Source organism: Elephas maximus, chromosome 1 (assembly GCF_024166365.1).
Source record: "Elephas maximus indicus isolate mEleMax1 chromosome 1, mEleMax1 primary haplotype, whole genome shotgun sequence".
NCBI lineage: Eukaryota > Metazoa > Chordata > Mammalia > Proboscidea > Elephantidae > Elephas > Elephas maximus.
Window position 1 is genome coordinate 63,024,008 of NC_064819.1, and position 131,755 is coordinate 63,155,762.

The 131,755-nt window shown below is 38.5% G+C and overlaps 2 protein-coding genes across 5 annotated transcripts; one reads left to right on the forward strand and one right to left on the reverse strand.

The window, feature by feature from the left end:
* The first annotated feature begins 4,029 nt into the window (after positions 1 to 4,029).
* Positions 4,030 to 14,764, forward strand: FAM8A1 (family with sequence similarity 8 member A1). Its single transcript, XM_049884564.1, has 5 exons — positions 4,030 to 4,818; positions 6,054 to 6,174; positions 8,168 to 8,291; positions 8,828 to 8,967; positions 11,227 to 14,764. The coding sequence occupies exons 1-5, from the start codon at positions 4,098 to 4,100 to the stop codon at positions 11,369 to 11,371; spliced, it is 1,251 nt and encodes a 416-aa protein (XP_049740521.1). The 5' UTR covers positions 4,030 to 4,097; the 3' UTR covers positions 11,372 to 14,764.
* A 2,970-nt stretch (positions 14,765 to 17,734) lies between these two features.
* NUP153 (nucleoporin 153) lies at positions 17,735 to 93,076 on the reverse strand. 4 transcript variants are annotated; one of them, XM_049884604.1, is made up of 23 exons: positions 92,429 to 92,515; positions 89,615 to 89,741; positions 75,644 to 75,869; positions 69,632 to 69,880; positions 69,332 to 69,471; positions 69,126 to 69,254; positions 63,415 to 63,531; positions 63,263 to 63,307; positions 63,109 to 63,162; positions 61,054 to 61,200; positions 56,535 to 56,587; positions 56,157 to 56,283; positions 49,212 to 49,349; positions 48,462 to 48,560; positions 47,586 to 47,673; positions 43,102 to 43,230; positions 39,257 to 39,874; positions 32,448 to 32,642; positions 29,315 to 30,199; positions 26,333 to 26,689; positions 25,235 to 25,510; positions 19,192 to 19,360; positions 17,735 to 18,858 (listed from the first exon to the last, which is right to left on the reverse strand). In XM_049884604.1, the coding sequence occupies exons 3-23, from the start codon at positions 75,717 to 75,719 to the stop codon at positions 18,774 to 18,776; spliced, it is 4,176 nt and encodes a 1,391-aa protein (XP_049740561.1). In that variant the 5' UTR covers positions 75,720 to 75,869; positions 89,615 to 89,741; positions 92,429 to 92,515; the 3' UTR covers positions 17,735 to 18,773. The 4 variants fall into 4 exon arrangements, with proteins under 4 accessions (XP_049740561.1, XP_049740552.1, XP_049740544.1 ...); XM_049884595.1 differs by having other exon boundaries at positions 75,644 to 75,872; XM_049884587.1 differs by lacking the exon at positions 89,615 to 89,741 and having other exon boundaries at positions 92,429 to 93,076.
* Positions 93,077 to 131,755: the final 38,679 nt, after the last annotated feature.

The following is a 131,755-nucleotide window of genomic DNA, read 5'->3' on the forward strand; positions in this document are numbered from 1 at the left end:
TACTCTGTCCCATAGGGTCACTATGAGTCAGAATCGACTCGACGGCACTGGGGTTTGGGTATATACACTTCACTGGTTTTGCTCTGCTGTTGTTATCCTGTGTTTACACTGACTCTCCTGTTCCTTAACTGATCCAGGCTCCACTTATCAGACCTATGAAAAGGGCATGGCAGAGACGTCTGACCTCCTCTAACGTCACAAGAGGGAAGGAGAATCAAGATCAATAGCCCAGAGCTGAATGCTATGAGGCAGAGGTCAGATACATCTCTCCCACCTTTTTACCAATTCTGACACCAACCATCCTTGCCACAGCACTCTCTACTTCTCTGCTGGGTTTGACAATTCACTGCAGTGGCCACACAGAATTCACAGACCATACTCACAGTTGTGGGGTTTATTAGGGAAGAAATAGATTACAATGCAGGTTCAGGAACGCTCAGGCAATAGTTTTTCGACCAGGACAGCCTCTTCTCAGCTGTGCCATAGGCAGACCTCTCTCTGGCCCTCTACCCCTTGGCCCCTTGGGCCTCTTAGGCTGACCCAGCCTCTCCCTTCCTCAGGCAAGTGTTACCAAGTTCTTTTAGTTCTGCCAGTAAGTGTCTGGAGGTACCCCCACTATGCCAGTAGGGCTTGTGCCTGAAGGCGCTCAGCTCTTTTGCTCCATGAGTTGGTGATCCTAAAAACCACAATATGTGTCCGGAGGCACCCCACTCCACCAGAAGCCTTCTGCCCGAAGATGCTCAGCTCGCTCGCTCTCTGTGGGCCGGCACACCCACTATAACTGCCTTGCTCAATGGGCCAGGAAGCTCAACACACCATCTCCTGCTGGTTTGCTAGTTCTGCTGCTGCCGCTGTTTCTCTGCTACGGCTTCTCATCATCTCTCAGTATCTCAGCTGTTACTGCTCCCTCTCTGTCTCCTGTGTCTAGGAGGCTCTCAGCACAGGGATCCCAGGTCCAAAAAGACATATTCTACTCCTAGCCCTTCTTTCTTGGTTGTTGTGAAGGCCCCGGATTCTGCCTCTGGGATGACTCATTTTTAAGCCTAGCAGGATGGCAAAACTGACCAATCCCCTCATTAAACCCAGTGCCATCAAGTCGATTCCAACTCATAGCGACCCTATAGGGCCGAGTAGAACTGCCCCATAGAGTTTCCAAGGAGCGCCTGGCGGATTCAAACTGCTGACCCTTTGGTTAGCAGCTGTAGCACTTAACCACTATGCCACCAGGGTTTCCCGATCCCCTCATTAGGGTTCCATGTATCTTATTTTCATGGTCCCACCCCCACAAGCTGTCCAATCCCCTTGGTGGGCCACAAGCACCTTATTTTACAGAGTCCCACTCAATCTTTTGGTGGGAGTTACAAGACCATGGAGAGAAAGGCCATATAAAAGCGATCCATTGCACCGCAGGCCAGGACTTTTCATCCATAGAAAACTCACTCATTCTCAAGATTGGGAACACTGAGAGAACGTAAAGTCTGAAGACACCATTTAATCCTAATGAGAGAGCTTATGCTGACAAGAGAAACCAGATCCTGCTGACATTATTTGAACTTCTCTATCCAGCCACACCTGAAGTCAGCCCTACCTTTTGCTTTTTATTGTTTTTGCCAACAGGGTAATAGTTTGTTGTTGTTGTTGTTGTTGTTTTTAGTCCAAATGTAAAAAAGAAATGGCAATACACTGCCTCACTTTTGCCCATCCCAACCTCCTATCCTGCTCCCTGGAAGCAAGCTCACTCAGGGATTGTTATGCAGGGTATGTACTGCATAACCCTCTGGGTGTGTTCACAACAGACATTGTCTTTATTTTCTTACAGATTGCAGCAAAGTGTCTTTGACACTACAGAATCAGGATATTGCATTAGTTTCTGGCAAATTTAAGTGTCTTGAAGAAGGGCATCCTTCATTTAATTTCCACAAAGGTAGTCCTGAGTATTTTCAATTCTTCTAGCTATTTCATCTGATATTTGCTTACTTACTTCCATATTGCTGAATGTTTACTTCTGTAATTTTTATGTATCAGTTTTAAAATAATATTGTTGACATTATTATGACTGTATAATGACAAGCTGGTGCAGTGGTTAAGAGCTCAGCTGCTAACCAGAAGGATGGCAGTTCGAACCCACCAGCTGCTCCTTGGAAACGTTATGGGGCAGTTCTTCTCTGTCCTATAAGGTCACTATGAGTCGAAATCGATGGCAACTGGTTTGGTTGACTTAGCCCCTATAGGTCTTCTGGAGCCCTGGTGGTGCAGTGGTTAAGAGCTACAGTCAGCAGTTCAAATCCACTAGCTGCTCCTTGGAAATCCTATGGGGCAGTTCTACTCTGTCCTCCTATAGGGTCATTGTGAGTTGGAATTGATTAGATGGCAAGGGGTTTTTATAAGTCTTCTGTATGGTACTGAGGATACAAACACATATTCCTACCATTGAGAGACTTATAATCAAATTAAGGACAGAGCTAAATATATTAAAATATAAATATGTGAGGTGCTATATAGAGTTCAGAGGAAAGGAAAGGGAAATCATGTGTGGGCTGGGGTACTCAGACAAGGTATCAAAGCCTTGGGATATGAGTAGGGCCTTTCCAACACAAAATAAAGGAAAAAGGACCTAAGGTTGAGACCATGGATTTGAGGAAAGGTACAGTTTTCCTGGAATCCAGCAATGGAAATTTTTTATGGACACAGGTTAACTCCAGGATAAGAACAGAGTACAGCTCTTAAATCAGCAAAATACCTCTTTCCTTTTTTTACATTTGCAAATCTCTGCAGCTGAGCCATACCGTCTTGGTACATGTCCCAGTTGAGTTTAGTTTTTCATTTCTTATCAGTGAAAGGGCTCTCTATGTGCCTTGTAACACCTTTTTGAATACAAATGGCTGAAGACTGATTAATTGGAATGAATGCCAGGGGACAAAAGTACCCCTGTGCATGGAAGCCAAAACAACAGTAGTTGTTACCTGACTGGGGTCCGTGCCCTGGAGCAATGGAGACAATGAAACACACTCCAAGTCAGAAAGAGAGAGAAAGCTTTATTAGGAGATGACACCAACAGGAGGGCCCCGACAGCAACACAGGCTGTCCTTTATGGAGTCCCGCAGAAGCAATTTTTAAATCAGAGCTTATGTATCATTTTGGCAAGGACTACCCAATGTTTTTAAGCGTGCAAGCCCACAAGTGGTCGCATACATCACAAAACAACTACAAGAAACTCTTCATTAAACTAAAGACATGCAGGTAGGACATCTGGATTCTAATCTGTATGTTTGGGACAAGCTGAAAAAAACTTACATAAGAACCTCTCAGCTACTGGCACTGGCCTGCCAAGTCCACTCTGAGATAAAGGGCAAGAAACAAAGTTGCAGACCAAAAGCTCCAGGCAGGCTTCCTAGCTGCCCTCTTGTAGGCTGAAGGCCATTTCTCAAGGGAACAGAGGAGACCAAGGTCGCAGGAGCAGAGACGGCTCCACAAACCTTTGGAAAGAGACCAGTGCAGCTGGTGCAACAAAAAAGGCTTATAGATTACTTAAGAGTATCATTATGGCATTAGTTATGTCCACCTCTCATGACCCATTTTGAAAAAGGAGACAACATTTTGCAAGGTATTGGGGTCACAGCAGTGCCTCCGCAAAAAAAAAAAAAAAAAAAGGCAACCAAGACCCTTGGCACCTCTGAAAATCCTCTCTCCCCATGCAGTTTCTCCCAGGACATCTTAAGTCCACTCCCCGTAGGATTATCTAGGAAGGCCTAGGGCCTTGGACCTTTTTATCTAAAACCATACAGAGCAGGGAGCGCTCCTGGCCCAACAACCCATCAGTCAGTGACAGCGAACCGGCCACCCGCCCGCAAAGCCTGCGGGGGGGAGGGGGCTGGGAGGAGGGGCTGGAACGCAGCCAGCTGCACCCCCACGTCCTCACACCCTCAACCCCGCTCTTCCCGGCGGCCGGCGACGCCCCCAAGGGGCGGGGTTCCGCTTCCGGTGGCGGATTGTTGACGCCTGCGGCCGCTGCGGTAGCGACGGCGCCGTTGGGGAGGGGCTATTAGGGAGGGAGACTGCGCAGTGACAGGTAGTGCGGAGGCTGCTACTGAGCGGCGATGGCAGAGGGGTCGGAGGAAGCCCGCAGCCGCCGTTCCGGGCAGGACGACGGCGGAGGGGACCGCGAGCCGGGCCCTTCCCTTACAGGCCCTCCTGCCGCCGCCGCTGCACGCCCCCAGGCCGGGCCGCAGGCTGAACCCCAAGCCCCGGGCAGGCCCCCAGTCCCGGGCCTCGCGCCCGCTGCGGCCGCCGCCGAGGAGTCGGAGCCGCCGCGCGAGCCGGGGAAGCCCGGGGAGGGGGCCTCGGGTTCTGGTGCGGGGTTGCAGGAGCCGGCCGGCTGCGACGCGCCCGAAGCCGCGGCTCCGCGAGAGAGGCCGGCGGGGCTGAGCGCCCGCGAGTACTCCCGGCAGGTGCACGAGTGGCTGTGGCAGTCCTACTGCGGCTACCTCACCTGGCACAGTGGCCTCGCCGCCCTCCCCGCCTACTGCAGCCCCCAGCCGCCGCCGCCGCCGACCTACCCGGCGGCCGGAGCGCCTGCCGCCCCCCAGGCCGTGGCGCCGCCGCCCCCTCAGCTGGGCTATTACAGCCCGTTTTACTTCCTGAGCGCCGCGGCCGCAGGGCCTGACGCGGGGACTGCTGCGGGCACCGCCACCCCTGCTCCCGTCGCCGGCTTGGCACCCCGGGCTCCTCACGTGCAGGGATCCGTCAGGGCCTCCCCAGCGACGAGGGCAGGACCCACCGCCCCTTCACGCACTCCGAGCGAGACCGGGCGGCAGGCAGGTGAGAAGCGCGACGTAGAAGTTGGGCAGAGGAGAAGGGATCTCCAGGGAATCATCGGGGGCTAAGGCGGGCAAGCTTTTTATATCAATAACTGCTCCTCCTTGTAGTGTTTCTCCGCGTGCACCAGTTATCTTTTGTCCAGGCCTTAAATTCCCGAAGTGTACAGCGAGACAATACGGTTTCTTTTTCCTCTAGACCTGGAACTCCGGATTCCCTCCCTCATGGGACTAGTAGTTTTCACGTGCAAAGAAGTCTTTGCTACCTGTATTTTCTCCTCAAACCATGCTGGGTTGTCTTCTGAAGTACCCTCTTATCTGTATCTCCACTCTCTAGGTATTGAGATCCAAAGCTTAACTCTCAGATGGCAAACCCACTTTGGGCAGGGTTTGACTGGTCATGCCGGAAGTAATGCAGACGGGGAATGCTGCCTTCAAACCAAACCAAACCCAGTGCCGTCGAGTCCATTCCGACTCATAGCGACCCTATAGCTGCTGCCTTATGCTGCCTTAGGGACAGTGCAGTTGAACGGACATAACAGGAGATTTGCATTAATACAATTGGAGTGAAGCCCTGCTTGAATCTTGTATACTGTCTTATTGTTTACTTCAGTCTGGGAATTAAAATACTTTGAATTAGTCATAGAATTTTTTATTTATTCAGGCACAGAGATATGGGACAGGAACTAGTTAGTTGATGCCTGAATTTGTGTCCCAGTCAGAATTTAGGATGACAGATTGATAATCACTAGATTGATTATATAGGAAACAAAGCAAACTAAATGAATAGAGGGAAAAATGAGGAACACAGGGATTTACTTTATACCGATTGTCTATACTCAACCTTGATTTTTACTAAAAAAATGTGTAAGTTTGTGTCATAGGTTTGGCACTGGGTTTTTTTTAGGTTTGTGGTGGTCAGTTCTTATTCCTCATTGTGCCAGATTTTCATTTGTGAAATGCATTGAGTACTCTAACACATTTATCTGTGAAATCATTTTTTAAACATTAAGGTAGTGAAAGCAAGCTTTAAACAGTTCAGTAAGTAGTGGAGCAGTGGGGCTATATTTTAATAATAAGTACTTTTGATGGAATCAATACCAATAATTGTTGCAAGCTTATAAAATTTTTTTTTTTAATTAGCAAGTTGTACCTTGACTTTATTTCCTCTTCATTTCCTAGCTTGTGTTCTAAGGTCTATGTCAAATTAATTTTCCTAACTTTTTTTTTTAATTACAGGCAGAGAATATGTCATTCCATCCTTGGCCCACAGATTTATGGCAGAGATGGTGGATTTCTTTATTCTCTTCTTTATAAAAGCAACCATTGTGTTAAGCATTATGCACCTTAGTGGAATAAAGTAAGTTAAGAGCATGTGCAGAAAGATTTTAATGTCTACCATTTTAGAGATCTTGTTTTGCTAAATTCATGTCTACAGATGACTATGTGGATAGTGTCCCAGTGCCATGGTTTTTTTTATAGGAGCTTTGTCAGATTTATTTTTTTTCTTGTTGGTTTTAAAAAATTCCTAATAAATTCTGTAAGATCTGTGAGAATCTCACCTATTTAAAATACGTAAAAGGAGCCTTCAAACCTGGCTTGGGTTAATGTTATTCTCTTGAGCCAGGAACTAATTTTCCTCTTACTATCAAGTTCAGTAGAGGGTCAGCGAAAAACAGGAAGACCCTCCGTGACATGGATTGACACAGTGGCTGCAACAGTGGGCAGAAACATAGCAAGGGTTGTGAAGGACCAGGCAGTGTTTTGTTCAGTTGTTCATAGGGTCGCTATGAGTCGGAACCGACTCGACGGCACCTAACAACAACAGATATGTTCAGAATGGAGTCTCTAAAGACAAAGGTATAAAGAGCTCTTGGTAGATGAACCATTGATAATCAACTATATGGCATTTCCAGATGGGATTGCTTACTCTGATAGTGTCGATCCAAATCCCAAGTGAACTGCAAAGTGAGCCCTTTATTTGAATAATCCTCCTTTTAACTAACAGTAATCATAATGTCAGTTAATACTTTCTGAGCACATTCTGTGTGCTAGTCATTGAGCTCATCTCTTTATGTGAACTCTTTTTTGATATTAATATGAGGTGAAAGGAGCCTTGGTGGTATGATGGTTAAGCGCTTGTCTGCTAACTGAAAGGTCAATGGTTCAAACTCACCAGCAGCTCCACAAGAGAAAAGACCTGGGGATCTGCTTCCATAATGCATACAGCCTAGGAAACCCTATGGGACAGTTCTGCTCTGTACTGTGGGGTTGCTAGGAGTTAGAATTGACTTCATGGCACACAACAACAACAACTCAAGGTAGAGGTCAATATCTCCATTTTACAAAGGTTGAAATTTAGGCATAGAGAAGTTACAAAGGTAGTGATAGAGTCAAGCTACATACTCATGTAGTCAAATTTCAGAGCTCAGTAACCTGAGTCGTCTTATTCTTTGTCACTCTCTCCCTCCCCTCCCCCAGCACACAGTCAAATACCAACTCCCCTGTGTCCAATCTCCTGAATAGTTTTTCCATCCGACTATTTTCTTCTTCATTGCCAGACTATTTTTCATCATCGTGGCTCCTCCCTAGTCCGGTCATTGTTACCACTTACCTGGATTACAGTAAAAAACTGGTATCCCAGTCTCCTGTTTTACCTCAATCCAATCTCTGATGTAAAACCATAAAAAAAAAAAAAAAAAAAACCATAGTGATCATAAATTCTGATCCTGCCCCTCTCCTGCATTAAAACCCCTTCTATAGTTTCTCCTTGCCTTCAGGATATCTGAATTTCTCCATATGGTTTAACAGATCTTTCATGATCTTGTTTCTTAATCATTTGTCACCTCTCACACTTAGTATTTGAGCCATACTAGACTGCTTTCAGTTTCTGCTACACACTCTCCTTACTCTGAGGCTTTCTCTTCTGCTTCCTTTCTCTGGAATATTCTCACCCCTTCTTAGTCTGGCTAACCTTTCTTCACCATTCAGATTCCAACTTCAATGTCATTCCTGGGAAACCTTCACTAGGTTAAATGCACCCGGTGCGTATTTCCATAGGACCTTATGGTTGCTTATAGTAGTCCTTAGCCTACTTTATTGTTACTACATCTTTATTGTTCTTTTTTCCCTGTTAAGTTAGAATCTCCGTGAAGGCAGAAACCATGTCGAAATCACTCACCATTATATCCCCAGGGCTAGTACAGTGCCTGTTCATAATAGTGCGTATTTTTTGAATAGCTAATAAGTGAATATTTTGTGAAATTAGATAGTTGGGAACATTTCTAAAGATTAGTTTACTTATCTGGTAACTAAATTCTTTGTAACCAAAAACTATTCCATTATTTTTGTAGGGATATCTCTAAGTTTGCTATGCATTATATAATAGAAGAAATAGATGAAGACACGTCAATGGAAGATTTGCAGAAAATGATGGTTGTGGCTCTTATATACAGATTATTAGTTTGTTTCTATGAGGTAACCTACTGGCTTTAGCAAATTCCACTATTTAACAGTCTAATTTTAGATTATTAGCCTAAGACAAAAAAGTAGAGGAAATTTATAATTGTTCATGTGCTTGACAAATGTTTGTTTTTACTTTTCTATTTTTCCTAAATTCTGTAATTAATACATACTATTTTTTTTCAAGTAAAAAAAAAAATTCTAATTCTCTTTAGCCTTAGAAATTAAAATAAAATTTTACGTATAGTTTCTAACTCCTAAACAGGTTGTGGTTGTGAAACTTGAAATATATTTTACCATAGAAACAACTTGCTAAAAAATGAGTCATTAAGAAATATTACAGTAGATGTCTGATGGTATTGAAGATATTGAGACCTACAGAAATGTAGTAAAAGGTTAACCTTTGAGTGGCTTGATGATAGAATTCTATGAAACATTATCTTTCAACTTGAAATTTTTTAAAACATGAAATAGTATGGCAGGAAAGCTTACCTTTAAAATTGGTATAGTTGAGCCAGTGAATTATTGTTAAATTATCCTTTTTTCTTTAGATAATTTGCATTTGGGGAGCAGGTGGCGCTACCCCAGGGAAGTTCCTGCTCGGGCTTCGAGTTGTGACATGTGATACATCCGTGCTTATTGCACCAAGTCGGGTTTTAGTGATTCCTTCCTCAAATGTTAGCATTACAACGTAAGTCCTTTTCTTAGCTTAATCCACTGTATACTTATGAAAATAATAAATTTTTAGTCATCTGTGTAATTCATAAATTGTTGTATTCGATATAGTGTTTTTAGAATATTGGCATTTTTTCTTACCTTCTTCCTTTCCAGATGGCATGCAATTAGATAGAACTGCATTTATTAAGTTTTAAAACAGTTTGTATTTATTTCACTTGTGTTATATGACTGTAGACGCCTTTCAGTATACTTTTTCAAGATGATCATTTTATTAAATAATAGGTCACAACAATGAGGACGATTTGGGAGTTGATGCTGTGCTGTCTCAGTGTTTCATACCCAGCTTTAGTATTCTCTAAATGTGTGGACGTAGGTCAGTGAGTGGACTATCATTGTCCATCTTGAATAGGCAGGAAGAGAGTTTTGACAGCTATGCGTGGGTATGTCCTACTCTTGCTCTTAACTGAGAGGACTTGTAATACTCCCACCACTCATAGCTAGTGGCATCTGGCCCTGAGGGAAGGTACAGCTAATGATAATGGAAGTTGTGGGGTTGAATGGGTGGTAATCATTTGACCAAAACAAGATACTGGCTAGAATTGCTGCCAGAATGATTCAGAGCTGGATTGTTATAATAAAGAAATATATGAGTGATAATAAGTGAAGCCTTGATTTTGCTGACATCCTCAGAATTTCCTTAAAATTTTGTGGTTACTTAATATTTCCTGGTTACTACTTTTAATCTCAAAATCAAATGAGAGAGTCAATAACAGTTAATGTTTTACTGAGCACTTCTTATATACCAGAAACTGGTAAATGGTACATATGTATTAACTAATCTAACACCCTTATAAGGTAGGTACTTTATCCCTTTTTTTTTTTTTTTTACAGATATGGAACATAACTAGTAAGTGGTTGTCTTAGTTATATAGTGTTGCTATAACAGAAAGGAAACCCTGGTGGCATAGTGGTTAAGTGCTATGGCTGCTAACCAAATGGTTGGGAGTTCGAATCCACCAGGCGCTCCTTGGAAACTCTATGGGGCAGTTTTACTCTGTCCTATAGGGTCGCTATGAGTCGGAATTGACTCGACAGCACTGGGTTTGGTTTGGGTATAACAGAAATACCAAGTAGATGGCTTTAACAAGCAGAAATTATTTTCTCACAGTTTAGGAGGTTTCGAAGCCTGAATTCAGGGTGCCAGCTGTAGGGAAAGGCTTTCTGTGTTCACCCTGGGGGAAGGTCCTTGCCTCTTTTTCCCTTGTCATCTTCATGCGGTGTGGCATCTGTCTTCCAGCATCTCTGCTGCTTCTCTGTCTAATCTGCACTTTTTATATTTTAAAGGTGATTGCCTTAAAACACCCCCTACACTGATACGGCTTCTTAACATAACAAAACTTTTTCCCAAATGGGATTATAACCACAGGCATAAACAAAAAAAACCAAACCCCTTTGCCGTAGTTGCCAACTCATAGCGATCCGATAATGACAGAGTAGAACTGCTCCATAGGGTTTCCAAGGAGCGCCTGGTGGATTTGAACTGCTGACCTGTACCACTGTGCCACCAGGGTTTCCAACCACAGGTATAGGGGTTAGAATTTACAACACGTATTTTGGGGGGGTGTCAGTTCGGTCCATAACAGTGGAATAAGATAAATTTGAAGCCATCTAGTCTGAATTTCAGATCCCACACTGTTAGCCACCATGCTTTTCCATAGCTTCTCAGTGCACAAAAAGGCAGGCACCTAGCATTAGTAGAATAAGTCTCCATTCTGAACTATTACTGAAAGCTTTTTAAAGCTTTTCCAGGATCTCTTAAAGAAGAAAGAGAGCTGAAGAACACTAAAAATAATTTAAAATCCTAGCACTTCATATAAGGTAGAAAATGGGACTGCAGTAAGCATATTCAGTTTAGGAGATTCTAGAAACACATGGTAATAGTAAGTGGCTATAGAAGAGGTAAGTAAAGGGAACAGTTATTATTTTTTTCTGGCAAAACACTAGAAAATCCTATTAACCCTTAGTTCACACGCTAAGACGTTTATTACTGTTTTTCATGTGAAAGTTCTAAAGTCTTACGTTGATGAAGTCCATTTGGTTCGATCATGATATAATGCTATTTGAAAATAACTCACATTTCAAAAGTTAAAAAAATTGGTCAACTGTATTTTAAATGTTTTAAATAAATACATATTTTGAACTGAGCAGAATACCATTTGTCTACATGTGGTTAATGTACAACACACCTGATATTCTTTACTTTAATTTTTAGGTCCACCATACGAGCTTTGATCAAGAATTTTTCTATTGCTTCTTTTTTCCCTGCTTTCATCACACTGCTGTTTTTTCAGCATAATCGAACAGCCTATGACATTGTGGCAGGAACCATTGTGGTAAAAAGAAATGGGGTCAGATGATGCCAAAAACAGCCCCGAATGCCATGTTCTCGAATATTGACAAGACTAAATTATGTATTGAGGCCATCGGTATCCCTGGGTTACATTAATTTGATGATTTAGAAATTAAAGCAGTTGCTCCAGTGTGATACAGGTGACTATTCTGAAAGTATTGATTTTCCTTGAACGCCAAAGAACTCTTCCAGAAGAAAAACAATACCTGTTAAATTCAAGTGTTAAAATTTTTAGATCGAAAGAAGGCGAGTGGTTTCATAGTGAACAGTGGACAGTAAATATATACTTTCTTAAGATCTACAGCTTTAGAATTTGCTGGAGCATTTTCAGCTTTGAAATCTCCAAACAAAATTTCTAAAATTTATTTTGATTTATCCTGATTGTGGAAAATGTTGTGTTTTGTAAACACTTACGTAATTCATCTTTTAGTTAACACTTCTTTGGGAAATTGTGTTTGAGGGAGAGGGAAGAGGAAGAGAAATTTGGTAATCCACTCATCTCCCATCCAAAGAGGTGGTGCATTGAGCTGCAAGAACAAGGGTCAGGTGAGGCAGGCCTAGGAGTTCCCGTACCTGAAGTTTTAAAATCTGTACTGTGGTTTACTTTGGGAATGATGTAACTTTACAGCTATTCTTAATGTTTAAACATTATTTTGGGACAAGTTTTGCATGATGATGAAAAAGTATTATCGTATTGCTATATTATTGATTTTTAAAGGAAAAGGTAAGTCAGTGATTACTTTTAATGGGGGGGTAAGTTTTCACTGTAAACATAACTTAAAATTTATGTGCAAGTGTTTTCAGTGCTCTAAGTCAAATTATAAATATGTAGGGAAAAATTACTTCCATGAAACTGGCATATTTACTGTAAAACAATATTGTCAGTATGTGTGCAGCATGAAGAAAGTATTAGTGCTTCTCAGTGTTCTGAATGTAAGTGTGATTTCTCTTTATATACAGGATATTCTAGTTTCCTTTTATGTCTTCTGTAGTTCCATGACTGTTGAAACATCAGTTTAGTATGTCTAAATACTAGTAGCCTGTGAAAATTCTGTAATTTTCCAATTATGGACTGTTTTCTCTAAAACAAGGGAGAGTATCACCTCCACGTGTTATTCTACGTTTACTTCTGTGGGCTAAAAGCTCATTTTGGGCCTGCAAGGGATGAAGTTTTGGGGGAAATACTAAGCACAGTAATACTCTGTATATTACCATTTTAATTTATTGAAGCAAAGTTGTGGGTCTTTGTGTATATGTGTGCTTTTGTTAGATGTCCCAGTTAGCTGTATTGAGGTCTGCCTGTACTATTTATAGTTTATTTGGCTCTTAGGCATTTTTTCCATCTTCGATATTATTTTCTCAGAAAACACTAAACTATATTGAACAGTTCATTATTAAATTGTTTTAGGGCTCAATCTAAGCCTTGGTCTTAAACCTAATAACAAATCCAAGACATGTCTTTACTATCACTGTATCAAGAAAAACTGACATTTAAAAATGTGAAACTACATCTTCACATTTGATATTTATAGAAACTTTAACGATGTCCTTATTTATATCTTACTCTAAAATTTCATAAACCATGTTTTCCAAAATAATTTTATATGAAATCCAGCTTCACCGAAAGCCAGTTAGTTTAGTGTGTCAAAGCACTAAACAGATAATTGACTTGTAGACTCTGGAAAGATATTCAGTGTTATGGCCCTTTGTTGTAAAAAAAAAAAAAAAAAAAAAATCTGTAACTTTGTGATTAGACTAGAAATTCGGAAATGTTACTAAAAGTTGTCTCCATAGTAAAAACATTACTGATGCATTTGGTGGTGCATACGTTAGCACTGGTATATACACTACTTTTGCCACTGACTGGGGAATTCAAGTTGAAATGTATTCCAGAGCTACATGACTGAAGGATATCTTTGATTTATAATTCCAGGTCAGATAATTGAATGGGCCACCATCTGGGCCATTTTTATTAATGCAGTAAAATAAAAGCAAACGAGTCCAGTTTAATTTATGTACATTACGCATTTGCCATACTTGAGTCATTCAGATTAATATCCATGTAGGTTCATTCAGATCCAGCTGTGGATTCAAGTTATACTACAAAGCCCTAGAAGAGTGTCACATTTCTTTGCCTTTACATCAAAATCCCAGTGTGTTTCTATTTGTGCATGCAGCACTTAGGAAAAAGGATTTTGATTCCCAAATAGTTCCTCAAAATGGCAAAACAGTGGAGGTTGGGGAGAACTACATTTTTTTCTTTGGGATTGTGGGGAGGGGAATCAGCTTTTCAGAACACTTTTCTATTTAATGTTTTTCATTAATAGAAATGCTGACCTTCTGTATCAAAGTATAAATCTCAGGCTGAAGCTCTAGCCCAAAAAGGCAAAAAGAAGTTGTCTCCATGGTAAAAACGTTACTCATCATTTCTATAAGGGAACAAAAATTAGGAGTTAAGCTGAGTGAGAATACTATTTTAGTGAGCATGCCCTAGGTTAAAACCTCCAAATTCGGGATCACAGAACTGGCAATGAACTTTGGCATCTAGCAATTTCAGTAGCCACCACTGAAAGTAGCCTGAGTAGCTGCTGCACCTTGAGACAGTCTGGATCCAAAGCTAAGGGTAGGTAAGTGTGAATGATCGCAAGCCTTGCTTTTTAGACTATTCTATGACTACAGAAGCAAAATCAACGCTTTTGGATAGTAAGCCTTCACTTGCCGATATTTATAGTAAAAGTATTGCCCAGCTGATACTTTTGTAGCACTGGTTCAGTAGTTACCTCTTTCTACCTAAGCACTTGACCTTCCAAAGTCACCAAAATGTTTAGAATTGGAGAGGGGAAAAAGCATATTTGTGAAGCACTTTTTCTTCAGTGTCTCCTATTGTTTCAAATGACAGTAAAATGTTTTTACTGGGGGGAAAAGGAGTTCCTTTCGATAACCTGTTTGGGTGTTTCGCTTATACATAAATAAGCATGTCTAGCAAAGGGAAGGGTGTAAAAAGGAATTGAAAGTTCATTTAGACTACTAACTACTTGGCAATAAAGAACATTTTGAGGGGGGTAGGAGCACTGCAATTTTTCACTCTTGTTCCTATTAAAACAGGCTGTTGTTTGACAAATATGCCTAAATGATAGTATTCCTAAAATTGCATAGCTTGAGAAGTGTCATTTCACACACCACCCCTGCCCACTAAACCAAAGGCCAAAGTCTACCTGGTGCTTGCCTGGGTGAAGTTCCTCATTTCAAACAGTGTATGTGTATTTCCTTGAAGTTCATTATAGTAGAGCTTGACCTGCAAACAGTATCTGATGGCCAGCCTATAAATAAAATTCAGCGTTCTATTTTTAATAATTTGTACGCCACCAATTTGTATTTTTTGTCTCAATAAATACTTGGTCACTGATGCATTTGTGTTTTGCCTGTTTCTTTGAGAATGTTTACTGTTTTAAATGTTTCATCATCTTTGAATCTCCTGCTTAGGGACACCCTGCTTCCAAATTCAGTTTTTCTAGCATTCTCCGCCTGCAGGTGTGCATATGATGAGTATTACGGCTACAGCAGTTAACTAGAGTACTTTCAGAGTCAGAGGGCTATTTTTTAATCATCCCCTTTTATAGAGTTATTCTTTTAACAAGTACACTCAAAAGTTTACCAGTAGATAACTAAGCTTAATGTTAAAGTAATCCTGCTCTTAAGAACTATTAACCATCACAACCACCATACAGAATATTAAGTACTTCATGTGTTACTTATGAGGAGACAGTTCAAAGTCTCATAGCTAGTATATGACTGGGCTGGGCAATTTAAACCGAGTTTGGACCTTAAAAAGCCTTTCTTATTCTAACCTTTAAGAACAGGTCTGGAAGGGGAAGAAAAGGATACAAGGTAACAGGTTCCTCAAGAAGGACAAACATAATAAAGGATAAACTTTAGCTAAAATATGGCCTGGTCTGGGTCCTATAGATGATGTGCTGTTTGATCCCAAAGTTTGATCCCAACCAAGATCTTAGACATTTTAGTACAGTGGGCTTTTGAGATGTTCAAAGTTCTTCCACACTACAAGGAAATGAAGGCTCTGATTGGCCTTCGTGTAAGGCCCTGAGTGGTGCATGTAGCTAGAACCAGAACACTATTTTCTCAGTTTTATACTAGATTTGTCAGCTTCCATTAGGCACACAGGGCTTAAGCTTTATAAAATGTCCAATGAACTTTTAAAGAGGCCCAGAAAATGACATACTAACGAAACTAAAGCAAACACATTCTTCCCAGGCCAACCCAGAAAGTTTACTGTCTAGTTATAAATGGTTAGTACCAGTTAAGCACTTTTCTTTCAAATAATGAAATTTTACTTACGTAAGCAATTTCAGGAGAGAATTTTTAACAAACAGTAAAAGCAGCCACAGGGAGTAGATCAGAGCTGGGTCTGCAGCCTGAGCCAGTCCAACAGGGCGATAGTTCTGTTGGGCGTGTACCGTGAATATGTTCTAGAGCCACCGTATGCAGTGTGAGAATGACACTAAAGCGATGGAAAGCAGTTGAGATGGAGAAAAGTCAGTCCTAAGTCCTGAATACGGCCCCTAAAGATTTCAGTTTTGGAGGCCAGAAGATGCCATTTCTAACATCAGCCATGTTAAGTATGATTTTCAGTCACCTGCTTAAAAAAACACTAAATGACTGGAAGCTTATTATTTCTATAGCATTTTTAATCCGAATCTCCCCAGAGCAGAAAGCCTAATACTCCCATCCATAGGGGCCTAGAGAAGGGCTAAGAAGTGGCCTGGGATTTAATTAGGATTTAACTTCTAATGTTTAAGACCACAGATTTCCAGTTTACATCTTTCCTCCAGCATTCAACATCATTGTTGGCCCCCTAAACGAGTCAGTATCAAATGTGTATTATTAATAAAGTGCATATTATAAACCCCCAAACAAGCATTTGATTAAGAAAAATAGGGGAAATCACAACTTGACCAAGGTAAAGTCGTATATGCTTCCTAGACACATCCAAATACCTTGAAGGACCAAGTTACTGGGGCTGAGGGCTGGGGACCGTGGTCTCAGGAGACATCCAGGTCAACTGGCATAACAGTTCATAAGGAATATGTTCTATATCCTACTTTGGTGAGTACTGCCTGTGGTCCTAAAGGCTTGCGAACGGCCATCCAAGATACATCTAATTGTCCCAGCATATTTGGAGCAAAGGAGAATGAAGAAAACCAAAGACCCAAGGAAAATATTTGCCCAATGGGCTAGTGGACCACATTAACCACGGCCTCTGGCAGCCCAAGCACAGAAGAATTAGATGGTGCCTGGCTACCACCACCAATGGATCACAATAGAGGGTCCCGGACAGGGTGGGAGAAAAACACAGAACAAAATTCAAATTCACACCAAAAGGCCATACTGGTCTGAGACTGGAGGACACCCTGAGACTATGGCCCTTGGACACCCTAACTCACCCTTCAGCTAAAGATTAGACATGCCTATAAAACAGTTTAACACATGTGAGGAACGTGTTTCTTAGTTCAATCAAGTATACGACACAAATGGGCAACACTTGCCTGAAACAAAGATGAGAAGGCAGGAAGAGACAGGAAAACTGAACAAACGGACACGGGGAACCTGGGGTGGAGAGAGAAAGGGGAGGAGTACCAACACATTGTGGGGAATTGCAAACAATGTCACGAAACACTTTGTGTATAAATTTTTGAATGAGAAACTAATTTGCACTATGAATTTTCACCTAAAGCATAATAAAATTAAAAATACCCTTGTTGGAAACAAAAAGGCTATTAAACATTTTAAAGTTCTGAATTTAGATTTGAACCAAGCAGAAGTTCAACAAATTAAAATGGGCATCAAATAACTGTGCATTCAAATTCAAGAATAAAACTACCAAATGCTGTTCCAAGAACTCTATGGACCACATTGGGGGGAAAAAAAATCCAGTAAAAACGATACAGGAAAATAATCCAAAGAAATTATGAAAACAGACCAATGAAATTTTTGCTTTGGCATCTATTTCCAAGAGCTCCATCAATGAACACTGTTTAGGAACTTACCAAGGAAAGTACAAGCAGAAAAGGTTGCCTGTGTTTATTTTCCACTTTTTAAGAAGGCTTGTAAATTTATATGCAAATTTGGCATGATTCCCAGCTCCGGGCAAGAAGCAGGGTACCTTCTGTATGTCTTGCGTTCAGAGACTCTGCCATTCATTTAGGAGTTATCTAAATCACTTATAGGCATCCTATTGAATTTGCCTTCTAATGGATAATTATTAACCTTTATTAAAAAAAAGTTCCTGTCTATTAATACCCGGTACTTCATTATCAGTTAAGACTACAACAAAAAGTATTTCATAATTTTTTATTGATGGCATTTATCCCATGGTTTAACATGTTAATTATACTGTAATAAACATGGCTTTAATATTAAACTTTTCCTTATTATCCAAAGTCACCACAGTCCATTTCAGTAAATATAAAAATATATGCTTAATACTTTGTACAATACTGGTTTTTGGTCCAAACAAAACTGGATCAGAAAAGCCAATAAATTTACTTTAAGAATCCCCAATTTTTTTTTTATTTTTTTAAAGATTTCCAAATGGATTTAGGCAACTTTGAATAATGGGATTTACATAATAAAATCTGAGACAAGACTAAACAAACAACAAAAAAAATTTCTAACACAAAATTAAAATTTCAAGTTCACAGATTTATGTTATGTCAAAAAAGTACAGAAACAAAATTGTATTTACACAAATTTCATAATAAAATAATGAAAAAGGCAAGACAGGTGATAGTCATAAGAATGAAAATATAGAAATAGCATATAATTATTAAATGGAGAACTAGATCTAACAAGTCCTTAGCATGGACCATTCTTTAATCAGGCTTCCTCTATCAGAAAATTTTAGTGCACAATACACCCAACTCACTCACTTCACACATACACCAGCACAAACAGCATAGAAATCATTCATTTCAACATCCTCTAATCTATACAGAATTCCTCAGATATAATTACAATTTCAACGCGTTCTATAAACGCATACCAACGCACATAGTGGTGCAGACGAAGAGGTTCTATACAAAGCCATTCACCGGGAGGGCTCTACTCCTGGGTACAGCCAGACCATGCCAAATCAGTGAATAATTGGCTAGATCATAAAATATTTTTGCTGAAGAATCAGTCACCAGGCTAGCTAATATTTTAAAAAAGGGGTGGGGGTGGGGTGAGGGTGGGAGCTTCTGTAAAGAAAGAGAAAGGAGGAAAGTTCCAAAATTAAAGATGTCCTTAGGCAGATTTGACTTCAGATAACCCCAGCATATAGTACAATCCAGTATCTGAAAGCAGGGCACCAGCTGTTGGTAAAACTGTTGTGTATAACATCTTTGTGACCTTTATTTCCTACGTCTAACAGCAGTCTTTATCTTGCGACCAGAAACTGGAGTTCCAGAAGAAGAGAAGACATTTTTCCCATTTGACCTGTGAAAAATAAAAACTTCATGTGATATGATGCCCAGAGAAACATTTCAAAATCATCATAAAACACTAAATGTGACCAGCAACAGGGAAAACTCATGGTGTCAGTGTAAACACATTTCCTGCTGTACCTTGCACACACAAATTACTGCTGTTTTTCTCAGGCTATCATCCTCCAAAACTGTTTAACATGGCAAATTGGTGTGGGAGAACATATTTAACTTTACCCAAACTAAACCAAACACTTCAGTGATTTTAAAAAACAAAATACACATGCAAGCATGCACATGCCCTTATGCTAAATTCTTCATTTCAACAAAAAGTTCGTTTTCTTACCCCACTGTAAATCCTGCTGAAGGCTGGCTAAATGGGAATCCCCCTGAGCCTGAAGGCTGGGCTGAGGCTGCAGGTGTGCTGGCATTCGCACCAAATGTGAACACTCCTGATGGATTGTTGTTTGTGAAGTTGAAATTTGTAGTGCTGCTGCCAAACTGGAAACCCGAACCTACAATATTCAGAGAAGAAGTACTTCAAAATGTTGTTTCATTAAGGCAAAAATGACTCTATTAATGACTCTGATCTTTACATACAAAAACACTACGAGGGGTAAGCTCTCTATAGTCACTTAGAGAAAACTAAATCCATCATCTCCACTGGTACACAGTACATACATGATATGCCCCGCAAGTGACACAACTTACCAGTGACCAAGGAAAGGCGGGAAAGTGGTCTTTTGGTTAAAGGTAGCAGAATAAACAAACACCTTAGCTCTATCTTCTTCAGAACAGCAAAATAACAAGACCCACTGCCATCGAGTTGATTCCAACTCAGAGCTACCCTGTAGGACAGAGCAGAACTGCCCTATAGGGTTTCCAAGGCTGTAATCTTTACAGACGCAGACTGCCACCTTTCTCCCACAGAGCAGCTAGTGGGTTTGCACTATCGATCTTTTAGTTAGCAGCTGAATGTTTAATCACTGTGCCACCAGAGCTCCTTCTTCTTTAGAAATCACATTAAAATAAAAGTAAAGGGACTTTTACAAAGATTGGGGAGAAAAGACATGGTAGCAAAAGTTTAGAAGCTGGAAGGCTGACTGGGGTTGAACACTAAACTAGCAACACGGGCAGCACAGAAGCAACTTAATCCATTTACATTACATACCCTGAAATTTTAGGATCTGGGTACCTGTGGAAGTTGGCATGAAAGTAGGACTAAAAGAAGGAAAGATAGGTAGGATATCTGTTTAAGAAGCAGATACCCAGATCAAGCCCCACGCAATACCAAACAAGATGGTAACGCTTCCCCATCCACCCCAGAAGTTTAGTCTCTAGAGAGCTATCTGGCTTGGGTGACACCACACAGAGCTATGGGCAAGGATATCTTACTGAAAAAAGGGAGACTAAAAGTAGCTGATATAAGGAATATTGAGATCTCCAGCCTTCCTCACAACTCAGCTCCCAGAACACTGGCAACCAGGCAGGAGACTGGACCCATCTTCTCTAGGGAATTTAACAGGCTAAGAGGAAAGACCTAAAGACACCAACATGCAGGTTTTCCCAAGTAAACAGTCCAGCCAGATAACTCTACAATGACATTCAAGATCTAAGCCCAATCCATGTACAAAGAATTTTCAAGAGGTATTTAGGTATCCTATTCATAAAAATACGAACAGATAGCTAAGGATCACCAGATATTTGAGGGAAGTATTTAATAAACACTAATGTCAAAATTTTTTTTTTAATGTCAAAATAATAATAGAAAAAATCAATTTGGAGAAAACTAAGCAAGGAAGTAAAAACTTAAAAAAATCATTAATATCCTCAGAGATTAGTAAACAACACTACACTCATGATACAAACCAGGGTCATGTAAAAAAGAAACACCCTGAGAACAAAAAAAGAGCATTTGGAAATTAAAAAACATCTAACAGAACAAGAAAAACTTCAACAGAAGGGGCAGTAAATTATAAACTGAAAAAACCTCCCCATAAAGTACAAGACAAGTGAGAACGAAGGTGCAAATAGACAGTAAGTCAGAATACTAATTCTGGAGATAAAATATCCAAATATGTTTGCCGGAAAAAAAGGAAGTTTAAAAAGAGAGGGAAAATCTTCAATGGACCCACACCAAGGCACACCACCCTGGCATTTCAGCACACTGGAGACAAAGGAACACATTCTAACAAGAAGAAACCAGTCAGCCAATGTCATAAAACAGTATGTGCATTAACTGTTTAATGAGAAACTAACTTGCTCTGTACACCCTCATCTAAAAGCACAATAAATAAATAAAAGCAAAGATCAGGAAAGAGACTTCCAGGGCAACTGTGAGAACCAGAAAGTCCACAATGGAAACTTATAAAGATTATTTCCAAGCTAAAAATATATATTGAACCAAAAATCTTAATCAAACGTAGAGACAGATTACCGTCCTCCCAGAAATGCAAGCTCTCAAAATCTTCTTCCCTGTACCCTTACCCCAGAAATCACTGGGAGAAGTGCTCTATCAAAACAAGAGAGTTGAAGTAGGGACACGAACAAATACTTGTACACTAATGTTCACTGCAGCACTATTCACAATAGCTAAAAGGTAAAAAACTAAACTAAACTAAAATGTCCATCAACACATAAACAAATTGTGCAATATGCATATAATGGAATACTATTCAGCCATAAAGAGAAATGAAGTTCTGATATGTGCTATGACATGAATGAACTTGAACACGTTATGCTGAGCAAAAAAACCAGACACTAAAGGACAAATATTCAGGGGCTTTTAACTGGTTGTGCCCAGTTCAGTCATGGCCAAGGAAGCGTCACTAGAATGCAACTGAATTTTTAAAGTTATGGTGTAATTGGAAAGATAGCCAGAACAAGAAAAATTATGGGTCGAAGCCCCTGCTAGAGACTTAATCTCTCTTAGAAAACACGGGCAGCGATGGGCTGCATAGCAACCCATCAGATCCTGGGCAGTCTGAAGCAGCACTGCCCTATTCAAAGATGGCAGCACCCCGCTCAAAGGTGGTGGCCAATCGCACCACTTTGAATGTGTGTTGCTCTCCTACAGTTCTGGCAATAATCCAATCTCACTCATCAGGCTTCTGAAAGGGCTCACTACACCTCTTATGAGTCCCTCATCTTAGAGCTTTGACCCATAATTTTTCCCATTCTGGGTACCATGCCAAATCTGCCAAAATGTAAAACCTTGGGTCTGTTCCTGTTTCACTTTGTTGGCCATGAATGAACTGGTTTAAACCAGTTCAAAGCCCTACAAGTATTATAGGAAATATCTAGAATGGACAAATGCATAGTAATAAAAGTTTATTAGGACTGGAGGGAGAGGAAAAGGGGGAAGTTATTGCTTAAGGGGCACTGAGTCTCTGTTAAGGGTGATAAAACCTGGAAATGTAAAGTGGTGATGGTTGTACAACATGGTGAGCATACTTAATATTACTGAATTGTACACTTAAAAATGGATAAAATGATAAATGTTTTGTTCTATACATATTTACCAAAAAAAAAAAAAAAAGGTGAAAACTACAAAGGAAGACATGACATTGAGGAAACAGAGTTTCCTTTAAGAAAAAGCTGAAAAGGATCTCCAAGATCGGTAGGAGGAGACAGTTAAAAGACCCTATGAGAAATTTCTTTCAGGCACTGAAAAACAGCTAATATATTTGAACATATTCAGAAAATATTTGTACAAATGAGAGAAGAATTAAAGTTTGAATTAGAAATAAGTAAAAAAAAAAAAACTGTTAACAAAGAGAGGAATCATTAATGCCAGAGAAGACAAAAATTTGACGTTGGATGATACGTCTAACCAACTCCACACCAGAAAGGGGACAGAAAAAGAACAAAAACAGAGAACACTGTCAGTCTCTTGAAATTCTACAGGCAGGAAACAGGCCAAAGAAGCTACATGTTATCTTCCAAGAAAAGAACCATCCCAGAAGCAGCTCAGAGATCAGTAGAACTGTTGTTGGAAGGAGCACAGGGCTGCCTCGGTTTCAAAAGGTGAAGTCACCGTCTCCCAGGTCTCAAAGTGTGGAACCACAGTCTTTGGGTTTTCAAGGGGTGGGGCTGCAGCCTCTTGAGTTTCAAGGGTGGGGCAACAGCCTCCTACGTTTTGAACAGTCAGATCTTCACCAACTCAGCTCCAGAGTGTGGAGCTGCCATTCACCAGTGCCAGGGGATGGGGCCACCACCCAAAGCTGAAAGGGCAGGGCTACCACGTCCAAGGGGCAGAAGAACGGGGTCTGCTGGGGCCAAGGGGGTGGGGTTGCCACTCACATAGACTAGGAGAATAGGGCTGCCCACAGCCAAGAGAACAGAGTTGCCACCCCAGTGGGCCTGGAAGGTGGGGCTGAAGAATCGAGGGCACTCCACTCAGAACCCAGAAAGCATGGCCAACACCCGGAGTCTGGAGGGCAAGGACTTTGCCCAGAAGGTCTCAGAGTACAGGGGATTTGTTTCAAGCCTTTAGAGGTAATATAATTTGTTCTGTTGGATTTGGGGCTTGCTTGGTGCCTGAATATCCCTCCTTTCCCTCCAATTTCTGCCTTTTGTAATGGAAATGTCTACCTTGTGCCTGTTCTGCCATTGTACTTTGGAAGCAGATAATTTGTAGTCTAGATTTCACAGGTTCACAGATGAAGAGGAATTTTCCCCCAGGATAGAATATGCCTAAAGTTTCACCCATATTTGATTTAGATCCTTCAGAAGATGGAATTATGGACTTGGAGCTGATTTAAAACTTCTGTGATGATGTGATGGGGTGAATGTGTTTTGCATGTGGCAAGAACATAAATTTTGGGGGCCAAAGGGTGGAATGTTATAGATTAAATTATGTCCCCTGCCAAAAAACAAACATATGCACTAACATGGAAAAGTGCTCAAGATAACACTGTTAAGTGAAAATGGAAATTACAGACCAATAAGTACAGTATGAGCCCTAAAATTGTGTGTGTGTGCACGTGCTTGTGCACGCATAAGTCAGGAAAAGGCAGTAAGTAATCATACCACTCACTTAACAGTGGCTGTTTCTGGGGGTGGGGAAGGGGGTTCTCATGTTGTCCTTTCTATAATACCAAAAAAATAAGTGGTGGGATTATGGATGATTCTGACTTTCTTTTTGGTGTTTTTCATATTAAAAGTATAAGTAAATATATAAATAAATAAACACACAGCAAAACAAAAAATTTGGTATTGGATCAGAATACCGATCTAGCCACACAGGAGACTGGAGAGAAATTTTACCTGTGTGAAAGAAAGCTAAACTCTTGAATTCCATATTGAAAAAACCAATAAATCCTGCATTAAGTGGTTAATATGTGTCACAAAACAGAGGTAATTTGCCACATACTCTAAATGGCAAAGGGCTCATACCCAGAATACATAAAGAACTCCTACAAATCAATAAGCAAAAGCCAAACAACCTAACAGAAAAGCCGCCCCAAAAACCCAACTAGAGTCTCATACTATGGTGGCAGGACATAAGCTAGCACAACCCATCATACTTCTGAAGTCTAAGATCTGCATGCCCTTTACCTCAGCAACCTCATTCCAGGGTATATGCCCTAGAAAAACATACATATGTGCACCAAGACACATATACAAGAGTGAACAGAGCAGCATTTTGTCATTGCCCAAAGCAACTCAAACATCTGCCAACAGAAATCGATTAACTGTGGTATGTACATACAATGATTTACTCTACAACAATGAAAATGAACAAACTGGATGTAGTAACACGGATATACCTTACAAACCTAAGAAGGAATGAAAGAAGCAAAACGCAAATAGTGAGATCCCATTTATATAGTCAAAAGTCAAACTATTTTTTTAGAGATGCATATGCAATTAGTTAAATTTTAAATAAAACCCAAGAAACCTATTATCATAAAAGCCAAGAACAGTGGTCACTGTTGAAGTGGGGAAAGGAAAGAGGAACTGGTCACATGAGGAGCTTCCAGGCAGCAGTTACACAAGTATATGCATGAACAGCCAACAGAAAATGACATGAGACAACTCAACTGAACTGATCGAAATCTAGGCTAGAGAGCCCCAGTATTCAGAGTCGGGGAGAAATGGGACTCACCTTACGTACCTAAGCTAAAAAGTGAGAAAGAACTGCATTTAAACACAGTCTTTAATAAAGGTTGTAACTGTGTGAAAGATGGGAATGTTGTTTATACTTAAGTCTAAACATACACCTCCCTAGTCTAAGTAATAGGGCCGCTATGAACGGCACCTAACAACAATGACAACAGTCTAAGAGACAATAAAAAAAGATACGTTTCAAAATTCAAGGAAAAAGAATTTTTTTTAAGACACAGAACCTAAGTACAGACACAAACTACCTTACCATACACACTTACTAGAATTCGGAGCTGCTCCAGAGCCAAATGCAGGCTGGCTAGGCTGCTGTCCAAACACAGGAGGCTGGCTACTGCTTGACACTGTCCCAAAAGTAGGCGCTGCAGGCTGAGAACCAGCTGAAAATAATGCTGTCGAGGAGGATATAGATCCAAAGCCTGGGAGATTAGGTTGGCTGGCACCTTGACTTTGCCCAAACGTTGGGGTCTGACTAGCACCAAATGCTGGACTGGCAGATGGTGTTGAAGAAGGTCCAGAGCCAAATAAAAATGAGGATCCTGGAGGCCCAAACAAACACATCAATCACCGTGATTGTACAGTGAGATAATCCTCAAGAAACTTCTATAACCTCAAGAACAAACTTAAAGCTCATTTTCAGACTTTTACCTTGCTAAACTAATTACATCAAGATTAAGATAAGTTTTGAATAATGATTAAGCAAACAGTTCTACCATTTATTTCATGAAGCATGTAGAATCCATATAAACAGAAATTTCAATTAACATGACTTTCCACCTTTACAGTCAAGAATTTTTGCATAAAGGGATATATCTAAGACAAATGCCAACCAGAAATTTAACATGTTGCAGAAACTGACCAATGTTGAATATATGTGTATACCGCATTTTTACATATTTTACATCTTGCTGTAAAAAAAAAAAAAAAATTAGCATAGCACACTTACGAAAATACCTCCTGAGGGGAGGGCACAGTTGGCAAACAAACTTAGGAAGTGTGCGTTATTTGTGTAAAAATACAGTACTGTCTAATGAGGGATGATGTCTAATAAAATAATCTCAAGTGTGTGGTTATCTACAAGTTACTATTCAGAAAAGAAAAAAAAATTTTTTTTTTTTTTGGAAAAATTAATTTTTACACTCTTCCCAAAATTAGAAAAATTGCTTTCAAGAGTGAAATACTAAATGTACAAAATGTATATTTCATGCATTTGCAAATTAGAACATGCCTGGTATAGGTGATCTGAAGGCACCCAGGCCAATTGTGATAACCTGCTACATTATTTGCTAACAGTTGAAAATGCTTATAATTAAAACCAATCAAACAACAACATAATTTTTTTTTTTTTTTTTTTAATGTACCTGCAGAGCTCGATGTGGTTGTAGCTCCAAAGCTGAATCCAGAGGTTGCTGTAGTACTACTGCTGGCTCCTGGACCAAAGACAAATGGGGTGACAGCTGTAGCTGTGCTAGATGTGGTTGCTGGTTTGCTATCCTGAGAAAATAGCAAAGACTGAGATGTACTGGATTCAGCAGAATTACCAAAGGCAGAGCTGCTCACAGGATTGCTGGCCTGTCCAAACACAAAGGCAGCCCCAGGTGCACTGGAGGAAGAGGTGGAACTACCAAATATAACTCCACTAGCCGAAGTGGCTGGTGTACTTGAGTTAGAGGAATTGTTGTTCAAGAAACTGAAAACTTGCTTTGCTGCTCCTTGATCTGTAAGACAAATTAAGAAACAAACCAAAATCCTTAAGAATAATCTCAGAAAGCATTTTTTTCCTGCCCTATAATTGAAGAATTTAGAAAACAGAATAGTAAATATTTCCTAGAGATTCATTAACCAGATGGCCATCTGTTATATTACATTTTGGCAGTCAGATATACACATCTTTTCTTTTACAGCTTCTGGATTTTCTGTCTTTCATTGGAAGGACTTCAGCATTCAGATTAATAAATACAAAAACATCCCTCAAATCCAAATCTACCTGGATGCTGTATTTGGATAGCAAGTTTGGATGCTGGGAAATAGATAACACTTTTATAAATTTGACATTTTTAAAAATTACTTATGTGCAATCTGTGTTACAGTATGTAGGTTTCTAACTTTACTTTATCCACATGGATAGACAATTTTTTCTGCAGCATTTATTGACTAGTGAATCCCTGTGGCCACTGATTTGCAAGGCTGCCTTTATGATATCCTAAATTTCCAAACATACATGCATTTGTTTCCTCTGCTACTGTCACGAGGCTACTGTAGCTTTATAGCACGTTCTGATACTGGTAGGGCAAGCCTACCTGTGTGCTTGCCCTTCTCCCTAAAATTTATTATTTTCCCTTCTGTGTGAATTTTAGAATCAGCTCAGCTTGTCAAGCTCCACCAAAATTCTTCTAAGATCTTAAGTGATATGGGTACGGGGAGGGGAAAAATAATCTCGCCCTGGAACAAGTAAAAGTATGTCCTTCGTGTTCTTTTAATTACTCAGCATGCTATAGGTTCTGTTGTTGTTCTAAAGTACAAATTAGAAATGTTAGAAAATACAAATGAGCTATGCTGTACATCTACTTCTTGCTGGTTTGGGGGAAAACAATGGATTTTTGTATGGCGATCCTGAATCCAGCTACCTTAATCAAGAGTTTTTATTGTTCCAAATAATGTCTCCGTTCCAATATTGCCTACTAGACACAGCTGGTCAGTGTGCTGAGAAGATTTGTACCATTTACAGAAAACAGAGCACGTTGACTCACTTTCAAGTCAGAGTTAGCTAAAGGGAGGTTGGTTAAGAAAATGCCTACTTTGAGGGAAACAGTCTAGTGAGTCCATGCTTAAACTTAATTAGATACTATCTTGGTTTTTGTTCCTTTTTAAACACTATATAATTTTAGTTTTAATTTTCTTCAAAGGATTTTTTTTTTTTAATTTAAAGTAAAAATTCAATAGACAAAAACTGCTTATACCTATTTGTTGAACTCCACAGTTTTGTTTTATTTTTCCTGGTTAACTTTTCATTTTGCTTGAGTGCTTCCAACTTACTCAAAAGTGTTCATGGGTGTTCAAATTTGATTCTTTGCATGTCTGAAAACATATTTTGCCCTTATCTTTGAACAAATTTGGCTGATTATGGAATTCTAGGTTCAAAATTATTTATACTTTGAGGACACTCCCTTATTGTTTTTAGCATTTGATGTTGCAAATTAGAAGTGTGATGCTAACCTGTACCTGTTTATTGGTGGCAAACAGTTTTTCTGTCTCTGGAAGCATTCAGGATTTTAGCTTTGGTGTCACTTGTCTCTCTCAGAAAGCAGGTCATTTCCATTTTTAAGACCAGTGTCTTTGTTTACATCTACGAAACTTTCTCACTTCTTTGATTTTCTTCTGTACTCTTCTCATCTGCTAAGCACTCCTATTCCAATAGAACTTTTCACTCTAACCTGCAGCAATCTGTTTATACCTTTACACTGTGGTCCGGGAAATTCCAGTTCACTAATCTGATTATCAGTTCACAAAATGATTTTTATTTCACCAATCACACTTTTAACTTTTAAGAATTCCATGTCATTTTTTCCTTCAGGATTTGCATTTTCATCACCTGTTTTCTCAGGGATTAATTATATTTGTTGTCTATGTTCCTAAAATGTCTGATGATGACTCAGTATCTGCATATATTTGTAAATGAAGGACTTCATATGTAAAGATTATAACAGAAAATATTCCATGAACTTATTTTAAGAAACGCTATATAGTTGGACAGAATATGCCAATTCTGATTATAAATGCCCAAGATAAGAAAGACATGAATAAAAGTGCAATATTGTGGGCTTCCCATTACAGCTATGTCTCCCAAAATTTTATCTGTAGATAACATCATCAGAATCATGGTGTGTGTGTGTGTGTGTGTGTGTGTGTGTGTGTGTGTGTGTGTGTGTGTGTGTGTGTGTGTGTGTGTGTGTGTGTGTGTGTGTGTGTAAAACCAAACCTGTTGCCATCGGCCATCAAGCCGATTCCTACTTATAGCGAACCTATAGGACAGAGAACCTACAGGACAGCACTGGGTTTTTTTTGGGTATAGGACAGAGTAGAACCGCCCCACAGAGTTTCCAAGGAGTGCCTAGTGGACTCGGACTGCCAACCTTTTGGTTAGCAGCCGCACCACTTAACCACTATGCCACCAGTGTTTCCTGTGTGTGGAGCAGTTAAAAATGAAAATCCTAGCTACTTCCAAGAGTTTTCTGTTTTGGGGGCTCTCTGAACTATGTTCAGTGTAAACCATTCCATGACTTGCAACACTGTCAGGATATCAAATAATACCTTGGGAAAAAAAAAAAAACTGTAATACTTACCAGCTGTAGTACTGGTTTGAGCTCCAAAAGCAAAAGTGGCCTTTGTTGGCTGTTCAGATTCCTTCTCAGATGGTTTTGTCATACCAAAACTAAATGTGGACTTGGAAGCACTCTCATCTTTGGTTTGCTCTGAATTTCCAAAGGCAAACATTGGTTGACACTTTGGCTCTTCGTTGTCAGCTTTCCTCCCAAACACTAGGGAAGTAGAAGTGACGGGCTCTTGCTGTTTCTCCTCTGTCCTTCCCAAAACAAACACTGAGGCAGATGGCAGAGAGGCATGTTCCATATTGCCAAAGGTGAACCCTCCCTTGGTGGCAGGCATTTCTTCTTTTTTTGCTTCTGATGTCTTACATGTGAAAGGAGCCACTGAAACACTCTTGGTTTCTATGGTTCCAAAGTTGAAGCTGCTCTTGTTCTCAGAGGTCACTGCAGTATTAGTGGCAGCAGGGGTAGGGTTAATAATACCTGTACCAAAGCTAAAGCCTGCAGATGAAGATTTAGGGGCTTCCTCATTCTTTTCTTGCTGCCCAAGATTAGACACTCCAAATTGAAATGGAGCTAAAGGAGTTGAACTGCTTAAGCCAGAAGAAAGTCCAAACTTAAAGTTATTATCATTCTTACTGTCTTTTTTATCATCTTCAGGTTTAGGGTCAGATGAAACTCCAAATTTAAAATCTCCTATTGGTTTAGAAAACTTAAAGCCTCCACTCATGGGATTTGTAGACTCAGAATCTGATGACACACCTATCTTAAAGCCTCCTTGATCTCCAAATTTAAAATTTCCAGTGTTTGTTAATGTCTGAGAAGGCCCAGAAGAGGATGATGGAATACCAAATTTGAAGGATGAAGCTGCTGGGTTCGAAGAAGAGGAAGGTGTGCCAAAGCCTTCAAAAATACAAAAGATACTGTAAGACAGTGAATTAATGTTCTTAGCCTCTCAAATAAAACGTAAACCTTGAAAGCCAAAGCTACATAGGAATAACTTTGAAAGGCTTTACTCTGAAGAGTACTAGCAACGACAGTATTAGAAACACATCTCCATGCTCACAACTATACCGACACGACACTTTTCATCTATCAGACTAGCAGAGATCAAAAAGTTTGATAAGACTGAGCATAACAGGCACTTTCATACATTGCAGATGGATGCGTGAACAAGCACAAAACTGATGGGGAGCAGTTTGGCAAATTACAAACACAACATACTCTTTGACCAAGCTACTCTATAGCTGGGATTTTGTTTTAAAGACATACTCACAGACATGCAAAATGCTCTATCGATCCAGGCAGTTGTGAACAAAGAATGAAGAATGGGGATATGCCTAATATAACACGTGATAAAATTAGGGGGCCGAAGGACAGCATGGCATACAACCTTTTCTAACAAGGTAGAAGGCGTTAAGAATATTCAGAATAAGAATGTATTCACTTAAACCAAAAACCAAACCCGTTGCTGTCAAGTCAATTCCGACTCATAGTGGCCCTATACGACAGGATAGAGCTGCCCCATAGAGTTTCTAAGGAGTGTCTGGTGGATTTGAACTGCCGACCTTTTGGTTAGCAGCTGTAGCTCTTAACCACTACACCACCACGGTTTCCATATTTGCTTAGGATTCGTGTAAAGAAACTTTGAAATATTTACAAGAAACAACAGCTATATTACCTCTGATGGGAGAGGAATGATGGAAAATAAACTAAAGGGGATAAGAGGTAAGACTTTTTCACTGTGAACCTTTTCATAAAAATCTTGCAAATAAATCGTGTTTACTCAAGCATTTAAAAAAACAAAAACTGCTAGCATCAGAAAGCCAGAAAAATTTCATGAGTCAAAGTAATATTTAAAAAGATATACAGCACTATACTGACAAGCTCAGTCTTGGTTATGTAATGCATTTCTGTTGCTGAAGAAACTAGAAATGAAGCATTTGATTGACTGGCCCCAAACAGAAGTCATTAAACAGGTGTCAAGATAGGTGTGCATGATTCTGCTTTAAACAAAAAAACTTGCCGTTGATTCTGACTCATAGTGACCCTATGTATAGAACTGCCCACAGGGTTTCCAAAGAGCGGCTGACGGATTTGAACTGCTGGCCTTTTGGTTTGCAGCTGTAGCTCTTAATCGCTGCACCACCAGATCTTAGTCACATATAAACAAAGACGAATCACAAGACCAGCTTTGCAAGCCTCATCCTTAATTTTCTCCTTTAATAATTAGCCACCCCAAATCTTCCCCAAAGAGAAACTTAGTTGAAAAATGGTATCAGAATCTTAGAAGCAACGGCAATCCACATACTCTCTAAAATACATTAAGTGATAACAAACTTAAGACAGAAAGCTAAAAGTAAAGGTGCCAAAGACAAGAAGTAACCAGTTATCATCTCTCCCTCTAGGAGGTTTGCTGGACAGATTTAAAGGTATGGGATATGGCATAACTGCACTACAGGTCGAGGACCTGGAAAAAGGACCATGAGGTAACAGCTACAGGATGAGTTAAAATGAACTGGAAAGCACAGTGGTCTTCTAGAACACTAATGCGGTGTTTCCCCAACTGCCAACTGTATTCCATTAGTCATGTAATTAGCTTGGTAGGCTGCAACCATCATTTTTCTTTTGAAATGTGTACCTGATTAGAATAATTCATACTGGCATATGAAGACTTGAAAAATTTGGCCTCCAGATACTTTAGTATTAATTACTCTGAGAGATTCTTCCTTTATATTTACACAGCAAAATGCTAACAGTTCTTTTTCTGGGATGGGATCTAGGAAACCAAAGCACAAGACCTGCTTACTTACAATAGGATCCTACGAGTAAAAATTCCCAGTCAGGTAAGCCAGGGGATTCACTAGTACTGAAGTGTTAACAATTAAAAACAAATGGAACTCTCTCTCTCTAAGACTTAATAACTCAAGACAGAATTGTTTTTTACCCAGCTGTTAGAAAACTAACTGCTAACCAGAAAATAACCTGAATTTACAGTAATTCAGAGACAGATGTGAGCTTCTTCTGAGATAAGTACTTTATTTTACATGGATATTCAATAGAGAAGGAATTAATAATTAAAAAAATACGGCTATCAGTAAATATTTCACTTTAAAATGGCATTAGAAGGAGGCCTTTACCATCACCTTACCTTTAAACTCAGATTTTGTGCCTGGCTTTGCACTTTCACATGCTATACATTTGGTAGAATCGGCTTCATTTTGTACTAGGCATATGTCACAGTCCCAGCTTCCCTCAGGTTTCTTGAACTTGTCTAATCCTAGAGAGCCTCCAGAAGACAGAGACACAGGTGCTGTGCTGCTACTGGAAGTAGGTACTGAGCTTCCTAAAAAATAATGTGGAAACGTATGAGAATTTTAATTTACATTATGTCAATTTCTTAATAAAAATTAAGCATTCAATTTGTATGAGTCTTTCCTATCAAGACACGGAAAATGTATATTACATTGTTAAAAACAAGACATCTGGGGTTCCTTTTAACCTTATAAATGAACAACTCACACTCAACTTGCTCAGTGGTGAGCTTCTTCTTAACCCCCCATATGTATGTGTATATATATGCTCAGCCATCAGAGATGCAAATCAAAATAAGAATGAGATACAATTTGACTCCCACTAGGACGACTAAAAAGGAAAATAACAAATGTTGGCAAGGATGTGGGGAAACTGGAACCCTTGGTTCACTGCTGGTGGGCATGCAAAACGGTATAACCACTGTGGAAAACAGTGTGGTGGTTCCTCAAAAAACCGAAAATAAACTACCATATGACCCTAACCAAAAGGTATCTACATAAATGGAAAAGCACACTCAAGAATAAGTGGACTCGACATTGTGAGAATGTCAATTCCACCCAAAGCTATCTACAAATACAATGCAATCCCAATCCAAATAGCAACAGCATTCTTTAATGAGATGGAAAAACTAATCGTTAACTTTATATGGAAAGGGAACAGGGCCCAGATAAATAAAGCACTACTGAAGAATAAAGAATAAAGTAGGACTCACACTACCAGACCTCAGAACCTACCATACAGCTACGGTAGTCAAAACAGCCTGGTACTGGTACAACAATAGACACATTGACCAATGGAACAGAATTGAGAAGCCAGATGTAAATCCATCCACCTACAGTCACCTAATCTTTGACAAAGGCTCAAGGTCCATTAAGTGGGGAGAAGAGTCTTTAAAAAATGGTGCTGGCAAAACTGGATGTTCATCTATAAAAAAATGAAACAGGACCCATACCTAACACCATATACAAAAACTAATTCAAAATGGATCAAAGACCTAAATATAAAACCAAAAACTAGAACGATCATAGAAGAAAAATAGGATAAACGCTAGAGGCTCTCATACACAGCATTAACAAGATACAACCCATAACTAACAACACACAAACTCCAGAAGATAAGCTAGATAACTGAGATCTTCTAAAAATTAAACACGCTCATCAAAAGACTTCACCAAGAGTAAAAAGAGAACATAGACTGGGAAAAAATTTTTGGCTATGACAAATCTGACAAAGGTCTCATCTCTAAAATCTATACGAAAATCCAACACCTGTACAACAGAAAGACAAATAATCCAATTAAAAAATGGGCAAAGGACAGGAACAGACACTTCACCAAAGAAGACATTCAGGCAGCTAAGAGACACATGAGGAAATGCTTGAGATCATTAGCCATCAGAGAAATCCAAATCAAAACTACAATAAGATATTATCTCACTCTGACATTCCAGGCACTAATCATAAAGAGGCTGTGGGGAGATTGGAACTCTTATGCAGTGCTGGTGGGAATGCAAAACGGTACAACCATTTTGGAGAACGATATGGCGCTTCCTCAAAGAAATAGAAATACCATATGATCCAGCAATCCTACTCCTAGGAGTATATCCTAAAGAAATAAGAGCCTTCATACAAACAGACATAGGCACACCCACGTTCACTGCAGCATTGTTCACAACAGCAAAAAGATGGAAACAACGTAGGTACCCATCAACAGATGAGTGGGTAACCAAACTATGGTACATACACACAATGGAATACTATACAATGATAAAGAACAATAATGAATCTGAGAAGCATCTCACAACGTGGATGAATCTGGAGGGCATTACGCTGAGTGAAATAAGTTAATAACAGGACAAATGTTGTATGAGACAACCACTATAAAAATCCATGAGAAGGTTTACACACAAAAAGAAATCTTTGATGGTTATGAGGAAGGAGAGCAGTGGGAGGGAAAAACTGAAGACAACAGGTAAGTGGTAACTTTGGTGAAGGGTAAGACAGTACACAATACTGGGGAATCCAGCACAACCTGACCAAGGCAAGGTCATGGAAGCTTCACAGACACATCCAAACTCCCTGCAGGACTGAATTACTGGGCTGAGGGGTGGCGACAATGGTCTCAGGGACTTCTAGCTCAACTGGCATAACATAGTTTATTAAAGAAAAGGTGAGTAGCATCTGGGGTCTTAAAAGCTTGTGAGCAGCCATCTAAGATACTCCACTGGTCCCACCCCATCTGGAGCAAGGGGGAATGCGGAAAACCAAAGACACAAGGAAAAGGTTAGTCTAAAGGACTAATGGAACACAACTACCAAAGCCTCCACCAGACTGAGTCCAGCACAACTAGATGGTACCCAGCTACCACCACGGACTGCTCTGGGTCTCGGACAGAGCTGGGGATAAATACAGAACAAAATTCTAACTCACAAAAAAAGACCAGGCTTACTGGTCTGACAGAGACTGGACAAACCCAGACAGTATGGCCCCTGGAGACCCTTTTAGCTCAGTAATGAAGTCACTCCTGAGGTTCACCCTTTAGCTAAAGATTAGACAGGCCCATAAAACAAAATGAGACCAAATAGGCACATCAGCCTAGGGGCAAGGACAAGAAGGCAGTAGGGGACATGAAAGCTGGTAAGGGGGAACCCAGGGTTGAGAGAGGGAGAGTGCTGATATGTTGGCCACCAATATAATGTCACAAAACAATATGTGTATTAATTGTTTAATGAGAAACTAATTTGCTCTGTAAACCTTCATCTAAAGTGCAATAAAAAAAATATTTTGGAGAAAAAAGAAAAAAAAGAACTACCATATGACTCACCAATTCCACTCCTAGGTATACACCCAAAAGACTTAAGAGCAGAGACTCAGAGGCTTGTACACCAATACTGACTGCAGCACTATTCATAATAGCCAAAAGGTGGAAACATCTTAAATCAAATCAACAGATAAATGGATAAACAAAATGTGGTACATACATACAATGGACTAATACTCAGCCAGTAGGAGAAATGAAGTCTTAATACATTCTACAGTATGGATGAAGCTTGAAGACATCATGCTGAGTGAAATAAGCCAATCACAAAAGGACAAACATTACATGACCTCACTTACTGAAAAATAAGAAAGGGCAAATATATAGAGACCAAAGTTTATTAGAGATTACCATAAGTGAGGGGGGTAGGGAAAGGGAGGCTAATGGCAATGGAAAAATTGCACTGATTAAGGGTAGGGTTGCACAGCTGATTATTATAATTGCTGTCAATAAGTTGTACAGCTATAAAAAGCTGAATTGGCAAAAGTTGTGTGACAGATATATTTACAACAATGGTTGTATGGGAATTGGTTCCTTGGTATGAAAGTTTAGGGTCATCATTTCATGGGACATCCCAGTAAATTGGCCTAGTAACGTGTTTAATGCTTCTGTTCTACCTCCTAGTTCACTGCGTAGTGGCTGGGGTCTTAAAAGCTTGCAAGCAGTCATCCAAGGCACAACAATTTTCTCTACTGACCTGGAGCAACAGAGGAAGAAGGAGCGTCAGGAATAGAGGAGGATATGGAATGTGTGGCTAATTGCCTCCATGAAGAACTGCCTCCTTTGCCATGAGACCAGAAGAACTGGATGGTGCTCAGCTACCATTACTGAACATTTTGATCAGAGATTCCATAGAGGAATCCTGATCAAAAGGAGGGAAATGCAGCACAGAATTTCAAATTCTCATGGACTCTAGGTTTTCTGGAGCCATGGAGGCTGAGTGAACCCCTGAAACTATTGCCCTGAGATAATCTTTAAACCTAAAGCCAAAAATATCCCCTGAAGTCATTTTACAACTGAACAATAATTTAGCTTAACTAGTAAAAAACGTCTGCCTTGACGAGCATTACGCTCTTTTAAGAACTATCTATATGGGATCAAACTGACAATAGCAACTTGAAGGATTAGACAGAAACCTTAGGAGGCAGAGAGTTTATGTTAATGAGGAGGAACAACTCAGAAAAGGAGGGTGAGAATGGTTGCACAAATCAAAGAATGTAATCAGGATCACTAAATTATACATATGGAAACTGCTGAATCAGTGCATGTTTTGTTGTGTATATTCTCAACAACAAAATGAATTTTTGGAAAAAAACCGTTCAGATTAAAGGTAGAAGACTAAACTGTCCTCAAGAATCTTTATGCAATTCCTTCAAATAGCACAGCATTATAAGACATAAGATGTAAACTGTGGGCCACGCCCATCACAAAATACATTGCCATAGACAGTATTCACGTCAAGATTTCAAAGCAGAGGTCTCTGCTGTTGCAGTAATTTTTCCATAGAAGTGTGCTAACATCCAGTTTGCAATTCAACTCGACACCTACTATGTTTATAGCACTTCTGTTATATGCTAGCCATTTAACAGATATTTATTAAGTAATATACTTAGGTACTGGAGATACAAAAATGAATAAAATGTTGTCTAGCTTCTAAAGGTATTCATGGTCTAAAGTGGGGAAAACAAAACACATAGATGCATAGTAGTACCATCTGGAAGACGAGAAATGATACAGAGGTGATTTATTTAAATCTTTAGCAAAAGTAGCATGCCGGAGTAGGGGAGCCAAGACAGGAGCTGGCACTGCAAAGCAGAGGTGTCTGAACAAAGGTGCTGTTGACAGGGCAGCCAGTCATTTGGTACCCCTACTTTTGTAAATTTTCTACAACTTTTGTCACTTCTCCCACAGTTATCTGTGATCCTCCCCTGTTTTATAAGCACATTCTTTTCCACCTTACCGATAAAATTGCTCCCCTGAGTTCCAACTTTAGCACACTCCTCTTTTTCTCATCTACTTGCATGGTCTTACACACCAACAAAACAGTTTCCTAATCTGTATCTGCAACCCATACTTCTCTTCTGAGCTTCATCCCTATAGTCTCTTAGCTGGACAGTGGTTCCACTACCTGCCGGGTTAGCATGGCTAGCTGGCTCCTCCTCCTCCCTTTTTTATTTCTCAAATCCATTTCATTCTCTTTTTCTAATCCTTCGACTACTATTCTACTTCAAGTCCTCCTCATTTCTGGCCTTTTTATTGAGAAATCTGATCTTGTTCCCTTGAAATTCACCCTCCTCTGAGCAACCAGTGCCATGTGTTTTTTGTCTTTCCTCGCTGGGTACTGCTTTAAAAGATTAACCGTTCAAAAGTTTTATCCCTGTCACACCTCTTTAAGATGCCAGGCTTCAGTTTCAGGCTGTCTTCTCTATTCACTGACCTCACGTCACCTCTATTCCCATGACACCAAATTATGGGCTGATGGCCCTCAAATCTGTATCTCCAGCCCAGAAGGCTCCTAGGAGTGTATCCAAAGACCTCACACCTATCTGATCAACTCCAGCAGCCTGAAATCAGCATGTGTCCAACTGTACATTATTGTGTATCTCCCCATCCTTGACTGATTTCATTAGTTTTCAGGCCTCCCAATTTTGTCCCCTTCAAATCCACCCTCCAAACCACGACCAGAGTGATCCATCAGAAACACAATTTGAGCATATCCTCTTCTGCTTATCATTTACAGGACAAAGCTCAAGTTCTTTAATACACATATGAGCTTTCTGTCATAACGTGTAACTTTCTTTGATCATGGTTATTTGGACTCAAAGTTTCACTGTCCCACCAACTCAGAATTAATTTTGGTTTACTACATGCATTGAAATCTGTTTTTTTTTTAGGGGAGGAGAAGGGATGCCAGATGGGAAGAGGAAGATAGCCCAGAATGCAGATTCTAAAATCTTATTCATGTGGTGATGTCCAGTAGGAGTTACAAGTATGGCTCTGTTGTTCGAGTCAAGGGTTAGGGGCTAATAGCTAGGGCTTTATACTGCAGGCACAAAACTATGCATCCATAAAAAATGCAATAAAACTAGAAGTATAATTCCCAGGATACTAATATTCCAAATGTTTTACTTGTATCCCTGCTACCATATATCTATACCATTATAAAAACAGCAAAGAGACATTTCTGGGTGGTGTGAATCTTCAGTAACTTTTCCAGTTTGAAGAGAGAAACAGGAATAAAGTTCAAACCTAATTCCACTTTTCTGGCAAAGTGAGAATTTTTTCATTAATGCTTCAGTAATCTGCTATCATTGCAGTAACTCTGGCAGATAGCATACGTATAAACCAGGCACAGTTATCACCATTAGAACTCAGCCAGGCTTTTCATAAAATACTACTGTTTATACCTTAACAAAAATCTTCCCTGGCAATGACCACCAGCCATTCTCATTTTTACTTAGAGAAAAAAAGAGATAGGGTCATGTTTTGTTCTATCTAAGGTTTGAGAAAGATTGCCCAATTCTAAGATCTTTCAGCATCTGTATTAGTCAACTTTGATTTCAAAGAACAATAACTTTCTGATGGAACTGAATACAAAGAAGAGAGAAGAGTATATACTGTACTGACTGACACACAACCTAGGCTAAGAGAACATGAAGATCCTACCCCAAGCAAATTATTTAAACCTCAAGCTAGTTTAGAAAAACTAAGAGGTATGAGGAAATGCTCATCCTGAACCATTTAAAGTACTGGGATTTTTATCATCTGCTTTAAGAGAATTAAAATGTTCTACTAATGAGGCAAAATTATTCCAAATAACCATAAACATACCTGGTTTCTCAGACATACAGGACACGCATTTATTGTCGGCTGCATTATTAGAAACATAGCACATTGGACAGTCCCAAGATCCCAGAGGTCTTTTGAATTTATCTCCAAATCCTAAGGTACCAGCGGTCACGGTGCAGCTGGAAGATGGAGCAGTCACAGTTACAGCACTTTCTGAAGCTGCTGGCAACGTAAGGACCCGCTTAACACCAGTTCCAGGTTTTGGTGTTTCACAAGCTATACATTTTACTGCTTCCGGTTTATTTTGCACTAAACAGGTATCACAATCCCAAGTTCCTACTGCTGGTTTAAATTTGTCTCCGAAGCCTGTCCCTGATACAGGAAGAGTTGATTTGCCACTTTTACTTGGTGTCCCAATTCCAGTCTGTTTAGCAGTATCTCTTGGTGGCAATTTTGTGGCCTGACAGGCTGTGCACTTATTGTCTGTATCCTTGTTCTGGACTAGACAAGTGTCACACTGCCACAATGATTCGGCTTTTAAACTTTCCCCAAGCCCGATTCCACTGGAAGAAAAGCTACTTATTGCTGGTCTTGTATAAACTACAGGGCTTGTTGTGGTAGGCTGAGCAGCAAGAGAATCGACCTTTGGTGATAGGAAACCTGTAATAGGGAGAGAATACCAAAAAAAAAAAATTAGGGACACGTTCTAACAACATATTAACTGAAGTATTATTTACTGGGAGAAAACATTTACATTATGGCAGGGTTGGTTACTACAATCCAAGATGAAATTTTTTTTTTTTTTAAAGGGCTTTGCAAATATTTTATTATACTCTACATTTTTTCACATGTTGATCATATATGTGAGTGACTTATTCAACAGCTGTCTTCCTAACTAATCTGTGAACTCCACAGGCGTAGGGATCATACTATTTCCCTGCATGACTTCCAAAAATCATACTTTTAATTTTATTCCTTGTAAAAATCACTTTATTAGTGAATATACCAACAAAATATATGAACATTTAAACAAATTCTGAATTATGGAAACAAATACCATACTCTATTACATTAAAACCTGTGAAAGCCAGAAACTGTATAAAGTGGAAACCTGTCAAAGAAGGAAAACTCAAATATTTTACACTAAAAAGATAGAAAAGTGGTAATTTCAATAAATTGAAATAAATGGAGTAAATCAGTATAGTTCTTTCTATATAACTTCTATTTAATAGCTTTGCTATTTTATAAAATTTGGCTATGGGTTTTTTTTTCTTAAAGTATAATTTTGCTGTTTGTCTAACATTACTTTTTTTTTTATTAACTTTTATTGAGCTTCAAGTGAACGTTTACATATCAAGTCAGACTGTCACATATAAGTTTATATACATCTTACTCCGTACTCCCACTTGCTCTCCCCCTAATGAGTCAGCCCTTCCAGTCTCTCCTTTCGTGACAATTTTGCCAGCTTCCAACTCTCTCTATCCTCCCATCCCCCCTCCAGACAGGAGATGCCAACACAGTCTCAAGTGTCCACCTGATATAATTAGCTCACTCTTCATCAGCATCTCTCTCCTACCCTCTGTCCAGTCCCTTTCATGTCTGATGAGTTGTCTTCGGGGATGGTTCCTGTCCTGTGCCAACAGAAGGTTTGGGGACCATGACCGCCGGGATTCCTCTAGCCGAGACGAAATATTTAAGAGATGTTTTTCATCTAAGCAATCATATTTGTTAACTACATAATTGCTTAGTGACACTTAGATCTAGTTAAAATTCTATAAAAAATGTTTTGTTTATAGTATATCATCTTATCCTTTTAGAAAGTCCTATTTACTATAATTCAACTGATACCTAGATTTTACATTTTCATCTGTTACTAATTCATTGGCACGTACTGCTGTCATCTCAGTCTTATTATAGTTTGCCTTCCTCCAGTATTCAACTACAGTACTCTCACAACCTTCCTCCCTCATCTGCCCCTTTTTAGGCTTTCCCCTTGGCTATGCCAAATGACTTCAATATCTACAACCTTTGAATTCCGTCCAGTCATAATCCACTGCTGTGGTATCTGCTACCTTCGATAAAACCATTTGAGCTATACAGGCATAGTTATTTAACAGAAGTCCCTCCAAAATATAACAGTGTATTAGGGATTACTTTTAATTATATACTACTCCAGTGGGTTCTGAAACGGTAATGGTTCAATGACAAATATGATTACAAATTTCAACAAAGATGCACCCAATCTTCTGGTGATGGACTACAAATACACAATGATTAAAATACAGTCTAACTTCATAGAACATGAGCTCATGCTATCAAATGCTACACAGTTACGAAACGCTAATTCAAACAAAATTGCCTCACATTTCTCTCCAGTATTATTTCAGAATATTTCACATAAGTATACTTAAAATAACCACTGAAGGTGTATTTAGACACTTAAGGTATTCACATAAAGCCATGAAATCGGAAAAAACAAAAACAATAGTCCTTGTGCTACGAAAACTGCTGTGGCTAAATTGACTCACTCAAGCTGCGCTTTCTTTACAGGAAAGATTTGCCACCAATCCTTCACTTAAGAACAATTAACTTGTATTTTACAAATACCAATAAACTTTGTGGTCTATTTCTTCTGCCCGGAGCACCGAAGGGAAGAAGAAGAATGTATAATCGTTAGATGTTTTCTAGTGGTAGAAAGAAATGACCTAGCCTAGAACTACTTTAGTATAAGAACAAAATAATCTCACATACTTCAGTTACCCCCCAGTGGTCACCAATGTACTATTTGTTAATGACTAATTTGAGTCCCTAAGTTGGCAAAATCTTAACAGTAACCATCTCAAAGCGTTAGATTTCTTTTCCTTCTACTTTTTAGGATTTCCTGCAAATGAAAGTATGAATTTCCCCCCAATTTTTTCTACTTAAAAGAGTTCAAATTGGGAAGGGGATGGGGGAGAGGGTAGCATTATAAACACAAAATGTTACCCTAGAGATATAAGCTATATGCATTTAATGGTCACCTAAACCTTGGTTAACTCTAATACAGGTAGGTATTCTGGAGTTCTGCCATAACTGCATAAAATTATTGGATTCCTATAGGCTGTATCGGCATCTGTAAAATGAGAGAGCCGGACCAAAAAGAACCCAACCCTTCTTAAATTCTGTTAATGAAGACAGCCTCACTTATATTAAAAAACAAAACAAAACAAAAACCTATATAATTACACGAACAAGCCTGCCTAGTTAAACCTAAATTCTTTCTGAGCTGTGAGATTATCAAATAAATAGTTTTATGTTTTTAGACCATACATCACAATTAAAATTTTGAACATCCTCTTTGATTTCAAATCAAAACCATTCCTTTTCAGGACTTCAATTTATCCCCTTCAAATTATTACCTACTAGCTTTTAAATTTTGTTTCATTTCAACTGAGTATTGTTCCCTATGTATCAGAGATGTTATAATTATGCACATGCTTTCTGCTTGGCCTTGTTACATATATATACCACAACTGGAGAAAAATCTGAGAAGAACAAGGTAGTTCCATGCTTTGAGGAAATCATCAGATAAAGATATGTCCAGGTAACATCAGGTTTATTTATTTTTATTCCATACTGGCCTATCTCTATCTTGCTATGCTTTAACAGGCAGTTCATTTTCTTCTATACTTGACTCGAGATTTCAAATTCTTTGAATTCCAAAGTAGTAGGTAGAGTTTTCTAATGTATTTCTCCCAAAAGAATTGCATCTGATTACATCTATATTCAAAAGTCAACCTCCTATACCAAACTAATCACAATTTTTAAAAAGCACAAATGACATTAAAACAAGACTCTGAGTTTGTAATTAAGACTTCTAACCACTCCAAGGGCAGCTGGTATCTTACCAGGGCTTTTCAAAACATCTAGAACACTTCCTTCTTTCAGGGCTTTTGCAGGTACAAAAGGGCCCTCACAATCTTCATCTAGCTTCCTCTTACAGCTTGTATTGTTGTTCACTGAAGTGGTATCTTGTGCTGCAATTTTTTTAATTGTGTAAAAAAAAAAAAAATGTTATATCAAGAAAAAGCATTGGACTCTTGAGTTACATGCATTAAAAAGTCACACACAAAAGACAAATACTGTTATGACCCAACTTACATGGAATACTTAGAAAAGGCAAATGCACAGACAAAAATTTATTAGTGGTTACCAGGGCCTTGAGTTGAGAGGAAAACGGGGGGTTATTACTGCTTCAGGAATACCGAGCTTGTTTAGTGGGATGAAAAACATTTGAAAATCGATAGTGCTGATGGCTGCACAACATGGTGAAAATAATTAACATCACTGAATTGTACACGTAAAAATGGTTAAAATGGCAAATGTTTTGTTGCATGTATTTTATCATAGTGAAAGGAATAAACGGTTAAAAAAAAAAAAGTTCTCTCGAAGAACTTTTTCTCTTAGATCAATTTTTAAAACTTCACCAAGAAAGTCACCGTAATGCAAAGATAATGAACAAATGACTTGTATTAGAGTTTATTTGCCATTACAAAGAAGCAAAGATAGTATTTCTCATACTGATCCTCCCTCCCACAAAGGCAAAAAACATAAACTGTAATTTTCACCCAATGAATTCACTGGTAATCAAGAAAATAAAATGGAAATACTGGACAGGATCAAGGTGCATGAAGTATTTATTTGATTACTGAGTAATTTAGCAATATTGATTTTAAAAACCTTAAAAATATTCAGTTGGGCTAGTTACTCCATTTCTAGGAATTCATCCTGTGATTGAGACAATCCTCCAGTTATAGTATTGTAAGCCTGGACAATAAAATGCTCAAGAATAAGAGGCTAGTTATGACAACTACAATATACTGACATGATGAAACGCTACGTAGCCACAAAAATCATTCTTAAATGCACTGTAATGAATAAAAAGCAGGTTTCTGAGATATGACATCAAAAGCATAAACACCAAAAGAAAAACAACAAATAAACTGGACTTCATAAAAATAAAAATTTTTGTGCATCTAAGGACATTATCAAGAAAGTGAAAAGAAAACCTACAGAAGGGGAGAAAATATTTATAAATCGTATTTACCTGATATGGGCCTAGTATCCAGAATATATAAAGAACTTCTATAACTCAACAAAAAGACAAATGACCCAATTAAAAGACGGACAAAAGAATGTACAGGCATTTCTCCCAAGAAAATATACAAATGGCCAATAATCACATGAAAAGATGCTCAACACTATTTGTCATTAGGGAAATACAAATAAAAACCACAATGAGGCGCCAGTCGCACCTTTAGTATGGCTATAATTAACCTAAAAAAAAAAGTGTTGGCCAGGACGTAGAGAAATTGGAACCTTGTACATTTTGGTGAGAATATAAAATGGTTCAACCATAACGGTAAACAATTTGGCAATTCCTCAAAAAGATAAACATAGAACTACCATTAAAAAAAATTAAAAACAAAAAAAAAGCCAAACCCACTGCCACAGAGTCGATTCCGACTCATAATGGTAAACAAAGTAGACCTGCCCAGTAGGGTTTCCAAGGAGCAGCTCGTAGATTTGAACTGCCAACCTTCTGGTTAACGGCCGTGGCTCTTAACCACCATGCCACCAGTGCTCCTTCCACTCATACAGGTACAGTCATATTTATGATAGCACTATTCACAACAGCCAAGAGGTGGAAACAGTATAAATGTCCATCAATGGATGAATGGACAAATTGTGCTATATTCATGCAATGGAGTATTATTCAACTCTGAAAAAGAATGAAGTACTGATACAAGCTGCAACGTCAATGAACCTCAAAAAACATGACACTAACTGAAAGCAACCAGACACTGTATGATTCCATTCATATAAAACATTCAGAATAGGCAAATTATCATAGAGATAGAAAGCAGATTGATGTCTGCCTGGGGTTGGGGGAAATGGAAGCAGCCCCGGTGCTCAGTGGTTAAGCACTCAGCTGCTAATCGAAAGGATACGTACGGCAGTCTGCTTTTGTAAAGATTATAACCTTGGAAACCCTATGGGACAGTTCTACTCTGTCCTATAGGGTCACAAAAACGACTCCACAGTAATGGGTTTGTTTTAGGTTTGGGGAGAATGGGGAGTGACTGCTTAATGGGTATGGGGTTTCATTTTGGGATGATGGAAATGTTTGGAAACTAGGCATAGGTTATAAATGTACTAAATGCTACTAAATTGTTGGCTTTAAAATGGTTAATTTTATGTTATTTTAATTTTATCTCAACTAAAATAATGAAAGAAAAAAAACCTACCTGCCTCTTACAACTGTGTCAAAACAAAGAAAAGATATGCTTTATCACACATATCACTTTATCACATTCTATCTTCCTTTATAATCAAAATTGAATTGCTTTTTGTAATTTAAGGTAAATTTTTAGAATTCCCTGAAGTGAACTCAAAGAGATGGGAAAAGGCAATGACAGAAAAATTAGCTCCTGTCACATACTAATTAATCATGACTTTCATCCACATTTTCAATCAGCTTTTTAATGACAGAAGTGGTGAGAACCAGAAGTGTCAAAGCGAGAACACATAACTTCTATATATGCCACTCGTAACAAACTCCTTAGAACACTAGGAAATCTCCCCAAAAGTGATGAAACACAAAGCTACTGCAACAAACTACTACTCATTCAATTACCATTAGAAAAATTGGGAAGGATTTTAAATGCCCTTCCACATAACATGACATGAAATTAGTCATTTAAGTAGGTTTACTTCTCTTGAATTCAAACTGCTATTAAAGAAAAAAATCTTATAAGAAGCACACCTGAAATATGCTTGTTACTTTCTCTTACACAGGGCTGTTTTATTCAATAAAAAATAAACAGGATTGCAAACATACCAGTCAAATTCTCATTTCATGCCACTCTATGCATTTATCTTCAAGATGATCCAAAGCCAAAGACCTTGCTAACTTCTATGCTTGGCTTTTTTAAAATTTTAAACTTATTTATCTATTGAAGGGAGATTTACTTTTAAAAACTTCCAAGCCTCAGCAGATACACTAAGAAACACTTCTGGACACAGTACTAATGCCTTAAATGAGTATGCCACCCACCCATACCCTCGCTCAACATATTGTTGTCACTCTACCCACACCTACCTTGCCCCGTATAAAAATCACTCAGTGTCTCCCTACTATGTACAGAATAATATCCAATTTTTTACCAAGGCACTGAAGAATTTTTAGAATTCAAAGCTAACACTCCAACCTCATTTCTTACCACTTACTCACTCAAGCAATGACAAATTATTTGCAATTCTCAAAATATGTCCGGCTTTTTCTCTTGTTCCTGAGCCCTTCCTTGTATTTCTTGTTTATTTCTTGGATAAAATGCCCTTGCTCAAAATTCTTGACCCTCATGAGAAACTTAGCCCAGATGCCTATCCACTTCCCAAATACCAAACACTCTTAAAAATAAAAAAGCCACCACAATAAAACCCTGTTTTAATTACCTAATTACTCATTTCTTCCCTCAATGACACTGATTTCTTGAGTTCAGAAATTATGTTATCACTATCTCACGGAGCCAGTATAAACTTTATACATAAAAATACTTATGTATTGAACAGTAAACCTAGAAATGAATCTCACTACAACTATAATGGAGACAAACAAAAATCAGACTTGTTGCTGTTGAGCTGATTCCGAATCATGGTGACCCCATGTGTTATAAAGTAGGACTGCTCCATAGGGCTTCCTTGGCTGTTACCTTTACAGAAGCAGTTCACCAGGCCTGTCTTCTGTGGAGCCACTGGGTGGCTCTGAACCGTCAACCTTTAGGTTAGCAGTCAATTGCTCAGCACTCGCATCACCCGCCCCTTGATTTTCTTAACAGATTTCATTTATAACAAAGTGTCTAATTTTGACCACTAACCAAAGACAGTGGATAACTTTGCTGATGAGATTATCTCTCTCAAAACCAAACTCTAGCATTTACATTTAGGAAGCTTTAGTATGTCTAAAGGTAATTATTAAAATGCATTACCAACAGGTTGGTACTAGTTCCTGCTTGCTTTTCAGAACAAATTTCATTCCAACGAAGGCATTTTTAAGAATGCCAGAGGTAAAAGAAATTTGAAATACTAATCTACTTCTTTAATACTTTAACTATTATACTCATGAGATAATATAGTTCATCAAAGGAAAATCTCTGCTAAGTATCTAGTAATGTAAATCCTGCCAATCTTTCCCCTACAAGTTCATTTCTATGACCCAAAACCTCAGAGCTTTGTAGGCCCAGAGAATTAGGTAGCAGTTCACATGACTAAGTATGCAACTATTTTTATGCAAACATTTGTGAGGATTTTTTTTTTTTTTTTTTTAACTTACTTGAACTACTTGTAATTGGTTCTGAAGTACTACTGGAGCCAGAAAGTTCTGCTGTTTTTGCAACAGGCACACTAAATGTAAATCCAATCTGAAAAGAGAGAAGAGGTACCCTTTAAGTGTCAATTTTGTTTTAAACAAATGTCAAATATACCATCTCATGTATATACAGACATACAGCTCATCATGAAGAAACAAGTTCCATATCACAGAACATAAAAACAGCACAAGACCTTTCTAGAGTAAAGGTGATTCAAGAGACAGGATAACTAAACGCAACATAATCCTTGACTCAATCTAGAACCAACAGAAACAAAACGACTATTAAAGGACAGCCTGGGGACAATGAGGGAATCTGAATATGGGTTATATTATTAGTATATCAATGTTAAAATTTCTTGGGTATGATAATTGCATTGTGGGTATGCAAAAAACCCCTGGTGGCACAGTGGTTAAGAGCTTGGCTGCTAATCAAAATGTTGGCAGTTGGAATCCACCGCCCACTCCCTGGAAACCCTACGGCGTGGTTCTACTCTGTCCTATAGGATTGCTATGAGTCGGAATCAACTCGACTGCAATGGGTTTTGGTTTTTAGGAGATACAGGAAGAAGTATTAAAGGTATCATGCTGTTTTTATTTCATTTTCAAATAGTACAGGAGAAACCACATACGTATAAATGCGTACGTATATGTACGTCCTGAAGAATGTACAGGTGTTCATGAAATTCATTCAAATGTTCTGTAGATTAAATTCTTTTTTAAACAGGAAGAAAAATAATGGTGTTTCTTACCACTAATGACATCTTACATTTGATAAAATTACAATATAGCTTTGAAATCCTGTCACTGAACGAGAAATATTCCTTGGTTGCTACTTACAGATGATGGAGGTAGTACATCTGCCTCAGTAGATTTTACGATTGGAGATGAAAATTTAAACATGGGACTGCCAGTACTGCTCGGAGAGGTCATTTGTACCTGGTTTTCCAAATTATTAAGAAATGACACAGAAAGAGCTATTTAGAAAAAAAAAATTGACAATAAAATCGACCTTAAGCAAATTAATTATTCCAAAGACACCAAAAGCATTTTTCTTTTCCTTTTAGATTTAAAAATCACTTTAACTTCTGAAATATACTGAGCAGAAACCACTATAAAATCTGGCTTCCTCTTGGAAGAGGAGTATATACTATTTTAGAGGTGGCCACCTGTCTAAAGGAGGAAAACAACATCTGTAAGAATATGCTCAAAAAAAGTAAAATCCAGGAAGAAAGCATATCAATTTCAGGAGCACATTAAAGACGTTAATTCTACCTGAGAAGTAAAAACGTTAAGTCTGCTCTTACCTAAAAATATCTTACTGAAAACACTGTTTGGAAACAAATTTAACAGTCATCTTTCTCTAAAGCACTACATAAGAATTAAAAAAGAACACTCCCACTATCATGTATCCAAGATATTTGTACACTAAAAAAAAAAAGGCAAAACACCATATCAATTTCTCTCTTCTTACTGAGTTACTAATCTAGTAGTGAAAACGAATTATTCTGCTTTAAATACAGTATTAGACTTTTTGAAATAAGGAACAGGCAAGAACAAACATCGTCTCTATTTACAACGGTTTAGTACCTTGTTTGCTAATGACTGCGAAGGACTGACAGGTGATGAGGAGGAGCCTGTGATGGAAGGGGAACTAAAACTGAAGGCAGGCAGTGAAGAACTGGTGATCGGTAGAGAGATTTTCGGTAATACTGGCACTTCCATTTCCTAAAACATAACATGTTTTATCATTAAGTATTTTGTCTTTAACATCATTTTTTAAAATTTCTACTTGTTTTCCGGTAGAATAGATATATTTACAGGTAAATGCAAAATAGGAACAAGGTAGTACTATGTAGTGCTAATGATGTGGATTCCTCAGAGTTAAGAAAACAAAACAGAATTTGAATCCTAGCTATGGCACCAACCAGTCATGTGAATTTGAGAATCAAAATAGAAAAAAATTATTCTTTCTCTATATCAAAGTATGGGTATTAATATGAAATGTAAAGTCCTACATGATACATGACACAAAACTAAGCATTTAATAAACACAAGTACTGAATGAACCTGGTGAACTGCCTTGGTTTTCAAACCCACATAGGGTCAATTTAAGTCGGAACTGACTTGACGGCAACAGGCAAGGGGAAGTCACCCCCAGGTTTGAAATGACGTGGATTACAACAAAAAGAGTCCTCCTTCATTTAGTAATAGAGTAGCTTGTATCTGACCAATACTCTGCCAGATAACAATTATAAACTGGACAAAACAGAAAAGACAAGAATCTGAAAGCACTGGAGATCAACCAAAAATAAGTAGAAACTAGAGAGGACGCTGGGAGAAGAGAATGGCACTGAGAAAGTCTCCTGTTTTCTGTATGAGTTTGTGCCAGATGGTGTGAGTGGGTAGTTGAAATTCAGAGAGAAATCTGCAAATCTATTAGCTGTACAATCAGAGGTCAGTATGGGGTGACAATAGCAAATGAAGGGGAATTCCAAATTCTGCATATAAACTGCTCAAACCTCTGGCTGGCCTGTAAACTACACGCGTGTAAGACAGACACCAAGCAGCCAACTGAGACTAGATAATGTTCAGCTGCCGCCCATCACCGAGGAGACAAGAACTCTGAGTTCAGGCAAGTTAACTGCCAGTTAAAACAATCTGAATGCTTCAACTGCAGCTAATTATACATAAATTATACCTCAATAAAACAAAGACAAAATAAAGAAACTTTCAGATAAAAGAACTAAGAGACTCTGCTGTCATAAAACCTACAATGCAAGTTCTTCAGGCTAAAGGGAAATGACAATGGATGCAAACTGATTTCAGGAAGAAATGGAGAATGTGTGAGCAAACAAAATATCTTTTCCTCTTTATTTCTTTAAAATACATGTCATTGCACACACGAAAATCATGTACTGTGGTTTCATAGGCTATCTAGACATAATATAAGTGATAAGTATAACATAAACCACAGTTGGAAGATTCTTAAATTTTACAGGAGGTGATACAATATTAACAAAAAGTAGACTGTAAAAAATTAAGGACATGTATCATAACCCCTAGAGCCCCAAGAGGAGCCACCAACAAAAAGAGATAGAGCTGAAAAGACGACAAATGAATTAAAACGGGATTTTAACAAATATCCAATTAATACAAAAGGAAAACAGAAGAGAAACAAAAACCAAATGGGAAAAACAGAAAACAGCAGCATAATAGGGGACGCAGCCACATCAATAACCGTATTAAATGTAAATACACTGATCATCCCAATTATAGGCATAAAATCAGTAAAAAGCTTTTTATCCATGCTAGCCTGAGTCCAGCAATATACTGTCTACAAGAGATTTACTTTAAATATAAAGACACAGGCTGAAGGTAACAGGGTGAAAAAAGTTATACCCTGCAAATACTAAGCAAAAAAAAAAAAAGCATAAGGTGATTATTATATTAACATCAGATAAAAGATTTCAAGAAAAGAAGTAGTTCCAAAGATTAAAAGACATTTAATCATATTAAAAGAGGCCATTCATTGGGCAGACATAATAAACGTAATAAGTATGCTCTAATGTTGTTATTAGGTGCCTCTGAGTCAATTTTCAGCTCATAATGACCCCACGTGACAGGGAACTGCCCCATAGGATTTCACAGGCTGTAATTTTTGAGGGCTTCAAAATACATAGTATAAAAATTGACAGAATTGAAAAAAAAAGACAAATACACCAAATAATTGGCAATTTTAACTCACCTCTTTCAATAATTTAATAGACTAACCAGTCCAAAGTAAAAAAATTCAGTAACAACAAACAAGGTGTAAGAAATAATATCGGTCACTTTATCTAACTGACATCTATTTAGCATTACATACAACAGCTGCAGAACACATATTCTTTTTAAGGGCACACAGTAGATTCATCAAGCAGACAACATACTGGCCTACAAAAAAAGCCTCAAACATTTCAAAAGATGATCTCAATATTTCTCTGATCACATTAAGTTAGAAATCAATAAAACCCCCAAATATTTAAGATTTAAACATACTTTTAAATAATCTGTCTGTCAAATGAGAAATCAGAAAAGAACATAAAAGAGCAACTATAAAGCTTCTACAAGAAAACGTAAACTATCTTTGCAGCCTGGGAATAGGCAAGTTTCTTAGGCAGAACACAATACTATAATACTATATATGTGTGTGTGTGTATAAAAAAATTATATATAATAGTATAATGACAGACAAAAATTGGTACATTTAAGACTTCATAAAATTTAAAACATCCGCTCATAAAACGCACCATTAATAAATAAGGAAGCCACAGACTAGAAAAAAAATATTTGTAAAAACATGTACCTGACAAAGTACTTGGGTAAAAAATTTATAAAGACCTACCACTAAAAAAAAGATAGCCCAATTTTAAAGGTCAAAAGATTTGAATCTCACAATGGAAGATTACCAATAGGAAGATGGGAAAGAACTCAACATTATCAGTCATCAAGGAAATGGAAATTAAAATTACAATGTGATTATCACTAGAATGGCTAAAATTATAAAGACTAACAACCGTTAGCAAGGATGCAGAGCAACAAAAATGCTCATCCATTGTTGGTGAGAGTGTAAAATGGTACAAACACTTTGAGAGTAGTTTGGCAATTTCTAAAAAGGTTAAACACTGAGCATACAACTTAGCAAGCCTCCACTCCTAGGTATTTATTTACTCAAGAGAAATTAACATGTCTACCAGAAGACCTGTATAAAAACATTTATAGCAGCTTTATTCATCATAACCGAAAGAGGGAAACACCTCAAGTCATCAACAGGACAATGGATAAACAATCTGTGGTATCCTCATACAGCAAAATACTACTCAGCAATAAAAAATAATAAACTACTTGGATGAATCTCAAAAGCTTTATGCTGAATCAAAGAAGCCAGGCCCAAAAGAATGCATACTGAATGATTATATGAAGTTCCAGAACAGGCAAAACTAATATACAGTTGAAAAAACCAGAAGAGTGATTGCTTCTGTGGTAGGAGGCAATGGAAAAAGCCAGGAAGGTACATGAGTGAACTTCCTGGGGTGATGGAAATGTTCTGAATCTTGAAAGGGGTTTGGGTTATACAGGTGTAAGCATCTGTCAAATTCTCAAACGGTACACTTAAGAATTTTAAAGTTCAGTATGTGTAAATTTTTGTTAAATTAAAAAAAAAAAAAATAACTCTGGTTCATGTTATGCACACCAAACTATTTGGGGGGTGGGGGAACAAACAAAAGATGCATTTTAGCTATTTCTGTAGAGAAGTTTTCTTCCCCTCTCCAACACCCAGCCCTTCTTCCCTTCAAATCCTGGACCCATGAACCACAGAATCCACTATCTCATGTAAATTCCTTAAGCCATACACTTGACCATACCAGTTCTTTTATTATTGGCCTTGAACCAATCCTATAATTTGATTCTTTTCCTAGTCTCCAACATTTTGACTCAGGAGATCTTAATTTGGGAGAAACAAGGACAAAAATCCTGCTAACTGGATGCTTTACAGATACCTCAAGGTGAACATACCAATCATCAAATACATGGCCTAATAATCATACAGATATTAAGTAGCAGATAGCCTACAGATACAAGCTTAGTATATTTATTCTCCTTATCCCCATTTTACAAATAGCAACCAAGAGGTCAACAACTTGACTAAGGTTACTCAGGCAGTACACATGGCAGTCAGGATTGTGCCTGAGACAGCAATAACAAGCAATGAACTCTCCCCAACCACTTATTACACAGTGCTCACCTACTCTGTATTAATGAGCTTTTTAATTATAAAAATCATAATACAGCAAAACGCCAATATATTTAGTGACTGACACACACAATCCTTACAAATTTTGGAATCTAAGATAAGGTGAAAGCGAACACACACTCTTAGTGTCTCGTACTGCAGAATGGGTTATTTTCAATATAGTGCTATAACCTGAATACTTCGCGAATCAAAATACATCAATCTCTGCTAAGTAACAATGGTATCTAAAATTAGCTGAAATCTGTTATTTCATTAAAATTCTCTCTCATTTGACCTCTCCTGAAAGCCCATCAAAATACTCACAAAAAAAAAAAAGAAAAAAGAATCTTGAATCTTTTAGCAAAAATTCTGACTAACTATAACTAAATTAAGAAACATCTAGTGGTCTGAATACATTTGACATCTGAAACAAAAAAAGCTGCATTGGGCACAAAAGTGTCTCTCCAAACCTACCTTGCATCTAGATAAAAAACAGAGGGTAGGCAGAAAATTTGGGGCCACTACCTCATCAGTACCTCTTTCCTCAGAAATGTGGAGACTGTAGCTCCATGTGGAACACAGCCAGGGACAAAGGGGCTGGATGAGGCATCCTGGAATGCCAAGTTGGCAGTTGGCGGGAATGGAGAGAAGGAGAGAGGTGGGCCCAAGGAAGGGAGGAGGTGAAAGTGGTCTGTGAGATTAGTGCTTCATAAAGCTTTTGATAGTCAGTATACCAGAAAACAAAAACAAAATTAAAACCAAAAAACTTTCTCATAAAGCAAAGTTATACTAAATACACATCTTCAAGATAGCTAAAACTGAGCTACCAATATCAACCTGAGCCTCAGCTTAAGATCTTAGAAATTTTATCTTCAAAACATTGAAACTGGAGGGAAATGAGGAAAATCCACACAATCTGTCATCTGTCAAACACTAAACCACCAAGATGATGATCTCCTCATACAGGAATAAAGAGAAAAAGGTGGGCCCACAAAATTTTACTGAAAAATATAAAAGCTTGTCTAAGGAACAAGCCTATGCTATGTTAATCAGATACTAATTTCCTTATGTATACAAGCTAAGACAGATAACTCGTTTTTTAAATAACAAAGTCCACATACAGAACTTTTAATGACAAAACTGGTATGCTAAGAAAACTACAAAATTTTATATACTGTATTCAAAGATTGAATTTTTCTTTGTTTTTCAAGATAGTACAATACATTAATACAATACCCCAGCAGAGCCACAAGCAGAAGCTAACTCAGGAAGGAAAAGATACAGCCTCAAGACCAGTAACTGAGCCAAGTCTCCTGCCATATCCCAAACAGCATGACAAGGCAGGTTATACGCTTAGGCCAAACTGAAACAAGTCATGATCTTGGTGATTCTGATGAGTCAGAGGTACAACTACTAAACAGGTAAATAGGTAAACGGGAGACCAAAAGAAAGATCTGGAAAACAAAAGCCTCTCATTCTAAATGAGCCTTGCAAAGCAAAATATCAACAGATATGAAGATATTTAACACGAAGACATACAACAACTTCAATGAAAACATTTCATAATCAACAGAAGGCTTTGTGTTTAAAAATATAAAATACACACCTAAAAAACCCAAGGGTCAATGAGAAAGTCACAAATGAAATTTTAATTAGAAACGAATGACAAATCGAAGTGCCATGTATCAAAACTTTCCAACTAGGCTGAAATGTGTTTATAAAAAGGCTGAAAGGAGATCTGCATCCAACCCAAAGCAGTTAGAAAACAAACAACAGAATAATCTACAAACAGAAAGAATAATCCACCTGGTCCTGGGCTCTAATCTTTTAAGGGTTTACGTAATCAATCTTTTGGTCCCTACCTTATTCAAACTTTGATGTTCCGAATACATAGAACTGTTCCTAATAAAAACAACAGAACAAAATGGATGAAGTCACCAAGGTGACTGCCACTTAAGAAAACCCCAATGGCCAAGAAATGCACAAAACATGTCCTACCTCCCTAGTAAACAAGGAAATGCAAAATAAACCTCCAATGCCCATACTACCTCACAACCACCAGATTGGCAAAAATTTTAAAGTCAGTAAAATCAAGCACTGGGGGAAGGATAAAGAAAAAGGAGACCCTACTCCCACACTGGAGTGTTAAATTGTAAACCTACCCTGAAGGGCAATATTGCTACAATTTATAAATTTGAAGATACGTTGCATGCCATATAATCCAACAAGACCATTCCTAGGTAAATAAATACCCTAGAGAAAACACTGTACAGTGCACAGGGAGAAGTTCATAAACATTCACTTCAGCCATGTATTCAAATCACAAAAAACAGCAGCCAACCCAAATGTACACTGAAAGTTAAAGGGATTAATTCTGGTAAATCTTCGTATACACAGCAGTGAAGTTAAATACCCTATAGCTGCTGAAAAAGGCAAATGAGAAGAATTCATACAGTACTGATCCATTTACATAAATGTCAGAAACAGGCAAAAGTATACAGTAACCCAAGTGTAAAACAATTTGGAACAGTATTTTCTTATTCAAAGAAGTATGATTTTTTATGACAACCGTTAAAGGTACGTGAGGTTTTCTGGGTTGCCTGTTACACGCACACGCACATGCACGCACGCACGCACACACAATAGTTTCTACAGTAGGTTATTCTTGTGTCCCCAAGCCCCCACCCCAAGATCTCCGTTCATCATCAGCACAACAAAGATTTTAATAAACTTTAAGGGTATTAAGCATGTAACCCTACCTCCTCCTCTGGAGGTTTAGATGTAACAAAGCGTGTCCTCTCTCGTCTCATCTTGCCACCTCCACTACCCACTCCAGAAGATAATCCATTGGCTGCGGGCATACTGAAATTTGGGTATGAAAAATCACTAGCAAAGAAAAAGAAAACAACTGATATATTACTTTGGTCATAACTTGTTATATAACTGAATACCTCAAAACCACAACTGCTAACAAGTAAACAATGTGATTTTAAAAACAGATTGATTTTTGGTGTGTAAAGGTTTCTCTTTCTTAATCCTCTTAAATTTCAAGTATATATATATATATATATATAAATCAACTATGGACGTCATACAGTAAATATGAGGAAGTTCAGCTGTATGTGAAATGGCATTACCTTTCTCGTTGTTCTCTATTTTGTCCTGGTGTTGTATTTTTTTCATATCCAGTCTAAAAAGAGAAGCATATACATTTACATGCTTGCTTATTTGCTCAAACTTTCCTAATAGCACTCTTACACCTATGAATTTTAACATTTGGCATCAGAAGTTTCATGATTTTTTAATGATTCCTAAAGTTTGACAATTATACCCTACCTTCTGAACAGTAACCAAGAGTTACACTACAATTGCAGGCATAAAATCTCACTGAATTCAACTGCCTTTTTCCCAAAACGGCAGCATAGAGATAGAATTAATATACTTACCAACCACAAAAATATTTTTGCTTGAGTGTGCAAGAAAATTCATAAGTATATTTCTTTTGAAATGATTCTTTGCAACTTAAAAGCCCCTTCATTAAAAAGGAACTAGACCCTGAGGGACCAAATTACCAGGCTGAGGGCTGTGGGGACCATGGTCTCTAGGAACATCTAGCTCAAATGGCATAACATTGTTTATATAAAAAAAAAAGTTCCACATTCTACTTTGGTGAGTAGAGTCTAGGGTCTTAAAAGCTTGTGAGCGGCCATCTAAGATACTCCACTGGTCTCACCCCGTCTGGAACAAGGGAGAATGAAGAAAACCAAAGAACTCCAACAGACTGAGTCCAGCACAAGATGGTGCCCAGCTACTACCACCGACTGCTCTGACAGGGATCACAATAAAGGGTCCCAGGCAGAGCAGGAGAAAAACGCAGAACAAAATTCTAACTCACAAAAAAAAAAAAAAAAAAAAAGACTTACTTATTGGCCTGATAGACTGGGCAAACCCTGAGAGTACAGCTCCCAGACACCCTTTTAGCTCACAAATGAAGTCACTCCTGAGGTTCACCCTTCAACCAAAGATTGGACAGGCCCATAAAACAAAATGAGACTAAAGGGACACACCAGCCCAGGGGCAAGGACTAGAAGGCAGGAGGGGACAGGAAAGGTGGTAATAAGGAACCCCAGGTCGAGAAGGGAAGGTGTTGACGTGTCGTGGGGTTGGTAACCAACGTCACAAAATATGTGTACTAACTGTTTAATGACAAGCTGGTTTGTTCTGTAAACGTTCACCTAAAGCACAATTAAAAAAAAAAAAAGGAACTAGAAATCATCTATATGAGACCAAATGGTCAAAAATTACTCTAACGCTAAGGTGAGAAGGTAAGGGGGCAGGGAAACTAGAGTACTGGAAATGATACAACCAGAACGGAATGAATGAGAATGATGATACATTGTGAAAAATGTGTAACCTGTAGAGAAATTGTTAAATGGGAAATCTAATTTGCTTGTAAACTTTCACCTTAAACACAGTAAAATATTTAAAAAAAAAAAGGAACTAAGGCTTCTTGGAGAAATGGCTGATTACATGGCTAGATGGCTGGGGTAAGAAATGTACAAGATGACCCTAGATTATTTTATAAGATTGAAAAGCAACATGGTGTTCAAAATATGATGAAGATACAGTCAGTAAAAGGATACAGAAACCAGTCTGAAGGCCAAATCTGGGACAACGTGATCATCGAAAGAAATAATGTTAATACAGGATTACAACCTATTGAATACAGGAATTCGAGTTGATACAAAAACATAAATACACAGATAAGTGAACACATAATTAGAGGAAAAACTCTTCCTTCAATAGAATGCCAACTAATAAAGGCAGAAGGAATGATCAAGGTAGAAAACTACCAAGTGGTGATCTACAAAATATTGATTCAAGCAAGAAATCACCAATAACGCTAAAGCTATTGAGTAGAAGGGATATTATATTCTCATCAAGGTATTTATTACAAAAAGTAAAACAGCAACTTTACCCTAGAGAAATCATACAGGTACCTTAATTGATGATGACATTACCAGTAAAAAAGTTACTGATATCATCTGCCTCCTGATAAGATATGCTAAGAACTCAGCACCTCTTTTGTGGCATTACTGCCAAAAGTCCGTAACTGGATCTAATACAGTAATAAGAAAACATCACAACATTTCAAATGAAAAACAGCATATAATAATTGGCTTGTATTCTTCAAAGACATTAATACTGTCAAGTACAAAGAAAAAAACAGAAGTTGTTCTAGATTAAAGGAGATGAAAGAGACATGACAACTAAATACAAGACATGAGCTTGGATTTTCTTTTTGGACAAATGGCAACATCTAAATAAAATCTGTAGATTACAGTATTGTATCCATGTTAAGGTTCCGGTTTTGATAATTGTTCTACAGTTATGTAAATCAATTCTTTATCTGTAGGAATACAAAAAAATAAATGCAGTAAAATGTGGAGATCTTGTAATTGTTTTTACAAGTCTATAAATCTGAAATTATGTTAAAAAAATTTTAAAGGTCCAATTAAAAAGTATATACAGAGAAAGATACAGCAAGTATGGCAAAATGTTAACTGGTGAATCAAGCTAAAAAAGTGTACGGGTAATCACTATTATTTTTTCAACTTTTCTTTAAAATTTTTCTATGTGAACACAACAAACACTTATGATTCTAATTAAATGATACCATAAGAAAACAGACAAACCCAGGATGTAGGACATTTTATAAGGCAACTAGCCTGGCGGTCTCGTCAAAAACCAATTCCACTCCTAGGTATATACCATCCAAGAGAAATGAAAACGTATGCCCACATAAAAACTTGTACACAAATGTCCAAAACAGCATTATTATAGTCAAAGAGTGAAAACAACCAAAATGTCCACCACTGGATGAATGAACAAAATGTAGTCTATTCATACATGGAATATCATTCATCAATAAAAAGAAATGAAGTATTGATACATGCTACAACATCAACGAACCTTGAAAACATTACATTCAATGAGAACAGAATTTTAAATTCTCACGGGCTCTAGACTTTCTGGAGCCACAGAGGCTGGAAAACCCCTAAAACTACTGCTCTTAGATAATATTTAAACCTTAAACCAAAAATATCCCACCTTCTTAAAACCAAATAGTCTAGGCTTAGCTAGTAAAAAATGTCTGCCTTGAGCATTATGCTCTTTGAAGAACTATCTATATGGGATCAAAGTCACAACAGCAACTTGAAAGATTACATAGGAACCTTAGGGGGCAGTGAATTTATATTAATGGGGGAGGAACAACTCAAAAAAAGGAGGGTGTACAACATAAAGAACGCAATCAATGTCACTAAAATCGTACATGTAGAAAACTGTTGAACTCGTGTATGTTTTGCTGTGTACATTCTCAACAACCAATGACGACAACAAAAACTATTTATGCTAAGTGAAAGAAGCCAGTCACAAAAGGCCATATATTGTATGATTCCATTTATATAAAATGTCCAGAACAGGCAAACTTATAGAAAGATTAATGGTTGTCAGAGTCTTAGGGAGGGGAGGAAGAAAAGGGAAAGGAGTGACTGCAAACAGGTATAGGATTTTTTTTGGTGGGTGGAGTTAGTGAGGAAAGTGTTCTAAAATTGATGGTGGTGATGGCTGCACAACTCTGAATATAGTAAAAATCACTTTAATTGGTTGTACAGTTGGTATGTAAATTATATCTCAATAAAACTATTAAAAAAAAAAACCAGTGTGGTAAGGGAGAAAGTGAGGACTAGAAAGACAAAACCAAAAGCAATGTATGAACCTTACTTGGAACCTGGTTCAAAAAAAATTTGAGTATGGATTTCTTGTTGTTAGTTACCATGGAGTCTATCCTGACTAATGACGACCCCATGTGTGCAGAGTAAAAATGCTCCTCAGGGTTTTCAAAGTTATGACCTTTTAGAAGCAGATCACCAGGTCTATCTTCCGAGGTGCCTCTAAATGGGCTGGAACAGCCAACCTAGTGGTTATATTCTTAACGGTTTGTGCCACCCAAGAGCTCTATGAATATGCACTAGACCCATAACCAAACCCACTGCCACTGAGTCAATTCCAACTCATAGCGACTCTATAGGACAAAAGTAGAACTGCCCCACAGGGCTTACAAGGTTGTAAATTTTTACGGAAGCAGACTGCCACATCTTTCTCCTGTGGAGCAGTTGGTGGGTTCCAACTGCCAACCTTTCAGTTAGCAGTCGAGCACTTAACCACTGCACCAGCAGGGCTCCTTATATATATCAGATAATGTTAGGAGAAATTAATATTAATCTCCCTAGATGTGGTGACACAGAATGAAGCCCTTGGGAGGTGCATGCCAAAGTACACAGGGGTGAACAGACATTTAAGAAATTTACTATCAGATAGTCCAACAACAACAAACAAAACAAAGATAGCAAGTCTGGCCAAATTATTTCATCTAGGAAATGAGTATCTAAGTAATGCTGACTAGTAAATACTAAGTTAGAACATAACAGCTATTTTAAAGGCCTATCAATTCATAATCATAGCAAACAATTCAAAAACTTCATACATTATCCAGTTGCTTGACTGCAGTAGTAGAGCACATGTATTTTACTTTATGTTTATTCATTCTAGTCAATACTCAAAGACTCTGGTGAAAATAAAACACATACTCACATTGTGCTTTTTATCTATTCTTTGATTAGTCTTCCTCAATTCACCAGATGGCGTCAGAGATGGTTTAAAATAAACAGTTCGATTTGTTGCTATGGAAACTGGCTTTGGGGTCAGGAGTCTCTGAATAGGGGGATACTGAGAGTCCACCTTACAGGTAAACAGAAAGCGAAGACAAAGTTTTATTATTTATATATCAATGATACATATCTAAAAGTTATTTGACACTAGTTAATGTGACCTAGAGAAATACCCAGTGGATACAAACAAATGCTGAGAAAGAACTGACAGTAATAGAACCAAGACTATCTAACGGTTTATCTACTTATACACCTGGATATGTAATTTGAAAATAGTGTCACAGATAATTGTATTTTTTTCCAGACTCAATGACTTTTCACACACATGTGAACACATACGCAAGACAGACCTATATTTAAAACAGCTATACAAATCTAACCTTTCACAGACTGAATTTTAAGTATTAACTAAAATTGATGACATTTTCCCCAAATTACTATCTGAACTTTCTTCAGTTGCAAATTAAAATATTTTTAAAACTAGTAATGAAAGTACTTAATTCCAAAAAACATGTTAGCAAATCTCCCTCCAAATTGATTTTCCCATGTTGGTTATTCAAAACAAAACAAAACAAAAAAAATACCTACAATTTAAGTCTACTTGTTAAAAACTGTTAAGACTCCCAGATTATGAAACAAAGTGGCTTTATCATCTAAGTGTACAAGTGTTCTGTCAATGGTCCCTTGCTACACTGAAACATAGTAAAAATCCTGCTAGAATAAGATGACTAAGGGCAAGAGCTTCTGCTCTGGCCAAAGATTATAATACTCTATGAATACAGTCCTTTCATTCAGCAGCAGCTGTGAACAGCACTGGTTTCCAGACAGAGTCTCTGTATAGTTCCTAGCTCTTCCCTAAATCCTCATCACAAGTGTAACCCTACAACTCAATGAGACAGTCTATTTTGTAGACTATTCTGATTACATCCGTGAAACATGAACTACAACATTGTATTCTGGCCTTTATGTCTCCTAACACCCATTAGTAAATTTTACTGATACTCTAATCAACTAATAAAATTGTGCATGCAAATGTATTATGCTATAGGAATTTTTTTAATTTAGTTTTTTTCTAACAATCTGCTATAAATTCAGTCTGAGAAAATTAATTCTATCAGAGCAGCTAATAAGGAATTTCTTCTTGACTGATTACAAATTTCCAGGCAATTCTAAAAATTGTAAAGCTACTGTCCTCTAAGAAAAAACTAATTTTAGCTTTCTTTTCTGAACCAGAGTATCAGTAAGAATAATTATAATTTACTAGTATCCTATATACAGCTCCCACAATTAATTCATAGAATAAGATACTTTTAATCAATTACCTTTGGGCAACTCAGTGTTTTAACAAACGCTTTTCTTTTCACAATTAAGCATCTAGGAATCTGTTCCCGTAGAGGATACTTAACTAGCCACAAATATAAGTAACAAAAAAGATACTTCTTTAATCCTAATGATCAACTTTTTGTTTTTATTTTTTCCAAAGTAACCTCCAAAGCTAATTGTAACCAAATGGAATACACTAAAAGGGCATCAATATGTAACCTACGTATTTTCTATTAAACCCAACATCTTGTAAAAGCATCTTGGCTGACTGATGGGAGATGTGCCAATATGAAACTCTATTACACAGACTTGACATAATGTTGGTTAATGAGGCAAGTTTACATAGACGCCTATGATGAATAAGGACTTTAATTCGCAAGACTTCTAATTACTAAACACGTCAAAGCTTCATTCCCTTCTACCTAAAGACTGAAGATGGAAATGCCAAATAACCAAAAAAACTCTGAGCATCTACTACACATACAGCATTGTGCTGAGGCTTTGAGAAGAGGTTACAACGTTGGAGTAGAAAAACCCTGTTTACTTTCAATCATGGTCCCTAATGACTATCAACTAACTCCAATTTGTATATTTGCTAATTAAAAATAAACAATAAAACTGCTGGCACTTTAAGTAAGTGCTAAAGTCAAGTTACCTTTTCTCTTTTGGCCTGAAAATCTGTGATCTCTATCCCACTCCTATGAAGAGGCTGAAAAAATAGAATACTATTAGAATCAATGAAAAACATGACTCATCAGCAAAAAGAAAAAAAAACATATACATTTTAAAAGGTTTAAAGGTCAACTTACAGAATTCAGGGGTGAAGAAACAATAGATGGAATTCTTTTTGCATCCTGTTAATATTGAAATAATAACGAAATTAAGATTTTTCACTAAACTCAAAGGTAATTTGTTACAATTTGTTACACTCCTGTATTTAATCATGATCTTAAAAATTTACCGCTAGAGGACTTGACATCTTCTCTAAAGACTGTAATATTCGCCGGGCTGTTGAACTAGTCACACCATAAGATTGTGTATTGAGTTGCTTAGCTTTCATCTGTCTTCTGACTGGTGCCTGTAAAGTAAACCCTCCATCATTTTTTTGAATGTAAAATCTAAAGCACATTATTTCATACAATGAGAAATTTACCAAATAAAATGGATATCCAAAGTTAACAGTAATTCATCTCTGGGTGGTGCCATTAAGAGTTAAAGTTTAATTTCTTTTCTTTATGGCTTTCTTGAAAATATAATTCCTTGTCTGAGAAATTATTTTTATTACCAGAAAAAAAAGTGGTAAGATAGCATGTACCACTCTAAGAAAGATCTGCCAGCTATGTTAAAATGGGAAAAACAAGGTACTGGTAAAAAGTTCTAGTATTACCTTAATCCATTTTCCAAAAATAATGAGAACTGCATTAAAATATTATTATTTATCATAGGTATTATATAATTTTAATTATAAGTAAATACCAACATAGCTTAAAAAAAAAAAAAACTACAATGGAAATTAAAAAATATAGTAAATACCAAGATAGCTACTAAAAAAAAAAAAAAAAAAAAAAACTACAATGGAAATTAAAAAATTTTACTACTACTAATGGATTGCTTCTCAAAATTTTATATAACAAAATTTTTTTTCAATATTCAGGCTATTTCTTAATAAATGATGTTTTAACCTTCTCAAAATTGGGGCTGGGGGAAAAACCTTAAAAAGAACAGGTAAGTACCCATTAACACAAGGCAATGTTTACACACATCAATAGAACACTTCCTTTTCTCAAGAATGCATTACAGTCATCCCTCAGTATCAGTGGGGGATTGGTTCCAGGACCCACACCTCTATACCAAAATCCGTGGATGTTCAAGGGCCTTATATAAAATGGTGCATATAACCCACACATACCCTCCTGTATACTTTAAATCATTTCTAGATTACTCATCATACCAAATACAATGTAAATGCTCTGTACATAGTTGTTATATTATACTGTTCAGAGAATACCGAGAAGACGAGAGGCAAACAATGCCCGAACAACGAGTGCTGGAGAGAGGCTGAGGATCTATGAAATGGCGGGAGGCTACAGCAGGGGATGCCAACTCATCACTTCATTCACCTGTATTCAGCATAAGTGCTCCGCATGTGGCAAATTCAAGTTATGCTTTTTGGAACTTTCTTTTTTCTATTTCTGAATATTTTCAATCTGCATTGGTTGACTCCACGAATTCGGAACCCTTGGATATAGAGGATCAACTGTATAACAGTCCAATAATCAAGTGGCTACCACAAAACACAGTAGTTTGGCTGAACCATTTCTTCTCCATATAAAATCAAAAACCAAACCCTTTGCCGTAGAGTCAATTCTGACTCATAGCGACCCTACAGGACAGGGTAGAATTGCCCTGTAGGGTTTCCAAAGAGCGCCTCGTAGATCCGAACTGTCAACCTTTTTGTTAGTAGTTGTAGCTCTTAACCACTACACCACACCAGGATTTCCTCTTCTCTATACAGCAATGATTAATATAAAAACAGATATACTATCACAAAACATAATCCAGTTTTTAGAAGGCACTTATAACATCTGAAAAATTGAACCATAATAAATAATGTTTATCTAATACCAAGGATTTATTTATCCTCAGAGGAGCTGCAACAGTCTACATTAGTTTTCTTATGAACCTGACGATCCATTAGGGATTGCTATTCGGGCTGAAGACTTTGACAAACGTGAGGCAACATCAAAAATCCTCCAGAAAAATATGACAGTCTGTCATTTCACTGGAACCTACTGGCATCTAAGGGCATCAGTTCACAAATCAATAAAACAGAACTGATTTAGAGAACCTTTTATATGTCTCCCAGCTCTAACACTCTAAAAACAGAACAGCAAATAGATTTCATCCCAAGTGTAAATTATAATTACTTGGAAGCCTGTGTTGAGAATGATCCAAAGGGTCTATCAAGGCTCAGCATTTAAGAGTATAGGGTCCTATGAACAAGAGAGGAGGAAGTGGCAGGAACATTCTGATTTAGGCTATTATACCAATCACAGGTTTGTGTCATCTTTTCTTCCCCTAACATGCTGAACTACTTTAACTGTTAAAATTTTAAAAAGAGTTATCTGAACCAGCTGAAGCTTCAGAAAAAGCTCCCTGAGTAATTTCAATATCCAGTTAACACTTTCTTATAACAAAATATTACCTTCCATAAAAACACACACAGAAATATGCCTCATAATTTGTCAGGAGCCCTGGCAGCTCAGTGGTTAAGAGCTCAGCTGTCAGCCAATAAGACTGTCGGTTGGAATCCACCAGCTGCTCCTTGGAAACCTTACAGGGCAGTTCTACTCTGTCTTATATCCTCTAATTAAGAAAGCAAGTAACTACTCTAAAGAAAATATAAAAATCTTCAAATATACATGTTTCAGTCATTCCTGTGTTTGTCATGACCTTCTTTACACCGTTTTCTCTTCAAAAGCCTACACGCTTATAATATTACTCCTCCATCTTTATTTAAAATGTCAAAATCTGTAATGTACAGAAAAGCACTACAATGATGTACACACTAAATAGAATCTTTATGATCTAGAGAAACTTAGGACAAAGCATAGAGTGGTACAAACTACTTTAAATTGTTTTAAAAAGTAATCAATTTCCAATTGTTAACTGCTAATAAATGTAAATACAATTGATTTTATAAATTGATCTTGTTACCCTGTGACCTTGCTAAGCTCACTTATTATTAGTTCTGGTAGCATTTTTTGTAGAGTTGGGATTTTCTACAATAGCTAGGCATGTTGCCTGTAAACAGAAATAATTTTTTTCTTCCTTTCTAATCTATGTGCCTTATATTTGGTTTTCTTGCCTACAGCACTGGCTAGGACCTATAGTATGATGTTGAATAGGTGCAGTGAAAGCAGATATCCTTACCTGCTTCCCAATCTTGGGAAAGAATATTCAGTCTTTCACCAATAAGAATGATGCTAAAGATTTTTTGTGGATGTGCTTTACTAGGTTGAGGAAGGTCCCATGTACTTCTAGGTATGTTGAGAATTTTCAGTATGAGTGGATGTTGGATGTCTTTTTTTTTTGCATCTATGGAGATGTTCCCATTATTTTTCTTCTTTAGTCTGTTTACATGGTGGATGACATTAATTTTCAAATAGTGAACCAACCCTGTATTCCCAGGATAAGCCCCAGTTGGTCGGGATGTATTATCCTTTTTATATGTTGGATTCAATTTGCAAATAGTTTGCTGACAACGTTTGCATCTATATTCATGAGATGTATCAGTCTCTAGTTTTCTCGTAATGTCTGGTTTTGGTATAAGGGTAATGGTGGCCTCCTAAAATGAGTTTGGAAGTGCTCTCTCCTCTTCTACTATGTGGAAGAGTTTGTGTAGAATTATTATTATTTCTTTCTTAAATATTTGTTAGAATTTTCCAAGAAAGCTATCTGGACCTGAAGTTTCCTTTGCTGGAAGATATTGTAACTATGAGTTCAGTTTATTTCATAAATAAAGGACTATCCAGGCTACCTATTTCTTCTTGACTAACAACAAATAACACGAAATACTTAGGTATAAATCTAACAAAATAACTGCAAGGTCTAACAAAATAAGTACAAGGTCTACAGAAACACTGATGGAAGGAAAAAACCCTAAGTAAACAAGAGAGATATACAATGGTCATGGATTGGAAGACTCAATTTTGCTAAGATGTCCATAACCCCCTAACTGATCTTCAGACTCAATGCAGTCCCAGCCAAAATCCCAGCAGACTTTTGTAGAAACCGACAAGCTGATTCTAAAATTTTAAAGAAAAGAAACGGACCTAGAAAGCCAAAACAAGCTTGAAAAAAGAACAAAGTTGGAGGACTCACATTACCTGATTTCAAGGCTTACAATAAAGCTACAGTAATCAAGACAGTGTTGTGTTGGCAAAAGCACACACACAGAGATCAAAAGAAAAAAATAGAAAATCCAGAAATAGAGCCAAGTATATGGTCAAGTGATTTTCAACAAAGGTGCAAAGGCAATTCAATGGGAAAAGGATAGTGTTTTCGACAAATGTTACCAGAACATCCACATGAAAAACAATGGACTTTGACCCATAAATCATACCACATACAAAAATTAACTCAAAATGAATCAGAGGCCTAAATTAAAATCTACCACTATAAAATGTCTAGGAGAAAATCTGTGATCCAGGTTTAGGAAAAGATGTCTTAGATATGACACCAAAAGCATAAACCACAGAAGAAAACAAAATGCCATCAAAAGCAAAAACTTCTCTACGAAAGACACTTAAGAAATGAAAAGACAAGCCAGAGAATGGGAGACAATATTTGCTAAACACGTATTTAATAAAAGACCTATACCCTGAATAAGGAATTCTCAAAACTCATTAGTAAGAAAACAACCCAATAAAAAAATGAGCCAAAGATTTGAACAGACACTCCACCAAAGAAAATATACCGATGGCAAATAAACACAAGAAAAGATGCTCAGCATGGTTATTCATTAGGAAAATGCAAACTAAAACCACAATGAGTTGGAGTTACCACTGCATGCCTATTAGAATGGCTAAAAAACAAAAACCAATGAGCTGACAACACCAAGTGCTGGTAAGGACGCAGAGCAACTGGAACTTTCTCACATTACTGGTGAAAATGGAATATCTGCCACTCTGGAACTCAATTTGGCATTTTATTATAAAGTTTAATATATACTTATCATGTGACCCAGCAATCCAACTCCTAGGTATTTACCCAAGAGAAATGATAATTAACGTTCACACAAAATGTTCATAGCAGCTTTATTCATAACTGCCAAAAACTGGAAGCAATCCAAGTGTCCTTTCACTGGTGAATGGATACATAAACTGCATTATATGCATACTACTGAGCAATAAGAAAGAACTAACTATTGACATATGCAAAAACACAGATGGCTCTTGAATGCATTATGCTAAGTGGAATAAGACTCAAAAGGCTACATATTGTATGATCACATTTATCTGACATTCTGGAAAAGTCAAGACTACAGGGAAAGAACACTTATCAGTGGTTTCCAGAGGGTGGAAGCGGCAAGAAGGGTACATAAGATGCACAAGAAAACTTTTGGGGGCAACAGAAATGCTCATTCAATATTCTGATTGCAGAGGTGATTACACAACTATGTTTACCAAAATTCACATACTCTAGGGAAAAATTTTACCGTACGTAATTTTACTTCAATAAAAAAACAATCATTGTACTTCCTTAGAGACAAATGCACATGTGTGTGCACGCATACACACACACACACAATCTAATGCACACAATGTTCACTTAGGTCTAATATAATATTCATATATTCCCTAAATGAAAAGAATCATTTGTAATCCATAGTTCTAAAATTTTACCAAAGAAAAAATGAACCAAGACTCTATTTTTGGAGTGCCAATACCTACTTACCCTTTCTCTATGTTTCAAAAATAGGTATAATTGGGAACCCAAGGTCAAGAAGGGAGAGTGTTGACGTATGGTAGTGTTGGTAACCAATCTCACAAAACAATATGTGTGCTAATTGTTTAATGAGATGCTAGTTTGTTCTGTAAACCTTCATCTGAAGTAGAATAATAAAAAGATAAAAATCTAGTTATCAACCTTTCTCCTATTCAAACCAACCTGATAAGGTGTATTTCGTAGTTTAGGCTGCCTTACAGCAGCTGCTGCGCCACCATACGTTGTTTTTCCAGGATAAAAAGGAGAATCTCCAAGCTGACTTGTTTTAAGGACTGAAGAATTCCCAAGAGACTGCATAGAAACACAATGATAGATTATAAATAAACACTCAAAACTAATGTGATTAAATCCAATTATTGACTACTCACAGGGGAAAGTGCTCCAAAGGCAGACAAGTTGAATGCTGGCTTTTTTGAGCTGGTGGCAGTGTGCTGTGAGAGTGAATGAGAACGTTCGGCCTCTGGGGACCAGAGAGGTGGCACTGAAGTGTTCTTTGAAACAGCTATATCTGAAACAAAAATAGGTCATGCATATGAACAGCACCAATTACAAGGCCTTAGATTTTTAAAAACAGAAAATGAAAATTACAACTAAGACAGAAAAAAAAAATTCATTCCATGAAACTTAATTTTACTACCAAAATTATTTATTACAAATGCCAAGAATACCTTTATCAGAAGCTCTTGAAGAAAAACCACTGGTAGTTGAGATATTATCATCATCATGCTGAGAGGTAGAATCTTTGATTTCCTTTACAAGGGAAAATCCAGAACTGCCAATTGGGAATGCCGAGGAGGTGGATGGCTGACAGTGTAACGCAGGGGATTCCAACATGGAGAAATTCAGATGACTCCGATGAAGAGAAGGCCTTGTTAATACATCTGGATAATTTGAAGCAGTACTAGTTGTTGAGGGTTCTTAAAAGAAAAACATTAATATTATGAACCTAAAACTTAGAAAAAGCTATACACTATCACAACAAAATGGTCTCTAAGAAAACACACAACACAATAAATACAGCTTCAATTGAAGTCACTAAGGCTTCCCCAAAATAAACCCAACTTAAGATGCTCTTTAGGAAAACAAGGTTTCAACTAACTGAAATTAATATACCTAACCTAGGGCCAAAATATATTTCAGTGATCACATACAACTCCTAAAATTTCATGGCTCTTGATTTTTACTGAATTGATATTATAACACCTGCTCATAAAAAATGAAATTAAAAAGTCAAGTAAGTCAAAAAACAAGACTGTTCCTCCAGAAGCCACCATAGCTTTTACATTTGCATATCCTTCCAGAAACTTTATATGTATACACATATATACATTTTCCCTAAATACATAACTGTGGTATGTACTGTTACGTGATTTTTTTTCCACTTACAATATAATTTTGTCTCTACAAATATAGTACTCCCTTTAGAGACTACACTGTATTCCATCATACCATCCTACCAATTTACTATAGTTCTTTATGCAGTACTACATCAAACATACATGTACTTATACGCACATATTTGTAAGAATATTCTTTTGGATAAATCCGTGACTCACTAACTTTAAATATGTGTGAAAATTATGAGAAGAACAAACAAAAAAATCTGATTAAGTCTAAAGTTAGGCCCATAAATCAGCCTAAGCAGTCCCAAGTATCCTCAGAATCAACGGGATAAAGATTAATGTGGAATTGCTCTATCGTACGGGATGAGAGTGTATGCTCATCTTTGCTCATGACATATGGATCCAAAGATACCACAAATAGCAAATGACAATGTACATTTCCCCAGAGCTTCCAACACAGGATATTTCTATTCAGTCTAATGTCAAATGACATCATTATTTTATTTGCATTAGTTTAAATAAGAGATATTAAACATTCTTTCTTACATTCATTGGCCATTTATATGTCATCTTCTATTAGCTGTTTATTGAAGTCGTCTCTTACTAATAAGATTAATCTTTTTCCTAGTTGGCTGACCCATTTAAGTTTTTGATACTAACTTTTGTAATACAGAAAATAACATTTACTCAAAATTGTATCTTGTTTACAGAGGTTTTTACCATTACAGAACTATAAAAATTTTCATAGATTTTTTTGGAGGGAGGGGAGGTACTCTGGCTTTTATTTCAATATGTTTATATCTTGACTTCATCCGGAATCAGTTATGATATAGGATGGACTCAGTTTCATTGTTTTCCAAATGGTTAGCCAGTTTATATCTAAAAATAATTTTTAAAATAAGTCATCCTTTCCTCATTGACATAAGAAGCCACTGTTACCACATACTAAATTTCAAAAAGCTTTTTCTCATTCTTTTAATGATATACCTATTTCTGTGCCAGAGACCTAATATTTTAAATACTATAGCCTCAGAACACATTTAATGCCTAACACAGTTACTCCAGCCCACCCCACCTCCTTTTACTCCTCTCTTTCCAGAATTTCCCTATTCACATCTAGGTATATTTCCAAGAACTTTAGAATTGTCAAGGTCCCAAAATAGGCTTCCAGGTAGGACGGAGTAACTGGAAATAGACTAGCTCTTCTGCTTTAAACAACTACAGAAGTGGACAAGACATATGAAGCAATTGTTTCCAGACAATGGGAACAGCACAAGAAAACTCTCGAGCTAAGCCCCAGGACTACCTATCTCTCTGCCTGGGAGCAATTTTCAAACCTGGCACAGAAAGCTGAAGTCCAATAAAATAGTGAGCAGAAATCAGAATTCAGGGCAATGGCAAGTAGGGAACTATGCAGACAGAGGCCTCCAAAAGTCCACATGGAAATGTTAGTGAGTGGATGGGCTATACATATATAGAGCGAGACCACCTAAAGCTTACCAAATAGCAGCAGCTACGGAGTTGAAAGGAGAACAGAGATTCTAGAGGGCAAGCAACGTTAGGGAAAAAGGCACTGCCAAGGATACTGAAGTCCAGTGATGCTGAAATTAGAGATCTCATTAACACCTCCATAAATCCCTGGAATTCAGCTCAGGTACCAAAAAAAGCTGCTTCCCTTTGGTCTTAATGACCATGGCCTAGAACAAGATCTACTCTTGACCCATTCTCAAAAGACAATTTGGAGGCTAAGTCCTACCACATTAGAAGGGTTTATGAACATCTTGGACTTCTCACAAATCTACTCCAACAAAGCCTAAGACTAAGTCTACAAAAGTCAAAACGACCATTCAATAATTGAATTGCCTGTTAAAACAAGAATCAACAGTCTTCAGAGGAAGAAAACAGGATCTAGAGTCTCTATATGTCTTATTCAAAATGCCAATATTTAGGAAAACATCACTACATATAGAAAGAAAAAGAAAAATGTGACCTACAGTGTGAAAAAAAATAGTCAATAGAAACTGAACTCAAGTTATTGCTTATGGAGTACTGAGATGTAGTTTACGGTGATGGAAAAATCATATTAAGGATATAGTCGCATAGCTAGTTAAAAGTAATTGCTGTCAATAACTTGTATACCTATAAAAAGTTGAACTGGCAAAAGCTGTGTGATAAATATATTTACAACAATGACCAAAAAAAAAAAAAAAGTAGCTGCTGAGGCTGCTTATGTATAACCAAATACCTCACAGAATTTGGTTCCTTGATTTAGAGGTTTAGGGTCATGGCTTCATAGGACATCCCAGTTAATTGGCCGAATAACATGTTTAGTACTTCTTTTCTATCTCCTAGTTCTCTGTGTTTTTTTTTTTTTTTTAGTTCTCTGTGTAGTGCCTAGGGTCTTAAAAGCTTGCAAACAGTCATCCAAGGCACAACAACTGGTTTCTATTTACCCGGAGCAACAGAGGAAGGACAGTCAGGATAAGAGAAGGATATGTAATATGTGGATAATTACCTCCATGAACAACTGCCTTCTCCTTTACCATGAGACCCAGAAGAACTGGATGGTGCCTGGCTACCACCACTGAACATTTTGATCAGTGATTCTACAGAAGAATCCTGATCAAAAGGGGAAAAACGCAGAGCAGAATTTCAAATTCTCACAGAATTCAGACTTTCTGGAGCCAGATGAATCCTTGAAACAGTTGCCCTGAGATAACTTTTAAACCTTAAATCAAAAATATCTCCTGAAGTCTTAAAACCAAATAATAGTTTAGCTTAACTAGTAAAGACTGTCTGCCTTGAGCATTGTGCTCTTTTAAGATCTACCTATATGGGATCAAACTGACAAGAGCAACTCAAAAGATTAGATAGGAAACTTGAGGGGCAGTTGAGTTTATGTTAATGGAAAGGAACAATTCAGAAAAGGAGGGTGAGAACGTTTGCACAATTCAAAAGAATGTAATCAATGTCAATGAATTGTACATGTAAAAACTGAACTGATGTATGTTCTGCTGTGTATACTCAACAACATAATAATAAATTACATATATATATATAAATAAAAGAAATTGAACCCAAGATGTCCAAGATGTTGTATTTAATAGACAAAGACTTAAGATAAGTATTTTTAAATATATTCAAAGTTCTTAAAAGACCTGCTAAGATTACTTTGACTGAGATCACCCTGAAGTTAAAAGATTTAAAATGAACAACTGATATTGTTCCCAGCATTGTTTTCCTACCTACCCTTTCCTTTTGTTCATATCTCCTATATATACTTCAGAACTTAAAAAGAATTTCTTCTTAAAGAGTGCCACACACACTTATTAAATATATTTCTGTATGTTTTCATTGTTCAATATTATAAATGGGATTCTTTCTTCCTTAAGTTTTTCTAACTGGATACTGCTTAAATAAGAGTTGTTAGATTTAATATTAATTTTGTGATAAAGTTCTCTTATTCTTAAGTTTTTAAAAATCAAGTGATTTTCCTGAGTTTGCCAGATATTATCTACAAGCAAGGACCATTTTGCCCCTTGTTCCCAGACCTATATGTGTGTGTGTGTGTGTTTATACACATATATACATATATATCCTCTTAACTAATTACATTTTTAATTTCTAGAGGTGGTATTTATGGGCTTCAATCTTATTCCTGACCTTAGTGGGAATATGTCTAATGTTTCACCATGAAACATGATTCCAGCCTTTGGTTTGAAAGAGTGTTATGTTAAGAAAGCAGTAGTTTATTAAGAAAGAAAAAAAAAAGTTCAAACAGAAATAAAGAGGAATGGATTTAAGTTTTAGGCAATGCCTATTCAGAATCTACTAAAAAGAGAAAAATTGTAAGATCACCTCATCTGCTAATCTGGTAAATTGTTAATTCCCTTATGCTGTGTGATTCCCTGCATTACTAAAGTAACACCCTGCCCCACCCCCCAGCGACTATAACGTCACAAAGTTAAACTTTAATGTGCTGCTGGATTATATTTGCTACTCGTAACTTTCTCCTATGTGCTACTTTTCTGAAAGTTTGTCTTCAAAAAATATGAATAGCTTTTAAGCAATACAAAACAATTCTGGACTATTTAGTTTTGAAGTGCTTTTATGCAAAAAGCAACATGTACCAAGAATGGCAATGAAAAATCCTTTTAAGAATCACTATTCATGAAAAATTCCATTTAAAAAATCTAATAGAATATCTAAATTGCTTTTACATATAAGAATTTATCACATATGTTCAAGTTAAGAGAACTCCTCGCTGAAGAGCAGAAGTCTGCTAGCTATACTGGCATTTAAACATTATAAATAGTTCAATTTCTCTGTAGCCGGGACTCCCTCTCTCTATATACAGACTGAAATTTTTTTAGGGTATGAAGTGTTCTAACTTTGTAGTGTATTATATCATAAAAAATGCTTTCTACTACATCAGCTTCTCCTCCAGGATAATAGTGATAAGGCAATTTTCTAGCTATTGGTAGACATCAGTTAAATCAAGTATATACAGAAATTATAGAGGAACAAGGAATCGAATATAATTCTATACAAAGTTATGCTGCTAGCAGCAATGCCAGTTTTTAGTACTTACAGGGCTCCCTCATCTCCCAAACCAGGCCCAAAGAAGGGCACCAGTATGCATAAGACTGAAGTCCATGTCCTCTATGTATAGATGTGTACACACACAGACACACATATATATAATGAAATGATAGAGTAATATTCCCAAATATACCATTATCTATGGGTTATATCAAATTTATTTAATAATGCAAATTCCACCAAAATATTATAAGTAGTTCTGAAAACGTTCAATGCTTTAAAATGAAGGTTCACTTAATTGCAAGATCAATGAAATAACCCAATAGTGCTTGCTGCAGAGGACAGGAGCCAACTGCAAGTTACACTACATCCAAATTCATGTGTTATGGGAGGCATGACCACAGAGTTCCACTGAAACAGTTAACATTTATATAGTGCTCACTTAGTGCTAGGATCTACGCAAAGCGTTTCAGACCTACTCTTTTCAAAACAACTTAGGAGGATACAGAAAATAGATTAATCATCTTGCCCAAAATCACATGACTACTGACTGGTGGTATGAAAATTCAAAACTAAAGTCTGACACCAGCACTTGTACACTTAACTGCCGTATTATATTGCCTTCCTTCAGAAACAAAAAGCTGACCAAAAAAAATCTCCAATTTGAACCTGATCAGCACTCTCTCCTGTATGGTTTATGTACTACCTGATTAGATTTAACATAGCCATGTAACATATTTAAAATTAGGACATGAAAGCCTATCATTCATAAGCAAATACCTGCATTCTACTCACCTTCTGTATTACTGACTGTTGGCTCAGGAGTCAGCCTCCCATCATTTACATTGGAGCTCTCCTCATCAGCATACATGAGATGGTCATCTTCTCTATTTTCTGGCCAATGTGGCACTTCACTTGTGTCTGTTGAGCAGCTGCATACACCTTCATTCTTGCTGAAATATCTCTGTAGCCATCCAGGCACAATATTCTTAACAGATTCTGTAACCCTGCTAAGAATGCCCTGCTGGGAGGGAAAAACACATAAGGCAGTTTTAGAAATTTATCTCTTAAATACAAAACAAAAAAATCTAATAGACAAATTGGTATACAGGTAGGTACAGGTGTATACACAGGCGAGAAAAGATACAAGTACCTATAAGCCCACAAAAAAACCAAACCCACTGCTGTCGAGTCGACTCCAACTCATAGCAGCCCTACAGGACAGAGCAGAACCGCCCAATAGGGTTTCCAAGGAGTGCTCGGTAGATTCGAACTGCCCACCTTCTGCTTAGCAGCCATAGCTCGTAATCACTGTGCCACCAGGGTTTCTGGTACGTGTAAATACAAGTGAGTGCAGGCACATATATTCATTGAGGACACAAATATGGATACTCCTCAGACATAATCAAATACCTTCCAAGGTTGATTTTCTGGGTTTGAAGGCTTAGAACCACAGTCTCATGAGACAACTCAATTGGCTTATCAGTGTTCACAAAAATCTTGCTCTTCATCCTAGTAAAGTGAGCAGCATCTGGGGTCTTAGAAACTTGTGAGCAGCCGTCTAAGCCACAACTATAGATCTCTATTTGTCAGGAGCAAAACAGTAAGAAGGTAGCCAAAAGCTCAGAGAAGAAACAAGTCTACACAAGCTACAACCTCATCTACCTTGAGACCAAAAGAACGAGGTGGTACCTGGTTACCACCACTGAATGTTCTGACGAGGGTCACGATACTTGGTCTTAGATAGAATGGCAGAAAAATCTGGAGAAATCAAATTCTTATTTAAAAAAAAAAAAAAAAAGCCAGACCAACTAGAACAGTAGAGAATAGAGGACTCCCTGAGACACTCTTTAAACCTAGAACCAAGCATATCACCTGAGATCACTTTTTAGTGAAACAGCAGAGTGGTATACAAAATAAAGGGTACTACCCATAAGATCGAGGCCCTACTTAAAGCCATCAGTTTGAGACCAAATGGTCAACAATTATTCAAAAGCAAAGATGAGGAGATAAGGGGACAGAGAAGCTAAAGTACTGCAAAGGAACAACCAGAGCACAATTAACAAGAATATCGACACTGTGTGATAAATGTAACTAATGTCACTGAACAATTTGTGTCAAATGGGAACCTAATTTGCTGTGTAAACGTTTACCAAAAACTCAATAAAACATTATTTTAAAAAAAAAACTCTACTTACAAAAGTCTATGCCAAGGAATAATGCAACTGTTCTCACCAAAGTTCAGTTAAAGATGACAATACTCTGTTAATTCACTTCTTTGAGTTAATGCTGACATAATGGTATTGCTCAAATTCTATAAATACTATGAAATGCCTACTTTTTTCTTTATTCCATATGCACACACCCATGAGCCAATAATAACCTCAAATGCCATATTATTCAAATCCTTACAAAACCTCAATAGGCCATCAAATAAGCAATAATCTTTTAGATTTAGAAATAAAGTACATACTAAAATGTTTCAATCTCAGAGAAAAGGTATCTATTTTAATTCCGGTATACTAAAAACAAACAGCTTCAAGTCTTCCCAAGCAGTTATTTTATGTTACATTCGAAGACAAAAGAAAAAAAATTTAGACAAATAGAAATTAAAAAAAAAAAAAGAGACAACTGATCCAACAAAATAACCTCAAAAATAATCTAAGATCTTTTTTTGATGGTGAAAATCTGAGGAATTACTTTTATCATGGCAACTTTTATAGGAAAAAAGAAATGTGATATAATCAACTATTAGAATTATTAACAGTTATTATAGTTTGCTATGTGCCAGGTACTGTTCTAAACAATTTAAACATATGATTCAAGTTAACCATGATAATAACATGAAGTTGGTCTGGATAAAAACAATAAAGTTAAGTAACTTGCCCAGGTAACAAACACAACTACTATGGTATACCCAGGAGAGAGTACAAGCATGGGCTTTAGGACTGGTACGATCTAGGGTCAAATTGAGTTCTTCCCTGCACTTTGATAAACCCCCCTATTTTTCCCTGATAGGAAATATAATGAAGATCAAATGAAATAATCTGACAGTACTTCACAATTTATAAAGCAAAAGAGAAGCATATACTGAAAAATGGTATTACTAACCAGGAAAAAACCTACTAGAAACAAATTGAGGGTGAGGTTATCAATTTTATGCAACAATTTTCTTCATAAAGTAGCACTGGCAAGATTTTAGAGAAACAGTCATGGAAGGGAAAAAATGACTTAACAGGGACACACACAAGTTAAAGTTAGGGCAGCCCACACGAAGCTGCACTGAAAGTAAACCCAAGGCAAAGAGGCCCTGAAAAATCCTGTCAGCAGAAAAGATGAAAGACAGCTCTGATAAGAGGCACTTGAGAAATAGTATTTTCCTTATTATTTGAAAAGGGATAAGTAACAACTCAGAAAGTATCTAGTTACTTTTCCATGTATTCTCCAAACAGAAAATTTCAGCACATCTGCAATGTAAGCTTTCCAGTAAACCCATGAAGTAATAACCCAATACTCACTATTGAAAAACACAAAATTCACTGTTCCCCTTTTCTATGCTAATGCTACACACTATTAGTTACTCTGTGGAAAAAATTACACACCTGCATTCAAGACTTAAAAAAAAAAATACAATACTAGTTGTTTGTCCCTTCTCAAATGTATAATACGGTTTAATTTAAAAACTGTAAAACTTTGAAAAAAGTAAAACACATACTTAATGAGATAATAAGCTAGCTAAAACAATGCAGCAAGAATTTAGTGCAGAATAATCTTTTGTAAACTTCCTTTAAGGTGTTTAGCACCACAGAGCCCTGTGATGTTTATTTCTACTACAGGCCCATGCATAGATATCAGATACGAGGCTTCAGTGTTATTAAGTAGAAGAAAAGATACTCATCAAAGGAGGCAAGTAAAACACAACTTAAAATTAACACCACAGTTACCCGAAGGCCACCTGTATACCATACTTAACCAAAGGTCACTTATATGGCAGTTAGATATCTTGCAAAAAAAAAAACAAAAACCAGGAAATACAATTGAACACTCAAATGGCTATCACAAAGTTCATGGAGTTTCCTGAAAGGCCTTCTCTTTTCTAAACTAAAATTTAGTCAGTTTACCTAATCTCAACCCACACTAGCTTAGACAAGACAATCGGAGTGAGACACAAGACTTACTAGTGGCACAATGAATGAGAGCAATAAAAGTTAGACAGTAAAAGGAGATAGATTATAAAACTGACCTGAACATTAAAAAAAAGCTCAAAAGCCTGGAACCATTATGAAAGCACAAACATCCCTACACTTCAGTAGCCAAATATATCTTTGTAGGTTAAATGATCCTAAGTCATGACGAAAAAGTTAAATTAAGCTCAGTATACTCTAGCAGTTCCCTATACCAGTGTAGTATCTGTACCATTTATAACATCTTCCTTCGCAGGCTGTACTAATAATGGAAACTCAGCAAGTACAGTCTAGGCAGCTTTTTTGATAAGCCCTTTGGATCAGATCCATCAAATCAATCCAATTCAATTGATATGTTCCAATTCTCTTCTGACACCAACTGCTCACTGGTAGTACTTCTTTCCACCAGAGCTAGGTCAGAGCTCACAAATTAAAAGGGCATAGTTCTCCAGTGTGCCTTTTAGACTTAAAAGGGCTAAGTTTGCCCAAGACGCCAGATGCCAGTCACAAGCTTGGAGGTACTCATGACACCCTCACTTTTGACCTCCTGGCTACAAATTCAGGCTTTCCCCCTACCCCCTCAGGAAGCCAGCCATATCCTGGTGGTCTCCCACTGCTCCCTCAGGTTCGATAATTCACCAGAGGGACTCACAAAACTCAGGAAAGCTCTACACTTACAATTATAGTTTTATTACAGCAAAAAGGATACAAAAGAGGTGAATGGCGAGGTCTGGGAGGGTTCCCAATGCAGAGCTTCCATGTCCCCAAAACAGATGCACTACCCTCCCATGGGAGTGCCCGTGTTGCACAGTTAAGCACTAAACTACTAGCTGAAAGGTTAGCTGTTTGAAACCACCCAGAAGCATCTCAGAAGACAGGGCTGGCAATCTGCTTCTGAAAGATCACAGCCTTGAAAACCCTATGGGGCAGTTCTACTCTGCACATGTGTGGTCATCATAAGTCAGAATCGAATCTAAGGCAACTAACAACAACCGCCCTCCCATTTGCATAAATGTCTATCACCAACCACGAAGCCCATGGAGCCTCCATGTCCAAATCCATTATTGAGGCCTCCTTTGTAGGCAGATTGATTGAACCACTGCCCCGTGTGGCTGAACTCAACTTCTGGCCCTTCCCTGTCCCCTAAGGTTGGGCTGATACCAAGTGGTGTGTCACCTCCTAAGCATAAATTGTCAGGTCTGGAGCCTTCTTAGATAACAAAGACAAATTACTGGGGGAAACTTAAAGGCTTTAGAGGTTCTCTCTCAGGAACCAAAGATAAAGACCAAATTCTTTGGGTAAAGTTAATTATAAACCCTATACCCTCCCAAGTGATTCTGATGTATTACTAGAGTTTGAGACCACTGCTCTAGTTAAACAGATTAGGAAATTTAATACACTTTAGGAAAAAGTCCATCTGAATCAGGTGTATAAAACTGTGCATACTTAAAAGGCTTAAGCTTCAGTTGTCTGGAAAACATATGCATGCAGAACACTATCCAGAAAAAAATTAATACAAAAAAAAAATTCTAAAATGAATCAGAAAAACAAATCCTACAGTAACTGTTATGATTGAATTGTGTCCCCCTAAAAGATGCTAAAGTCCTAACTCTTATGCTTGTGAATGTGATCCTGTTTGGAAATACGATTTTCTTTGAAGATATTATCAGTTTAGTAAAGGAAGTCACACTGGAGTAGGATAGGTCCTAATCCCTTCTGAGTGATGTCTTATAAAAGAGGAAAGAGACAGGGTCACAGTGGGGGGAAGACAGACTCTATGTGAAAAAAAAAAAAAAATTTGTGAAGACACATCTAAAAGCCAAGAACACCAAGGAACACCTACAGCCACCAGAAGCTAGAAGAGACAAGGAAGGATCTTCCTCTGGAGCTTTCTGAGAGCAGGGCCCAGCCAACACCTTGAATTTGGACACAGCCTCCAGAACTGTGAGAGAATGTATTTCTGTGGTTTTAAACTACCTATTTTGTGGCTTACCACAGTCCTAGGAAACTAAGACAGTAACCATATTGGACTATGCTGAGTATAATGCTGCTGACAGAATTATTTTCTATATTTCTCATGCATCTTAGTTATCTAGTGCTGCTATAACAGAAATACCACAAGTGGATGCCTTTAACAAACAAATTTATTATCTCACAGTTCAGGAGGCTAGAAGTCTGAATTCAGGGTGCTGACTCTAAGAGAAGGCTTTCTCTATCAGCTATGGAGGAAGTTCTTGTTTCTCTGAGTTTCTTGCCTCTTTGAAGTTCTGCTCCTGAGCAATCTTCACCAACCTTTCCCCATCTCTGCTCTCTGGTTTAATCTCTTTTATATCTCAAAAGAGAATGACTCAAGATACACCCTACACTAATCTTATCTCATTAACATAAGAGAGAAAACCCATTCCCAAACGGGATTACAGCCACAGGCATAAAAAAAAATCCATCGCCCGTCCTCGTTCTCCAGTAGATTTGGACTCATAGCGACCCTATCAGACAGAGTGGAACTGCCCCATAGAGTTTCCAAGGAGCTCGAGGTTAGGATTTACAACACACGTTTTGGGGGGACACAATTTAGTTCACAACACCATGTTCCAAAAACTTTAGCCATGCTTTTTACCTATGCTATTATGTCTTATTTTTCTTTAAATCCACTCACTTTTCTTATAAATTTAGTGTTTTCTTACATGATGAAGTCTATAAAATCACAGATTTGTTGCTGTGCTAGTATCCACTTAGCCCTCCTTCACCCCATTCTTGGTAGGCTGTCCATGGACTGCATCACCAAACTGGCATCTTGGAAAAGGTCTTTCTTCCTGTGCTCCCTCCCAGCTTAAGTGTCCCATCTCTAAAACAACACCTCCAGCCAGACGGCCCCACCTCCACTCCAGTTACATCATTTCTCCCCTTTATCCCTCCAGTCCTATGGATAGTAGCAACTCTCGCTATTTCGAGTCTCTGAGCTTCTTGATATCCCTATTTAAGATGTTGCGAACTACTTCCTGCTGGGATCCTAACTGATAACAGCAATGCTAGTTTTCAAACTTCTTTCTAATTAACATGAAAGTTTTAAAGTTAGCGTAACAATGTAAAAGACCTATACAAAGAAAATTACAAGACACTACTGCAAGAAACCAAAAGAGACCTACATTAAGTGGAAAAACATACCTTGCTCATGGATAGGAAGACTTAACATTGTAAAAATGTCTGTTCTACCAAAAGCCATCTACAGATACAACGTAATTCTGATCCAAATTCCAACAAAATTTTTTAATGAGATGGAGAAACAAATCACCAACTTCATATGGAAGGGGAAAGGGGCCCCAGAAAAGTAAAGCATTACTGAAAATGAAGAACAAAGTGGGAGGCCTCACTCTACCAGATTTTATAACCTATTATACAGCCACAGTAGTCAAAACAGCCTGGTACTGGTACAATAACAGATACACAGACCAGTGGAACCAAACTGAGAATCCAGACATAAATCCATCCACATATGAGCAGCTGATATTTGATAAAGGGCCCAAATCAGTTAAATGGGGAAAAGACAGTCTCTTTTTAACAAATGGTGCTGGCATGACTGGATATCCATCTGCAAAAAAATGAAACAAGACCCATACCTCACACCATGCACAAAAGCAAACTCATAATGGATCAAAGACTTAAATATAAGATCTAGAACGATAAAGGTCATAGAAGAAAAAATAGGGACAACACTAGGAGCCCTAATACATGGCATAAATAGTATATAAAGCATTCCAAAGACTTCACCGAAAGAGTGAAAAGGTTACCTATAGACTGGGAGAAAGTTTTTGGCTATGACAATTCCAATTAGCATCTGAGCTCTAAAATCTACACAATACTGCAAAAACTCAACAAAAAAGGGCAAATAACCCAATTAAAAAATGGGCAAAGGATATGAACAGGCTCTTCACCAAAAAAGACACTCAGGCAGCTGACAGATACATAAGGAAATGTTCACGATCATTAGCCATTACAGAAATGCAAATCAAAACTACAATGAGATACCATCTCACCCCAACAAGGCTGGCATTAATCCAAAAAACACAAAATAATAAATGTTGGAGAGGTTGTGGAGAGATTGGAACACTTATACACTGCTGGTAGGAATGTAAAATGGCATAGCCACTGTGGAAATCAATTTGGTACTTCCTTAAAAAGCTAGAAATAGAACTACCATACAATCCAGCAATTCCACTCCTTGGAATATATCCTAGAGAAATAAGAGCCTTCACATGAGCAGATATATGCATACCCACGTTCACTACAGCACTGTTTACAACAGCAAAAAGATGGAAGCAACCAAGGTGCCCATCAATAGATGACTGGATAAATAAATTAAAAGTTAGCCTATGGTCTGTTACGTTCATCTTCTTTATCAACAATGAAAGAAATGTGTGACGCTTGAAGAAGCACCCATATTACTCAAAAGTTACAATCAACCTTTATTTCTGTAAAAAGAGCCATGAATGGACCAGAAAAAGGGCTTTATCCTTGTGAATATTTCAGAATCTATGCTACCTCATGGGTAGCACTGCTATTCTTCATTCAATTCATCCATAAATATTTACTGATCACATACTACATTTTAGGCACTGAGCACTGGCAACACATCAGTTCCTATCCTCTTGGAGCTTTTATTCTAGTCAGAGAGTCAAACAAAAAGCAAACAAGTAAATATAACATGTAACATATAAACACATAATATGGTGATTAAGTACTGCAGACAAAAACAGAATAGAGAACCATGATGGGAGAGGTATTTTATGTAAGCAAAGACCTAAAGAAAGTGAGAATGAGTCATGCAAATTCCTAGTAGAGAAGTATGACGGACTGAGGCAATAGAAAGTACAAACCCCAAATACAGGAGTATCCTTGGCATGTGTTGTCCAAGCTTCTGATAACCTTATTAATAAAAACAAAACAACCTAACAAACCTTAAACAACTATTCAAATGTCCTGAAATTCTCCTTTGATCATATATGTGTGTGTATATATATACATGTAATCTTTTGTTTTACCACTTACATATCTAGCTACTGTAACAGGACTAAAATAGTGGTTCTCAAAGTGTAGTCCTCAGACCAGCAGCACTGGTGTCACCTATAAAGTTTCTATGAATGCAAATCATTTGTTTTAACAAGCTCTCAAGGTGATTTTTAAGCAAATTAACGTTTGAGAACCACTGTACTAAAACAATCTAAAACTTATTGACACCTTATCCCAATTAAAACCAGTTTCTGTGGACTCACAGCAGCCCCATGTGTGTCAGAATAGAACTGTGCCCCATAGGGTTTTCAATGGCTGATTTTTTGGAAGCATATCACCAGGTCTTTCTTCCCTAGGAGGCACCTCTGGGTGGACTCAAACCTTCAACCTTTCCGTTAGCAGGCAAGCGTGTCAACCTTTGTGCCACCCAGAGACTCCTATTCCAACTAATGCCTTAGTAAAATTTTTTATTTTATATGGGTAACTATAACATAACAAAATTTTACCTAAAAAAAAAAAAAAAAACTGTCTATTAATTACATCATACCATACCAACCCACTGCTGTCGAGTTGATTCCGACTCATAGCGACCCTACAGGACAGAGTAGAACTGCCCCATGGAGTTTCCAAGGAGCACCTGGTGGACTCGAACTGCTAACCCCTTGGTTAGCAGCTGTAGCACTTAACCACTACGCCACCAGGGTTTCCACCATTATATCAGTTTTTATAAATATCTACTTTATAATAACAACTGTGAAAATCAAACCAAAAATAAACATCAAAGTCTACCTTTGAGTTTATTTTATTTCCAGTGTTAATGAATTACACAGAATATGTATTCATTCATAGTAAATAACCAACCACCAGACGTTAATTAGAATTTTAAAAAACTGCTAGGGAAAAGAAATCTCCTGATTATGCACAGAACTAGATACAGAATGTCAAGAGTTAAGGGACCCTGACTAACCATCAAACTGATCTGGAAAGTACCTCCCTGTCCACCAATTTTTAAAAAGAGTGTTGAAAGACCAAAGATAAACTACAGCCATCAAAGGGAAACTGAAAAAGTGTGAAGGAAGCTAGAATAGAAGAAAAATGGTGTTCTTATGGAAGAAAAGTTTCCTTTAACCGTATTACCAAAGCCCAAACATAACCCACCTGTCTTTTTAGGAGTTCTTGAGAGAAGAGTCCGTCAGGTCTTTACAGGAATAGGGTAAACCAGCTTCCTGCAAGAACCTCAGGAAAGAATGCTTCATGATAAAAACACAGGAGGGGGAAACAGAGATACTTTGGGTCAAGGTCTACTAAACAAACAAAAAATACCAAGCCCATTGCCATCAAGTCAATTCCACGTGCTACAGAGTAGAACCGTGTTCCACAGGGTGTTCTTGGCTGTATGTAGTCTTTCCAGAAGCAGGTTGCCAGGCCTTTTGTCTGTGGTGCTGCTAACCTTTAGGTAGTAGAAGAGCACAAATGCGTGTGCCTGAGGGACATTCCCAAAGTCTACTAGGGAATGAATACCCCAAGTCCTGCTTACCAGATGAACTTCCTCCCTATTCTTTAGAGGCTTCAGAGGTAAGCATAACTGCCACCATTATAACTTGATGTAAGTTCTCCTACAGAAAACCTCTGATCCTCCAAGTCTGGGACAGCCACTCATTAACATGCACCAAGAGTACCCTGTATTTCCCACAGCATGGTAATGTGTCAAATAGGATGGTAATCCCAACTTGTCCACTAAGGCATCACCTCTGTTAAGGCAGGGACTTGGTCTGCACAACGCACAGAATTAGCTGTGCGTGTGTTTAATTTATCAACAGTTGTACTCCTCAACCAACATCTTATTCCCATATATAATTATTCTGTGACAACAGTTTCCAAAAGGGGTACTGATTGCTAGAATTCAAAATTTAGTAATATATTTACTTGGTATAATAGTTTGACCTTAAGCAAATACATTTTTGTTGTCTCACTAATACCCTTCCCCAAAATAACAACTTGTAAAGCTATCCAAGAGCAAGAAGTTAAGCCATCCTCTCGAATTATAAATAACACAAAACAAACTAAATGAAGAGAAGCAGAAATGTAGCCAACAAAAGCAAAACTAATGAGGCTTAGAAAAATCAACAAAATAAATGGCATTAAAATCTTAAAACTATTCCCTGTAGCCCTAAAGCAAAGTCTACACTAGATAAATCATAAGTAATGAAGTTAAATTCAAGGATTAAGGGAGAAGATTTAAACTTGAACTGGTTTAATCAACTGAGATCTCTCTCTCCAAGAACTAAGAGTAAATTAAATCATATGTCAAAAATGCTGATATTTAGAATGGTTAAATACACAATTGGGGGGCCAGAAGTAAATTCTATTCAATACTACACACATATCAAGTACATTCAGTGTTTAAGGCTCTGTGAATACACTAGCTTTAAAAATTACATTTAATCTGAGTTCAAGAATTAATGAAATAAGGCTGTGGTGGGTGAGGGGAAAGCGGTTCTTCTACAATACTAACTCAGACTTATTTGTAATTAAAAATACATTCTTTTCCTATAAACATTTTACCAATTTGTAATCTCGGAATAACCAGACATCTTTCCAATATGGCCAACTTCCTTTCCTTCTTCATATACAAAATTCTCTATTTCTATCAGCAATTTTTTGACTTAGTTCAGTTCTGTTCAATTCCGTTTTCTTTACATTATCCTGCATTAAATTCAGGTTATAAAATCTCCTTCCTCAAATAATTTCACTAAACATCTAACCATAAATATCAAACACAGTCCAGCTTCAGTTTTAAGGTCCTGGGGCCCTATTCTCCCAGAATACACTGCTCTTTTGATTTCTATCTGCTCTTTTGATTGCCTTTATTTCACTGAGGCCTGTCACTGACCTGGTACCTTAGTTTTCTCCCAGGGTTCTGTGCACATTCTCCTTACCCACTCATCTCTCATGTCACTAGGCTCTCCTTTCCAAACTTTTTTCAAAGTCTTACTTCATATAGTTTCCCTAATCAGTTTTCTCCCTTGCTCCCTTCAACCCCAAGTGAAGAAATGCAAGGGCAAAGAAGCCGCGACTATAGCTAAAACTTAAAGAATACCCAATTATAAAAACATTAGAAACACTAAATAGTAAAAAACTAGATGTCACTCTAACCTTTCAATTATTTATGGTTTTTAATACGTCCAGTCTAACATTACTTATTTTAACAATGCATTTCTATTAACTTTAGCCTTTGGTTATTTACACGAGAGAAAAAAGGTAATGAAGGATTCAAATTCTAAAGCATTTATACTGAATCTAGTTTCAATAACCTGAATTTAACCTCTAAATCTAAGCTATTATGTTATCTTTTACAAGCTACAAGTCATTCAGCAGTCAAGCTTTCCCTATCCACCCAGTCCAAGCCCTTCTAAGCACTTAACATCTACACTTTTCACTTCCTTTCACAACTTCAAGAGAACAAGCCAAGAACATGAACATAAAAATTTTCCCAGTTAAACAATTAAAAGCCTACAATCGGTCACAAATTTCAACCTTTCTGCCACAAATGCAGTAAAGAAACACGACCTTAGTCTTCATTTCCAGTTACCCATTCTATAGCAGTAGTGTTAACAGATAATAGTGATCAAACACAGATAAGGAGTCCCTGAAACATTTTTCAAACTACCCATACAAGACTCCAAAAAAGCTCAAAGCAGTTTAACCAACTACAAATTACCTATAAAATATATTACATTTTTAACAATGTTTGAAAATGTTGGCTAGATTTTACCTCTTAAATCACACTACGAAAAAGATAAGCAAATAAGACAAGCAAACTGAAATGCCGTCCTATTTCTGACAGTAAACACAGTAAATGAGAATGATTATAACAAAGTATGTATCTGGTGGCAAGGCCGTAAACCTGGATTTCCAACACAGTAGATTTAAAAAAAAAAATTACTACATGTGGACAAGGAAGAAAAAATACATATATATATATATATGTATGTATGTATATATAACCACCAAAAAAATCAAACTCACTGCCGTAGAGTTGATTCTGACTCATAGCGACCGTTTAAGACAGAGCAGAACTGCCCCATAGTTTCCAGGGAGCGCCTGGCGGATCTGAACCGCCAACCTCTTGGTTAGCAGCCGTAGCACTTAACCACTATGCCACCAGGGCTTCTGTACGTGTATATATACATAAATAAATAAATAACCATGACCAAAAGCTAAGTATCTACAAATAAAAATTTTTTTGAAAATACAAAGTCATTACAATATTTTCAATTGTAATATATTCTGTTCCTGATGAATATGACTTACATTAGTGACACTGGACCAAAGTCTTCATTTTACTTCCAACTAGTACATAACTACCTCACCAAGGGACTTTCCAGGAAATGGAAACAATTCTTGGATATTTTCATGCCATTTAATTATTAGAAAAATTGCTAAGTAAACTGACAAAATATGAGGGCTTCTCATCACAAACAAAAAACCTACTTTGCATTACACAATACATGGGTTTTTTCCCCCCATCTACTTAATGACTGGCATTTTGATGAGGAAAATACCTTAATAAACAAGCACTTAACGGGACAGTAATAATTCAAAGTTTGGCCTCTTTATTCCGTAAACAAAGTCCTTAAATCAAAGATGGGCCTCCATAAAAAAAAAAAAAACTTTACTAAGAGGCAGCAAAACTCCAGAAACAATTTAAAGGCATTTAAATCAAATAGTTCTATTTAATCACAATTTTAAATGAGCTCTCACTATATATGCCAGGCCCTGTTATAAGAGCTTTACTGATATTATCTCATTTAACCTTCACAATTTCCACTTTACGGATGAGTAAATTAAGTAGATAGGATTTAAATAGCTTGTTCAATAAAAGCAGAACAGGGATTCAAACCCAGGTGGTCTGACTCCTTTATAGTACAATATTTTCCTTATCTACTATTTCCGTTTCTATCTCAACTGGCAGTATTAAACATCTAGAATAACGGGGGGGAAAAAAAAGACAAAATAAAAATCAAAACTACTTAGTAACTTCTGGAATAAGTTAAATATTCAACCTCTAAATATCTCTTCAAAACAGAGAACGCTCTAGCATCAGGTAACGGGCAAGACTTATTTTGGACAAATCTATCATATAGAAGCTACCAAAACAAATTAACTACATTATATAAACGGGCTCAGGAGACCATGGTCTATGGGCCAAATTTAGCCCTCAACCGGTTTTCATACAGACCTTGGGTTGAGTGGTTTTACATTTTTAAAAGGGTTATAAAAACAAAACAACAACTGTGCGACAGGCTATATGGTCGCAGAGCCTAAAATATTTACTATCTGGCCCTTCTCAAAAAAAAAAGTTGGCTGACCCCTGATCTAAGCTACTGGTTTCCCTCTTTAAAAAAAAAAAAAAAAAAAAGCTAAATACAGCAACTGACTTATAAGACACGACTGTATCAATGAGGATAAAATGGATAGATTCCCTTAGCTCCAAACCAGAAGACAAAACCTCTGAAGCATAACCCCCACCCGCCCCACCAAAAAAGGGCAAAAATAAGTAGCTCCCTCTCACCAGGAGGTGGCAGCAGATTCTTCAAGAGGCAAGGTTCTGGTTTGCCCACTGGCTCAAGTTTTTTGTGGTGGCTATTAAGAAAAGCAGCTTGACCTCTCCACAGAGCTGACTTTCTGGGACTGATAATCTGCACAAAAAGGAAATGGGAAAGGAGACTGAACAGGTGACAAGAACTAATCACATCCTCTTTAGTGACCTGTTCACTCCCACAGTGAAAAATGACACCATTTCCTAAATGTAGCTGGGTTAAGGGGTTGGGGGTGGGGGAGAAAGCGAATGAAAATGATCAGCTTACATTATTCAAGGCTGTACTTTTGCTTTTACAATTTTTAAGAGTTACTACCCTCCTGTTAGTTGACAAAGACAATGGATTTCTGTCTTTGCAACTTTAAGCAAGATGACATTTTAAAGATGAGAAGGTGAAAAGAAAAAAATGCTAGCCTTTAAGTATTTCCCAGCAGAGCTAAACCAGAAGTCAAAACAGGAAATTACAAGTCAATTTAACACATGCAAGAGTCTCAGGTACTGTCTGACTACACTAGCTAATTGGCCTGACAAGCAATGGCAAACAGCCATTAACTAACAGTGCCAGGCCTCTCATTCTGGTTCCAACACTCTACTACATAATGAAAAACTTCATTCCTGCTCAGAAACCCTGGGTCACTTAAATAACATTAGTACAAAACATGCCATGTCATGAAGCGCCTCGATATTCATGATGACTCAGCAACTGCTGCAAAACATCCAATTTGACAGCTTAGGGTAGAATACAGCAAGCAGGTAGTTCACAAAAGTTTCAGTAAAGACTAAGGAAAAGCCCTTAATATAAGATTAAAAAACAGATAAACCAGAAAGCACTCTTCTGTATATACCTGAATACTTTTCTTTGGTAGTTCCTGCCAGTATTAAATAAAACATGTAGTGTTGATCAAGAAATCTCAAAACATCTTTAATCCCAATTCAAAAGCTAAAAATACATATATATTTTTTAAATAAATCAAGCAGCTGGGGCAAGAAGCTTAAAGTATTTTAGATAGGGAGCAATGATAATTTACGAAAATTTAAAACTTAAAAACTATACAGCCTGAAATCGTATCAATTCTAGGGCAGTTTAGATCACAGGCATTCTGTTAAGACATTATTTCCTCAAAATTAGATTCTTATCTAAGTAAATTTAAAAATAAACTGTGATTACAACTTTCGCTGCCTGGAATATATTAACTCCCTTCTAAACTCTGTCCAAACTTTTTATTCATCTGTATTGAAAACGTTTTTCTATGTGTAGTAATTTTCTTTTAAGCAAATCGTAGAAAGCACTGAGATATTCTATAGGAGAAACAGAAAGCATGTATGTCTTTCATTCTACAAAAGAGGCTTAAGTTAAATGGTCAAGGCTTGTGACCTGAATTCTAGCATTAAATCTGCCTACAAGTACCTGTTCCTCACAAAGCCATGTGAAAACGAGGCACTTTCTGTACATATCCGTGGAAAAACTAGCAGGAGATAATAGTAATGCCAAGCCTTCTGACTATTAGAGACCTACTTGGTATAATACATAATCCACAATTTTTACTTTCAAAAGTTCTCCTCAAATCTGTACTTAATGATACAATTTAACACCACCAACAAACATGTTAAAGTGTTCATTATTATCATGCAAAATAAAGCAATCTAGGAAGTCTACCTGACTGTATGCAACAAGTTATTACACCCTTTTGCTATACTTTTGTTTCTAACAAGTTTAAGACACACACTTCCCACCTTAGTGTCAATCAGTTTTATAAGTGGCTTTATTAAAATAGGTATTTGGTATTTTCTGCTCTACCATCCGCCAACACACAAATAACATTTAAAAATGGAATTTTCTCAGAAACGAATGTCTCATTTATACTTAGGCTAAACTCCTTATAATTTTTAACACCCAGGAGTGTACACGGTGATTAAATTATAAGACCACAAACATTCCTAGAGCGTCAAAAGTCCTTAAACTTTTAGAACACGCCCCATAATATTAAAATATTTTGTGTATGAGATCAGAAATGGAATCCTGGTCAACTGTGGAGAATGGCCAATTCTAGTTTCCAAAGTAAAAGGAGGAAGAAAAAAAAAAGAGACAGGTGGGGAGGGAAGAGCCGCGCAGCGCAGAAAATACGTAAGGGTGGAGAGGGACTTTCAAAATGCCCCAGTGCCACGGTTAACTATATCCCGGTTAAGAAAAAAAAGTTGAGCGAATGCTCTCAGATTGAGGACGGACAAGGGCGGCGGAGACGGAGAATTAATCAATCGGCTGAGAGTATATTATTCCATTTTCCGTGTAACAGCGCCCCCCAGTCTCCCGTGAGTCCAAGAAGCCGATTCCTCGGAGCAGCCCCCTCCCCACACACTGAACCGCGGGAGACTAGAAAACGCACAGCCCGCGTAATGGGCTCCGGCCGCATCTTTTCCTTTCTCCCTCGAGAGGCTGTGAGTAATACCTCCAAATCCCCAATCCCCGCCAAAAAAAAGAAAGAAACGCGCGCACCGTGGGCCTAGAATTTCTTTTCCCGCCCTGAGCCTGCCGGGGAAGCCCCTGACCCAGAGACTATGCGAGAGGCGGCCCAAGCCACACATGTGCGCCGCACGGCTGGGCCTGTCTCAGCCCACTTCCCGTCGCCACCCCAGCGGCCTGAGCTCCCGCCGCCTCAATCGGGCCTTCCTCCGGCCCTCCCATCCGATCCACGTGCGGCGGGTGTGGGGAGCCAGAGCCCCGCACTGCCTGACCCCTCTCGCCCAGCCCCCGACCCGTTAGGCCACCGCGGCGTCGGGGTTCCGTACCTGGTGCTGTTGTCGCCCCTGCGCGTAAGGCTTAATTGGCCCCTGGTGACAACGCCGCGTCCGGATCTTGCCACCGCCGCCGCCGCCCCCTCCTATTCCTCCGGCTCCCGAGGCCATGGTGGAGCCTCCGCTGCTTCCCGCTCCGCGGCGGGTAAGGGGGGCGGGAGAGGCAGAGGCGACGGCCTTAGAGCCCCCCCCGCCCGGTCCCGGCCCAAAAGTCCGCCCGCGCTACCCACACGGTGGGACACAGGCACACCAGGGACCTCGAGGTTGCGAGCAGGAGGGGAGAGAGGGTGCGCGCTGGCAGAGGGGGAGGGGGTGGCGGCGGCGGAGGCCGAGGAGCTGGCTCCGGTCCGGCAGCCTTCCGCGGTCCCCCGCCTCTGTGTATGTCACGGTCTCTATGGAGATCTTCCGCAGAGGACAGTGCGAGCGGCTCCGGGCGCTGCTGAGGCCTAACTCGACCGCCGGCTGGTAGGGGATCTTCTTCCGTCGCTCTAGCCGTCGCTGCCGCAGCTGAAGCCGCCGGCGCCGCCCGCCTACCCCTCCCCTCTGCGCACAGCGCCCGCCCTGCCGTCGTCGTCCCTGCAGTCGCCGCCGCTGTTGCGCCTATTGCCGCTGCTAAGGCCGCCGCGGTCGCGAGCCAGGACACCGTCACTCGTTAGCGCCCGACGCCTATGCATCATCTCGCTGCGACCTGCGAGGGGAGGAGGAAGGAAGAGCTCTACGAGCCCGCGCTCTCGGCCGCGCGGTGCGCTGGGTAACGTAGTTCAGGAGGAGCACGTGAGTTCTGGCAAAGGAAGGCGCGGGGTGGTGGATCCGCCGAGCGCCGCAGAGGCACTGAGCGGGCGGTTACGTTCGTTTTCCTGCCCTTAGCTTTAGGCTTAGGCTCTGAAGAACCATTTAACATAAAAACAGTAAGCTCCCAACCACTCTACTTCTCCCTATCTAGCAGAAAGTAAGCAGAGGGTGAAATCAGCGACAGGAGCTAAGTGATATCTTTTAACAACAACAAAAACTCTGTGGTTGAAAAAGCAATGTCCAAAATCATTCGTAGGCCGAAAGCACAATTAGAAAATGTATACAGCTTCATTAAGGTCCTATTAGACATATACACAAGGGCTAGAATTCTGGCTCCCCCACTCAAAATCTCTGAACCTTGGCGTCCTCCTCCAGAAAATAACTTTTAAGTTCACCTTATAGAGCTGGTGCCTACAAGAAATGCAATAAATGGTGGCTATTATGATTACCTACGCAGCTCACAATAGAAGTAAAATGTATATTTTCAGTAATACAAGTGTGCATATGTATGTTCCAAATAAAAGGCATCGTGTTCAGGGAGGTAAGTGAGCATAGGCTCAAGATTGAATCCATACGTATGTAGAGATTCTAAGCGCTGACGGTTAGACAGGTCTTGATGATCACGTGGACCGCCCCTCTCAACGGACACCAAAGACTTCCTAGACAATTTGGGTGGTGCGTTCAAGGACACAGAGCTGGGCAGTCAAACCCAGAACTGTAACACAACTTTTGTATAAGAGTCAAGATGAGTAGTCAGATGATTAAAGAGAAAACTCTACTATTGTTCCATTTTGAGACAGTTGATTTTAAAGCTTTTAAGTAGCTTTGGAGTCAAATAGACTTAGTTTCAAATCTATCATTTACTAGCTGTATAGTCCAGAGGAAGCTATTGATCTTCTCTGTAAGCCTCAGTTTCTTTATCTGTAAATAGAATGAATTTTTATTTCAACAGGATGGTGGTTCTGGTGAAAGGGCTTATGTATTTATGTGCTGTATAATACCTAGTTTATAAAAACTACTGTGTAGAAAGCATTTAATATCAGTCAAGCTGTCAGGTACAAATCTTTAGCGCCAAGATTTTTATACAGTCTCCACCACCTAGCTGCTCAATTCAAAAGTCACTATATAAATCACATAAGTGAAATTGTGAAACCAAATTTATAGTACCTTTGAACTTGTAGTATGTTTCAGCACCTAAAAGAACTATGCTGTATAGGCATAGGCTTACAAAGCATATGGTTTTCAGAGGCATCTCTGACCAGAAGCACCAACACTCAAGAAGTTGCCAAATATGAAAAACAAAATTAATTTGTTTCCCTGCCCCAGCCTCGTGCCTTCACCATACCTAACTCCTCACTAGACTTTCTAGGTATACCTGCTCAGCACTTTACCCTTCTTAAGTACAATTGTTTCTCTTGGATGCTTTCCCCTCTTCAACTGAAGCCTGGTTCTTTTGTAAGCCTTAGCTAGGTATTTGACAAGCGGGGTGAAGTAATTCTGGATAAGCTAACTCACATGGAGAACCTCTACCTGAATTTCCTAACTGGGCTACATATATAGGAGATTGAACTGTAGCCACATCCCATTTTTCCTTTTCATCTACCAGACTCAAAATTTCCAGTACAAGACTATGGACTGGCTAGAGCTCAAAAATGATGTCTTTCTTGGAGGCGTGGGTCAGCCCTCACATTCAAGTTTTGAAAGCAAGGGCTGTGCAGAAGAATTGGGCCAAACTTCAGAATCAAAGATTGGTGGGATTTGAGAAGCTGTGGAAAAATACAAATTCCTTTCAGTTGTTTAACTCATTAACTCACAGAATTCATTTAACTCATTTCACATTTACTTTATTCCTTTGATGTAAAACAACATCCAAGGAAACAATAATACACTAGTTCCACATTTGTGTGACTGCATTTTTGGAAGCTTTACCAGGCAGTTTGAGAGCAGAGACAGAATAAAGGACAGGAGGGAAGCTGTGTTCAAAACTTCCCACTGCTCAGTTTTACCCTGACATAGTATCAGCCTCATTATGGGATGAGATGACTTCTTATTGCATGGTTTGGGATGTTAAAATAACATTATTTCTGTGCTGAGATATAGTGTAGAGTTCCAAATCACCATCTCACACATTTTTGGAACTCATTCTTCTGTTAGCAATTACGAGTAGTAGAATGAGTTATAATAAATTATTTTGATTGTAAAGCTTTAAGGAAAATTATAACAAAAGATCTGCCTGCATCCAAACAAACAAATAAATATTGAGCATTGCTCTAAAAGATACTATATATAAATCGGAAAAAAAGGTCAAATGGCATATAACAATAATAGGGGTTCTTGAAATCCTTCCAGCCATGTTGGAAATTAACAAGCGTTTGAGGAAGGAAATAAGTATTATTTAGTGCTTATAATTAAGCACTTTACATAGATAATAGGATTTAATTTCCTCAAAAACCTATGAGATATTACTATTTGTATTTCACAGAATCAGAAGCTACCATTTATAAATTTTGTGTTATGAACTAGCTGTCTCTTTCTTCATCCATTTCTTTCTATTAGTAACTTCTATTCCTGTCAGTCTTTAACCAGTAACCAAACCAACCCATTGCTGTTGAGGCGATTCCGACTCATAGCAACTCTATAGGACAGAGTTGAACTGCCCCATAGGGTTTCCAGGGAGTGGCTGGTGGATTTGAACTGCTGACCTTTTGATTAGCAGCTGTGCTCTTAACCACTACACCACCAGGGCTCCCAACCAGTAACCAACTGCCTTCAAATCAGTCACCACTCCTGGTGACCCCATACGCGTCAGAGTGCACTGGGCTTCATAGGGTTTTCAATGGCTAATTTTTCAGAAGTAGATCACCAGGGCTTTCTTCCCAGGTACCTCTGGGTGGACTCAAAGCCCCTACCTTTTGGTAAGCAGCCAAGTGAATTAACCATTTATACCACCAAGGGACTCCTTATCAGTCTTTAGGCCAAGTCAAAATTGGGATGGCTTTAGTAAGTGATCTTGTGTTTTGGGTTCTTTCATTGAGTAACTTTTAATAGAAACTTGCCCCCCCCACCCCACACACACACACACACACATACACACTAAATTTTAAGCTCCAAAAGGATAAGGAATTTTTTCCCAGTGTTATAACCTCAGCACATGGATCAGTGCTGACACATGGCGGTCTCTATAGATACTACAGTTCATTTTCCCAATATACCATTATTACCAATACAGCTAAACTCATTTATATAACCGGATCTAACCTGACCTGAATGTATTTGCTACATAAGAAATTAATTTTTTGCAATTCATGATAAAGCATGAATACCATGAATAAGTCCCTATGAAAGTGTTATATAAAGATTTTCATGTTATCCTAACAATCCTGAGAAGAATCATTATCCTCATTTTACAGAAAAGGAAACTGAGTCACTGAGGGGATAATAATAAATTGCAGCACTAATGAGTGGCAGAGTCAACGTTTAAAATGATTTCTCCACTCCTTACCCCAAAGCTCATCGCTTACCTTTACCATCATTCTACCACTTTTGTAGCTAGTTTAGGAACCCACCTACCATTTACAATATTTTTTATTTGAGAATATATTATTTCCAATTCAATTAAGAACAAAATGTTTTAGGAAGATCTCTCTCTGATGGCCTCCACACGGACTGGAATGTTTCGAGTCTGGTCCTACTGTATTGCAGAGCAAGAATAGACATTTGCTTAATGTGATGTGATAACCATGGAAAGACCAGACTCAGATAACTCAGTCAGGGTCACCTGAGAAGCAGGAAATCCCATCTTGGCACAAAGATAAGAGGATATTTTGTGGGATGGAAATGAAGAGTACACCACCAGGGCCATTTTGGTGTAAGAAATGTTGTAACCTATGAATGTCAGAGAGAAGCCATGTTAACAAAACCAATAAAATTCAACTATAGCATAGAGACAAAAAGAATTCTGTGAAGGATAAGGAGAAAACTAATAGCTATTCATTTTTAGACCAAGTGGCAGAAACTGACCAAAAAAGAAAAAAACACAAAAGGACAACAATCCCTACTTCAAATAACCAAAGATGAAAATCAAGAATAGATCAGCTGTATTTTTCTTACCTGGATTCAGTGTTGTCAGCCAAAACAAATGGCCTGTTGGGAGACATCTCAATTTATGAAAAGACTATTTACTACTAGGATACCCCTCCCCAAGAAACTTCTTTATTTTTCACCATATAAATGATAACTATCTGTGAATTATAACTTAGCAAATACAGAGGCTGCTGACCCTTCTCTAGTAGATAAGGAATAGTCACTAATTACAAATGGAATACAATTTAGTCCAAGCCTAACTTGGATTGAAAAATAGCCTTCACAAAGCAAAAGCAAAGAAGTTTCCTGGACACATCCCAATACTTTGAGGGACAGAGTAGCTGGGGCTGGGGCCTGGGGACCATAGTTTCAGGGAACATCTAGGTCAATTGGCGTAACATAGTTTATTAAGAAAATATTCTACATCTGGCTTTTGTGAGTGGTGTCTGGGGTCTTAAAAGCTTGTGAGCGGTCATCTAAGATACATGGATTGGTACCATCCCACCTGGAGCAAAAGAATGCAGAAAATCAAAGACACAAGGAAAATATTAGCCGAAAGGACTAAAGAAAGGACCACATGAGCCAGAGACCTCACTAGCCTGAGACTAGAAGAACTAGATTGTGCCTGGCTACCACCAATGACCACCCTGACAGGGAGCACAATAGAGAGTCCTAGACAGAGCAGGAAAAAAATGTAGCACAGAATTCAAATTTACGTAAAAAGACCAGACTTAATGGTCTGACAGAGACTGGAGGAACCCCAAAACTATGGCCCCAGAGGCACTGTTAACCCAGAACTGAAACCATTCCCGGAACCCACTCTTCAGACAAAGATCAGACAGAAATATAAAACAAAAAATAATCGACGTGAGGACTATGCTTTTTAGTTCAAACAGATGTATGAGACCAAATGGGCAGCTCCTGTCCAGAGGCAGGATGAAAAGGCAGGAAGGGGCAGGAACTGGTTGAATGAACACAGGGAACCCCAGGGTAGAAAGGGGGAGTGTGCTGTCACATTGTGGGGATTGCAACTAAAGTTACAAAACAGTATGTGTATAAATTTTTGAATGAGAAATAACTTGAGCTGTTAACTTTCACCTAAAGCACAATAAAAAATTAAAAAATTTAAAAAAAACAACAGAAAAATAGCCTTCATATTCTCTTCAAAAAGGTAAGATAGTCCTGGCCAAAGAAATATTTAAAGATGACAATTACAAGAAGTTAGAAAGCGTTACCTATTTTATCCCACCAGCACAAAATGGGGTTTCTGCTGTGATGTCTATTAAAGCAAATTACTATTTTATTGAATAATTTTAGATAGATCTCTATAATCTTCCATATACATTTTCACACAATTATTACCAAGCTTTTCACTAGAAAGAAAAATAATGTAAAACTAGTAGGGTTTTTTTTTTTAATTTCATTCTGCTATACACTTTGGAAACCCTGGTGGCATAGTGGTTAAGTGCTACAGCTGCTAACCAAAGGGTCAGCAGTTCAAATCCGCCAGGCGCTCCTTGGAAACTCTATGGGGCAGTTCTGCTCTGTCGTATAGGGTTGCTATGAGTTGAAATCGACTTGACAGCACTGGGTTTTGTTTTGGTTTGGCTATACACTTTAATCTCAACTGGAGAAAGTGAGAACCGAGCAGCCCGAAGTAGGGTTGGGATTCATTTACTGTGTTCTCTTGTCTTTTGGGAATAAAGTAATACTTAAGACAGAATGAATTAATATAACGAAATTTTTATTAACTTCTTTTATCACTTGATGCCATCTAAGATTTTTCCACTTCCTGACTATGTATACTAGGCTTTGGCATCTGTGTGTTTATGCGTATTCCATTATAGTTTAGGGCACATTTTAAAGTCATTAATCTTGAGTGGAAATTCAGTTTTATTATATGAAATAATAATTAAATGCAGGAAGGCCAGTCCCATCCTGACATTTAAGACAGTCAAAGAATCATCAACTAGAATTAATTCATTTAAAAAAATATTTATTGAGAGTTTACCATGTCAGTTTCTGGTCTCTGCATTTAGTATATGTTAGTGCACAAAGGGCAACAGGTTTTTTAACGGGAGTGCACAAAACAGTAAAACAATCTCTGTCCACGTGGTATATTTTACTGAATTCTCTTAAAGTTTACTCTATTATACTCTATGAACTACCAAGCACTTAACACTAATAATTCACCTAAAAAATTTCAGCTGTTGGGATTTTCTAAGCACAGGCTATTGATACCACCCCATACAATACATCCATTTGCTTTATTTAGTTTTTTAATATAATTCATCAGTTCGATGAGAAAACTGGACTCATCATTAAAGTTGCAAGCTGTGTAAAGCTATAACATTCACAAAATTTAATTGGCTAACACTCAGCATCAAGCTTTTCGATTTTTAAAAATCAGTGGTAGAGAATGCCCGAATTTATCAGATCCTGACCTATTAAGAGTTTTCTTTTCAAGAGCATTCTACGAATTAGCATGTAAACAGACCCAATATACACAACACTTTCTCCCCTCTACATCCCCTCCCCCCTCCATGCCCATCAAGAAAAGCAGGAACTATCTAGTTTTTTCTTAGCCCACTGACCTGCAGTGTTGACATCCCTTGGGAGCTTGTTAAAATAAAGCACCTCATGCTTATTCAAGGCCTACCCAATCACAGTCTGCATTGAACAAGACCCCCAGGTATATGAACACTCCATCTGAGCAGTACTGATTTAAAATGTAACCATGTCACCAGAATTAAGCCCATCTGAAATGCTAAGATTCTATAACTAAACATTAGTTATGTAATAAAATATACTTGAGTATACGTATTTAACACAGGAGAAAGATATGGCTGTCTGCTTCTGTAAAGATTTACAACTTCAGAAACCCTGTGGGGCACTTCTACTTTGTCCTATAGCATTGTTATGAGTCAGAATTGACTCAACAGCAGTAGGTTTCGATTTCGTTTATAGATATTTAAAGAATACTTTGCTAATTCCTAAATATCCGTCTTTGCTCACACAGATTTCCCTTTGTAAGCAACATACGAGAAACAAAAAACATGTATGTAAACAATTTGATAATCCAAGATGCTATGTGCAGAGAGAAATTCTGAAAAGAAGTATCAGTCTACTTTAGAATTGCCATGATTTTTTGCTTTATGAAGTACTTACAAAATCATTTGTAAAGTAGAAAAACAAGCAAGCACTCTAGGAGGGAATATTCTTAGAACTGAATTGGCATCTCATATCTAGAATGCTAGATAATAAGTCAGGCAACTTGGAGTAAAAGCTACCCCATTTCTTAACTGTAAGGGCAGGAATTGTAGCAGCTTTCTACTTGCCAAAAAAATAGATTACCCACTTCTAATACCTTGGCCTCTTAAATACTTACTGTGAAGCCAAAACAATAATCAGATACAGTATTTTCTCCAAAAATTAATTCTGGAAAAGCTAAATTTAATAACAATAATGTATCCTTTAATCTAAAAATTCCCTGAAGTTGGTTATCAAAAGTATTCTTTTCACAACACATCTAGAGTTCCTCTTGACTTCCACAACAGGTAAGGCCTAGAAAGTTGTAAAATAGAATAAATGTAGAATCATGTTTAAAAGGCTCACATATCCCTCCCCAGCTGTAGGCCAACTATAAACACATTTATTCGTATGAACATGTAAGCATTCAAAAAAGATGATGAGGTAACCAAGCCTTCAGTAAAGAGCAGGTTTAGAAAGCCCTGACCTTCTTTAGTCCACAACAACCAACAATTTAAGTGAGAGCTGAAGAATCAGCAACTTAAAGAGCATGTTGATTTTTCCCTCTTAATTTACCATTTGGCACATTTCACTTTTACCAAAGATGAAATTAGCAAAAAAGCTAAATTTAAGGATTGTTTTCTTTTTATTTTCATAAGCCCTTTTTTTCAAAGGAAGCTACACTATTACCTGAAATGAAAATCTGGAGACAGTACATCTTTGTTCTCTATTACCATAGGCAGCAGAGTTGATTTAACAGAGCAATTAACCAAATAAAATGACTAGTTAATGAGATGTTTTTAAGCCACCAACAACCTAAGGCCTCAACATATCTCACATTGTTTGGATTCATTATAAGGATCTGTAGGATATGACGTACCAAAAGTACGGTTTTTCAAACACAAAAAACAAAGGTCAAAAACGCTCTTCGTGTATTCTCCAAAGCAAATACCAGTGAGTTATACCACTTTGTATTCAATATTAGATAGCCAGCATTGCCACACAAAACAAAGGCAACTCTGCAGGCCTTGAATAAAACCTGTTTAAACACACCACCCACACCTAAGGGAAAACTACCTCTACACAGGAAGAGTCAAGGTTCCACTGAAGTAAAACATCAAAGCCAACTATAGGTCTCCACAGAGGCATGAACCTAGCAACAAAGAGTTCCATCAACTGCAATTAAACCCAAGCCATAATGTAAATGCTTTAAATTAGTAATAGTTAAGCCTCTTTTTCCTTTGTGTGGTCATAAGATCTTGCACCCTAGTGAATCAGCAAAAGCTCTTGAGCACTTCCAATACAAGAATCACCTGCTTTTAGGCCCATCTGTTTTAGCAGGCACGCTGGGACAAATGATTGATTTTAGCTTCAACCTTCCTAACACTTGAGTCTAATACCTTGTCACATTTGTACAAGATGGTCCTCGGTAGTATGGCAGTTACTCTGCAAACAGATTGTGATCTAAATATGAAATTGAATACTATAAAGATCATAGAAGAAAAAATAGGACCAACAATACAGGCCCTGATATGCAGTATTAACAGGATGCAAACCACAACAACATACAAACCCCAGAAGATAAGCTAGATATCTGAGATCTTCTAAAAATTAAACACACTCATCAAAAGACTTCACCAGATGGGCGGAGCCAAGATGGCAAATAGACAGACGTTTCTGGCAAGCCCTCTTTACAACAAAGACCAAAAAAAACAAGTGAAATGAGTATATTTATGACAAGCTAGGAGCCCTGAACATCAAAGGCAAGCTTAGAAAACGAACTGAGGGGCAGGGGGAGGAAGAGAGGGTTCAGCAGCGGAGAGGAGTTAACGTACCTGAATCAAGCAGAGCCCTCAGGCACCATATCTGGGAGCAGCGGCGGCAGGCTGGTACTAGCATTTAGCCGCAGTTTCCAAAGGGAGAAGCAGCGAACCACACAGCCTACTCACACCTCTGGAACCAGACAAGAATGGCACTCTGGGCAAAAGCTAAGTACTTGCATATATTTTCCATGCCCCCCTCCCCCACATCCAAGCCAGCTTCAGCGGCTGACTTCCCTGGGCCTGAGATAGGCCCTATTGAGCACCTAGAGCCATCCTCCAGGCCTTGGAGAAGGAATAAATTTGCAAATGGGGGAAAAGATAATTTGCCAGCTCCAATAACTGGGGGAGCTCAGGACAGAACCGGCTACTGTCCAGGCATAAACAGTCCGTAGTCTTTGAGCACCTTTCCACTCTGCATGGACCTGTGTGGACCTATTTCAGAATAGGCCCTTGTTGGCAGACTCTGTTTCAGCTGTGCAGCGGAGAGGTGAGTGTTTGGTGTTTGACATTGCTTTACCTATTAAACAGGGTCCTCACCTACCCACATCAGGGGCCTAAGGACTGGTAGCTCCACTCAAATTACCCAGCCACCCACGACAGGGGTCCAAGGATAACTGGTCCTTAAACCAAAAACATTTGGTGCCCATGGTCCGTCTGCAAAACCCACCCACCTGTACGCTCTAGGGAACAGGGACACACTTTTACTCAGAGACACGTTGGGGATGATTCTCAGCCCCCTGCCTTGTTCAGAGTGTGATCCCCTGCTGCAACCAGATATGGCTACCTACAGTAATTGTTCCTGCCCCTCTAACACTGTAGGACAGAGCCTGTACCACACACTTGATGATTGCTACTTGAACACCTGAGCTGAATTCATACAAGAAATGTAAACGGACTCCTAAACTGATATAACAGCTCTAGCCGTCTGGGGACAGGAGGTCAGAGCTCCAAAGGTGAAAATAATCAAGATAGCTCACTCAAGCAACACATTTGGGCATATCAAAACAAAACAAAGCAAGAAGCTATGACACAGTACACAAACATAAAATAAACTAATACAATAACTTATAGATGGCTCGGAGACAGCAGTCAATATCAAGTCACAAACAGAGCATGATCACCTCAACAAGCTCTCAAAAAAAAGAATCAAGGGATCATCTAGATGAAAGTGCCTTCCTGGAATTACCAGAGGCAGAACACAAAAGATTAATATACACAGCCCTTCAAGACATCAGGAAGGAAATGAGACAATACACAGAACAAGCCAAGGAACACACAGATGAAGCAACTAAAGAAATTAAAAAGATCATTCAGGAACATAATAAAAACTTTAATAAGCTGGAAAAAACCCATAGACAGCAGTCAGAAATTCAGAAGATTAACAATAAAATTACAGAAGTAGACAATAGAAAGTCAGAGAAGCAGAATTGAGCAAGTAGAAGGGAGAATTTCTGAACTTGAAGATAAAGCACTTGGCACTAATATATTTGAAGAAAAATCAGATAAAAGAATTTAAAAAAATGAAGAAACCTTAAGAATCATATGGGACTCTACCAAGAGAAATAACCTACGAGTGATTGGAGTACCAGAACAGGGAGGTATAACAGAAAATACAGAGAGAATTGTTGAAGATTTGTTGGCAGAAAACTTCCCTGATATTGTGAAAAATGAGAAGATATCTATCCAAGATGCTCATTGAACTCCATATAAGGTAGATATTAAAGAAAGTCACTGAGACATATTATAATCAAACTTGCCAAAACCAAAGATAAAGAGAGAATTTTAAGAGCAGCTAGGGACAAAACGAGAAGTCACCTACAAAGGAGAGTGAATAATCCACCAAAACTGTCTCTCAAATATGAAGGTGAAATTAGGACATTTCCAGATAAACAAAAGTTTAGGGAATTCATAAAAACCAAACCAAAACTACAGGAAATACTAAAGGGAGTTCTTTAGTTAGAAAATCAATAATATCTGTTTATCAACCCAAGACTAGAACACTGGGCACAGCAATTAGAAGTCAACCCAGACAGGGAAATCACAAAAATAAATCAGGATTAAAAAAAAAAAAAAAAAACACTCAAAATAGGGTAACAGTGATGTTATTATGTAAAAGAAGATAACATTAAAACAATAAAGAGGGACTAAGAAATGTGGTCATAGATCTTGCATATGGAGAGGAAGATAAGGTGACACAAAGAAATAAAAGTTAGGATTAAATTCAGAAAAACAGGGGTAAGTAATAAGGTAACCACAAAGGAGATAAACTATCCTACACATCAAAATAAAATACAAGAAAAAAATAGAGACTCAACAGAAACAAAATCAACAACAACAAATATGAGGAAAGGACAATATATAAAGATAATCTACTCGGCACATAAAATTAAGTGAGAAGAAGAAACTGTCAACGACACACACAAAAAAACATCAAAATAATAGAACTAAATTCATACCTGTCCATAATTATGCACAATGTAAATGGACTAAATGCACCAATAAAGACAGAGAGTAGCAGAATGGATTAAAAAACACGATCCGTCTATATGCTGCCTATAAGAGACACACCTTAGGCTTAGAGACACAAACAAACTAAAACTCAAAGGATGGAAAAAAATATATCAAGCAAACAACAATCAAAAAAGAGCAGGAGTGGCAATGTTAATTTCTGACAAAATAGACATTAAACTTAAATCTATCATAAAGGATAAGGAAGGACACTATATAATGATTAAAGGGACAATATACCAAGAAGATATAACCATATTAAGTATTTATGCTATGCACCCAATGACAGGGCTGCAGGATACATAACAAACTCTATCGGCATTGAAAAGTGAGATAGACAGCTCCACAATAATAGTAGGAGACTTCAACACACCACTTTCGGTGAAGGACAGGACATCCAGAAAGAAGCTCAATAAAGACACGGAAGATCTAAATGCCACAATCAACCAACTTGACCTCATAGACATATATGGAACACTCTGCCCAACAGCAACCAAGTATACTTTCTTTTCTAGTGCACATGGAACACTGTCTAGAATAGACCACATGTTAGGTCATAAAGCAAGCCTTAGCAGAATCCAAAACATTGAAATATTACAAAGCATCTTCTCTGACCATAAGGCCATAAAAGTGGAAATCAATAACAGAAAAAGCAGGGAAAAGAAATCAAACACTTGGAACAATACCCTGCTCAAAAAAGACTGGATTATAGAAGACATTAAGGATGGAATAAAGCAATTCATAGAATCCAATGAGAATGAAACACTTCCTATCAGAACCTTTGCGACACACCGAAAGCACTGCTCAAAGGTCAATTTATATCAATAAATACACACAAACAAAAAGAAGGGCCCAAATCAAAGAATTATCCCTACAACTTCAACAAATAGAAACAGACCAACAAAAGAAACCCTGAGGGCACCAGAAGAAAACAAATAACAAAAAATTAGAGCTGAGCTAAATGAAATAGAAAACAGAAAGACAATTGAAAGAATTAACAAGACCAAAAGCTGGTTCTTTGAAAAAATCAGCAAAATTGATAAACCATTGGCCAAACTGACAAAAGAAAAACAGGAGAGGAAGCAAAAACCCAAATAAGAAATGGGCGATATTACAAGAGACCCAACTGAAATTAAAAGAATCATATTGGATTACTATGAAAAATTATACTCTAGCAAATTTGAAAACCCTGAAGTAATGGATGAATTCCTAGAAACGCACTACCTACCTAAACTAACACAGAGATAGAACATAAATAGACCCATAACAAAAGAAGAGATTGAAAAGGTAATCAACAAACTCCCCAAAACAAACAAGCCATGGCCTGGATGGCTTCAATGCAGAGTTCTACCAAACTTACAGAGAAGAGTTGACACCATTACTACTAAAGGTATTTCAGAGCATAGAAAAGGACAGAATACTCCCAAACTCATTCTATGAAGTTAGCATATCCCTGATACCAAAACCAGGTAGACACCACAAAAAAAAGAAAATTACAGACCTATATCCCTTATGTACTTAGATGCAAAAATCCTCAACAAAATTCTAGCCAATAGAATTCAACAACATATCAAAAAAATAATTCACATGACCAAGTGAGATTCATACCAGGTATGCAGGGATAGTTCATCACTGAAAAACAATTCATGTAATCCATCCTATAAATAAAACAAAAGACAAGAATCACATGATCTTATCAATTGATGCAGAAAAGGCATTTGACAAAGTTCAACACCTATTCATGATAAAATCTCTCAGCTAAATAGGAATAGAAGGAAAATTCCTCAACATAATAAAGGGCATTTATACAAAGCCAATAGCCAAAATCATCCTAAATGGAGAAAGCCTGAAAGCATTCACCTTGAGATCAGGAACCATACAAGGATGCCGTTTATCACCACCCTTATTGAACATTGTCCTGGAGGTCCTAGCCAGAGCAATTAGGCTAGATAAAGAAATAAAGGGCATCCAGATTGGCAAGGAAGAAGTAAAAGTATATCTAGTTGCAGATGACATGATCTTATACACAGAAAACCCCCAAGGAATCCTCCAGAAAACTACTGAAACTAATAGAAGAGTTCAGCAGAGTATTGGGATATAAGATAAACATACAAAAATCAGTTGGATTCCTCTACGCCAACAAAAAGAACATCAAAGAGGAAATCACCAAATCAAAACCATTTACAGTAGCCCTCAAGAAGATAAAATACTTAGGAATAAATCTTAGCAGAGATCCCCACAATCCTTCCCAGCCCTGGGGACTGACACCCCTCCAGGACACCAGCTCCCCCAGTGCAGCGGCCCTGATAGGCCTCATCCTCAACCAGCTGTTCATGGCCACGTGAGGCTTGACACCTCCCAGCTCCCAGCTCTGACCCCTGACTCCCATCTTCTACGACAGGCTATGTGGGTACAGCTACTGTGGGAGCAGCTGCCCGGTGGTTCATGTATGCAGAGGATGGGCCTCATGTCACCTACAGCCAGCTGGTAGGAGGGGAGCTGGAAAGAAAACTACAGAACGCTTCTGCAGGAAACCAAAAGAGACGTACATAAGTGGAAAAACATAGCTTGCTCATGGATAGGAAGATTTAACATTGTAAAAATGTCTATTCTACCAAAAGCGATCTATAGATTTAATGCAATTCCGTTCCAAATTCCATAGACATTTTTTAATGAGATGGAGAAACAAATCACTGACTTCATATGGAAGAGAAAGAGGCCCCAGATAAGTAAAGCATTACTGAAAAAGGAGAACAAAGTGGGAGGCCTCACTCTACCTGGTTTTAGAATCTACTATACTGCTACAGTAGTTAAAACAGCCTGGTACTGGTGCAACAACAGATACATAGACCAATGGAACAGAATTGAGAATCCTGACATAAATCCATCCATGTATGAGCAGTTGATATTTGACAAAGTCCCCAAATCAGTTAAATGGGGAAAAGACAGTCTCTTTAACAAATAGTGCTGGCATAACTGGATATCCATCTGCAAAAAAATGAAACAAGACCCATACCTCGCTCCATGCACAAAAATGAACTCAAAATGGATCAAAGACCTAAATATAAAATCTAAAACGATAAAGATCATGGAAGAAAAAATAGGGACAGTGTTAGGAGGCCTAATACATGGCATAAACAGTATACCAAACCTTACTAACAATGCAGAAGAAAAACTAGATAACTGGGAGCTTCTAAAAATCAAACACCAATGTTCATCCAAAGATTTCACCAAAAGAGTGAAAAGATTACCTACACATTGGAAAAAAGTTTTTAGCTATGACATTTCCGGTCAGCACCTGATCTCTAAAATCTACATGATACTGTAAAAACTCAACTACAAAAAGACAAATAATCCAATTAAAAAATGGGCAAAAGATACAAACAGACGCTTCACTAAAGAAGACATTCAGGTAGCTAAGAGATACATGAGGAAATGCTCACGATCATTAGGCATTAGAGAAATCCAAATCAAAACTACAATGAGATTTCAACTCACACCAACAAGGCTGGCATTAATAAAAAAAAAAAAAACACAAAATAATGTTGAAGAGGCTGTGGAGAGATTGGAACTCTTATACACTGCTGGTGGGAATGTAAAATGGCACAACCACTTTGGAAATCAACTTGGTGCTTCCTTGAAAAGCTAGAAATAGAACTACCATACTATCTAGGAATCCCAGTCCTCAGAATATATCCTAGAGAAATAAGAGCCTTTACACAAACAGATATATGCACACCCATGATCATTGCAGCAGTGTTTACAATAGCAAAAAGGTGGAAGCAACCAAGGTGCTCATCAATGGATGAATGGATAAATTATGATGCACACTATGGAATAGTATGCATCAATAAAGAACAGTGATTAGTCTGTTAAAAATTTCATAACATGGAGGAATACTGGAAGGAATTACGCTGAGTGAAATCAGTCAGTGGCAAAAGGACAAATATTGTATAAGACCACTATTATAAGAACTAGAGAAATAGTTTAAACAGAGAAGAAAATATTCTTTGATGGTTACAAGAGGGGGGAGGTGGGTGGGAGAGGGGTATTCACTAATTAGAGAGTAGATAAGAACTAGGTGACAGGAAAGACAACACACAATACAGGCGAGGTCAGCACAACTGGACTAAACCAAAAGCAAAGAAGTTTCCTGAATAAAATGAATGCTTCGAAGGCTAGCGTAGCAGGGGCAGGGGTTTGGGGACCATGGTTTCAGGGGACATCTATGTCAATTGGCATAATAAAATCTATTAAGAAAACATTCTGCATCCCACTTTGGAGAGTGGCATCTGGGGTCTTAAACGCTAGCAAGCGGCCATCTAAGATGCATCAATTGGTCTCAACCCACCTGGATCAATGGAGAATGAAGAACACCAAGGACATAAGGTAATTACGAGCCCAAGACACAGAAAGGGCCACATAAACCAGAGACTACATCAGCTTGAGACCAGAAGAACTAGTAAGTGCCCGGCTACAAGCTATGACTGCCCTGACGGGGAACACAACAGAGAACACCTGAGGGTGCAGGAGAGCAGTGGGATGCAGACCCCAAATTCTTATGAAAAGATCAGACTTAATGGTCTGACTGAGACTAGAAGGACCCTGGTGGTTATGGCCCCCAGACCTTCTGTTGGCCCAGGATAGGAACCATTCCCAAAGCCAACTCTTCAGACAGGGTTTGGACTGGACAATGGGTTGGAGAGGGATGCTAGTGAGGCGTGAGCTTCTTGGATCAGGTGGACACTTGAGACTATGTTGGCATCTCCTGCCTGGAGGGTAGATGAGAGGGTAGAGGGGGTTGGAAGCTGGTGAAATGGATACAAAAAGAGAGAATGGAGGGAGGGAGTGGGCTGTTTCATTAGGGGGAGAGCAATTGGGAGTGTGTAGCAAGGTGTATATTCGTTTTTGTGTGAGAGGCTGACTTGATTTGTAAACTTTCACTTAAAGCATGATAAACATTTTTTTTAAAAAAAGACTGCACCAAAAGAGTAAAAGGAGAACCTACAGACTGGGAAAAAATTTTTGGCTACAACAGATCTGACAAAGTTCTAATCTCTAAAATATACAGGAAAATCCAACCCCTATACAACAAAAAGACAAATAATCCAGTTAAAAAATGGGCAAAGGAAATGAACAGACACTTCACCAAAGAAGACATTCAAGTGGCTAAGAGACACATGAGGAAATGCTTGAGATTACTAGCCACTAGAGAAATGTAAATCAAAACCACATCGAGATACCATCTCACCCCGGCATTACTGGCACAAATCAAAAGAACAGAAAATAATGTTGGAGAGGGGCTCCAACATGTGGGGCTGTGGGGAGATTGGAACTCTTATGCACTGATGGTGGGAATTCAAAATGTTACAACCATTTTGGAAAACGATATGGCACCTCCTTCAAAAGCTACAAATAGAAATACCATATGATCCAGCGATCCCACTCCTAGAAATACATTCTAGAGAAATAAGAGCCATCATACCAGTAGACATATGCACACCCATGTTCACTGAAGCATTATTTACAATAGCAAAAAGATGGAAACAACCTATGTGGCCATCAACAGATGAATGGATAAACAAATTATGGTACATATACACCATTAAATACTATGCAGTGATAAAGAACAATGATGAATCTGCCAAGCATCACACAACGTGGATGAATATGGAGGGCGTTATGCTGAGTGAAATAAACAATCACAAAAGAACAACTATTGTATGAGACCACTACTATAAAAACTCAGGAAAATGTTTACACACAGAAATAAACAATCTTTGATGGTTACGAGCGAGGAGAGAGGAGGACTGGGGAGGTAAAAACACTAAATAGATAATAGATAAGTAGTAACATTGGTGAAGACAGTACACAATACCGTGGAAGCCAGCACAACTTGTCCAAGGCAAGGTCATGGAAGCTCCACAGATACATCCAAACTCCCTGTGGGACCAAATTACTGGGCCAAGGTCTGTGGGCACCATGGTCTCAGGGAACATCTAGTTCAATCGGCATAACATAGTTTATAAAGAAAATATTCTACATTCTACTTTGGTGAGTAGCATCTGGGGCCTTAAAAGCTTGTAAGTAGCCATCTAAGATATTCCACTGGTCTCATTCCGTCTGAAGCAAGGTAGAATAAAGAAAACCAAAGACAGAAGGGAAAGACTAGTCCAAAGGACTAATGGACCACGAGTACTGCAGCCTCCACCAGACTGAGTCCAGCACAACTAGGTGAAGCCCAGCTACTACTGCTCTGACAGGGATCACAACAGAGGTTCCTAGACAGAGCTGGAGAAAAATGTAGAGTAAAATTCTAACTCACTCACGCACACACACAAAGACCAGACATACTGGTCTGACAGAGACTGGAGAAACCCTGAGAGTAAGGCCCCCTGACAGCCTTTTAGCTCGGTAATGAAGTCACTCCTGAGGTTCACCCTTCAGTCAAAGATTAGACAGGCCCGTAAAACTAAACAAGACTAAATGGGCACAGCAGCCCAGGGGTAAGGACGAGAAGGCAGGAGGGAACAGGAAAGCTGGTAATGGGGAATCCAAGGTCGAGGAGGGGAAAGAAAATGTTGACACGTCGTAGGTTGACAACCAATGTCACAAAGCAATATGTTATTGTTTATTGAGAAACTAGTTTTCTCTGTAAGCCTCCATCTAAAGTACAATAAAACATTTGTTTAAAAATACTGAGTTGGAGAAAAAAATGCAACTGTTCTTAAAAGCTTTCTTACCTAAGTTAAAGGTAAGGAAAGGAAAATAACAGTGGCTGGCCCAACAGATCTAAACAAGACAGGTCAGATTGTTTGTTTAGATTTCTCCAGCAGTTTTCAATTCAAGTTTCCTACATATGCCAGCAATACAGAAAAGGAAAGAAGAAATTTTTTTTTTAATAATTTTTATTGTGCTTTAAGTGAAAGTTTACAAATCCAGTCAGTCTCTCACACAAAAACCCATATACACCTTGCTACACACTCCCGATTACTCTCCCCCTAATGAAACAGCCCACTCTCTCCCTCCACTCTCTTTTCGTGTCCATTTCGCCAACTTCTAACCCCCTCCACCCTCTCATCTCCCCTCCAGGCAGGAGATGCCAACATAGTCTCAAGTGTCCACCTGATCCAAGAAGCTCACTCCTCACCAGCATCCCTCTCCAGGCCATCGTCCAGTCCAATCCATGTCTGAAGAGTCGGCTTCGGGCATGGTTCCTATCCTGGGCCAAGAGAAGGTCTGGGGGCCATGACCACCAGGGTCCTTCCAGTCTCAGTCAGACGGAAAGGAGAAATGTTCGAGAGAGGTAAGAGAAGAGAAGAAGGCTGAGGTGAGCGAGGGGAGGGGAAACTTAAAATTCTGATAGAATCATGACTGGCCATTTCTGAAGAGAGGGTCAAGAATTTTGTCAGATATTCCATGGCTGATCTGAACTCACCCTTGGTGTATTCACTGTCCATGAGTCAGTCTTCTGTATCCAGGTTGCCTCTTCATTGACCCAAATTCAGAAGCTGTAAAATCAGCGAAGGAAAGATGAGTTGTACCTTGGATGAGTGGTGCTACAGAAGTGCAGAGTATCGCTTACTAGCATCATAAATACTGAAGAACTAATAAATAATACACTGGAAGTAAAAGACCATCACTATTGCCACTTCAAGTTTTCCTAACATTTTATATCCACAAACTGGATAAATGTGATTAAATGATAAATGCATATTCATTGAAAGTCTTCCAATTCATTATTCCCCTCAAGAAATTTTCTGTTATACAAGTGTTTCCATGGGTTTGGAAAATACTTTAAATGAAAGTGATTAAAATAATCTTTTACTGTTAGAACCCCCCCTTTTTTTAATTTTGTTTTGGGTGAAAGTTTATAGTGTGAATTAGCTTCTCATTAAAAAATTTGTACACATTTTTTGTGACATTGGTTGCAATCCTCGCAATGTGTCAGCACTGTCCCCCTTTACACTGCAAGTTCCCTTTGTCCATTCCTCCAGGCTTCCTGTACCTTCCTGCCTTCTCATCTTTGCTTTTGGGCAGCTGTTGCCCATTGCAAACAAACAAACAAACAAACAAACCCATTGCCATCAAATCGATTCCGGTTCATAGAATAGAACTGCCCCATAGGGCTTCCAAGGAGTGCCTGGTGGATTTGAACCACTGACATTTTGGTTAGCAGCTGTAGCACGCTGTAGCTTTCAACCACTATACCACCAGGGTTTCCATTGCCCATTAGTTCTCCTATACTTGATTGAACTAAGAAGCACGTTCCTCATGTGGATTATTGTTTGTGTTATATGCCTGTCTGATCTTTGGCTGAAAGGTGGACTTCAGGAGTGGCTTCAGCTCTGTAACTCAGATGTCAGGGGGCCATGGTCTTGGGGGTCCCCCCAGTCTCCGTCAGACCAGTAAGTCTGAACTTTTCTTGTGAATTAGAATTTTGTTCTACATTTTTCTCCTGCTCTATTGTGATCCCTGTCAGAGCGGTGGGTGGTGGGAGGCAGGCTGCATGTAGTTGTTCTGGGCTCAGGCTAGTGGGGGCTGTGGTTCATATGGTCCATTAGGCCTTTGGACTGATATTTTCCTTGTCTCTTTGATTTTCTTCATTCTACTTTGCTATGAACATGACGGGACTAGTAGATGTATGTTACATGGTGCCCTCAAGCTTTTAAGACCCCAGACACTACTCAGCAAAGTAGGATGTAGAACATTTTCTTTATGAACTAAGTTATGCCAGTTGACCTAGATGTCCCTGAGACCATGGTCCCCAGCCCTCAGCCCCAGTAACTCGGTGCCTCAAGGTGTTTAGATGTGTTAGGAAGCTTCTGTGGCTTTGCCTTGGTCAGGGTGTACTGACTTTCCCTATATTATGTGTTGTCTTTACTTTCACCAAAGTTAATACTTGTCTACTATCTAGTTAGTGATTTCCCCTCCCCACCCATTCCCTCCCACATAACAATCAAAAATTGGTTTTTTTTGTGTGTAAACCTTTTCATGAATTTTTATAATAGTGGTCTCATATAATATTTGTCCTTTTGTGATTGACTTAGTTCACTCAGCATAATGCCCTCCGTATTCATCCGTGTTGTGAGATGCTTTTTGGAATCGTCATTGTTCTTTATCGCTGTATAGTATTCCATTGTGTATATGACCATAATTTGTTTATCCATTCACCTGTTGATGGGCACTTAGGTTGTTTCCATCTTTTGCTATTATGAATAATGCTGCAGTGAACATGGGTGTGCATATGTCTATTCGTGTGACAGCTCTTATGTCTCTAGGATGTATTCCTAGGAATGGGATTGCTGGATCATGTGGTATTTCTATTTCTAGCTTTTTAAGGAGGCACCATATCGTTTTCCATAGTGGTTGTACCATTTTACATTCCCACCAGCAATGCATAAGAGTTCTGATTTCCCCTGCAACCTGTCCAGCATTTGTTATTTTCTGCTTTTTGATTCGTACCAGTAATGTCTCTGTGAGATGGTATCTCATTGTACGTTTGATTTGCGTTTCTGTAAAGGCTAACGATCGCTAGCATTTCCCCGTGTGTCTGTTAGCCGCCTTAATGCCTTTGTTGAAGTCTCTGTTTATATCCATTGCCCATTTTTTAATTGGATTATTTGTCTTTTTGTTATTGAGGTGTTAAAGTAGTCTATAGATTTTAGCAATTAGACCCTTGTCGGATGTGTCATAGCCAAAAGTTTTTCCCCAGTTTGTAGATGCTCTTTTTACTCTTTTGCTGAAGTCTTTTGATGAGCACAACTGTTTAATTTTCAGGAGCTCCCAGTTATCTATGGGGCAGTTCTGCTTTGTCCTGTAGGGTTGCTATGAGTTGAAATTGACTTGACAGCAACGGGATTGTTTGTTTGTTTTAAATAGGGTTGCTTTGAGTCAGAATTGACTCAGCAGCAATGAGTTTGGGTTTTTTGTTTGTTTACTACCCCATCTGCCTAGGTTAAGGAGCACTGGTAGCACAGTGGTTAAGCACCTGCCTGCTAACTGAAAGATCCATGGTTCAAACCCACCAGCCACTCCACTGGAGAAAAGACCTTGTAATATGCTCCTGTAAAGATTTATAGCCTAGGAAACACCCTATGGGGTAGTTCTCATCTGTCCTATAGGGTTACTGTGAGTTGGAATCAGCTGAATGGCACACAACAATGGCTGCCTAGGTTACAGTGCAGCCTACCCATTCTCCTGTTTAGGTCCTTACTGCCCTGTTGGTGTTCTATGCTGGGGAGTGAGGCACATACCCTCTCTACCATCGAATCTGACAACTATCTCAGATTTTGCCGTCTCCCCAGGGCTCTTCACCCACCAGAAGAGCACCAAGTCCTCTGGAGGATACAAGGCCATCTGTGTGCTCCTGGCTTTCCCTCTTCCTCTCTAAATTTCTCTCTTTGCCTAGACAGTCCTTTCCAGGGATGACGGGGAAGCACCTCCTGAATGCTTACCCTCCAGCTCTCAAACATTTTCCCAGTGTATCTATTCCCAAAGAGCCCTGGTGGTGCAGTAGTTAAAGCACTCAGCTGCCAACTGAAAGATTGGTGTGGTGGTTTGAACCCACCAGCCACTCTGCACAGGAGAAAGATGTGGCAGTCTACTTCCGTAAAGATTTATAGCCTCGGAAACCCTATGGGACAGTTCTACTCTGTCCTATAGGGCTGCTATGAGTCGGCTCAATGGCAGTGGGTTTGGTTTTGGTTTGGTTTAAGGATCTTAAGGTTTTAGAAGGGAGTAGAAGGTTATTGGAGCTCTGGTGGTGCAATGGTTAAGCATTTGGCTGCTAATCAAAAGGTCAGCAGTTTGAGTCCACCAGACAATCCTTGGAAACCCTATTGGACAGTTCTGCTCTATCCTATAAAGTTGCTATGAGTCAGAATCGGCGTGACAGTTTTTTTTTTTTTTTTAATTTAGAAGGTTATTTCCTTTTTATCTGGGCTGATTCTTCCCCTGAGGCAATAAGCACAAAACGGTTTAGGTGCTTGAAAAGGAAAGAGAGGATAAGGAAGACAATAAAGAGGAGAGTCTCATAACTAACTTTAGACATCCTCTGGCCTTTCAAAAACCAAAGTTAAATTAAGTCCTGAGTTGTTGAAGCATGAAGTTTTGCCTTTCCACAGATTTGGCACCAGAATCCAAAGTTGTTGTTAGGTGCCATGGAGCCGGTTCCGACTCATAGCGACCCTACGTACAACAGGATGAAACACTGCCCCGTCCTGCGCCATCCTCACAATTGTTGCTGTTTGAGGCCATTGTTGCAGCCACTGTGTCAATCCATCTCATTGAGAGTCTTCTTTTTTGCTGACCCTCTAACAAGCATGATGTCCTTCTCCAGGGACTGGTCAGAAGGGGGCATTTAAAAAAATGGACCCTCAAGCTCCACCCAGAGGTGCTAAGTCAGGCAACGCAATCTAGGGTTGAACCTGTTGTTGTTGTTAGCTTTTTTGGAGTCACTTCTGACTCATGGTGACCCTTTCACAAGAGAAGGAAACACTGCCTGGTCCTGCGCCATCCCTGTGATGGGTTGGGGATTCAGCGGTGTGATTCATAGGATTTTTGCTGGCTGGTTTTCCTAGTCCAGCTTAGTCTGGAAGCTCTGCTGAAACCTGTGCAGCATCATAGCAACACAGAAGCCTCCACTGACAGAAGGGTGGTGGCAGTGCATGAGGTGCATTGGCCAGGAATTGAATCCAGGCCTCCCGCACAGAAGAAGGCAGTTCTACCACTGAACCGTCAATGCCCCATGGGTTGAACCTAGGAATGTGTATTTCAATAAACTCCCTATATTGCCCTTATGTACTCAGTCACACTGGTCCCTTGATTTGGTTTTTGGAATGCTCCTTAGAAGTAGTTTTCTTTCCCACATCCTCTGTTTTTTCTTTGTTTCTTTACTACCCCCAGAGTGGCAACATTCAGTTAAGGGCCCCTGAAAGAGAGCCAAAATCTGATATGGAGTTATGTATCCATCTTTCAAAGGGAAGGTAATGGGGAAGCCAAGAGAATGTCCTTGTCTCTTGCTTACTGTTATCTCTTATCCCATTTTTCTCATCCTTTGGTTCCTGTCCATAATCCAGGAAGAAAATCCGAGCCTAACCCACCAATATAGACCATCCCAACAGAATATCTTTACCCTTTGTCAAATGCAAAAATATTTCTCAGAGTCCTAAATACTGCTTTCTCCTTAAGGAGAATCATCAGCATATACAAATACCCCAGTTTTTCAAGGCTTGGGAATACTTCAGGGGGAAAGGGCCTAAGCAATTAATATATATTCCCAAAGTAGATAAATTACAGAGTAAGAAAAAAAATTGCTTGCATTGATTTAATTTATTGTTAAACATCCTCTTAATTTATTTGGTGAAAAGCGTTCACCTTCTTTAAGTAAATATGGCTAGGTAGGACATGTTAGACTGGAAATATCACAGGCCTATTTTATTCTGAAAATTAGCCAGTGAAAACCCTATGGATCACAACAGAATATCGTCTGATACAGTGCTAGAACATGAGCCTTCTAGACTGGAAGGCATTCAAAATACGCAGTAGCTGCCACAATGCACTCAAGTATACCAACAATTGTGAAGATGGCACAGGACCAGGCAGCGTTTCATTCTGTTGTATACGGGGCTGCCATGAGTCAGAGCCAGCTTGAGGGCTGTAAATCTTTATGGGAGCAACAACAACAACATCCTATTCCAAAATGAGGTTAGGGGTGCTGAGCTAAGTTGGAGTTCTTAGAGGGAGTGATAGTAGACATAGTAACTGAAAATTATCTACCAGTAATGATTTGAAGGACTCACCCACTGGGATGGTTGTTGATGTTTGTAAACGCCAGCTATGTTCATTGACTTGACTCAACAGAAAGCCATGTATTGTTATTATGACATCAGAATATGACTCCACATTACATAACGAAGCAAAGGGCATGAAAAAAGTAGGGAGAGAGGCAGGCTGAAAAAACAGGAACCAAAAAAGTGCACTCTTGCCTAAGCTGTTCTAGTAATTACTTCCTTTATTTCAGGAACATAAATTTACAGTATCTCATTCAGGTTTAAATTACTGAGAAATATGTCATTTCCGCCAAAGTTTAGTAAGCAGCAGTATCTCTTCAAAGCTAATTGATCAGGAAATATCATTACAGATGCCGACTGCCTATAGAGCACTCTGTTCGATGCTGTAAATAAAGGAAACTCATTTTCCTGCCCAGGGTATTCTTTTTTTCTAAAAAGTTTATACAGAGGAGGATTTAGGGACCAAAGAAATCACAGACTTCACAGGTTGGAAGCATCTATAAAGTTCTAGTCCAGTCCCACAACTGATGGGTGTTATTTCTTCAACTTCCCCTATGAGTAAGTGCCCACTCTACTTGGTCTTTCTTATCTCCGGAAATGGAGATCAGCGCATCCTGAGGAGTGGGAGAGCTGTCAGGGCCCTTGACAGCTGTTTCTCTGAGTGGGAGTCAGTGGAGGAAGGCCACACTGGGAATGGCCTGCCTGGTTCCTCCTTGGTGAGCTCTGGGTACCTTCCGGGAACTCGGCCTGGATAACCCTGAACCTTTGGGAAACTTTATCAGTAAGTCTTGCCAACAGATGCTCCCTTCACTGAAAAGCTGATTTTTTCCTCAATGCTTGTATTGTCTTAAGTATTTCTACTTTTGACAGAAGAGCTTAATCTTTGTGGTGATTTGTCCTGATGGCAATTATTTTTTCCACATTGTTACTCATTCATTCATTTATTAAACGAAATTTTCTTTAACAAATTCATTCATTCTTTTCAGAAACTTTGAGTTTGTGTTTCATTATAAGAAACGGAGGCATAAGCTGCATACTCAAAGCTTGGGCTGCATACTCAAAGCCACTCCTTTGTGACTTAGTGATAGAATCTGTGCCTTCTGGACCAAATCCTAGTGTTTTTTTTTTTTTTTTTTACACTATTTGTGGTGTGTTTACTTTGTTTTCATTGGGTAATTTTTTTTTAATCTAATTTTTCCTTCTTAATGTGCAGCTCTTATTTCGCTCTCATTAGTGGCAACAAAGGACTGACAGCACCAGAATGGCAGAGGTGTGGGAGGGCAAACAGGAGCTAACAGGCATTGAAATTGTGCAATATGCCAGGCTCAATACTAGACACACTACATGGGGCATCTCATTTAATCTTCACAACCATCCTGGGAGGTATGTAGTATGGTTCCCACTTTTCAGATAAGGAAATTGAGGCTTAGAGAGGTTAGATAACTTGCCATCCAGATGGCAAGTATTAGAGCCAGGTTTTGAATCCAGTACTTTTTGACTCTAAAGCCATTAAATTACACTGTTGGAATCAACTCAACGGCAACTGGTTTTGTTCCCATGCCTTAAGCAGCATAAGTCGGCTGTGTAAATGCCTACTTAACTCCAGTTAGCTCTGCTCAGATTTTTTCAGGTGCTTTAAGGAAGAGCCTTTATATTGTTCCTTGACCCTAAGCTTAATTGACCAGCAGATACTGACAGTCCCATGTAAAGAAGTTACTCATTCAAGTAACTCAGAAGAGCCACATGCATTATTACCTAACCCCAAAGATAAGTAAAGGAAATCTTTTGGACAAAGGTGTTATCTTGTGTCCAGAATGAATGAGAGGGAAGAGATTACTAAGGTTCCTATGGTCTCTGACCTCTTGGGATAGCTCTGATTGTTTGAAAATTTATGCCTGAAAGTTTAATTTTTCCCCGAGAGTCACCATTCGTTGATCTATACAGTAGGGATGGCATACAATTAGATTTTTCTTCCAGATGCCTTCCAACCTCAGGGGCTCATCTTCCAGCACTATATCAGACAATGTTCTGCTGCAGCTCATCACGTTTTCACTGGCTAATTCTTTTCAGAAGTAGACTACTGGATCCTTCTTCCTAGTCTGTCTTAGTCTGGAACCTCAGCTGAAATCTGTCTGCCATGGGTGACCCTGCTGGTATCTGAATACCGGCGGCATAGCTATTGATCCCTAGTTCTCCTTGGAGAGCCAGAGGACCCCCTCCCACCCCAAATCCATAAGAGTTCAGAGGGTCATTCTCCAGAGAAATTGAATGAGCAAGGCCTCAAACTTGGTGCTGTGAATAAGTGAATAAAAATAACACCTTCAAATTGAATGTGAAATGGGACCCAGCCCTTCTACCTACTCTGTTCCTAGAGCTCCACAACTTCCTACCCTTCCCCCATCTGGAGAGTTTTCTTTGGGGAAAAAAATCTTCTTTGGGAAAAAAACAGGTGACCTTATACTATTTGCATGTACTCTGATTATGGATTTATTTGATTTGTTTTTACCTTCTTATTTTGTTCATTATGTTTACTCTGTTATTTTCTATGCTGTTTCCCCCATCTATTCTTAGCATTCTAATGGATTGCTTGTTTTATAATTCTTGTCCTTTTTTTTTTTTTTTTTTCTCCCTTTCTGCTCATTTAGAGGCCTAGGACATTATGTTTTCATTATTTTAGTGGTTACATTAAGGTTTAGTATGAATAGTCAAATAGAGCATTACCTCTATTCTCTTCCAGAGCAATACAAGCATTTTAGAATGCTTTCCCTCCAAACCAAAACCAAACCTGTTGCCACCAAGTTGATTCCGACTCATAGCGACTCTATGTACCACCAGGGCTTGCACTCCAGTCACCGTCTTATTTTTGACTATATTTTAGATCCAGTTTATTTCTGTATTCCCACACATTGATGCTTGTTTAGATTTACCTACATATTGACCAATTTATTTGCTCACTACTCTTCACTCTCACTCCTTCCTTCAGTTTTTTTTTTAATTAACTTTTATTAAGCTTCAAGTGAACATTTACAAATCCAATCAGTCTGTCACATGTAAGTTTACATACATCTTACTCCCTTCTCCCACTTGCTCTCCCCCTATTGAGTCATCCCTTTCAGTCTCTCGTTTCGTGACAATTTTGCCATCTTCCCTCTCTCTCTATCTTCCCATCCCCCCTCCAGTCAAGAGTTGCCAACACACTCTCCAGTGTCCACCTGATTTAATTAGCTCACTCTTCATCAGCATCTCTCTCCCCCCCCGCTGACCAGTCCCTTTCATGTCTGATGAGTTGTCTTCGGGGGTGGTTCCTGTCCTGTCCCAACAGAAGGTCTGGGGAGCATCGCCGCCGGGATTCCTCTAGTTGCAGTCAGACCATTAAGTTTGGTCTTTTTATGAGAATTTGGGGTCTGCATCCCACTGATCTCCTGCTCCCTCAGGAGTTCTCTGTTGTGCTCCCTGACAGGGCAGTCATCGATTGTGGCCGGGCACCAACTAGTTCTTCTGGTCTCAGGATGATGTAGGTCTCTGGTTCATGTGGCCCTTTCTGTCTCTTGGGTTCTTAGTTGTTGTGTGACCTTGGTGTTCTTCATTTTCCTTTGCTCCAGGTGGGTTGAGACCAATTGATGCATCTTAGATGTCCGCTTGTTAGCATTTAAGACCCCAGACGCCACATTTCAAAGTGGGATGCAGAATGTTTTCATAATAGAATTATTTTGCCAATTGACTTAGAAGTCCCCTCAAACCATGTTCCCCAGACCCCCGCCCCTGCTCCACTGACCTTTGAAGCATCATTTTATCCCAGAAACCTTTTTGCTTTTAGTCCAGTCCAATTTGGCTGACCTTCCATGTATTGAGTGTTGTCTTTCCCTTCACCCAAAGCAGTTCTTATCTACTGATTGATCAATAAAAAACCCTCTCCCTCCCTCCCTCCCTCCCCCCTTCGTGACCACAAAAGTATGTGTTCTTCTCAGTTTTTACTATTTCTCAAAATCTTATAATAGTGGTCTTATACAATATTTGTCCTTTTGCCTCTGACTCATTTCGCTCAGCATAATGCCTTCCAGATTCCTCCATGTTATGAAATGTTTCAGAGATTCGTCACTGTTCTTTATCGATGCGTAGTAGTCCATTGTGTCAATATACCACAATTTATTTACCCATTCATCCGTTGACGGACACCTTGGTTGCTTCCAGCTTTTTGCTATTGTAAACAGAGCTGCAATAAACATGGGTGTGCATATATCTGTTTGTGTGAAGGCTCTTGTATCTCTAGGGTATATTCCGAGGAGTGGGATTTCTGGGTTGTATGGTAGTTCTATTTCTAACTGTTTAAGATAACGCCAGATGGATTTCCAAAGTGGTTGTACCATTTTACATTCCCACCAGCAGTGTATGAGAGTTCCAATCTCTCCGCAGTCTCTCCAACATTTATTATTTTGTGTTTTTTGGATTAATGCCAGCCTAGTTGGTGTGAGATGGAATCTCATCGTAGTTTTAATTTGCATTTGTCTAATGGCTAATGATCGGGAGCATTTTCTTATGTATCTGTTGGCTGCCTGAATATCTTCTTTAGTGAAATGTGTGTTCATATCCTTTGCCCACTTCTTGATTGGATTGTTTGTCTTTTTGTGGTTGAGTTTTGACAGAATCATGTAGATTTTAGAGATCAGGCGCTGGTCTGAGATGTCACAGCTGAAAATTCTTTCCCAGTCTGTAGGTGGTCTTTTTACTCTTTTGGTGAAGTCTTTAGATGAGCATAGGTGTTTGATTTTTAGGAGCTCCCCTTCCTTCAGTTTTAATTTTCTTTTTATTGAAGTACTTCCTTAAATAATTCTTTCAATTATTAATTGCCTAAAATCTTATTTTTTTCACTCATCCCTGAATTATTGACTAACTGGAAACCGAATTATAGTTTGATAGTTACTTGTTCTCAGCATTTTGAAGTAATTCTATTGTCTTCTGACTTCTATTGGTGCATTTGGAAAGTCTGCTGTAGATCTAATTGTCATTCATTTGTAGCTATCCTCTGAAAGATTTTAAGATATTTTATTTATTTTTAGTTCTGCAGTTTCACGTTTGATGTATAATTGTTGATTTTTTTTTTTTTTTTTAATTTATCTGACTAGGAACTTACTATACCTCCTGAATCTGAGGACTCAAGCCTTTCATCAGTTCTGGAAATATTTCAGCAGTGATACCTTTTGCCATTTCCCCTCCTTTATTCTTGCATGCTTTTTTTTCCCTCTGGCATTCAGGTATATGTTTGATTTTCTCATTTTATCCTTCATATCTCTTAACCTGTCTTTCATATTTTCATCTCTTTATCTCTCTGTGCAATGTTTTGCATAATTTCCATAAATCTCTTCCACACTTATCTCTCTCTCTTCCTCGGTATCTGTTCTGCTCATAATGTATCCATTGACTTTTTAATTTGAATGAATTTAGCTTTCATTTAAAGTTCTTAGTTCTTTGTCCAATGGCTGTTCTTTTCTATATCATCTTATTCTTGGTACGTTTCAAATCTTCTTTTATGTCTTTAATTATTTAAAACATGGCCTGGGTTGAGGGTGTTTTCCATCAGAGAGATTTTGGATTTGCTACAGCTAGGTGTGCCAGGGGATGTTACCACCCCAGGATCACTATTTCTCTTAATTTCTTAGCATTGGAGTTCCCAATACATGATAAAAGTAGAAATTCAAACCCTGGCAGATGTAGGTACACAGTTGCAAATTTATAAGGGAGACTCTTTCCTCCCCTCCTACCCATAACTGCCAGCACACATACTCATTAAGAGCTGCTCATCACCTCATGCCACTGCATGGTTTTATTTTTTAGCTCATTCTTTTTTGATGGTGTAGCCTTTTGAATGTCCCATTTTGATTCAGGAGTCTCAATCCCAACTCTACCACAAGTGGCTCAACACCTGGGCTTTTGTATTCACAACACTTGGGGTAGAAATGGGCTATCCCACCTCCCAATGTGTTTACAACTTTGGTTTCCAGTTTCTTCATTTTTACCCCCTCCTCCTAGGGGTTTTGCTTACTTTTTTAGAACTCAGATATTCATTTAAAAAGATGTTTATAATAAATCCAAAATTTCTGTTTCTGGTGAGTTTTCATATTATGTTGTCACTTGTCATGAGCCAAAACTGGTTGTCTTATGTAGAACCATTTCTTTTGCAGAACCATTTAGCCATCTTACAATGTCTAAAAATTGACATACCCAGCCAAGCCTACTGAGCTTCATCTAACTCAAGTAGCTCATTAAAATATTTCTAAGCAGAGGTAATATTCCTCTTTTTTTTTTTTTTATATCCTCTGCACCAGGCAAACGATGCTAAATCTAATTTAAGAGTGTGACCATATGAAAATTGCCAAGACATTTTTTTAAAAAGAATAGTGAAGGTGAGACTTGCCCTAACAAATTTTAAAACATGCTGTAAAGCTACGGCAATTACACATTATCATACAAACACAGGACATACACAAATCATTGAGGCAAAACATAGTCAAAAGTTCGAATATTTTCTTTCCAAATCCCAACGAATGGTCTTACGCACCCCCGGGGATGGGTAACCTCCTCTGAAGCTACTGTTTTGTATCACAAAGATAAAAGATTTTCTCAGTTTGTATCAATCTATTTTCAACTGACTTGGAACAACACCTGCTTGAGTTGAGAATGCCTGTACTCACCTTTATCCTGGTTTTATGGATTCACAGAAGGTAAAGGCATTCTACTGTTGCATATCTAGAACCTTTTTTTCCTATGAAATTAACTAAATAGCAAGTTAGCAACACATAAAGTAAGTGAATCCCATACCAGCTATTCTTTTTTTTTTTAATTTTTATTGTGCTTTAAGTGAAAGTTTACAAATCAAGTCAGTCTCTCATACAAAAATTTATATACACCTTGCTATATATTCCTAATTGCTCTCCCCCTAATGAGACAGCACAATCCTTCCCTCCACTCTCTTTCTGTGTCCATTTCGCCACCTTCCGACCCCCTTTGCCCTTTCATCTACACTCCAGATAGAAGATGCCAGCATAGTCTCATGTGTCTACTTGATCCAAGAAGCTCATACTTCACCACCATCATTTTCTATCCCATTGTACAGTCCAATCCCTGTCTGAAGAGTTGGCTTTGTACAGTCCAATCCCTGTCTGAAGAGTTGGCTTTGGGAATGGTTCCTGTCCTGGGCTAACAGAAGATCTCAGGACTGTGACCAATAGGGTTCCTCTAGTCTCAGTCAGACCATTAAGTCTGGTCTTTTTATGAGAATTTGGGGTCTGCATCCCACTGCTCTCCTGCACCCTCAGGGGTTCTCTGTTGTGTTCCCTGTCAGGGCAGTCATTGGTTGTAGCCGGGCACCACCGAGTTCTTCTGGTCTCAGGCTGATGTAGTCTCTGGTTTATGTGGCCCTTTCTGTCTCTTGGGCTCATAATTACCTTGTGTCTTTGGTGTTTTTCTTTCTCCTTTGCTCCAGGTGGGTTGAGACTAATCAATGCATCTTAGATGGCTGCTTGCTAGCATTTAAGACCCCAGATGCCACTCTCCAAAGTGGGATGCAGAATGTTTTCTTAACAGGTTTTATTATGCCAATTGACTCAGATGTCCCCTGAGACCATGGTCTCCAAACCCCCGCCCCAGCTATGCTGTCCTTCGAAGCATTCAGCTTATTCAGGAAACTGCTTTTGGCTTAGTCCAGTTGTGCTGACCTCTCCTGTATTGTGCATTGTCTTTCCCTTCACCTAAAGTAGTTCTTACCTACTATATAATTAGTGAATACCGCTTTCTCTCCCTCCCTCCCCTCATCTTGTAACCATCAAAGAATATATTCTTCTCTGTTTAAACTATTTCTCGAGCTCTTATAATAGTGGTCTCATACAGTATTTGTCCTTTTGCAATTGACTAATTTCACTCAGCATAATGCCTTCCAGGTTCCTCCATGTTATGTGTTTCACAGATTCGTCACTGTTCTTTATCAATGTGTTCCATTGTGTGAATATACCATAATTTATTTATCCATTCATCTGTTGATGGGCACCTTGGTTGCTTCCATCTTTTTGCTATTATAAACAGCAGCTAATCTTTTAAAATTAAAAACTTAAAATTTGACATACATCTAAAAGTTTTTCATATGCAAAACACTGTATGGCACTTGGGGTAAAGGAAGGGTAGAACTGTCCCATAGGGTTTCCAGGGAGTAGCTGGTGTATTCAAACTGCCAGGCTTTTGGTTAACAGCTTGAACTCTTAACCTCTGCACCACCAGGGCTCCAAAGGAAGGGTAACCTGCTGCCATTGAGTCGATTCCAACTCATAGCGACCTTATGGGGCAGAGTAGAACTGCCCCCATAAAGTTTCCAAGGAGCACCTGGCGGATTCAAACTGCCAGCCCTTTGGTTAGCAGCTGTAGCAGTTAACCACTGCACCACCAGGGTTTCCAAAGGAAGGGTAAAAAAAAATTTAAAAAGTAGTGATGTGAAAATATAGAAAATGAACTGAGAGTTTAATTGGCAAGCTAAACTTGAAAACACAACTACAATACCAAATAAACTAGATCATTTGAGAGAAAATCAGAATACTAAAAAGCACCAAGAGGATCAGGGAAAATTTTTCAGAGTACTTTGAGTCCATAATTTATTTAGACTTCCTTAGTTTTTTCTTGTTTTTGATGTCTTCAACAGTGTGGAGTACTGGTCAGGTATATTCTAGAATGCCCTTCTACTGGAATTTGTCTGATGTTTTTCTCATGATTAGACTGGGGTTATGAGTTTTTAGGAGGAAGACCACAGAGGTAAAGTGCCATTTTCATCATGAGTACATACTACCAACATGGCTAATCACTGTTGAGGTTGACCTTGATCACTTGGATGAGGTCGCGTTTGTTAGGTTTCTCTAAAGTTATCCTCCCCACCCCCCTTTCCATACTGTACTCTTTGGAAGGAAATTACTATTTGCAGCCCACACTTAAGGAGTGAGGAATTATGTTCCTCTTTCAAGCCAATTTTTACCATATTTTTAACTAGAATAAACTTATTATTTCAAGATTTTTTTTTTTTTAATTTAAGTATGATCTTACCTATCTATTTATAGAATCTGTATCGGGGTACCCCAGTCTTTAGTCAAGAGCTACTGTTCATCTCCTTAAGGGGTGAAGCTTACCAGATGAAGGAGATGCAGACAGAAAGTCCCTGAGCTGACCAGGAGGAAGGAGGAACACAACTGCCTGTAGTCCCTTCTCTGCTGGAAATCTTAAACACTAAGAGTCAGGTCTTATAATGGCAACCACTATACACTTCTTCTGGGTGAGATTTTGACACTCATAAATTCTGATCCATTGATTAAGATGGTCTTCCTAGATTTGAAGCCCAGCTCTACCACCTAATGGCCTTGACAGAGCCTTAAGAAGAGATGCAGGGAACAGACTTTGAGAGGAGAAAGATAGCCCCTAGAGAGGAATTTGAATTTGGAGGTGACTGGGTATTTACCTTAAAGAGCCTGATATTAAACAAGAAGAAACTACCCAGAAATCTTGTGCCATAATTTGTTAGCTTAGTTTTTTGCTAACCTGTTTTCCTTTTAAAATTATTCTCCTTTAAATTCCTTGATTTTAAATCTCCTTTTCTAATTTTCCTGTTTCAGATACAAAGTTTCATTTTACAAGCTTCAAGAGCCTTGGACCCCTTTTGTTATTGTTGTTGGATACAGTCAAGTGGATTCCAATTCATAATGACCCCATGTGACAGAGTAGAACTGCCCCACAGAGTTTTCTGGCTGTAATCTTTATGGAAGCAGATCACTGGGTCTTTCTCCTGTGGAGCCACTGACTGGGTTTGAATTGCTAATGCTGGATGCACAAGTGTGCTGTGTTATAATTGCCCCATCATGGATTGAATTGTGTCCCCCCAAAATATGTGTCAACTTGGCTAGGACCCTCCATTTTGTAATCTGATGTAATTATCCTATTATCCTCCATTTTGTGTGTTGTAAATCCTGATCTCTATGTGTTAACGAAGGAGGATTAGGGTGGGATGTATCTTGAGTCACCACCCTTACTCCCCTTAGTCAAGCCACACCCTTGCTGAAGTCACACCTTTTATCTTACAAGAGATAAAAGGAGAGAGAAGTGAGTAGGGGTGTAAGGGAGAACCTCACTACCACCAAGAAAGAAAAGCTGGGAGTGAAGCACATCTTTTGGACGTGGTATCCCTGCGCTGAGAACCTCCTAGACCCAGGAAACAGAGAGCTGTAACACTGGAGACCACACAAGAAGGCAAGAAGTGGTGGCAGAGAAGCAGCAGCAGCAGAACCAGGAGACTGGCAGGAGAAGGCACAGCAGGTGTGCTGACCCAGAGAGTGAGAGAGCTGAGGTCAGAAGGCTTGCTGGCGGAGTGGGGTGCCTCCGGGTACTTGTCAGCAGAGCTAGGCTTGCCAACCCATGGAGCTAGAGAGCTGAATGCCATCTGGCCGAGGCTTACTGGTGGAGTGATGTGCCTCTGGGCACTTATCAGCACATCTGAAGAGCCTTATAACACTTGATGAGCAGGCAGAGGCTGGACCAGGCTGAAGGACCAAGGGACTGAGGGCTGAGAGAGAGACCTGCCTGCATGTATGGCTTAGAAGCTGTCCTGACCAATGAACTATATCCTGAGTCATTTCTGATACTAATTTGTAACCTGTTATGCCAAGAAGCATGGAAATCTCCAAGGAACACTGGACCACAGATACTGAAAGGAGACAAGGACCTTTCCCCAGAGCCAACAAAGAAAAAGCCTTCCCTTAGAGCTGGTGCCCCGAATTTGGACTTCCGGCCTGTAAACTGTGAGGAAATGAATTTGTTAAAGCTATCCACTTGTGGTATTTCTATTATAGCAGCATTAGATAGCTAAAACACCTCCTCAACATCTTCCTAGCTGCTAATGGACATAAATATATGCTTTAAGGGGAGATGATTGCCTATGAAGACACTCGGAACTCTATCTTATTGGGTAAAGGAGGAAGGGCTGTTTTCTGGCGCCAGTAAATCTAGAATAACCTGAACAGAGACAATAAATGATGTCTATTGCCTGCAGGGGTATTTCCATTTCTATTACCCCACTTTACTTTTATTACCCCTTCCCCTACCTGTTCTCTGTACATACTATTTGGCATGTAGACATGGCTGTCTGATTAGTATTTAATACCAGGAGACAGGAATTTAAGTGTTCTCCTCTTAAGACATGAACTGGGCATGCCTGGATGTGATCTAACCCTGTGGACAGGGGCCTGACTCGGGAAACCAAGGTTGATGATGATGTATGTGTGCATTCTCCTCATCCCTCTCCTCCTGTGAGTAATAAACACCTGTTGATCATACCACAAGAAGTGCCCAGTCTGTGCTCTGCTCCAAATAGTCCTTTACTAACAACTTGTGAATATACTGATATGCAATTAACCTTTCGGTTAGCCGCTGAGTGCTTAACCATTGCACCACCACAGTTCCTTTGAATCCCTTTTGCTTATATTCCAAGCATTTGGATGTGTATCATCTTTTAAGAATAAATAATCCTACATTTGTACGGAAACACTGGTGGCATAGTGGTTAAGTGCTCCAGCTGCTAACCAAGAGGCTGGCAGTTCGAATCCGCCAGGCACTCCTTGGAAACTCTATCGGGCAGCTCTACTCTGTCCTATAGGGTCGTTATGAGTCAGAATTGACTCGATGGCAGTGGGTTAGTGGGTGTATTTGTACATATCTTCAGCAAAATAATAATAATAATGATCTGTATTCATAAACTCCTTTTGTTTAGCAATTTTATTCCTAAAGCTAATCATTAATATTGCTTACTTTAATAAGTAAAGATATGTTTGAATTTCCTAAGATTCATTTCATATTTTGGAGTAAAGCCATCAAACGTAGTCATGTCTTTGTGCCTCTAATGAAGCAGATCCAAAAAGAATCCACTGAGAAAATACAGCTAGAAATAGAAGCATAATCAATAAAGTTGCTAATGATTGGTTTCTTCAAGAAAGATTAGTGTGTTTGTTGGCTATAACTCAGCACATTCAGATAGTCCTAATATTTTTGCTTTGTGTTGATAATATCTGCTATTTCTTCCATGGAGTGTGGCTTTCCTTTTGACCCTGCTATTTATATAAATAGGAGTCTCTGGGTGGCACAAACAGTTAAGCACTTGGCTACTAACCAAAGTTTGGCAAGTTCAAACCCACCCAGAGACACCTTGGAAGAAAGGCCTGGTGACCTGCTTCCAAAAGATCATAGCCATGAAATCCCTATGGAGCACAGGACTACCCTAAAACACATGGGGTCTTTATAAGTCATATGCAACTTGATGGCAACCGACTTCATTTGGTTTATAAATTAGTGATTAAGTCAAGATTTGGCTTCTTCACATGATCATCTCAATCAATGCAGAAAAGGCATTCGACAAAGGCCAAAGCCCATTCCTGATTAAAAACTCTCAGTAAGATAGGTATACGAGGGAAATTCCTCAATATAATAAAGGGTGTCTATAAAAAAAAAAAATTTTTTTTATACAAAACCAATGGAAACCCTGGAGGCTGCTAACCAAAAAGGTCAGCAGTTTGAATCCACCAGGTGCTCCTTGAAAACTATGGGGCAGTTTTACACTGTCCTATAGTGTTGCTATGTCAGAACTGTCTTGACAGCAATGGGTTTTTATACAAAACCAAGAGCCAACATCATCCTTAATGGAGAGAGGCTGAAAACATTCCCTTTGAAAACAGGAACAAGACAAGGATGCCCTTTATCACCACTCTTATTTAACATTGTGCTGGAAATCCTAGCTAGAGCAATAAGGCAAGAAAAAGAAATGAAGGGCATCTAAATTGTAAGAAAGAAGTACAACTGTCCCTATTTGTGGATGATATGATATTCTACATAGAAAACTCAAAAGACTCTACGAGAAAACTACTGGAACTAATAATAGAAAGATTCAGCAGAGGAGCAGGATACAAGATAAACTTACAAAAATCAGTTGCATTCCTATACCCCAATAAAGAGAACTATGAAAAGGAAATCAGAAAGACAATACCATTTATAATAGCCCCTAAAAAAATAAAATACTTAGGAATAAATCTAACCAGGGATATAAAAGACCTATACAAAGAAAACTACAAAACACTACTGCAAGAAACGAAAATAAATCTACATAAATGGAAAAACATAACATGTTCATGGACAGGTAGACTTAACATTGTGAAAACGACAATTCTACCCTAAGCAATTTACAAATACCATGCAATCCCAATCCAAATACCAAGAACATTCTTTAAAGAAATGGAAAAACTAATCATTAACTTTATGTGGAAAGGGAAGACAACCTGGATAGTAAAGCCTACTGAAGAAGAATAAAGTAGGAGGACTCACACTACCTGACCTCAGAACCTACTATACAACTATGGTAGTGAAAACACTCTGGTACTGGTACAATGACAGACACATTGACCAACAGAACAGAATTGTGAACCCAGATGTAAATCCATCCACCTACAGTTACCTGATCTTTGACAAGGGCCCAAAGTCCATCAAATGGGGAAAAGACAGTCTTTTTTAACAAATGGTGCTGGTGAAAATTGGATGTCCATCTGCAAAAAAGAAAAAATGAAACAGGACCCATACCTCACATCATATACAAAAGCAAATTCAAAATGGATCAAAGACCTAAATATGAAGCCAAAAACTAAAAAGATCATAGAAGAAAAAAATAGGATCAACACTAGAGGCCCTAATACAGGATATAAACCATAATTAACAATACACAAACTCCAGAAGATAAGCTAGATAACTGGAATCTTCTAAAAATTAAACACTTATGGTCATCAAAAGATTGACCAAAAGAGTAAAAAGAACCTATGGACTGGGGAAAAGTTGTTGGCTATAACAAATCCGACAAAGTTCTAATCTCTAAAATCTACAGAAAAATCCAACACCTCTACAACAAAAAGACAAATAGTCCAATTAAAAAACGGGCAAAAGAAATGAACAGACACTTCACCAGAAAGACATTCAAGTGGCTAACAGACACATGAGGAAATGCTCGTGACCACTAG

What these genes read in the sequence shown, in the direction of transcription:
- FAM8A1 (XM_049884564.1), top strand. Translation starts at nt 4,098, where the DNA reads ATGGCAGAGGGGTCGGAGGAAGCCCGCAGCCGCCGTTCCGGGCAGGAC. An exon ending in CGAGACCGGGCGGCAGGCAG is followed by an intron (nt 4,819 to 6,053) that starts GTGAGAAGCGCG and finishes TTTTAATTACAG; the next exon opens with GCAGAGAATATGTCATTCCA. An exon ending in TCAAATGTTAGCATTACAAC is followed by an intron (nt 8,968 to 11,226) that starts GTAAGTCCTTTT and finishes TTTAATTTTTAG; the next exon opens with GTCCACCATACGAGCTTTGA.
- NUP153 (XM_049884578.1), bottom strand. Translation starts at nt 92,545, where the DNA reads ATGGCCTCGGGAGCCGGAGGAATAGGAGGGGGCGGCGGCGGCGGTGGC. An exon ending in AACAGTCAGTAATACAGAAG is followed by an intron (nt 69,881 to 75,643) that starts GTGAGTAGAATG and finishes TTTTCTTTTAAG; the next exon opens with AACCCTCAACAACTAGTACT. An exon ending in TTTCTTCACCCCTGAATTCT is followed by an intron (nt 63,163 to 63,262) that starts GTAAGTTGACCT and finishes CTATTTTTTCAG; the next exon opens with CCTCTTCATAGGAGTGGGAT.